Genomic DNA, 142,677 nt, shown 5'->3' on the forward strand with positions numbered 1-142,677 from the left:
GGGTCCTACAGGCTTGGCAGTGGACCAGAGAGAACAATATAGTTTTCTAGCAAAACCACTTTTCTTGTCCTTGTCTGGTTCATCAGGAGTCTTCCCCATTTGGCCATGGGAGAAAAGCTGTCCCAGCCCCTTCCATCACCAGGACGCAGGCTGGGAGCCACTGCCAGGGCAGTCAGGGGACTGAGTGTGCTAACCCCATCATTGTGTGTGTGTGTGTGTGTGTGTGTGTGTGTGTGTGTTTCCTCCTTCAGTCCCTGAACGGCCCACCCCACTTTGCACAGGCTAGCCTTCTTTCTTTGTCTGCTCCTCCACACTGGGATAAAGTGGGCCGACTCCTCCGGAGATGAGCAGGTCAAATCCCATAGCCATGTACAACTGTTCAGGTCACGGTGGCACTGATTAGGGTAACAGTTTTTATTTGTATTTTTGCCACTGACTCACCTTACTGGCCCCAACAAAACACTCAACTGAGGACAGATGCCATGACTGGCCTGGTCCCCAATGGAGCCCCCCATGGGGTCTGGCCCAGGGCAGGTACTCAATGCAGGGGTGCGGGGATGAAGGCAGGGCCAGGGGATGATGGATGGGAGATGGGTGTTGGCAGTGTGGACCCACCGGTCGAGAGGGTGGGGGGGCAACAGTGCAGGCCCCTCAGGGGAGCAGTATCTCTCTGCCCTGAACCTGGGGCTTACCTTGCTTCCCAGCTGTACTGTGTGCCAGGACCCATGAATCCTGGACTCTGCAGCCCAAGGGGAGGGTCCACGATGCTGTCTAACTACTGTATCTGTTGGGCGACTTCACTTTCACTTTTCACTTTTTTGCATTGGAGAAGGCAATGGCAACCCTCTCCAGTGTTCTTGCCTGGAGAATCCCAGGGATGGGGGAGCCTGGTGGGCTGCCATCTATGGGGTCACACAGAGTCAGACATGACTGAAGCGACTTAGCAGCAGCAGCAGCAGGGTGAATTAGGCCAACTGCCAGCCATTTCCTTGTCTCCCTGTGACTTTTTTTTTTTTTTTGCCTTCAGGGATGCCTTTGCCCTCATCTGTGACCCTCACCCTAATTTGGGGGTGTGCCCTGTGTGCTTTAGTTCTAAGCATTTCCCTCCCAACCCCCGGTGTACCCTTCTTCCTCCTCCTCCTTCTCCAGTTGAACCCAGCACCCCTCATTCCTGCCTCTTCCCTTAAGGAACTTGCTGTGGTTAGCCCTCCCATGGGCACCTGGGGGACCCACTCCATCTCTGGTAGATTCCAGGCTGCTCTGTCCCCTGCCCTCCGAGGGGTGGGGGGAAACGAGGCTGCACCAGGTGGTCCCTGGTTCCCATCTGATTCTTGAGGCCTCACGCAAGGGAGCCCTGAAGTCATGAGGCCTCTAGCCCAGCACTGGCCAGGAAGATTCCCTCTTACTAGGAGCCCAAGTCAGGTGCCAGAGATAATGTGCAGCCCTCCAGGGGAAATAATCCATTCTCTTTCTCTCTGCCCCAGGCATTTACAGAACTCACCCGCTGATATGACTGTCAGGAGATCAGTCAATTGCACACCTACTTGGATTGTTTCCCGAGAATCCAGTGAAGAGGGGCGTGCCTTCACCCCTCCTGTCTCCCCCTCCCACTTGCAGAGCCCTTTCAATTGTGTAGGTAGTTAATCTGGAAATTTTAGGAATTCTCAGGGTTGCTATTGTCTGTAGATAGAAGGAGGGAGGTTTTCAGCTAGAACCAGGCAGCTTGTATCATTCTTGAGGTTTTTATATGCGGAGAAAAGTTCCGACAGTGGAGGAGTCATAATTGTTTAGCCTTACATAGCATCAGGCTTCTCTAGGCTGTCCCTCCCAGGAGGAAGGGCAGCAGCCTGCCCAGTCTTGAGACTGGGCAAGTGGGCCACTGCCTGTATCACAGCTGGGCTGAGAACTGAGCAAATCCTTCTGGGATTTGCCAGTCTTTCACGTATGCGTGCGTGGGAAGTCTCTTCAGTCATATCGGAGTCTGTGCGACCCCATGGACTGTAGCCCTACAGGCTCCTCTGTCCGTGGGGATTCTCCAGGGAAGAATACTGGAGTGGGTAGCCGTTCCCTCCTCCAGGGGATCTTCCCCACCCAAGGATGGAAACTGAGTCTCCTGCAGTGGCAGGTAGGTTCTTTACCACTAGCACCGCCTGGGAAGCCTTCATGTATAAGGTTCTAGAATTGGCTCAGCCGGTAGAGAATCTGCCTGCCCATGCGGGAGACCTGGGTTCGATCCCTGAGTTGGGAAGATCCCCAGAAGGGAAAGGCTCCCCGCTCCAGTATTCTGGCCTGGAGTACTCCATGAACTGCATAGTCCGCGGGGTAGCAAAGAGTTGGACACGACTGAGCCACTTTCACTTTCAAGTTAGTGAAAGGGCTTAGAGTGTTTCACACGATGGCTGTTTCCATCCTCAAAGTGGACCTGTGTGTTGAGCATCTGCCTCCCACTTTTCAGATGGTGAAACTGAGTCTTAGCCTCCAGGAGGCATGTGTCACTTGGCCCGGGCATCACTCCTCCCTCCTTCCTCCTCCAGTGCTTGGAGCGAGTCTACTCATCCCTGCGGGTTCCTTCTACTCACCTGCTGCTGCTGCTAAGTCGCTTCTGTCGTGTCCGACTCTGTGCGACCCCATAGACGGAAGCCCACCAGGCTCCCCTGTCCCTGGGATTCTCCAGGGAAGAACACTGGAGTGGGTTGCCATTGCCTTCTCCAATGCATAAAAGTGAAAAGTGAAAGTGAAGTCGCTCAGTCGTGTCTGACTCTTCGCGACCCCATGGACTGCAGCCCACCAGTCCACGGGATTTTCCAGGCAATAGTACTGGAGTGGGGTGCCATCGCCTTCTCACCTGAGTTGGGCAGAAAGCAGCAGGTCCCGGGATTGGCTCAGGGAATCACCTCAGCTCTCCGGGCTGAGTCACAGCTGGGTGATTGCAGACCACAGGGCAGGGGCCCTCTTGGAGGCGGGGCAGGGACTCCTGACTGGCAACATCAGCCGGGCAAGCGCTCCGGGGAATCCAACTCCGCTTGTACTGAAATGTGTGTTTTAGCGTTTTCTTACTGCTTGTTGGGGGAAAAAAAAATTCTCCCTGCAAAAGTCTGGCCTTGTTTAGTTGTTCTGACAGTAATAGGGAGAGCAGGGAAAGATAGCAGACGACCCCCCTACTTCTACCTAGAGCCAGAGGAACTTCGCCAGCGAGCACCAGAAACCCTTCCCGACATGTCTGGGATGGCTGGGAAAAATCTCAAATCTCAAGAGTGGCCAGAACGGGCACTCCTGCTTCCTTCCAAGCAGGACTCTCCCCTCTTCCTTCTGCATCTCAGTAAACAGCACTAAAGGACGGCGAGGGAGGAGGGGCGGGCCGGCTCGGGGACTTCCTGCCAGGGAGGATCCGCCGCCTGGGGCCAGATGGGCTCAGGAAGCTGCCGAGTGGCTCACTCCTCGAAAGGGCCCTCGCACCACCCCGCTGGCCCCGCCCTCCCGCTGGTCCCGCCCCGGGGGCGGGGTCGAAAGATCTCTCGCACCACCCCGCTGGCCCCGCCCTTCCTACTGGCCCTGCCCCTGGGCGGGGCCAGGCAGACTGGGAGCGCGCGGCTGGCTGGGTGTTTGCATACAAAGGCGGCCACGCGCGCGGCTCTGCAGTGTTTGTAGCCGCCTCCGCGCCACGAATCTCCGGTGTCGAGCCCCCTGCGGAGCTGCTGTCCCGGCCCAGCCGCAGCCGAGGTAGGGGGCCACAACCTCTGGGGGAAGCCGGGCCAGGCGGGGCGGGGCGCGGCCCGCAGGGCCGGGTTGGAGGATGCAGCCAGGCCGTAGCGGGCGCGGGCGGGGAGATGCCCCGTCCACCCGGCTTCCCAGACCGCACTCGGTCCCCTGCGGTCCTTCCGGGGCAAGAGATTACGGGGGGAGATGGAGAACAGGCCCAGGGGTCCGGCGGTCTCTTAAGCATCTCTCGGGCCTTCTCCTGCAGGGCTGACCTGACTTTGATCGGCGTGGCGAACTTGAGGGGGGCCCCCCTCCAGCCCCGGACGGCGGGACCAGCCAGCTCCTTCCGGGGAGCGAGGGTGGGTTTTACCTGGGCAGCAAGCAGCCCCTGCTTAGCGTCAGGGACATTTATGAAGCTGTTCGGGGAGGGGGAATTTTAAGGTTTTCTGCTTTGCTGTTGAGGAAACTGAGGCTCAGGGATCTTGACTTACCGGGCCCAAGGTCACACAACCGAGCCGGGTTTGGAATCCGAGTTCTCCTATTACAGCCTGGTCTCTGCTCTGCCGGCTTCTGTACACCTTTCGTGCAGCCGGAGGGGTGCTAGGCCTCCCATCAAATGCCCCTGCAGAATAATGTTATTTGGGGGAAGCCCAGGAAAATGTAGGATGAAAAGTAGTGTTTTGGAAATAACTCTTAAGTGCCATGGAACCGCATTGTGTGTAGATAACTGAAGGGCAGTTTGTGTGGAGGGTAGTTGCTGGAGAAAGCAGCAACCTGAGAAACCTGTCAACCCAGGTTTTGACCACCAAATGGGGACTTAACTAAAACAACTGGCAGTATTGATTCAGAGTTTTTAGAACCTAGTAGTTTCCCCAGGATAACAGGAGTGTTTTGGAAAGATGAGCTTACACACAGTGAGTGTTTTCATGGGAGGGGCCAGGTATTGGGAGGGTGATTGTGAAAGTTACTTTTCATTCCCTGTTCAATAATTTGGGTCTTATGAATTAAAGTAAGCATGTGAGGAACATATAGTAATCAAGAAATAAACACTGCTGAGTCTTGTTGCAAGTGGGGGGATCTTGGGTCTTGAGGGGACCTTGGAAAGGCCCAGGAGGAGTCTTGCCCTGAAAGGGGTGGGGGTGGCCAGCCCAGAAGGAAGGAAGCAAGCCTACCCTCCACCCAGTCAGCTGTGTTCAGGGCCCTGGACCGGAGGGAGGGGGCAGGAGATGAGGGTGATATTTCAAAAGAAGGGCCTGAGGCCAATGGGGCTCACAGGCTGGTACAAAGAACTTGGCTTTGTAGTTTAGCCCTGGAACATGGGCCAAAGACAAATTCTCTGAGTGTCGGCTTCTTCCACTGTGAACTGAAGAGAGAAGCACACCCATTTGCAAGTTATTGTAAAAGTTCCCTGAGATGGGTAAGAGCTCCTAGGACAGAGCGTGGGGTGACCGTGGTCATTGTTATTTTAAGGGATGGACGCAAGGTGCCAGTGAGGAGGGCTATTTGTAGAGTTGAGACAGTCCTGCCTGACACTGTGATCTGGGCTATGAATCACCACTGTGGGACCCCTGGTCCCCTATGAGTCAGCCTCTCTTGGATCCTCACTCTTCTGGGTTCAAGGTCTAAAAGGTACCTAAATGTGATGGATTGATTAGCGAGAGGGTGCCGTTGGGGCTAGCTGAGGCTGCAGGCGGCTCATTCCAGGGAAGGCCTGTTGGCAGGGGCAACTTTTGGAGCATTTTGAGAAAGACCTAGAAGATGGTGGTTCATTTGTGACCCTGAGGCTGGTGGTTTGACCTGCGGACACTTCAACTTCCTCTGTGTGACCGGGGTGTGAGAACCCGGAGCTGTCACGGTGACAAGGAACACGCAAGGCTGGGATGCAGGGTCAGCGTTGGGGTGGATGCCCGGGGAGGGTGGGAGAAGTCCCACGTGTTATGTGTTACTGAACCCTGGCCAGGTTTCCTAGATAAGCTCACTGGGACTCGGAATGGGATTTGGGAAGAGAAGCTGAGCAAAGCCCGAACAAGCCCTTCAGTGATTTGACACGCTTTCAGTGTATAGGTGACTCCGGCTGCCTGTTTGGTGGCTGTCTGTGAAATGGGAGCTTTCCAAGCTGTGAGCAGTGGATTTGGAGAGAGAGCCAGGGCCGCACACCTGCTTGGGTTCCTGGCCGCAGGTCCAGCTTGGGGGACATGGCAGGCGGGAGTGGCACAGCCTCTTGACAGTGGGACAGCCTCTTGATGGTGGGAGGGGGCTGTCAGGGAGCCCGTGACCTGCCCCGCCTCTTTCGTGTGTCCCCCCACTTCCCTGTGTTCCCCTGCTGCTTCCTCTTCCCATGCCTCCCCTCTTCTCCCCACCTTTGACTTAACAAACAAGAAGTGAGAAGCAGCTGGAGTTTCTGCCTGCAGAGAGCCCTGGCTCAGAACACAGTAATTTTTTCACAGAGCAGCTTGCGACCCACTGGCCCTGAAATCAGTTTTGTGGGCCCATGGGCATTTTTAAAAAAAATGAAATAAGAGAAGAAAAGAAAATATTGGACCCAGGCATACTAAGGTTAGATATTGTTCTGTGAAACTTGTTTTAGCTTGACATGTCTGTGTGAGCTCTGATGGAGGGAAGAAGGGTGTGTGAGACCCAGTGCTTGGTGTGTGGGGAGGGGCCTGCGTGTGTCAGGGGCTGGCCCCCAGCAGTCCGGCTGGGGTGTGGCCTGGGGTGGTCCAGCTGGAGGGAAGGTAGGAGCAAACGCTCAGGGGCCCAGGGCTCAGTTCGGAGAGGATGTTGTTCTGGTGATTGCAACCACATCCCTCAACCCACTAAGCAGGTTTGAAATTCCTGTAACACTTTTTCCCTGGTGCTGAGTGCTGTGCTTTCCAGAAAAAGGCTACCACCGGTTGTTGGGGCAGAGTCCTGACTCCAGATCCACAGCCTGTTTGCTCCTAAGAGCGCCCACAGACCCCGCTGGCCCAGCTGCGGGGACAGGACTAGCCGGTTTACACTGTGTGCCTTGTTCCTAAAGGTCCAGCATCTCCTTGGACACATGTCTTCTCTCTTTTTGGCGAAATCCTCCTGTTCTCAATAGGCATCCACCTCTGGTTGACAAAAGATAGAAGCAGCAAGGGTCCTGGGATATAACCGGGCTCTTAACTTGCCAGTGAACTCTGCGTCGGCCCAGACTGTGGCTCAGTCTTGGGGTTCCCTTTGACTCAGACTTTTTGGACAAAATGGAAGTGTATGCCCAGCCTATTGAAATCTAACCATACCTTTCTGGTATTTCTGTATTAATTTTAATCAGTGGAATTCTTTGCCCTTGACTTTTTGGGAGGATATGATTTAAATAGTTGACATCGGCAAAGTGCTGTCAGGCTGCAATCTTAGTTTTCGGTCCAGCCTTTGGACCCTTTGTGACCACAGGGTAGCACCTGGCTTTGGTTTGGCTGTACACTTGGAAAAGAACTTCTCGTGTACCACCTCATACCCATCCCAGGGGGCAGGTGCTGTTAGGATTGTCCGTCTTAACAGATATGAGATTGAGTGGCTTAGAGAGTGGTCAGTTGCTCATGGTCACAGCTTAGCAGGTGGGGAGCTGGGATGTGAAGGCCAGTGTCTCTCTCCAGGCCCCGAACTCTTATCCCTGAGCTGTAGGCAGCACTTGGGAGGATCCAGGTGGTATTTAGCCACCTCCTTTCCATGAGTTGCTGAGGGGAGGGGACAAGGGTCAGGCAGAAGTCCCACAGTGGTGCTTTCTTTTTGGCCAAGACACAGACCTGGACAGAGGGCCCTTGCAGGTGTATAAAGAGAGGCTACACGGTCCTGTGTTTCATTCCTGAGTTAGTGGTGAAGAGCTGAGGGTGCTTTGCGCTTTGTGTGCTAAGTCACTTCAGTCCTGTCCAGCTCTTTGTGATCCCATGGACTATAGCCCTCAGGGCTCCCCTGTCCAGAGGATTCTCCAAGCAAGAATACTGGAGTGGTTTGCCATTTCCTCTTCCAGGGCATCGGGGTCTAAACCGGGGCCTGTTTTGCCCAGCACGTTGGCCACTGACTAGTTCAGCTGCCCCACCTCCCTCCACCACCCCCAGGCCTTTTGTACTCCTTGGCAGGGACCTGAGAACACTCATCACATGGGATTATAAGATCTGAGCATTGCAAAATCCCAGTGCTGGAGATGGTCACCCATCTGACCTCTCCGACCAAAGCAGGTCTCTGCCCCTCCATTGTCCCCTCCTGTCTCAGCAGTTTCAAGGATGGGTGGGGGGGACCTTGATACCCAGCAGGCCAGAGTTTGCCATCTTCCCCCTAGGTCTCTGAGGTCATTAAAAATTAATGCTAAAGCAGTACATGACTATGTAATAAAAATCCAGAAATGAAAACTGTGGAAGTATTTGTGATGAAAAGTGAAGGCCTTCTCTTCATCCCCAGGGGTGAGCCTGTGAACTTTGATGGTACACACATCAGTCCATCATTTTTGTGCATGTCGGAATAGGTGTAAATGTAATTCTTTAAAGTGATTTCATATGATAAATATATTTGTACCTTTTTCACATAGTATATACATCTTTTCCTGTTATTAATAGTATTTGGGGAACCCTTCTCTGTTTCTTTGTTTTATCTTTTCACATCCTAATAATTCTCAATTATATGGTTTGAGTGGTCCCCAATTTACTTAACCAAAGTCCTGTGGATATTTGTTTCTAATTTTCCTCATTATAATCAGGGCCATAATTACTGTTTTGTGCATGGGTCTTGTAGCAGAATTGCCGGAGTTTGCTGGTGTGTGCAAAAAAGACAACAGCTGTTGCCACAGTACTCACCCCATTTATTACCCCACCAGCAGGGAATGGTGAGCATTTGTTTTTTCCCCATTCACCAGCCTTCAGGTTTTACAAAATGCTTTGATTTTGGACTATTGAAAGGCCATCTTGGATTTGCATATCTTAAATTACGAATAGAATTGAATATCTTCTCATACCTCATTGACCCTGTGGACTTCTTTCTCTATCAACTCTCTTTGCTCATTATTCTGTTGGGTTGGTCTGAGGCCCTCTTAAATTAGTCTTAATATTCTACAGGTGAATGAAATTAGTAAAGCAGTGGGGTTACGAGAGCTGTGGCTGGGGTGTTGAATTTGGGCACCAGTTCCACCGAAACCATGTTCTTGACAGTTCTGCGAATCCTGGAGAAGGATTCTGCCAGTTTTAGATGAAATGCTGATGTTTCTGATGTAGCAGTGAGGTGAGAAGTCATGAGACCTCCATTACTTCATTGTGTTAGCAGCCCTGCCCTGGGGAACCATAGGAGCCTGGGGTAACTGGTGCGTTGTGCATCGGCTCTGTGCCTGGAGTGTGGGGCTCTCCTGCCGGGTGGGGCCCTTAAAGGAGGAGAGGAAACCTGCGCCGTCTCTCTCTCTCTTTCCTGTGTGTCTGGAGTTGCTGTAGGTGTCCGCTTTCCTGACGCATTTCTACAGGGTGACAGCTCGTTGCATCCCAGATGCACACACTCCCCACGCTTCCTGTGGTACCCTGCATCCTGCAGGATGGCCTGCAGCCCAACTGCGATGGGCAGGACTACTTAATGCAGAGCAGGCTTTGGTGCCGGGACACCAGGGCTGGCTGGATTTGCTGCTTCATCATTTGTCAGGAAGTCTTAGTCTGACCTGCAAGCTCTTCAAGGCATCGCAAGCTTTTCTGGTGAATTTTTCTACTATTGGACCAGTGTCTCCTGAAAAACACTGGCCTGCCTGTAAAGTCCCTGAATCACACTGAGCACTGGTGGACACAGGAGTTTGCTCTCTTGTGTAGGAAGTTTCAGGCTTCCCAGATGGCTCAGTGTTAAGAAATCCACCTGCCAATGCAGGAGATGCGAGTTTGATTGCTGGGTTGGGAAGATGCCCTGGGGTAGGAAATGGTATTCCAGGCCAGTATTCTTGACTGGAAAATTCCATGGACAGAGAAGCCTGGCGGGTTACAGTCTATGGTGTTGCAAAGAGTCGGACATGACCGAGCACACGCTTGTCTGTAAGAAGTTTCTCTTTGGGGTCTGTTCACAATGGTCGGACTAACACATGGAGCATCTGCTGGTGGTCTCACTTGGTCCCGGCTGGCTGGGAGGGGAGGGACTAACCATCCCCGCCCCCCCCCCCCCCCGGTGCCGACACCGTGCTGTCACTGAGGCCGGGTAGGGGGCAAGAGTGGGGATGAAACGCCCACACCTGGGCTTCCAGTCTGGCATTGTTTCTCCTGCATCACTCTGCACCAAAGTCATACTTCCTTTTTTGTCATCTATATGTAATTTATCACCCTTGCCAGCTGATAACTATCAATGCATAGGGGCTCTGAGAAGAAGACTTCCTCTTTGCCGTTAATAGAAATAGCAAGAGGAAGATGTGCTATTTATAAACAAATTTCATTTTCACATAAGTCATATTAGTCATCATATCGTTTTGGAATTTCTTGGGAATTGTCTTTTTTTTTTTTTTTTTCCATGCTTTGTATGAAAGCCAGCGTTTATCCCATAACCTCTCAGGTGGATGTGGTCCTGGCCAGTCCCGAAGCAGCACCCGTCTGTTTTGTTGCTCAAAGCTGAGCAGACCTTGGATTTGGACCCTAGACATGGGGGCACAGTTGAATATGCTCAGAGGAGATCAGCCAGGGTTGGTGAGTGGAGGCCCCCCACCGTCCCTCTGAGACCCGGCTCCGGTGTTAGGGCACAAGGGGTCATCCTCAGAGGAAGGAGACATCCCAGGGCTTCAGGAAGCTACAGGGAGAACTCCCAGGAGGCAGATTCTGTCGTGTCCTTGAGGATGAAGGGTCTGAGTGAAAAGCCAGGTGGCTTACTTACTCCCAGTGGCTGAGGCTCACTCTCCCAGAGCAAATTCTTCACCATTCACAAAGGTTATAAAGGACATCCATGTTCAGTTAGTTGTTCAATAACTGAGCCAGTTAAGATACAAGACTTTCAGTGTCTCAGGACAGGAATTAAGTCTTGGCTGGTGCCAAGCCCAGCGCTGGGCACAGGTGAGTGAGTGTGTGACTGGGTGAGAGGGGAGTGGGCGTGGGCAGGAAGGTATCGGCTAGTTGCTCACCAGCCCTCAGAAACGACTTGAGGTGTAGATCTGGATAAAGAGGAGAAGATTTTATCCATGGATATTCAATTTAGATGTTTTTTTCTTTTACTAGTAAATTATTTGCCCTTTTTCTTTGTTAGCTCAAAAGTGATGAGACCCTGTCCAGATCTGTAAGAGGCATGGCCCTGATTGTCAGCCGGTGGCAGGGCTCTGCCCAGCCTATGTACCCGCCCCCTGGCGTCTTCTGATTACCCGCGTGTGCCACCTGGAGAGGTGGGAGGATGAGACTGGTCTGCTGCTGCTTGACCCATCAGCAAGCACAGACGGACCTCTGGCGCAGGCAGACGAGTTTCCAAACCAGGAAATCAAGCTCTTAAAATGTACCATTGTGGCTGAGTTTGGCCTCCCCATTGGAGAAGTGAATAGGTTTCACACTGCTGTGCGTTATACCCTCCCGTGTATATAATTTAAGGTCTGCGTGCTGCCCCGTATGTAGTTTGGACTGTCAAGTCTTGGGGAGCTTGACAGCATTGTCCCAGTGCTGGATAGAGGTTCAGTGTGAATTTGGATGGTGCGTCCACCTCATCCAGCCCAAGTTATATAAACTGTAACAGCTTCCTTTTCTGCATAATGGGAAAATCATATCCCTTGCATCGTTCTGATAACTAAGCAAACGATTTAAACTCTTTGTTACTACCACCATCTTCTGGATGGTGTGCCAGCCGTAGTGGCGTGTGAAAATGGGCAGCGGGTTTGAAGGTTTGTGGCACACTGGCTTGCCACCGTGCTGTCGTTGCCTCATGCTGCCCGTGAACTCAGTGGATGTGGAGAGGTCTCTCAGATGCACATCTATAACCAGAGTAGCTGGCAGGCTAGAACTTTGACCCCCAGTGGAGCATTAGCTGGTTGGGTGTCTGGGGCTGCAGTCCTGCTGTTGATAACAGCAACGCAAAACCAGGGGATGTTGCGTCAATTTTCCAATCAGGACTTGCCCTGCGTGTGCCTTAAGCCCAGAGTCCACACCTGCTGTCGGGGGAGAGGTGACAGAGTGCACTTTTGTCTCTGTGCACACAGGCTGGCTCCTGGAAGTGATGACTCATTCTGGGGACGAGTGTGCCAAAGATGTCTCCAGTCACAAACTGATGAAAGGAGGGTTTTTGACCTTTTAGGCCTTGAGGACTGTGGGGGCAGGTTTTGGATTTACCTTTTAAGCAGCCCTGAGGGTAAGGGTAGGCAAGGCGGGGTGTGGATGCCTGTGAAAATAACACACCTAGAGCCTACAGCCGAGTCTGACTTATCTAGCTACTTGCTCAAGAAAGAAATGACAGTAACCACTCACTTTTCATCCTGTGCTTTGCAAGGGCAAAGACCTTTTCAAAGTTATCATCTTGTTCAGCGCTTTTGATGACAGCTGGTAAGTCAGCTGGGGGAGACCTGGCCTCCGGCACAGAGCTCCTCAATGCTGGAGGAAGTAGTCAAGTCCGGGCCTCCTGACCCCTGTCCACTAAAAAAAAAAAAAAATACATGCACAACCTAAAACCTGAGAGTTACGTTTTATTTGGTGACCTTACTGAGGGCTTTCCTGATAGCTCAGTTGGTGAAGAATCCCCCTGCAACTCAGGAGACCCCGATTTGATTCCTGGGTCAGGAAGATCTGCTGGAGAAAGGATTGGCTACCCACTCCAGTATTTTTGGGCTTCCCTTGTGGCTCAGATGGTAAAGAATCCTCCTGCAATGCCGGAGACCTGTGATCCCTGGGTTGGGAAGATCCCCTGAGAAGGGAAAAGCTATCCACTCCAGTATTCTGGCCTGGAGAATTCCATGGACTGCATAGTCCATGGGGTTGGAAAGAGTAACTTTCACTTTCACCTGAGGACTATAATCTAGGTGTTCTAGAGAGGAGAGGGAGGATCCAGGATATATAGGAAGTTTTTGCTGGGAAAAAAATGTAGTTGAATATGAAGGATCACTGCTAATCACACAAAAAATAGTCATGTCAAGTTAATGATTTCAGTGCTCATCTGTGTACAGGAAGGTAGGTGCAGGAGTCTGGCTCCTTGAAGTGATTCCCTTGATATGCATCTTAATTGCCTACAGGGGTATTGTTTTTCTCTATCCTGAGTTCTTCTCAGGGTGCACCGCTGGGCTGCTGCAGTGGCTGATGGCTTGATTGGGGGCAACCTTTATTATTCACCCGAGTGGCAGGCAGTGTTGTTTGTTTACTGAAATGGAAGGCAACATTTTTTTGTTGTTGTTCACACCCCTGATTTTGTGCAGTTTCTGTTTTTTTTTAGACTAATCCTTATCTTCTGTGGCCTGTGTGCTGCAAGAAATGCGTAGTGAGCCTGTTATCTAAACTGTGTTTGCAGTGAATGTTGTTTGGGGCATTGTCTTCATTAGTTTTGTGTTCCTGGGAGAGGACAATTCCCATTTTCTTAATTTCTTCTACTTTTTGAATTTTAGTACTGCTCCGCCCATACCCATACCTGCTAAGCTACTTTGCGGTGGTGTGTGCACATCTGGAATTTTTTGTGATGGGACAAAATAATTCCAAAACAAATCCCTCTCCCCTGTACAACTGCTCTCTTCACCCTCCAAACAATCCCTACAAGAATAAAAAAGCAACTCTAAACTCCTGGTTTCTTGCTGGAGATAAAAACTTGATTTCATAAAGTTGTTATGACCAAGTCATAGAATCATGAACTCAGAACCCCATTCTTGAATTCCCTTTACAGACTCTTCATCAGATCATGGTTTAGACTCTTTGCATGCCCCCATTAATGGTGAGCTCCCCACCCCACCCCCCAGAATGAGTCAGTTCTCTTAGAAGCTTGGTCTTACAGACTGTGCTTTCCATCCTGGCTCTGGAATGGCCTGTCTGTAATTCCAACTTTCTTTACAATCTCTGGTCACCTGGGTAGTACTGGGATGCCCTGTGAACATGTGCTGAATGTTGTTATCTGGCTTTTAGAACGAGACGATTGCCATCTGTTTTGCTAAAGCAAAACTGATTTTTCTGTAACTGGGCCTCACACATTTATTGGGCTTTCCTGGTAGCTTAGTGGGTGAAGAATCTGCCTGCCAACACAGGAGACGCAGGTTTGATCTTTGGGTCAGGAAGATTCCTGGAGGAGGAAGTGGCAGCCCACTCCAGTATTCTTGCCTGAAAAATCCCATGGACAGAGGAACCTGGTGGGCTATCGTCCAAAGGGTGGCAAAGAGTCAGACACAGCTGAGCATGCACGTTGGCTGTGTCACTCATTTATACCAGTTCTGTCCAGTGGGATGGGATGGGAAGGCAGCGCTGTGCTCAGCAGGACAGGGAAGACTAGGGGTTCCACCTGGGCCCCTATCCTCACTGTGGCTTACCAGTTGAGCTACCCAGAATGCCACACAAACCCGGTGCCCCAGTTCCTTGTTGGAAATGGGGTAGTGATGTTAGTTCTGAGTATGCTTAGATCTTCAGCAGATTAGTCCACCTAGGCAAAGGAGTTCTGTATGTTGTGAAGTGCTGTACAGATGTTGAGTGGAAGCTTGTGTGGCCTTTCGCCTGGGATTCGGGAAGAAGTGACATTAGCCAGTAGTGGTTTGCTAAGGGCTTGTTTGCACCATCTATCAGATGGGATGGGTGCTGAGGGCTTTGGAGTGTTCCTTGCTCCCCAAAGCTTCCCTTGTGGCTCAGCTGGTAAAGAATCTGCTTACAATGTGGGAGACCTGGGTTTGATCCCTGGGTTGGGAAGATCCCCTGGAGAAGGCTACCCACTCCAGTATTCTGGCCTGGAGAATTCCATGGAGTGTGTAGTCCATGGGGTCGCAAAGAGTCAGGTACGACTGAGTGACTTTTATTTCACTTGCTCCCCAAAGACAGCAGGCACCCGTCATGGTTTTCCAAGTTCACGTAAACCTTTCTCAACAAGCATCATTTTGTCTTCTCACCTCCGCTTATTACCCTTGGAGTTCCTGGTGGTTGTGTCAGGTAAGAAGGTTGCACTTCCTGGCTACATTTTGCAGCTCCCAGCAGAGCCTCTCGGAAAAACTAGGTTCAGTCTCGTCGGACAGAAAGTTAACCTCATACACGCTGCAGAACTTGTTTTCTCAGAGAGCCTGAAATTCTGTTTCACTGTGGACATCCTTTCTAAGATGGTCCTCAGGTTAGCCTTTGCTGGAACGCGAGTGTAGGGAGGGATTTGTTTTCAGTACTTCTCTTTCATTTGCGTCTCAGATGTTTCCTCATTTCTCTTTGTGTGATGACCTGCCTCCTCATTCCTCAGGAAAGCACTAGGATATCGTGCCCACCCATGTGGCCATGACCGCCCCGAGGTCGGCTGGGCCCTGGTAAGCGGAGCCCCCCGCCTCTGGCACAGCTCCGCACCCTCCTACCTGCCACCACTCCCGTCCTCTTCTGCCGTGATGGGTACCAGGAGGATACAGGCGTCCCTCTGTGCCCTGGTCCTTCACTCTGAGCCGTGCATCTGTTTCAGTGTTCTAACAGTAGGATGCAGGCAGCTTGGATGGTACCTCCTCTATTTCCACTAAACCAATGCAAAAGTGTCCCCAACCAATGAAGCAGTTTCACTTGTTGGAAGAAAGTCACCGTATAGATTAAATTCAATCAGGTCATTTCAGAGGTACTTCGCTTAATGGACAAATAGAAGAGATGAGGCTCCCAGCAAATGCTGAAGAATGGAGTCAACAGCAGTCTGGGAAGTAATTCAAACGTGGTCATGTGTGTCCGCAGCATTTCCTGGGTCCCTGGGATGGGCCCAGTGCCATGTGAGGGGCTGGGCGCCCCGAGATGAGCAGGCCCCTCCCTGCCCTCAAGGAGGGCAGACAGCTTGGTGAATGGGGTCTCTCCAGCCGCTGGACAAATGCTGGCCCAAGTTTATCAGGTCTCTCCAGCTGGACAAATGACAACCTAGACAAGTGACAACCTGTGTTTTATCAAGCCGCTGCTCAGGATAGGAGGAGAGGGGATCAGCTGACCAGGAGAGCCCGGAGGGAGGTTCAGTTCACAGAACAGTGAGTTAATGTGGGTGTGGAGATGGATGAGGTAGCCTGACACGCAGGCGAAGACACAGAAGAGGCAATGGGACGTGGATTAAGGAGTGACTCTTGTGGAGTAGAACTCTTATGGAGCTTAGAGAGCTTAAAGAAAGAAGTGTCGAGGTGAGGAACGTTAAACAAAAATGGTGATTCTGAGGGTAGTGTCCACTGAGACAGCTCTGCACTCTCTTTGACCTATGCTAAGGTGAGGTTTCTCAGCCCCGAGTCTTGACCCACTATCCTTCCTGGGGCGGAGTATCTCCAGATTGGATGTTGCCTGTCATAACATCACATGTCTTTGGGTACGCCCATAAGATGAAAATGGAGAAACTTACCTTGTAGATAATGTGCCTTTGATAATAGTCTCATTGAGAGAACTAGAAGGGGAATTAATTAAAATCACTTTTATACATTTGCATAATAAATGAATGGACCTGATTCCTGAATTTTGAGTAAGGAGGTTGGCCTGAAATAATTCAGAGGCCCATATTAGTTTTAGTAATTGATGCTTTTCAGGCTGAAGATGCTCTGTTGATTACGTTGCAGATGGAACCCCTTGTGGGAATACACTTTCGGGTTTTTGTGTTCCATGTATGTTATCTATTGGGGTCTAACACAAGCGCTGCTGCGGTTTCTAACTTATGGAAGAGTATTCAGAAAGACAGTATTCCAGTGGCGTGGAATAATCTTAGAAAGTTAGTTGTGTTCCAGGAGGTCAACCTGGAAGTTGGCACGTTGAGAAAAATATATTTACCAGTTTGTTAACCTCAGAGTTAAGCACAGCATAGAGAACCTGAGTTTGGCAGGAGGCGTATCTTTCTGTTTTTTTGAGGTCTGGCTCAGCTTTCCTCGAAAACCCTTTGCATGAGGGTTAAAGGAATCCCATTTCGAGCGGTAAGTGAAGGCTTGTCAGGTGGAGCAGGCAGCTCCTGCCAGATCCAAAGATTAAAATCGAGAGATCAAAAAGTGCCTTGGAGTGGGGTGAGTGGAGAGCAGGGTTCTCAGAGCTGTTCAGCTGGAAATTTCAGCCTTTGTTTTGTGTACAGGTTCTGCTTATCTCTGGCTGCTTCTTGAGGTTCCGAAGGCAATTTCTTCTTGAGGGCACACACCCGCTCCTGGCCTTCTCCTGTCCTGTCTCAGAGGACACCACGGCTGGAGGGAGGTGAACGGGGGTCGGCAGGGGACTCTGGCTGGCCTGGCTTCTTCACCAGCAAATTAGCTTCTTCCTTGAGGCTTTGACTTCTGATGGAGCTGACAGAAGTGAAACTTGAAAAGCGGTGCCTAGCCGGGTGGCTCCTATATTCGGTACCTACTCACCAGCTCAGTTGATATAGCATCTGCCTGCAATGCAGGAGACCCTGGTTCAATTCCTGGGTTGGCAAGATCTGCTGGAGAAAGGATAGCCTACCCATTCCAGTGTCCTTGGGCTTCCCTTGTGGCTCAGCTGGTAAAGAATCCGCCTGCAATGTGGGAGACCTGGGTTCGATCCCTGCGTTGGGAAGATCCCCTGGAGAAGGGAACAGCTACCCACTCCAGTATACTGGCCTGGAGAATTCCATGGAATATGTAGTCCATGGGGTTGCAAAGAGTCGGACACGACAGAGTGACTTTCACTTTCACTCACCAGCATGTATTTAGGAGGAGACCTTGGAGGAGCAGAAGGTCAAGCAGAGCGTGGCTGCTTCCAGCCAGCCTGTGCTTCTTGGTCAAGCAGATGCTGGAGGTGACCTGGGTCCACTTTCTCCCCTTGGTCTCCTGGACCCAGTCTGTCACTCAAAGAAACTTTTAATTTTTAAAATATAGTTTTATAGTCTTTATTGAATTTATCATAATATTGCTCTTGTTTTATGTCTTGGTTTTTTTGGCATGTGGGGTCTTAGCTCCCCAACTAAGGATCAAACCCACACCCTCTGCTTTGAAAGGTGAAGTCTTAACCACTGGACTGCCTGGGAAGTCCCTCCAAGAAACTTTTTATCTGTGTTGTAAATTAAAAAAAAAAAATTGGTAAAATACACGACATAAAATCCAGTCTTTTAACCAATTTTAAGTGAACAGCTCAATAGACTCAATACAAGTACACGTACGTGGCTGTGCATTCACACAGTAGACGGTCACTGTCCAGCTCCAGAGCTCTTCTCACCTTGCGCACCTGAAGCTCTGTCCCCATGAAACACGAACTTCCTTCACCCTGCCCCCACCCCTGGTAATCGCCATTCTGCCTTCTGCTTCTGTGGCTTTATCTGCTGCGGATACCTTGTACGAGGATCACACAGTATTTGTCCTTTGGTGACTGGTGTATGTCGCTTACCATAATGCCCTCAAGGTTCAGCCAAGCTGTAGCATGTGTCAGAATTTCATTCCTTTTGGAGACTGAATAACGTTCCATTGTGTGTATCATACTGCATTTTGTTTATCCGTTCATCCATCGATGGCCAGTTGGATTGTTTTTACCTTTTGGCTGTTGGGAATAATGTTGGTATAAACACAGATATATCTCTTTGAGACCTTGCTTTCCATTCTCTTGGCTGTGTACTCAGAAGTGGAATTGCTGGGTCATAGGGTAGGTCTGTTCATGGGGTTTTCAAGGCAAGAATACTGAAGTGGTTTGCCATTCCCTTCTCCAGTGGACCACGTTTCGTCAGAACTCTCCACCATGACCTTTCCGTCTTGGGTGGCCTTACATGAGACATGGCTCATCGTTTCATTGAGTTGGGCAAGGCTGTGATCCAGGTGATTAGTTTTCTGTGATTGTGGTTTCCATTTTGTCTGCCCTCTGATGGGTAAGGATAAGAGGCTTGTGGAAGCTTCCTGATGGGAGGAACTGGCTGTGGGGACGACAGAGGATGAGATGGTTGGATGGCATCACCTACTTGATGGACATGAGTTTGAGCAAGTTCTGAGAGTTGGTGATGGACAGGGAAGCCTGGCGTGCTGCAGTCCATGGGGTCACAAAGAGTCGGACATGACTGAGCAACTGAACTGAACTGAGGGTAGGTCTATTTTAAATTTTTCTGAGGAATCACCATGCTGTGTTTTATAGCTGTACCCTATACCCTCTGATAGTGTATGTAGGTTCCATATTCTTTACATCCTCACCTGTGCATGTTTTTTCCTGCTTTTTAGGCAGTAGTCATCCTAATGAGGCAAGAGATAGATGGGCCTCCGGCAAGGCATTTACAACTGGCCTCCTGTTTACATTTCTCTGGGGTGAGAAAAGATGGACTTCAGGCAAGATACTTAGAACTAGCCTCCTGTTTGCATTTCCTGAGACAGGAGATAGGTGGGCTCCAGGTTAGATATTTACGACCAGCCTCCTATTTGCACTTGGAGATGGAAATAACAGAAACAGTATAAAGAGCCAGGCTTTGTCTCCTGAGGACACCTTAAGATAACAGTCGTGGCAGGAACAGAGAAGGGCTAAACTCCATTTGAGTAAAAGATCAAGAAGTCATTTATTAAAGCAATTATCCTTCAATTAAAAAATAAATTAAAAAATAAAGAAGTCTTTTATTTCCCATCCTTGGGGCAAGGGAGAACACTGCACATGCTCAGAAAGACTTCTTGGGGTCAAAAGGAGGGGGCACCACCCCATAATATGTGATGCCAAGAACCCTCCCCCCCAGCCCCCATAGGCCTCTGGGTTGGAATTCTTGAAAAAAGTAGTACGTGGGTGTTAGAGAGGGTCCTATGGTAGGTCAGGTGAGGAAAAAGAAACCAGATAACTGGCCAAAGGAAGGCAAAGACCCAGAAGAACTGCCCTATGTAAACGACTTATCTGCCTCTTTACTCCTCGTTACAGGGGACACCCACACCCTTTCTCTCCGGTGTGCATCTCTGCCTTGCTTCTGTCTTAACTAAACCATTTCTCTGTGAGCTCTCCCACTGGTGCTGTGTCTCTGATAATAAACTTTATACCTGTTTTTACAGTTTTCACCTTCTTGAGAAATGCATTTATCAGTAGGGACAAGAGCCAAGGTGAGCTTTGTTCCAGCCACTGTCTCTTGCTGGTCTAGTGGCTGAGATTCTTGGTTTTCATCCAGACCACCCAGGTTCGATTCTGGGCAGGGAACTAAGATCTCACTTCAAGCTACTGGGCACTGCCGCGTCTCTGAAATCACAAATAATTGTGAGGTGCTAGTGAGTGCTCTCCTTTTTAAAAAATTTTCAATGCTCGGTTCCAGCTGGCCTAGGGCGTAGACACTGACAGTTCCTAGGCGCGTGTTGGCAGGTGGGGCCCTGGCTCAGTCATTTGTTAAGGATTATAGAACAGATTTTCTGCTTCGGAATGGAGATATTTTCAGATTTGCAAATAAGTTATTCAATAGAGAGGGTAGCTAAAGATCTCAAAGCAACTTCTGATTATTTGTGGTAGAAAAAACACGTCAGCCCACCCATGGCCCGCTCACAGGGGAAATCCCAGGGCTGGAAATTGAGGAATTGATGTCTGCCTCTGTCTTGGTTGTGGAGCTCGCCTGAGCCATGTCCCACCTCTGGGCTTATTTCTTTAAAAAGAGGATGTTGGGACACGAGCTCAGTCAGGATCCTGCCAGCTTCAGAATTCTCAGTTTCTGCCCATTTACCTTGAATTTACTCATTGGTGGGCGGGGAAGGATGCTTCGTTCTCGAGGACAAGAGCACAGATCAACATTTCATTTAAATTAAGAAAGATGCCCTTCCAGTTGCTAAGGATTGAAGAGTGCAGCCTTTATCTTTGGATGATTGGAGCTGGACCTGGACCTTGCAGGTCACCCGGGCCGGTATGCTCGTTTGACAGATGAGAGGCTAGGACACAGAGCTGGTAATACCATCCAGTTATGAGCGTTCTCTTTCTTATGAATAAAAAATGCCTATCAGCAGGTCCTGAGGCCTTCTCAGGAGCCCTGCCAGCGGAGTGGTGATGTTGGCCTAGGTTCAGGACTGCAGTGCTGGGGAGCGGTTATTCAGGGGTCACTGTCATTCAGGGTGGGCAGAGCCCATATGTGACGGTGGTGAAGTTGGAGGAAGCCATGGGGGATGGGAGAGGGGCTCAACATAACCAAAGCCAAGGTCAGATTCCAGGTCGGTGACCTTGGGCATTTGCTGCATTGCACATTTGCTAGTCCTTCAGTTTTCCTACCTGAAAGGCCTTATACCTACAGGGTTATTGTGAGAGTCACGAGAATATGACAGAAGGGCCTTCCCAGGTGGCGCTAGCGGCAAGGAACCTGCCTGACAATGTAGGAGATGCGGGTTCCATCCCTGGGTTGGGATGATCCCCGGGAGGAGGGCATGGTAACCCACTCCGGAGAATTCTTGCCTGGAGAATCCCGTGGACAGAGGAGCCTGGCAGACTCCATCCCACAGGGTTGAACACAACTGAAGTGACTTAGCACGCACGCACACATATGACAGAAATTGTAAAAAAATGTTATTATACTGCAGGCACTGCTGTCTCATGAGCCCAGTATGTTAAAGTCCAGGTTGACCATTGTGGTGATGCTTTCCTTTTATAAAATGACTCCCTAGAGAAAGTGTCAGAGTTGTAAATAGTCCTTTTCTCTATGGCTCAGGAAATGTCCCGCCTCCCCTTGTGCATGGAGTTGGTTAACCTGTACCATTAAGCCAACTTAGAACGTGTGTGATTTTATGAATTTAGGTACCTGGGCCTTAGTGAGTGGTGGAGGCTGTGCAGCTGGGCAGCAGGTCTGTGCATCTGAATGTGTTTACTGAAGGTTGGCTTATTTCTGCATCTGAGGGAGGAAGTGTATTAATCCAGAGAACGTCATTTAAAGTTGTAGCATGAGCCAGAGGACTTTCTCATGCTCTTTTCTTTGAGGGTTTTGCTCACTGCTTCAGTCTCTGGCTTGTTCTGTTAGAATCAAATCAGCAGTTCTTGTTTGCATGCAGGGCAGTTGACTGATCACTTTAGTGCTTCAGTTTCCTGTTTTGGGAGCAGGGAGAGTCGCAATCACTTCTGCTTATGTTGTAGGGGTTGAGATGAGAGGCTCATAGAAGGGAGTTTCTTCTCTTTTTTTTTGGTAATTGAAAGGACCAGGCTTGATCCTTGGCCTCAAGGAGAATCTGGCTTCACTGAGTGACATGAAAACCACATGGCAGAATGGACACACATCAGAGCAAGAAAGTTCACAGTTACAAGCTGTGTAAATGGAGGTTTGCCAGGGCCAGGTGGGCACACACGTGCCGTGGCGGCTGCTGGAGTCATTGTAGGGCTCCTGGGTGGTGGTCAGTGCGGTCAGTCCCATGAGCTCCTGGTTAGATCTGCTGAGGAATCTAACCTGCTTGAGGGCAGGGAAACCGGCCAAGGGCTGGGGACCCGTCAGTCGGAAGTCACGTTGTGTGACCTCTTGGTGCTCAGATGATATTTGAAACCACGTGGCCTCACGAGTCCACCAAAGTATACAGAGTGGAGGGGACAGAACTCTGTGGACTTGGCCCTGAAGTGGAGGTGCTACTGGAGCCGGAGGAGGCAGGACTCGGCAGGGACAAGACCGTGAGCCACACCCCCAGGGGTAGCTGGGCCCGTCTGAGCGTCTGAGTCCCATCAGGGCGGGCGACTGGCATCTGGAGGCCGGGTGAGGCCGTTTGGGCAGCTGGGCGGATGCGGGTCACACTGGGGTGGCCGGTGGAGCCCTAGCTGTGAGGAGAGGACCAGGGCCCAGCGCCGTGGGGGCTCCCGTTGCTCCGGCCCCCAACGTTTGCCTTGTTTCTTCCCTCACTGCCGCCCTTCAGGCTCGCGTCCTTTCTTGTCCGTGCGATCATCAGCAGCTGCAGATTGGCCTGCCTGCCTTCAGGGTCTTTTCCTGCCAGCCTTCTCTACCTTTTTGTAACCGCAATGCTCTTTCTAAGTCATGGATGAAGTCATCATTTTGTGTTCTTGAGTCCCCAGTGGCTTCCCATTGCGACCACGTGCTGGCCCGTCTCCTGGCAGGTGTCAGCTCTGGTCCCCCACTGTGCGTTCCCACTGCAGGCGCACATCTCTCCACGTGCAGTGTCCTGTCCGCCTCCCTCTGCCAGTGAGCATCCCTGCCCTCCTCCCCGCCTGCTAACTGCTAGCTCCTCCGCAATGGCTCTTCTCCTCCCCTGGACAGAATTCCCTCAGTTCAGTTCAGCTGAGTCGCTAAGTCATGTCCGACTCTTTGCCACCCCATAGACTGCAGCACGCCAGGCCTCTGTGTCTGTCGCCAACTCCCGGAGTTTACTCAAACTCATGTGCATTGAGTGGGTGATGCCATCCAACCATCTCATCCTCTCTCATCCCCTTCTCCTCCCACCTTCAATCTTTCCCACCATCAGGGTCTTGTCAAAGGAGTCAGCTCTTTGCATCAGGTGGCCAAAGTATTGGAGTTTGAGCTTCAGCGTCAGTCCTTCCAATGAATTTTCAGGATTAATCTCCTTTAGGATGGACTGCTTGGATCTCCTTACAGTCCAAGGGACTCTCAAGAGTCTTCTCCAACACCACAGTTCAAAAGCATCAATTCTTCGGTGCTTGGCTTTCTTTATAGTACAACTCTCAGATCCATACGTGACGACTGGAAAAGCCATAGCTTTGACTAGATGGACCTTTGTTGGCAAAGTGAATTCCCTCAGTGTCTCCTTAAAAGAAGCCTCACGGATGTGCATTCTCCTTCTCGAGCCCAAGTCGCTCTTGGGGGCGGGAGCCTGTGTCTTTTGAATCTGTCTTCCCAGCACCAGGCCCCTTGCAGAGTAGTGGCCCTGGATGTTTGCTCAGGGGACTCCAGTGGGTCAGCTGTGCAGACAGCCTGAAGCCCGGCTCAGATATCCCTCAGAAATGTGAGAGCATGGGGCAGGCAGGCAAGGCCCAGGGTGGAAATTGTCCAAAATAAAAGTCTTTTTTTTTTTTTTTCCTTCTCAAGGAAAAAAAGTCATTTGTCTCTAGTAGTATTATTAAATACCTACTCTTTTGGGCTTCCCTGGTGGCTCAGCTGGTAAAGAATCCACCTGCGATGTGGGAGACCTGGGTTCGATCCCAGGGTTGAGAAGATCCCCTGGAGAAGGGAAAGACTACCCACTCCAGTATTCTGGCCTAGAGAATCCCATGGACTGTATAGTCCATGGGCTCACAAAGAGTCAGACATGACTGAGTGACTTTCACTTCACTCTTTTTGATGTGGTGGGGAATATGAAAGATTTCACGTACAGTCTCTCTTCTCAAGAGTCTGGAGATTTGGTTTGTAAAACCTGCACGTGAGTTAGAGCAAGAACCGTAAGGACGGTGTCACAGGTACTGTGGACTCGGAGAGGAGCGGCCCAGGGACGACTGAGACTAAGCCTTGCCGGGTGGCCGGGGTTTGGGGTGGGGGTAGCTGAGTGAGGCGTGGGAGTCCCATTCCGGTAGAGCAAAATGCCCTGAGCAGGGTGTGAAGTCGAGCGTGCGGTGCACACATGTTCATCCTGACTGGCTCTAGGCAAAATGTCAGTCGCTCAGTTGTGTCTGATTCTCTGTGACCCCATGGACAGTAGCCCACCAGGCTTCCCTATCCATGGGATTCTCCAGGCAAGGATACGGGAGTGGGTTGTCACTTCCTTCCCTAGGGGATCTTCCTGACCTAGGGATGGAACCTGGGTCTCCTGCACTGCAGGCAGATCCTTTACCATCGGAGCCACCTCTGGAGCTGAATTAATTGCGTGTGTGTCTCGCTTGTGTCTCTGTCGCCCAGGCTCAGACCATGAACTACGTCGGACAGCTGGCGGGCCAGGTGTTCGTCACTGTGAAGGAGCTCTACAAGGGGCTGAACCCCGCCACTCTGTCGGGATGCATCGACATCATCGTGGTCCGCCAGCCCAACGGGAGCCTGCAGTGTTCCCCCTTCCATGTGCGCTTCGGGAAGATGGGGGTCCTGCGCTCCCGGGAGAAGGTGGTGAGTGGCCTGAGGGCAGGGGCAGCGTTATGTATCGAGCTCCTCGAGGACCCTGACAGTTAGCTCTCCTTCGGGAAGGCTGGTCCTTAAATTGGCAATTAACAACTGTTCTCGTTAACTGTGACTGTGTCAATTTCTCCAAGATTTATAGTGGCATAAAGCAACTATTATTTATTAAGCTCTGGGGAGGAGGCGTCTGGCATGCAGGAGGCTGGCTAGTTTCTGCTCTTTGCTGTCTGGGGCCTCAGCTGGACTCGGGGTTGGAGGCTGGACTCCTCCGTGGATGCTCTGGCTCACTGGGTGGGTGGTCCTCAGCTGGACTCTGAGCTGAGGCTGTCGTCCAGAATGCCTCTGTCCTCTCCACGTGGCCTGGGCTTCATTATACCGTGGTGGCTGGCTGCAAGGGCGAGCCTCTTGCAAGAGAGGGGGCCAGGCGAACTAGCTTCAATAGTCACTGCTGTTGTGCTCAACTCACTGGGCGCCACAAGCCTGCAGGGATCCAGGGGATGATGGAGGAGGGGAGTAGACTGTTTCTTTTTGGCTATGACGTGATGTATGGGATCTTAGTTTCCTGACCAGGGATCGAAGCCATGGCCCCTGCATTGGAAGCGTGGAGTCTTAGCCACTGGAGCACCAGAGAGGTCCCCTAGACGCTGTTTCTCAATGGACCAGATTGACCTGTTGAGATTAGGGACTGTGAGATATTTGGGGATGTATGTAACTGAAGTGTGTAGAGACCTGGGCATTCCCTGTGACGTTTCCTGTCGTGGTGAAGTATGTTTTTCCTTCAGGTTGACATAGAAATCAACGGGGAATCTGTGGATTTGCACATGAAACTGGGAGATAATGGAGAAGCATTTTTTGTTCAAGAGACTGATAACGATCAGGTAAGGACAGCTGGATGATGCTGGCATGCATGCTCATTCAGTCGTGTCTAACGCTTTGTGACCCCATGGACCCGCCAGGCTCCTCTGTCCGTGGGGTTTCTCCAGCAAGAATACTGGAGTGGGTGGCCGTTTCCTCCTCCAGAGGATCTTCCAACCCAGGGATCGAACCCAATCTCCTGCCTTGGCAGGGGGATTCTTCACTGCTGAGCCACCTGGGAAGCTGGGTGGTGATGCTTACTTCCTAGTTTTGAGCTTTGTGGGACGCTTCTCTGGGAGATGGAGGAGAAGTGCAGGTGCCTGCTGTGTGGGTCAGGGTGGAGGAGGAAAATGGCTTTTCCCTGTACCAAGGGATCGAGCCACAGGGTGGGTGTGTGGTGTGACATGTCGGTCCCCGCCTCCTCCATTGTCCAGGGAGACAGAGGAGCTGAAGGATGCTGGCCTGAAGCCATCATCCAAAGCATACAAATTATACTTGTCTGTCAAGTCTCGAATGGCTGAGTGACCAGATCACAGTAATTTTTTATTATTAAAAACTGCTTAACAGCTTTATTAAGATGGAATTTTTATACCGTGTGATTTATCCATCTCATGTGTGCAGTTGTATTTTCACAGATACCTGCACTGATCACACAGTCAATTTTAGAGCTTCTTCATCATCTCAGAGACAGGCTATCCCCTCCCCTCTCCCTAAACCCCAATCTCCCCACTACCCTGAGCCCTCAGCAACCACTAATCTACTTTCTGTCTCTATAGACCTCCCTAATCTGAGCTTTCATCGGAATAGAATCTCATGGTTTGTGATCTTTTGCTCCTGGCTTCTTTCATGTACCGTAATATTTTCAAGAGTCACCCATATTGTGTCTGTGTCCATACTCCATTCCTTTATTTGGCTGAGTAATACTCCACTATATCTATAGACCATGTTTAGTCTCTTTTCATGTGTTGGTGGACACTTGGGTTGGTTTCTACCTTTTGGCTGCTGTGAATAATGCTGTGTACAGGTTTTCATATAGGCGTATGTTTTCACTTTGGGGAGTTTGTACCTGGGAGTGGAATTGCTGAGTCATTTATTTTTGTTGTGCAGTTGCCAAGTCGTGTGCAACTCTTTGTGACCCCATGGACTGCAGCACGCCAGGCTTCCCTGTCCCTCACCATCTCCTGGATTTTGCCCAATTTCATATCGATTGAATCAATGATGCCATCCAACCATCTGGTCCTCTGTCACCCTCTTCTCCTCCTGCCTTCAATTTCCCCCAGCATCAGGGTCCTTTCCAATGAGTTAGCTGTTTGCATCAGGTGGCCAAAGTATTGGAGCTTCGGCTTCGGCATCAGCCCTTCCAAAGAGTATTTAGGGTTGATTTCCTTTAAAATTGACTGGTTTGATCTCTTTGCTATCCAGGGGACCCTCAAGAGTCTTCTCCAGCAACACTGAGTTTCACACTGAGGAGCTGCCAAGCTGTTGTCCAAAGCCGCTTCGCCGTTTTCTGTTCCCAGCAGCAGTGCGCGAGGGTTCCGATCTCTCTGCAGCCTCATCGTTACTTTCTCTCTGGCCTTGTGGTTCTAGCCATCTCAGTGGGCGTGAAGTAGTATCTCATTGTGGTGTGGATTTGCATTTCCCTGTTGCCATGATGTTAAGCACTTCTTCCCATGCTTATTGACCTTGTGTATGTATTCTTTGGAGAAGTATCTGTTCAGATCCTTTGATCATTTTTTTAATTGGGTTATTTGTCTTATCATTTGAGCTGTAACAGTTCAGTATATAGTTCAGAAATAAGTCCCTTTTATGATTTGTTAAGGGACTTATATGATTTATAAGAGAGATGATTTGTAAAGATTTTCTTCCGTGGTGTGAGCTGTCTTTTCACTTTCTTGATGTTGCCCTTTGAAACACAAAACTTTTCAGTTTTGATGAAGTCCGTTTTATCTGCGTTTTCCTTGTGGCTCATGATTTTGTCGTCATATCTAAGAATCCTTTGCCAAATTCCAAGTCATGACGGTTTAGCGCATGTTTTCTTCTAAGATAAACCATTTCTTTTCACTCTTTCATTCACTGAGAAAGTCGCTTTGAAGGGATCTGATGTAGTAATTCCTCAATAAAATCCTCTTGTACTGGTTCCTTTATGGGAAGATAGCCTGGCTATCAAGGAATGGCTCTGAGTAGCTTCAGGCTTTAAAATGAATATCCACAGTTTCAATCTCAGGACAAAACCGTCCCAGTCTTTGGTTTCTTTCAGTCTCCCCGGAGATGTGACCTATTACCCACCCTTCCCAGCCTCAGCCTCACCTTCCAGGTGTGGATTTTATACATGTAGTACCTGATTTGATGTTCTCTAAGCCTCTTAATTTTATTTGGTATTTGGCTACACCAGAAAAACTTTCTTTAAAAATTATTATCATCATCTTAACTCAGTGTGTATTAAAAATACACATATGCATTCTCTTTGACACACACACACTGGAGTACAAAATTGAGTTCATCTCCCAGGGTATTATAATAACTCCAAGCTGATTTTTTCCTCTTTTCCCTGGAAATTTCAGACCATGTTGAATTTTGGTAGTCTGAAATGACTGAAAGTTACTTCGCTTTCTTATAATCATGAAAACGCAGGATTCAGTACAAAATGGCATTTAGTGACAAGTTGACTTTATGACCATCTATCAAATCCTGCATTTGGTTGCCCTGTGCTCCTCATTGCACCCCTCCATCTGTGCTTGGACCCCTGAATTAATGCTGGCGGGCTGTCAGCACCGTTCCAACCCTTAACCACCCGCCCCCAGCTAACCTGATTCCTTCTTGGACATGTTTGCTGCCCTTCAGGAGGTGATCCCCATGCACCTGGCCACCTCCCCGATCCTGTCGGAAGGAGCCTCGAGGATGGAGTCCCAGCTGAAGAGGAACTCCGCAGATCGGATAAGAGGCCTGGACGCCAACACGTCAGCCCAGGTCTCCCCTCCCAGTGAGACCCCGTCAAGTGGCTCTTTAGTGAAGAAGCGCAGGAAGAGGAGGAGGAAGTCGCAGCTGGACAGCCTGAAAAGGGACGAGAACATGAACACGTCCGAGGATGAAGACATGTTCCCCATAGAGATGAGCTCGGACGAGGAGGCCGAGCCACTGGACAGCAGTAGGTAAGTGTCGGGGACAGAAGGGGCGCACTAGATGAATTCAGTGTTTCGGATGGTCCTGTTTTTTTAAATTGATGTATACCTGATTCACGGTGTTATGTTAGTTTCAGATGTACAGCAAAATGATTCACTTAGATGTGTATATATTCCTTTTCAGATTCTTTTCCATTATGTTATGATAAAATATTGAGTAGAGTTCCCTGTGCCATGTAGTAGGTCCTTGTGAGCTACCTATGTTGCAGATAGCGTGTAAATGTTAATTCCAAAGTCCTCTCCCCTGCTTTCCCCTTTGGTAACCATAAGTTTGTTTTCTATGTCTGTGCTTCTATTTCTGTTTTACAGATAAGTTCATTTGTATCTTTTTCTCTTTTAAAGATTCCACATGTTAAGTGATATCAGATGGTACTTGTTTTTCTCAGTTTGGCTTAGTATGACAATCTCTGGGTCCATCTGTGTTGCTGCAAATGGCATTATTTTATTATCTTTTAAGTCTGAGTACTATCCCACTATATATAGGTTCCACATCTTCTTTATCCATTCATCTGTCGATGGACCTTTAGATTGCTTCAGTGTTGGAGCTGTTGTAAATAGTGCTGCTGTGAACACTGGGGGACAGGTATCATTTTGAATCATGGTTTTCTTCTCTTATGTTTGCCCAAGAGTGGGTTTACAGTAGAAAGATTTTTATAAATGTTTCCCCCACTAACACACACACACAGAATTTCTTATTTTTCTGTTAATGCATTAAAGACTGAATTTTGGAATCCTGCAGGCCCGATTCTAGAGTCACATGAAGATGGGATGGACGTTGTAACCGAGACAGGATTGATAATAGCCTTGGTGATAACTCCAGCCTTCCAGATCAGAACCAAGAAACGGGAGCTCAGGAAGTGAACACTTCATTCACATAACTGTTGTTTCAGAACCTCCTTATTCTCACTTGAGCACCAACTATGAGCCCAGCAGTTGGACCAATTGATAGCCGGGGGCTGACTTGTGATAGACTGAGGGCCATAAATGAATCTAGAACATGATCAGTTTATCCACAAGCAAACTTTTCCTTTTCAGTTTTCATGAGGCCCAAAGTTGAGTTGGACACGTGTTTTATTTTTCTTTGCTTTTAATAGTGTGGTGAAATTCTATTTCTGTGAATTACTATTTTGGTGAACAGTGCCAGTTTTAAACGCCAAACTCATTCAGATTTTTATGCAATTCATTGTAATTTATGATGCCTGTTTCTGTGTCTTGTTAACGCAGAAGAAGGGAAGGATGGATAACCGAATCACTTTAGTGTACATGTGCACCTGACCCAACATTGTAAATTAACTGTACTTCAGTTAAAAAACAAAAGGAGGAAGAAGAAACACAGAATTCACCTCCCGCTTTGTTATTTAGAATTTTTGTTTTTCTAGCTAACACGTAAAGGCCTGTGGGCAATGTTGCTTTACCTGACTGCGGCCTCTGCTTTGCTGTGGGCTCAGAAGCGGATGGTGGTTGTTGTTGAGTAGCTCAGTTGTCTCCGACTCTTTGCGACCCTGTGGACTACAGTATGCCAGGCTTCCCAGTCCTTCAGTATCTCCCAGAGTTTGCTCAAACTCATGTCCGTTTAGTCAGTGATGCCATCCAACCATCTCATCCTCTGTTGTCCCCTTCTCCTCCTGCCTTCAGTCTTTCCCAGCATCAAGGTCTTTTCCAGTGAGTCAGCCCTTTGCATCAGGTGGCCAAAGTATTGGAGCTTCAGGTTCCACATCAGTTCTTCCAGTGAATATTCAGGACTGATTTCCCTTAGGATTGACTGGTTTGATCTCCTTGCTGTCCAAGGGCCTCTGAAGAGTCTTTTCCAGCACTGCAGTTCGAAAGCATCGCTTCTTTGGCTCTCAGTCTTCTTTATGGGAGGGTGGTCAGGCTTATTACAGTCACCTGCCCTGCATGGCTTTTAATTGCAGAGTTTAGTGTCAGATGTTTGAGGTCACATCAAAAGCAGAGACAGGTGGCCTCTGCATGGGTAAAATAGTGAGTCGTATTTCTTATTAAAGCATGCTGTGCCTGAAAGGAGGTAGATTTGCAGCCATTTTGCAAGTATAAGACACAATTGGCTGTGTCATTTATTTATTGTGCTGGACGAAACATTATGTCCGTTTGGCCATTCAGGGATTTGGTAGCTCAGTCGTGCATGGCAAGAGTTTTATAACCTCTGGGACCAGTTTTGGGTGCCATCCACCTCTCAGGCTTTTGCGAGATGAAGTATGAAAGATAAATCTGTAGGACCTACAGTGTAACTGGGCTTCCCTGGTGGACAGTGGTAAAGAATCCTCCTGGCAATGCAGAAGATGCGAGTTTGATCCCTGGGGTGGGAAGATCCTCTGGAGGAGGAAATGGCAACCCACTCCAGTATTCTTGTCTGGAGAATCCTATGGATAGAAGAGCCTGGAGGGCTGCAGTTCATGGGGTCGCAAAGAGCTGGATATGACTGAGTGACAGCACGCATGCACACATAGTGTAACTAACGATAACAAGCAGTGTGGTCATCAGGCCCCTGTCTAAGTCCAAGTTCTTAAACAATCGTTTTCCGGTTATAATTCAGCCAAAGCGTGAACATATGAAACATTTCTCTGAGTAACTTTTTTCATTTCTACTGCCCAGAATATGCCTGGGGTTATACCAGGAGATCATGTTGATCTACAAAGCATTAGAGATAAGGAGAAATGGAAACTTGCCTTTATTATGTATCTATCAGTAAAATCTCTTTGACTTTGATGTTTTTTGTTTTTTGTTTCTCTTTTTCCAGAACTCTTCCTGATGATATACCTCCATTCCAAGAAGATGTCCCTAAGGAGAGCCATTCCCCTGTCATGACTTACCCTCAGTCAGCCTCTTACCCTAATTCCGACAGAGAGTGGTCACCCAATGCCAGGTGAGTGTCTGGTGTGTGTCCATGTGTGTTTCCCTGTCCTGGTCCAGAGGATTCCGAGTCAGTCACAGGAGGCATGCTTCACAGTGAAGTCTACGTAAGAAAATGAATAGAATTAGAACTCCCCCAAATTCAGCTTATGCTAGAAGGTATAGATCAGGATTAAACACGGAACATGGGCAGATCATAAACTTCTATCTAGTAGCAAAATCAAACCGCAGATATGAAAGGGAAACCACGTGTTAAGTTACATAAAGCTTATTGTCAGGGGGAGAAAACAGTGACAGCCTTCTTTTGGATACTGATCCCTAAAGTGAGATTTCAGGAGCAGGGCAGCTGCGTCAGGGGCCCTGAGGTCATCTGGGGCTGTGGGAATGATGCTGTCTTCCCCCGCTGCCCTCAGTGATTTTGGTTTCCCCGAAATGGACTCTCAGGGGCCATAGACTTCCAGGATGAGGTTGAAGAACCACAGCTGCTCAGTGTGCAGAGAAGACTCTAAAACATTTCAGGCTGTGAAGCCTGTGAGGACATGTGAGCCCTTCTGAGCAGTTTCCAGAAGGACTGGGTAGGGGACAGATCTCAAGCATGTGGGGATGATTATCACCCCCGTCGGGACAAAAATTGATTCTTGGGTGGCAAAAAAAATCTTAGATATTACAATAGCCATATGACCTCCAAAGGGGCATAGTAACATAAGCAGACGTGGAGTATATTCAGGGCATTGCAGTTTCATGGTGGAGGGAGGGCTCTTAGGAAAGGAAAGGTCTCAGGGGTCTGGCGAGAATGCAGAAGAGACGGACAGCACTGGTCTAGGTGACAGTGACCTGCTCGGGTTACACGTGCTCCTAACGTGTCAGGGTTGCTTCTGGTGTCAGAGCCCCCACATCCTGGAACATGCTTCAGGGCTTCCCCCCTGAAGTATACACGTCTCCCAGTTCCAGTTTGACTGGAGTGATCTCATTAATGAGACTACATGGTCATCGCTGTGCGTCGAAGTTGAGGTTGGAGAGAAACAGACGCATCACATGATAGTGAGTGGACATCAGCCAGGGTGGGACTGGAGGCCTGTGGAGTCCCCTCCCAGGGGTCTGTCCGTCCTCAGGCCAGCCCTGTCTGGTAGAAACATAATGCTAGATACATATGTAATTTAAAATTTTCTAGTAACCACCCTTAAAAAGTGAAAAGAAACTGATAAAATGAATTTTGATGATTTATGATGTATTTATTAAAAATTATTTTCAAGTAATCAGATATTTTTTTTCAAGTCATCGTTTGGTAAAACACTGTGGAACTGTTTCACATTCTCATTTTCACAAGCCTTTGAAGTTGTGTATCTCATCATGTACAGACCCTCTCAGTTTGAACCAGTCACACATCAAATGCTCACAGCCCCATGCAACCTGTGGCTGTCTTACTGGACTGTATAGGTATAGAACCTATATAGGTTCTAGAACCTCATACATTCTCTCCCACGGTCTGTGGAGTTATAATCCTAAGGAGGGAAGTACATAAGTACATAGTACTTTAGGAAGAAAATTATGTGGAATATTTAGAAGTCACTAATAGGTAGAAAACTCTGTTCAAACATTCTACATTAAGTTTAAGCATTTAAAGCAAATCCTTTAAACACAATCCTGAATACGTTTCTCTGTCTCCTCTGTTTTGCTCTGTGAGTCCAGAATAATAACCATGTCGGGTGAGGTGATCTGACCACGGTTAAATGAAATTACAAATTAGAATAAATAGACACGTATCTATACTTGGGTTTATGTATTTTCTTTAAGAGACAATTGCCAGCCCAGATTACCAAACATTTTGGAGTATGTCATTTGATTAGGCACTGAACTCTGACCCAAGAAAAGCAATTCATTATGGGCCTGCGGATGAAACAAAGTGAAACAGGCGTCTTGGCGGTTTTCTGGTTTCATGGTTAAGAAGACTGTGTTGATTTCTCTGTGATTTCAACATGTGGTCCCCTGCCATTGTCAGCTGCCCAAGTACCTTCACCTTCTTATAGTTGTGAGAGCAGTCAAATAACTGATAAGAAATTTTATTTCACTGAATTGACCTCTGATTTCTCTTTCTTTTAATGTGGATCACGTGGTATGCTGTAGCCTGGTAGATTGCAGGAGGCCCCCCCCTCATCTGGCGGTTGCGGCCGAGGGCGGTCTTTCTAGCTCTTGCCCTCCACAGTCTTCCCACTTCCACGCTTCGGAAAGGTAGAGGGGTTATTTTCCCGCTGTGGATGTCTTTATAATAAAAACTTTAACTCTTATAAATAAGTAAGTTTTGCCATTAACCAAATTACTTATGTGGAGAATCTGTATAGATTCTTGGAAGTGAAAATTTTGATCTAATCCTTACCAATTTATTTATCCACTAACCAAATTACTTATGAAGAAAATACGTATAGATTATTTCTTTTCCTTTCATTTTAAGCACTTGTAGATGGTTATATTTTTTAAAAGTACTAAGTTTGACTCTGGAAATTAGGGTTCGAGTCCTTTCTAATTTTGTGATGTGCTTTGAAAAATAGAATAAGGAATTGAAAATTGGGAATATGATCTTTGTGTCTGCGGTTGTTCAACAGATAAGTTTACAAAACTTTTTTCAGGTATCACTTAAGCATGTCTGCCTGCCCATTTAGTCACCCAGTCATGTCCAACTGTGACCCCATGGACTGTAGCTCTCCAGGCAAGAATACTGCAGTGGGTTGCCATCCCTTCTTGAGGGGGATCTTCCCAATCCAGGGATTGAACCCAGGTCTCCTTCATTTTAGGCAGATTTTTTTTTTAACCATCTGAGCCACTAGGGAAGTCCCATCATTTAAGCATAAGGAGAGTTATTGTAACTCAGTAAAGAGCTTATAGACTTTCTGAGTAATATGATCAGATGTGTCCACAGTATTTGTAGAATAGAATTTTGGAGAGTAGCATAGGATGGACCAGAAGGTTCAGAATGCCTAGGTTAGCATAGGATGGACCAGAAGGTTCAGAATCCTAGGTTAGTGTAGGATGGACCAGAAGGTTCAGAATCCTAGATGAGTTTTCATTTGATGCAGAAGCCATAGGTTCCTGCCTCCATTCCCTTGGAATTGCCCACACTTTGACCTGCCTCCTTTGTAAAAAACTTAAGCAGTGAAGCTGTGATTAACTTCTGCCTGGGAAACTGTTTTTCTTTTTGAAGAACCAAGTCTCGGGATATATTTAATACTTCCCTCCCAGGTTATGGGTGCAGAACAAAGGCCATTTTAAAATGAGGTCAGCTAAGTTGTGAGCGGTTATATAACTGATGTGCCTAAATGGGATTTCAGCAAAAAATGCCAATAGCGATTATGGCTAATAAATGCATTATTGATACAGATCGGTCAGTGTGACCTTGAAGCTTACTTTTTTGAACAACCTTTGATCTTGAAAGTCTCATATTTGATAATGGGCAATTTTGGAATCCTCTTTCTCATCAGTCACACTCAAGTGTCAGGAGTCTCTTCCCTCGGTTATGTCCCATCTGTCTGAATTCCCTCAACACTCAGCACAGATGGTGTGTGTGTATTTGGGTGCAGCATCCTTCTGTGGGGCTGGTGTGGCTGGGAGCATGTGACTGAGGGGTTGTGCGCCTGGCGTATGGATCACACAGGGCTCGGTCCTTTGTGAATCTGAATTTGCCCACCTCAGCATCTCGATGGCTTGTAGCTTTCATCACAGGATCAGATGTTAAGGATTCTGGATTTGGGCAGGATGATGGAGGCCTGTGTTCAGTGTTTACATTCTCCTAGAGCAGGGATCCATAAACTACAGCCCGTGGCCCCAGTCTGGCCCACCCTCTGTTTCTGTAAAGTTTTATGGGGCACAGCCAGTTTGTCCACATACTGTTTGTGGCTGCATTTCCACCACAAGGGCAGGCTCAAGTTGTTGCCGCAAAGACCACATAACCCCCAGAGCGTGGAGTACTTGCTGTCTGGCCTCTTGTAGAGGAAGTTTGCTGACACTTGGCTCTAGAGCAGGCTCAGTCTAGAGGGCTTTACTTTAGTGCAGTGGATACTGTTCCAGAGAATTGTTATGGCAAAATAAAAAAATATGTTCCTTTTAAGCAAACAGTTTGAGGTTTGGGTGCTGCGCTGATGAGGGCAGGAAGCCCGTTACGATGGGTTTCCCCCTTGATGCCTCTGGAGAATCATCCAGGTCAGAACTGTCGGCACAAGGCCCCCTTGCTGGAGGCCGCAATGCTCTCTTTGCACATTTCATGGTCCTAAACATGTAATTCTGGACACCTCGGTGCCAGAAGAGGCTTGACCTTCAGGAGTAAAGCAGAATTAGGAAACTGGAGGAAGCAAGAGCAAGGAGGTGATAAACACTTTCTCTCTCAGATGTCTGGAGGGCCCAGAGTTCCTTCTCAGGGGTTAGCTTTCTGAAGGGCATACTGTGTGTGTGTGTGTGTAGAGGTGTCCCCTTGGTTACACACCACAGTATTCGATCTCAGGCTCCTCCTGCCTCAATGTGGCAGACTGGCCACATCAAGCCTGAAGGCTGCCACATGCCTTTCCATGGATGGAGGGTGCGGATGCCAAGGGAGGAGGGACCAGCCCGTGTCTACTTCAGTGTGAAATGATGCAGAGGAGCATTGAATCTATTTGTCTGAAAGGCTGGACTAAAGACAGCCAGCGTCAGTTTAGCCATTAAGGGTCCCCATCTGTCTGAGACAAGCTGTGGTTCATCTACGAGCTCACCTTGTTCCAACAGGCAAGTTCTGTCCCCTCGGAGCTGATGTCTGACTCAGGCAGATACGTGAGACCAAGCACATGATGTGAGGTGCTTGAGAGAGCCCATGTGAGGTGTGAGAGAAGGTGGAAAAGGAGAATTGCAGGGCTTGCTTTCTCATGTCATTAAAACTGTTGTCTGAAAGGAAAGGGTATAGGAGATCAAAGACTCAAATATTCAAGTGGGTCTTTTTTTCTCATCCATATGTTGTTTAGAAGGCTCCAAGAATTTTGTACCTAAATCGATGGTTTCTGTGGTTGGAGAGAAGTAAGACAGCTCGGGTCTCAGGAGAGAAAAATATAGAAAACGTGGAGACCCGAATGCAAGTCACAACCACTTAAAAGCTCGTTTGAGAATTAAGCCTCATGCTGTGTTGTTGTAGGAAGAGTTTTAGCAAATAGGAATCTGGGAAGTAGTTCTTGAAGATAAAATATTTTGCAGAATCTCAGCTCAGAGAGCCCTGCACGTTAGTGAGTTACTGGTGGCATCCAGCATTTGTGGTAAAGTTGACACATGATCCACTTTCTTGTTTTCAAAGCCGGTGCAGATGTATAAATATCTTCAATATAGGATGTGATGGGTGCATGTCCGAGATGGCCTGGACCTATTTGCAGCTGCGTGAGAGTTGAGGAGTTTGGTTTGAAAATTGGGCTTGCCAGGAGCCTTGAGGTCAGAGAGAGGCCTGCAAAGATGGCAGCAAATGTTTTTCTTCCCTTTTCCATTTCATCTCTTTTTTTCCATTCCCCCCCTTTAAATGCTACTTCTTATCTTTACTTGGAATTGGGCAGCAGGTTGGGACAAGGTTACTCAAATGGGGAGTGCCTTCTCCCGGGTGCGTGTTCTGTCCACTCCTGGTGGCCACAGAGGGGATAGTCACAAAGCTGTGGTCACAAGGCAGTGGTGTGTTGGGGCCATTTTCTAGGTTCTCTGAGAATGCTGGGCACAAAAACATTTCCAAAGTTTCTCTTCCCACTTTAATCTTCCATTTGTGTTTCCTTAAGTCCTTCAGTTTCCCGACCCTCAACACCTAAAAGTGACTCAGAACTGGTCAGCAAATCTGCGGATAGGACAATTCAGAAGAATAATCTAGAAATGCTCTGGCTCTGGGGAGAACTGCCCCAAGCCACAAAGGTAGGTTTTTTTTTTTTTTTTTCCTTCCTCATTTCTGCCATCCATCAAAGGTAGTTTCTGAAGACATGAAATAGTCACAATCTTTTCTTTCAAGAAATTTTATTTCATATTCCAATTTCTTATAAGAATCTCAAACTATATTATGGTATTTCAAGCTGGGTATTTGTAAATACTGTAACACCCTTAGAAGATGATACCACCTCTTGTATCCCCAGTAAATCTTTGTGATGTGAATAAATAAATGAGTGAGTAAGTGAAGACTGAAAGCATTTCTGTGATAAAGAGACAGCTCTTTGGAGAGTAGGTCTGTTGAGGCTGAAGCTGTGGGTTCATTCCCTTTCTAGGTTATATTTAGCTTTCATGGAAAATGCTGATTTCCCTGCCTATAAGCGGTCGTGCTGACCCAGCCAGCCATCTTTACAAATGCATGTCATCTGTTGCTGGAGAAATGGCACAAATGTGCAAACCCATCACTTTGGCAAAACAGTTCCGGCCACAGATCCACTATTGCATTGTTTTCTTCTGTGCTCAAAGCTGTAGGATCAGATGCAGAAATGCATACTCGCTCCCCGCTTTCCAGCCCACAAGCTGCGTTTTGATTTCTGTTTGGATAAATCTTTTCCATAACTGGCAATTCCTTGGAGAGTTAACGTCAGAAATGCCCTTTTCCCACTCATGGGAACCAGCCACCAAGTCTGCCCTTGTTCACTCACGTTTTGGGGGTGGACTTCATTGAACTGTAACACACAGGCAGAGAAACACCCAGATCCTGAGTGCCAAGATTGAAACATCTTCACTTTACACACTTCACACAGGTGAATGTGTCCACGTGACCTGCATCCAGACCAGGACTAAATCAGAACTTGGAAGCCCCCTGACCCTTTGCAATTCCTGTTCTGACGCCTCCCCCCCAGTAATGATAAACCCAATCTTGGCTTTAATAGCAGAGCTTAGTTTTGCAAGGCTCGTCCTGTTACCGTGTGTCGTAATTCACTTTCAGCACCTTGATCGCCCTGTGGTGTGAATACATTCCCCTTTCTCCTGCTGGACATTCGTGTTAGATTGGTGGTCTCATTCACTCACTCCCTCACTCCCTCACTCACTCACTCCCATTTGGCAGTTAATGTTTTATATGAAAGTTCATTTGCTTTGGAAATACTATCCTTGGTTTCCAGACTTTTCAGCAAGTGTGGGAGTCACCAGGTACGCCACCCACTCCCACCCGCCAAGGCTTCACTGTGTCCTTTACAGTTGTGCCTGCCCAGGGCCCTTTGGTTGACTCGACTCTTCGCTGACCTCTCTCTCTGTCTCCCTCCCTGCCCCTTTGATCCAGTCCTCACCACACAAGATGAAAGAGTCCAGCCCATTGAACAGCAGGAAAATCTGTGATAAAATGCACTTCCAAGCCATCCACAGTGAATCTTCAGATGCGTTTAGTGACCAGTCACCAACACTGGTCAGGGCGTCTCCGGTGCAGCCACTGCTGGAGCAGAACAAGCCACAGACAGAGATACAGTTTGTGAACGAAGACGACATTGAGGCTTTGGGAGCAGCAGCACCCCCTTTACCCACGATCGAGGAGCCCAAAGCCCCTTCTGCCCACACTGCCCCAGTAGCTGCGAGCAAGACGGATTCGCCTTCCAGGAAAAAGGGTGAGAAAGCCGACACTTCCCAGTGCCTTCCTGTGCACTGGGGGCTCTGCCCACCACAGCCTCTTCCCCCAGCCAAAGTTCAAGATTCTTCAGAGGGGAGACAGGACATCTCTCTTGTTCAGTCCCTTGCCCTTTTGCTGGATGTGTGTTTTCTCAGAATTGAGTTATAGAAAATCTGACCTGAAGGAGGCCTCAGGGATGGTGCAGTGATCCACCCCCACAGCCCTCCACTGGACAGGTCAGGGATGCTGGGGTCCCCCACGCTGGGACTGCACCAGACACTGATGATGAAGCTAGTCTGCACCCCGCTTTCCTTGCCCCTGGTTTCCCTCTAGTGCATTGCCCTGTGTTAATTTCTGCATACCGTGTATCACTGTTTCAAGTGATTACTTGTTTTGTTTTTTTGCCTGACTTCCGTACTAGAACATACGTGCTCTGTGAGGTCAAGAATATTTCTGTCTTTTTACCTGTTTCCCTGGTGTTTCGTATAGTGGTTGGCGCATGGTGGGGGCTCCATACATGTAGTCAAATGCCCACCTGGCTGCCTGTCCAGACCAATGACATGAAGCCTCATCTGTTAGCTGCGTGGCTTTGTGCGCGGTGGTTCTAGTCTGTATGAACCGATGATGTAATTCTTTGGCCACAGTAAACTGGAAGGGTGCAGTCTTGGTGCCAGGGGCCAACAATGTACCATATAGGAGGCTTCAGAGTACTGATGGGGAAGTGCTCAGTGAAAGCTTTGCTGTTTAGTGATAATAATAACAAAACCAATACTGATAATAATAAAAATACCCATCACTGTGTCAGTGTGCTGAGTGCTTAGTACCTCTCAGGCCCCTCCCAGCTGGGGAGCTGAGGCTCACTGAAGCTACCCGACTCACTCAGTGGACCCTTCTGAGCAGATCTGCGCACGGTGCTCAAGTGCTCTTTCTAGAGAGGCTCGGAAGTCTGTGAGGTTGCATCTGAAGAACGGTGCTCTGACCTGACCCGTGTGCCTTTTCAGACAAACGAAGCCGACACCTGGGGGCTGACGGCGTCTACTTAGATGACCTCACAGACATGGATCCCGAAGTCGCTGCCCTGTATTTCCCCAAAAAGTAAGAGCCCTTTTTATGCTTCCTATGTTTTGTATATGTTAACCTGGGAGCCGCTTTTTCCTTATATTTGATTAGAAAGTGAGTGAGAAAAAGCTGCAGGAGTTCCATGTTTTACCGTGAGGAGCAACCGGTCAAAGCATGGACCCTGTGTAGACGTGAGGGCATGGCTGTCCCCCCCTCCTGGGATGGCTTTTGAGCCGGGGACACAGGTCCGAGGCCATCTCCCCAGGTACACCAAGGTGATGTTGCAGCGGTCAGTGATCCTCATCCCAGATCAGCTATGCACAGCCCTGCCTCTCCCCAGGGCAAGTCCCCTGGGGCCTTGGGGGCCCTGTGGTCTGGGATTTCCATCATTTGTGGGGAGTCCTGGCTCCGCAAAGGGCGTGACAGGATGGTGGCCTCTTGGGAGGGCATGCTCTCTATTCCTCAATTCCAGTGCATTTGGGAGAAAAACGCAGGGAGGCGTAGGGGTTTAAAAATGGTTATTTTTCCTCCTAAGGTCATTCATGTAGCTCGTGTGCCTGCCGTGGCGCCTTAGTGAGGGTCTGCTGGGATGACATCTCTGTCCCTCTCACTGCCGGGGTCACCTGACATCTGAGTGAGACATCTCCCACCCGCCAGGCTCGGGAAGTCCTCCTCACAGCCCCTCCCTCTCCTCTCCTTCCAGCGGAGACCCTTCTGGGCTCACGAAACCCGCCAGCGACAACGGAGCCCGCTCCGCCAACCAGTCCCCTCAGTCCGTGGGCAGCTCTGGCGTCGACAGCGGCGTGGAGAGCACGTCGGACGGCCTGAGGGACCTGCCGTCCATCGCCATCTCCCTGTGCGGGGGCCTCAGCGACAACCGGGAGATCACCAAAGGTACCGCGCGGCCGCCGCCGTCTTTGAGCCGGCAGCGCCCCCTGCTGGCCGCCGGCTGGACCGGCCCGAAGCCCCGGGCTCATGAAGGAGCGCACGTGACTCCCTGTGGCTCAGGACCCAAATGTTGCTGCTCGGTGGCGGCTGGCTGACTGACCGCAGTGTTCTGCAGGGCACACACACAGGCGCCCCAGGCGACAACAAGGCCACTGGGTCACTGGTCGTCAGGCGTGTTTGAGCACAGCTTGTGCCCGTCCTGCAGTGGGGTGGGGCCCCGGGGTAGTGGGAACGTCAACAGTGGGAAAAGAGTGCTAGCAAGTGTACAGAAATGCTGGAGGAGGGAGGGGTGTCTGAGTGAGCCCTGGACCCTTCCTGGCTGTGTCAGGAGGGTGTTTCAGGGTTGGCTTAGGTGATCTGAGTTAAATCATAGCCCCCACCCTATTTTTATCCCTAGTTTCCCAGGATCTCATGCTATTTACATGGTGAGGTGTCCCCGAGACCTCCAGAGAGTGCAGTCAGCCACTGCAGCTGATGACCCCTGGACCAGGTGGCCCTAGGTGTCCCCACCTGCCCTAGGCAGGTCACTGAGCTTTCATTCATGACTTTGTCCATCCTCATGACCACTGGTGAGGAGGTGGGTGTGGAAGGTCACACCAATGACTGTGACTCACACCCGGGTGACCATACCTTGAGCTCCAGTCGTCTGCTTCTGCAGGGGCCTGTGTTTATGGTGTTTCCTACACGCCTGCTCCCATGTAAACACATGTGCCCTGATTAAGGATGCACTTGTCCCCCATCCTCTGGCTGCCCCCATCTCTCTCCATTTATGCACAGACACAACCCTGAAAACTAATTGAAGGCCCCTTGGCAAATAGATTTGATAGGATTGTCTGCATAGCTGGATGGCATAAACTCTCAGAAGATACTTGTGAGGGAGTGAAAACAGGCCTGGTGTTTGTACTAAATCTTCTTTGTATTCCCCCCCTCCTTTGCCTTCACAGATGCATTTTTGGAACAGGCCGTGTCATATCAGCAGTTTGCGGACAACCCTGCCCTCATTGATGACCCCAATCTCGTGGTGAAGATTGGAAATAAGTAAGTTCCTCCCGAAAGTCATTTCAGCCATTTCAGTCGTTTCAGTCATTTGTGTGATACCCGTTCAGCTTCAGCTTCTCAGTAACCCTTAGAAATGTATAAACTTAAGTCTTTGTTAAAAATCTATTATTGTCTCTTCACTATTGGCAAAATGCTGCATCGCTTACATGGTTAGAACGTTGATGTAACTGGATCCTGTGGGGCTTGCATTCAGCTGCACCAGATTTTACCGTGGGACGTGTGACGTCACAGCCCTGGCCTCTATCACAAGATAGACCGGGCACCCACCCCTTGAAAGCTTTGTTGTCTGGAGTCAGGGGATGTGCATGTATTTTTACAGGCTGCTGGCAAACTTTTCCCCATTAGAGGAAGCCACAGATGTTTACGTATTAACTGAGGGTCTTCGTTTCCTTTTCCCTTAAGTGTAGGCCAGAAATGTTCCAGCGCATCAGTGGCTTGACTCCCAGTGGGGCGTGGGCTGCTCTTAGCTGGCCGCTGGCTCACCTGCCATGTTGTTTGTCTTGTTGCCACAGTGGCTGCTGGGGGTTTGGCTGGAGGAAGGTCTTCTACAAGGTTGGGGCATGTGGCGGCTGACCTGGGGTGTTTGCCACAGTACTGGGCTCTTTAAGGACCCTCTGAACGTCCAGAGCCTCACATGACCGCTTCTCGGGATGTTAGAGGTCTGAGCCTTGGTCTTCTGACCGCTTTTCCTTGTTTTGTGTCAGATACTATAACTGGACGACAGCGGCGCCTCTGCTCCTGGCCATGCAGGCCTTCCAGAAACCATTGCCAAAGGTGAGCTTTACCATGAGAAAGAAAAGGGACATGAAAATGATGGCTCGCTGAATCTGGGGGGTTGGAATTTAGCTTTTATTTTAGACTTCCCTGGTGGCTCAGATGGTAAAGCGTCTGTCTACAATGTGGGAGACTGGGTTCTATCCCTGGGTTGGGAAGATCGCCTGGAGAAGGAAATGGCAACCCACTCCAGTACTCTTGCCTGGTAAATCTCATGAATGGAGGAGCCTGGTAGGCCACAGTCCATGGGGTAACAAAGAGTTGGACACAACTGAGCAACTTCACTTTCTTTCATTTTCTTTAGAAACCATGAGGTTAATTACACTGTGCTGGTTGGAAATTCACGGGTATAAACTGCAGGGGTCTCCCTTGCACTTTGAATGTCCTTCTCCCTTCTCTTGTCAAAGCAAAAGCTCCCAGTGGAGGCAGCGCCAGACCAAGTCCTGCCTCTCCAGGATTCCTGTCCCTGCACCTGCCATGCCAGGGACACAGATGGGGGCAAAGCAGGTGGATGCTGAGCCCAAGGGTGATGAGGGGAGACAGGGTAGTACTATACCAGACACCAGGTGCCCCCACTCACATCAGGCCTAGCTCAGCCAGGAAGCAGGCTAGGGGCCGCCAAGGAGGAGCAAGTGGGCAGCTCTTGGCTGCACTTGAGAGCAGGTAAGCAGCTACAGAAAAGAGCCAGGGTGGCAGTCAGATGCACTGCAGCAGCCCACCATGCCCGTGTCCTCCCCCTGCCGGTTCCCCAGGCCCCTCCTGGAATTGATCGCTTTCCGGCATTGGGTCTTTGTTCCAAATGCTCCGTTCTTTCGGCTGCAGAGCCCACATCTCACACTTGCATCCTTCACATGCTTAGCAAAGGCTTTGTGCTGCTGTGGCCGTTGTGGCCTGTCAGGCAGTTCTCATACCTGAGGGTCGTGCAGGCCTATTTTGACTTTGTTTAGCTTACGTCCTCTCCTTTGTGGCTATGTGTGTGCGCGCGTGCACACATGCTTTGGGATTGTGACTGCATCTTTCGTGGAGCTTTATCTGTGAGTATTCTTTGTGGACTGGGCTGAGGGCCTATGCTCCAGAGTGGCTTCTGTTTTGTCCTTGGCAGGTTCTGTACAGTGTTTGTGGCCCAGGACAAGTTTTTGTCTTACGTGTCTCAGTTCTTACGAATCAGTGAGAAGAAAGACTAGTGCAATAGAAATTTACTGATAAAGGCTATATAGTTCACAGAAAAACAAATACACATGGCTCCTGAACTTAAAGAAATTAGTCTTTGTGGTAGGCAGCCTAAATATTGTACAGGTTGTCAGTAATTTTTTGGACTCTTTTTTTTTTGGTGTTTATTTAATAATAGAAATTATTTTTATGCAGAGACTTCATTAGTCTTATCTTTTGAGGTTGCTAGGTTTTGTATCACACTTGGAATGGTCCTGCTTCCCATTTCCAAAACTTAGGAAAACATGCCCTGTCTTTTCTTCCAGCATTTTCTTAAATCTTTGATCCATCTTGATTTTATTTTGAAAGTCATGAGTTGAAGTGTCAGAAATGAAATCAATGTTTTTTTTTTTTTCCAGCTGGTTATTGAATCAGGATGCTTTGGTTGCAGGAAACAGAATGACCACAAGTGACAGGATTAACAGGGGTTTATTATTTGACATAAGAATCTTAGAGGTTGGTAGTTTCAGGCTAGATGAAGCTGAATGAGCTTCTGTGATTTTCCTAGTTTCCCCTTTATGATCCCGAGATGACTGTTTTATCCAACAGCTCCTCATACAAGTCTCCAAAATAGGAATGATGGAGACAGGCTTCTCACATTTAATTGGCCACAGTTTGGTCACATGATCACCTCTCAGCCAGTTGTTGGCAACACAGTGGAATGGCCCTGAGTGGTGCAGAAAAATCTAAGTTTCTCCCCCCAGAATTGAGCCTGCCTTCATGGATAGTACAGTCTGATTCTTGAGCAGAGTTTTGGCTGTGATGGTGAGAACCAAAGGGGGTGTGGTTCACCCAGGGAGTCAACTAAGAGGGTCATGGTTGGCTCCCTAATTATCTCCATACGTTTCATTATGTAACTCTCTACCCATTGATAGGCAATTACAACTTTATCTTATCTTACATTCCCCTGTGAATTTAGGTTTATTTCTGGACTTTGTCTTCTGTTCTAATAATATGTTAAATTATGTCCCAAGACTGCATTCTTTTAATTGCTGTAAGTTTTAAATATATTTTAATATCTAGTAAGGCTTATGCCTGAGCTTCCCAGGTGGCACTAGTGGTAAGAAACCCACCTGCCAATGCAGGAAATATAAGAGATGTGGGCTCAGTCCCTGGATTGGGATGATCCCCTGGAGGAGGGCATGGCAACCCACTCCAGTGTTCTGAAGCAGCATAGCACACACACATGCCAGGCTTATGCCTACTTATTTTCAGTTTTCTTGGCCATTTCTGTTTGTTTTATAAATGAACTTTACAACCAGTTTGTCTAGGTTTGAAAATAATCCTGTTTTTTTTCTTTCAAATTGGAATTTTGTTTACTATATGGATGAAGTAGAAATAGGAGGAGTAGGGTAATTGGCATCTTTGTGAATTGTCCTGTTCATGAATCGAGGGGCATGATTGGCTTGTTCAGTGTATTCAGGTTTTCTTTTGTGTCAGGTAGGGATTCTTAAATGATAAAAAGAAGCACACTTCAGGCTAAATATGTGAATTATTTATCTTTTCACTTACCTGCAACTTGTTTGGTTGAAAGACAGTTCTCTCATTACTATTTGAGGTATTAGGGCCTGAGAGTTCTATAAACCAAAGAAGGGAAATTAGATAATATTTACTTTGGTACTTGAATTAGCCTCAAGATGATTATTTTGTTCTTTAAAATGTGTAGAAAATTATTATTATTTTTTAAAATTTATTGAAGTACAACTGATTTACAAAGAATATTACTAATTAATATTTAATCTCCTATTCAACTTGCATTTATTTAGGACAAAAGTATGGATTTCCTTTTTAATACTTGAGCTTTTAAGTCAAATGCATCTATGAATATTCAGTTTGCCCAAATTTGGAAATTTACATCTACTAAAAAGATCCCACGCATTTTACTTTTTGTTTAAAACTGTTTACCTTGTACCTCATATTAATCATTTCATTTTTCATTTTATAATCATCTTATTGAGAATAACAATATCTTAATCAGTAAACCACTTTAATTTGAAAACTTGCTGTCTGACTAATCACTAATGATTTTCAATGCTTTCTTTTTCTGTTGTTGTTGTGTTGTATTTTATTTGTTGTTTGTTTATTCCTTTAACATCTTCTTAAGTCTTCATGCCTAAGTTACCTTAATGTAATTTTGGATGCCATTAGGTTTTGCTTCTCGAAAATTTTTAATCCACAAATAGTATGTCATGTTTTCTCTGATTTTTCTTTGTTTTTTTCTTTCTTTTTTTTTTTAATCTTACTTTAATTTGCATGTGCGTGTCTTTTGGTTTGAATGTGCTAAGTTGATCTTTTTTTGGTTCCATTATTTATGTTACCATCCATTTAAAACAGGCCACGGTGGAGTCTATCATGAGGGATAAGATGCCCAGAAAGGGAGGAAGATGGTGGTTTTCATGGAGGGGAAGAAACACCACAATCAAAGAGGTAAGCTTGGAAAACACAAGTGTTTTTGCCTGGCTCAGCAAGGGCTCGTGTGTCAGTGAGAAAACCCATCACACTGAGCCAGGAGCCAGCTCTGCCTCCCTGCGGGTGAAGGCAGCGCAGAATAAGGGGAGGTGGAGAGGGATCTGGATGGGTGGGCAGAGATGGCCTCACTTCCTGGCTCTGTTACCTCTCAGCTTGGAAAGTGTGGTCAGGTCACTCCTGCTCTGGAACGTTTCTTCATCTACAGAAAAAAGAGATTTAACCTGATTTTTTTTTTTAATGTTTAAGTAAAATATCTTCCTGTTGCTCATGAGAACAGTTTTAACAAGGCAGACTTATAGCATAGACTGATTCCTGTTAGTCATTTCATGTCAATAGCATGTCTAAAACATACATGACTTTGGTTTCTGTTTCTATAAACCCTTATACTTTTCTTCAGACCTTTGCCAGCCTCTCAGCCTATTTCTGGAAGTACTTTCTTTCTTGGCTTCCATATCAGTGTGTCCATCTGCCCCCCAACCCCTTGCCCCAGGGGCTGTTTGTCCTCTGGCTCAGCTGCTGTACAAGTGGGTCCTCAGGCTTCCCTGGTGGTGGCTCAAACAGTAATGAATCTGCCCGCAATGCGAGAGACCTGGGTTCGATCCCTGGGTTGGGAAGATCCCTGGAGGAGGGCATGGCAGCCCATTCCAGTATTCTTGCCCGGAGAATTTCATGGACAGAGGAGCCTGGTGGGCTACAGTCCGTGGGGTCGCAAAGAGTCAGACACAACTGAGCGACTAATACTACTACTGTTACAGGGTTGTCTTAGGAACCTCTCGTCTTCAAAGACTGCCTTTTATTCCCCAGGCAACCTCACCCATACCTATACAATGACTCCATTTTTATTAACCAAGAAGATATTTTATAATTCACATTAATTTATCAAATACCTAGCTAGGTAGATGTCTCCACTTGGATGCTTCAGCTCTTCAAACTTGTCATTTCTAAAATCAAACTGATGGTTTTCTTGAGAGTTCTTCCTTTGCTGGACTACATTCAGAAAACAATACCACTGTCCGTCCGTAAGCTAATACTTCCTTTTTCCCTCACCTCTCTTTTCAGTGTATCATCCAGTATGTTGCTCCAATTTTCCATTTCTCTCCATCTTCACCCCCCAAAATCTAGGCTGCCATCTTTTTCCTAAGATTGCTTGAAAATGGTCCATTTGTATCCACTCCTGCCTTTTCCTCTTTCTCATTCTCTGTAGTTGCCTTGGTCTTTTTAGGGTAATAGTCCAATTTATATTACTCCCTTCTTAAAAGCTTTTAGTGGATTCCCAGATTCTTAAAGACCAAAATCCTTAATATTGTCCACAGGCCTTGTGTATCCTGGCCCCTGATTCCCTGCAGAATCTCATCTTCTGCTGTCTCCCCCTGCCCTCTCTGCTGTGGTGTCGCTTCTTCCCCAGGACCCTTGTGTTATTTTCTCTGCCTGGTGTCCTTAGGACCCCTCTCATCCCTTTCACTTAGTTATCTAGCATCTTAAATGGTCCTTTCTTGGCAGGTTGATCTGGTCTGCTGTTCTCTGCCCTCATGGCCCTGCCTGTGAACTTTTCCTTCACAACTTTTGCTAGCATTTATAATTATACACTGATTAGTGTGGCTGTTTGACCTTCCAGACCCTAAACTCCATGAAAACAGAGACCATGTATGGCTTTGATCCCTGTGGTCTCCCTAGGACCCAGATGGGCCCAGAGCAGATATTAGAGGGAATGCTGATCATATGAGGACAGTAGCTGAGTTGGTTATTACAAGAGTGAAAAAAAAAAAGCTCAGATGCTCAGTTTGTTTATTTCATTACTTCAAAGGGAAAGAGTCTGTTGGAAGTGTTTTTACCAAGATGACACTGTTTTGGGGCGTTTTCTATTAGCATCCCTGAGCTTTTCTGACCGTCTCATTCCTCCAAGAGGGTATAAACACATTATAGCTAGCATTCACTTTACTTTAGAAGACTTAAAGTAGAAAACGCCTTTCTGATTCCTTTACTAGAGAACAGAACGTTCTAGAATTTAGACAAAAGGCTATTTTAGGGACCTTTTTTTTTTTGTGGAGTATCTAGAGTCTCGTTAGTTGGAATTGAGAGAAATGCCAGCATGAAATGAGGAAGAGTTATGAAATATCTCTTAAAAACACTAACCACATTTCAGATAGACGTGTATTTTTGAACAAGTCTAATAAAGAATTGTTAATAGCAGTGGCTAAGTTATCTGCCTCAATAGATAGATTAAACATTACTGGGCCTCTTTTCACATCATTTATCTGCATGCTTATAAAAAGCTAAAGAATTTTTGAAAATAGCTTGGACCTATCATATGTTAAGCTAGTCACCATGTTATATTGTTTCTATCACTCATTTTCTTTATCAACATTAAATGCATTAACCTTCCTCCAGATCGAATGACCATAGATAAGGAGATGTGACTGTAAAGCCTTTGTCCCTTGACATGTCCGTCTGGCCTGTGATGACTTCCTGCGATGTCTGCTGGCAGGTGGATGTCTTCTCCCTGCCCTGCCTGCTCTAGGCCAGGCTCTGGGATTATGTATAGCATCTCTGTGGTCCTTCCAACACTGTTAGGAGCTGCATGTCATCACCCTTGCCTTGCTGGTGGGAAAAGGAAAACTCTGAAACATTCTATCACTTGCCTGAGCTTTTTAAGCCAGAGAAGCAGGACTAGCCCAGAGCTCTCAATATTCCAAAGCGCTGGCAGTACATTAAGGGAGCATCTTCTATTAAGAGCATGCGGGATTGAGAAAGAGAATGCATCCATGTTTTTCTCAAGCAAAATATGGTGTGAAAATATTTTCAGGCATTTCTATCAGCAATTAGAAGAAAATATTTTGAAAGCCCCCGCGTATCCAAGCAGCCCTTGATAAAGCATTTGCATAAGCTGCTGTGATTATGGAGCCTTGGTTTAGTGCCACAAGCGCTTATGGAAAACAGACTTATTTTTGTAAAAAATGTTTCTCAGCTCGATTGTAGACGACAGCTAAGCAAAGGAATAACTGGGACCCTCCATCCTTGGGGGTGGGGTGTGCCACTGGGGAAGGCATTGGGGGCCTGCCCTGGACTTCAGGGAGCCCCTCAGGGAATACCTGCTGTCACACAGGTGGTTTCCCTCTGCTGTGTCCATGATTCTTTGTCGTCTTCTTCTCCAGGAAAGTAAGCCAGAGCAGTGCCTCGCGGGAAAGAGCCACAGCACCGGGGAGCAGCCGTCACAGCTGGGCATGGCCACCAGGTACAGTGCTAGTCATCTTGGGGTATTGTAGCCCCTGTCTGTGTCCAAAGTCAAGGCACACGCCCCACAGACACTGATAGGGTTCACCGCATTAGCTTGGGCCTTGAATGTAGACCAATCTTGGTTGCAGGCCTGGTGCTCTGTACTCAATGACCTGGAGTAATTTACTGAAATTGATCTCATGAATCAGATGGAAGCACTCCATAGATACTGACTTTCCAAAGTAAATGAGATAATGTCACAAGAACATTCCTCATGGTTTTGGAACATGATAGCCCTCAGTCTGCAGAAGGTAATAACAGGGGTTGTGGTGATAAATAATGATATGGGTGATGTGGGGATGATGTGAAAACAAGTGCTCCTTTTTCAGGAGCTTGCCTTTCTCTATGGTTTAATCACTTACCAGGACTTATTATGTTAAGTATTGATAGGGATTCATGTTAACTTGGCCTAGGAGACATTAGAATTTGACAATACTTATCTACATTAGTAGTGTTTTATCTTCAGGGTAACCTACTTGATAGGTGTTTTTGTTTCGATGCTATGGGATTTGAGGGTAACTCCTCTGAGGGCAGTGCCATCAGCCACTAATTTGATGGTGTTATTATATCAACACTGAGTGATCTGATATTTTATAGTAACTTTACAGATGACCTTGCCCTTATATAGTATTCCTGTGCTTAAGAGAACCAGGATTGCATTTCTTATTTACAGGCAGAAAATTCTGACATATTCATTGAAGGCAAGCTGCCTACCTCCATCCTTTTATACCTTGGAAGCCAAGCCAGTGCCTGACTCAGAGTAGGCATGCCTTAAGTGTACTGTTACTGAGCCAATGAGATTTTCCCAATCTGTTGTTTCCTAGGGAAGGCAGGGTTAGCTGTCCAGTCCTTGGCTTCCTGGCCAAACCTCTGTATCTGAAACGATGTCATTTCTAGAATTCATTGTTGGAACTAGAAACGCATATAGGTGTCACGAAGGAGACAGTCTGATTTCTTTATTGTCCTCGGTGTGAGAAGAGTGCGTAGGACCGGATAAAACTGCCTGGCGGGGCTGGCTCTCAGCTGGGTTGTTTTTGGAGGACACCCTTTCTGTTCCTTCCGATGGTGCCCCGGCACGGCTCCTTCCCACCTGCCCCCGTGCAGGTCTGCCCTGGAGAAGGGAGAAAGGTTGACGCGCTTGTGTGTTTCTTTTCCCGTTCTTCACCCTCCGTCTCTGGCTCATTCTCTGGGGAGGGGCTTTCAAGCATGATTATCTGGATACCTTCCTGACCCAGAATTTTTTTAAAAAATATTTTATTTATTTATTTGGCTGCGCTGAGTCTTGGTTGCAGCATGCTGAATTTTGGTCTTCATTTTTGGCATGTGGGATCTTTTTTTTTTAAATTGTGCCAGGGGAACTCTTAGTTGTGGCATGTGGGATCTAGTTCCCTGATCAGGGATTAAACACTGGCCCCTTGCATTGGGAGCACGGATTCTTAGCCACTGGACCACCAGGGAAGTCCCCCGACCTGGAACTTTGAGTGTACCTTGAGTGAGTTTGGAAGGGAGAGGGCAGGTGTGTTCAAGATGGAGCTTGGGCTAAGAGTGCACAGTCCTGAGCAGGTAAGGCAGTAACCAGGTAGGAAGTCAGTGGGTTTTCAGTAAGTAGTTGTTTGAAGCAGCAGGCTGTACACGGCAGGCTTTGGAGTCAAGCAGTTGGCTTGGAGTCCTGGCTTTGGGCTAACTCCTTTCTGAATCTGAGCTAAGGAACAAGTATGATGTCCATGCTGAGAGAAGCCCAGGCAAGGAGACAGAAGCAGAGATGCCACCCTTCTGTCCCGAGCAGTTTAACCCAGCAGTTAAAACTGCTGCACTGGAAATGCAGGCAACATTTTGAGAACCTCTCTGTCCCACAGTAGTTTCCAAGCACAAGAGGCAGCGCGAGCCGGGACTTTGTCTCTAATCTTTGGCAAATCATCAGCCCCTCGGTGTTTCTTCCGTCATCTTGGAAATGGGCAGAAGACTGGCACACACACCACACAAGTTGGCTCATCAAATCTGAGCTCACAGCTTCATGGGAAAGGAGGTCCAGAGTGTGAAACCCAACAGGACCACGTGGGCTGTGCCTGTATCAGAAGGGTGGCTCTGTAGGACCCAGGCTTGTCCTAACCATGCAGCTGCAAGTGTTTTAAAATTATACTGCGCAGTACGAGCCAAACGCAGGATGTCAGCCAAGTGCAGCCTGTGATATGCCAGTCTGAGACCTGGGAACGGCAGGCCAGGGGCTCAGAGAGATTTAAAAGGAGGGCTAGAACACACCAGTGGCTGGTATAGGGTCTATATCCTTCCTTCCAGCAGCAGTGTGCTGGCTCCTGAAGGCCATGGGGTGGGCCGGGGGTGTGCCTAGCAGCAGGTCACTTCTGCTGCTCTTCCCCACTTGGAAGATCAGCTGATAGTTTGTCTAAAGCGTTTTGGATTTTCTTAGTATCTGATACGATCTACTTTGGCCACCTGATGCAAAGAACTCACTCATTTGAAAAGACCCTGATACTGGGTAAGATTGAAGGTGGGAGGAGAAGGGGACAACAGAGGATGAGATGGTTAGACGGCATCACTGACTCAATGGACATGGGTTTGAGCAAGCTCTGGGAGTTGGTGATGGACAGGGAAGCCTGGTGTGCTGCAGTCCATGGGGTCACAAGGAGCCTGATATGACTGAGAGGCTGAACTGAACTGATAACGGTCCTGTGCAAGTGTTGACACCAGTGCTTTACCCAGTTAGATAGAAATAGACTGTTGATCGCTCTGGGTTAGCCTTGCTACGTATATTTCTTTACAAAACCTGAGAAGTGAAGAACTGACTCCTGGCGAAAAGGATTTGAGATTTTGAAAAGCCTTCCTACGAAGTTCTCCTGAGCAGTATGCCTCTTTTCATTTTTACTGGCATACTCATCTGCTAATTAGATTCATGCAATTGCCTGGGGAAAAAAAGTGTTGGAGTGCTCTCCTAATTGACAGACTTGTGATTGACGGAACAGTCCTTGAAGTCTCATAATTGAGCAAACAGCTTGTCACCGTGCAAGTCATTAAAATACCATCGGAACCTGTACACTGACAAGTGCGAACTTCAGTGTTGTTCACAGCTCCTCGGCTGAACACGGATACTTGAGTGAGACGAGCCCTTTTGTTTTTTTTGTCCTGTCGCTTCTTGCAGACACTGCAAAGCCAGAGACGTTAAGGACCATTGCAAGAGTAGGGGCAGGGGCGGCCAGGTCCAAGGGTGACACGACCTCGCCCCCAGCCGGCACTGCCAGCTCAGGTGTTCGGCTCCTGTCTCAGTTTCTGTCTCTGTGTTTTCCTTCCTCTGCTCCCTCCAACGAGGCTGTCTGCACCGATCGAGGGGTTTGGGGTTTTGTCTTAAAGCGGCAGATGGAGCTGAGAGCTCACCCACTTGGCTTGTACATCGCCAGCAGCGGCTCACGTCAATCTGTAGTCACTGCGAGCTTCGGTTCACGTTTGGATCTCATTTCCCTCCAAACTGTCTGCATGGAACATAAACATTTCCCAATTCAACAAGGGGCCTGTAGCTGCCTGTCCTAGGTTCCCATCCTGGCTCTGGTCAGGTTGCTTTGGCTCCAGGACCATGTGTACCTGTCTGTCTGAAACCTCTAGGTTGCTGGTTCAGAAGGGTCAGCATTGTTCTTAGGATTGGCAAGGGTTGGGATGGAGAGGGGCTTTTGTGTCGTTTTACAGATGAGCTGCTGAAGCCCGGGGAGGAATTCTGTGGTTGTGAGGCTTTTCCTGGGATGCGTGTCTGTCTGCCCGTCATCTGCTGGCTCCTGGGATCTCTTGCTGCATGGGATGCTGTTTGCTTCCCTTTGCTTTAAGATGAGGAAATCAAGCCAGAGAGGAAATAGTCTGAGCAGGAAAACACAGCCTGAAGTTCCTGTGGTTCAAACCTGGGCTTCCCAGGTCTCCACTCTACCTGGAACCCATCCTCGATGTCACAGACATTGATTTGTCTACATGTGGCTTAGCCCTGCCATGGACCAATCAGGATTCTAGCCTGCGTGCTCTGTCTCCGTGGACATAGCCACCTGTCCCCACCCTCACTCACCATGGCTGTGACCCCGTGATGGCCAAGTCTGGGGCTTCAGCTGCGGTTGATCTGCACAGGGCCTCCAGTCCAGCCAAAACCCAGGATGTTCTCTGCCCCAGGGCCTCTGGTCCAGCCACTCCCAGGACACCGTCTGTCCTCCTAATGCAGCCCTTGTCCTGCTCTGTTGTGATTATTCAGACAAAAAGCCCCAGGGAGCCGGGGCTAGGCTGTTTGCTGTATCCTCCACACCTGGCACTTAGATCCTTGGGTCAGCAAGATCTCCTGGAGGAGGGCATAGCAACCCACTCCAGTATTCTTGCCTGGAGAATCCCATGGACAGAGGGGACCCTGGCGGGCTACAGTCCACGGATCGCAAAGAGTGGGACGCGACTGAGTGACTAACACTTCCACTTTCACTTCTATACCTGGCACGGTGCCTAGAAGCATTGGTGGCCTGAGCTCCAGTCCACCAGCCCACTGCCCCCTGGGGGCCACCCCTTGTAGGGCCGAGAGCAGGGCCCTGGGGAGGGGCAGCTCGTTCTGGGTGGGGAAAGAGCTGGGAGAAACAACACAGAAGCAGAGTAACAGGCCTTCCCTTGCATCTCCCTAGTTCAGGGTGGTGTTGGGTTGGAGGAACTGCTTCTGGAATGAACACGTGGGGCAAGAACGCAGTGAGCTGCAGAGGAAACACCTGGCCGTTTTCTGATAGAAGGGGTGGGGAGGCAAGGGGGAAGGCCAGGGTGCTGAGGACCAGGTGAGAGCCCCCTGAGACACCAGGAGAAGCTGGAGTCTTGAGTAGAGGGATGTGCTGAGCAGGAGGCTTTATCGGGAGGTGCACACTTGGGGCCTCGGGACCGGTTTGTTCCAGATCACTCAGCCATTACCCTTTAGCCTGATAGATGTTTAGGAAGCACTTTGTATGGTGTTAGGGCATTTTTAAAGAAGATGGTCCTGGGAAGCAGGTCTATAGATTGAGGACAGTGCCATAGCAGGATTTGAATCCAGGGAGCAGTTATTTGCTGACATGCTTTATACAGGTTATTTGCAGAAAATGAGCCTGCTCTCCACCTGCACCTCCCAGGCCCTTCTCCCTGCCACCCACTGTGTGGAGAGGTCCAGAGCCTGACTTCTGTGCAGGCGAATGAGGTGTGGCTCCTGGTCCAGGGGCAGCCTGCTGAGGGGTTCTGGAGGAGAGTAGGGGGTCCTTGGCACCCGTTTGTAAGTCCTTAAAGTGACCTCATTATTTAGAATTGTGTGTTTGGAGGGAACGGATGGGGTTGGACGTGTAGGAAATATTTGGGCTTCTTGTGATTGGCCAGGCCGTCAGCCTGGGATGGGGGAAGAGAGAACACAGGCGTCCTCCGAGGCTGCAGGGAGGACGGGGTTGGGGGGGGGTGCCTCTCGGTTTAAAATAGAGTGATGATGCCAGCGAGCAGGCACCTGAATGAGAAGTGGCGGCCCCGGGTAAATAATGCAGGAGCCTCATGAATGGGATTAGTGACGGTATCTGCTAAGTGACCGCCCCAGGGACAGCACTCCGTCATCGATTCCGGCCTAATGCGTGTTTAATGGCTGCCCAGATGGATTTCCTAATTGGCGGTTACATCACTGTGTGTTCCAGAATAAAGCATGAGTCATCCTCTAGTGATGAGGAGCACGCGGCCGCCAAGCCGTCCAGCACAAGCCACCTCCCTCTGTTGTCCAGCGTCAGCTACAAGAAGACCCTGCGCCTCACGTCCGAGCAGCTGGTGAGGGCCCTTTCCTCTCTCTGCCGCTATGTGGGTTCTGGCCCGCCTCCTGCCACCTGTGCTCAGCGGATTCCATGGACTGGGTTCCCCCGACCCTGAGTCAGCCCTGAGCCCCTTCTCTGTCCCAGTACCCGCTGCCCTCCTCCTTGGGCTCACATCCCCCCCCCCCCCATTTCGGTGCCTCCTGTCCAGCTGCGCTCCCCTGTGTCTGCCCTGGAGGCTCCCTGGTCTCAAGTGTTGGAGGAGGGCAGCCTGAGGGTGTTTGTCTTGAGGTGTAAATGACTGATAGCCCACACGTCATGGGGCTGTTTCCACTTTCCCGGAGATGTTTGTTAGTTAGGTCAGCTGCCTCTCCTGACTCGGGGGAAGCCGGAGCACTTGTGATGGGTTCCGAGAGCTGCTGGTAGCAGGGGGCCATCCTGATCACAGTGTCTTCTTCTGTGCATCTGTACCACCAGGATGAGTCAGGCCTGGACCCTGTTTCCCATGAGCAGACAGTGAGCGGGTGTCTCTGTTCAGCTGTCCCAAGAGTTCGTGGTGGCCAGGCCTAGCCATGATGATGTTTTATGGAAAAAGAGAAGGGACAGGCCAGACCCCTGCAGCCCGTGGTCCTAGTGCAGCAGCTGGGTGACAGGGGCCCTGTCCAGCAGTGCTGGGGTTGACCTCGACTCTGGCCGCCAGCTGGCTGGCACCTGAGGGCCCCGGTGCAGAGATTCAGAACCCCCCAAAGGGGCTTCTGCTTTCAGAAGCTGGAGTGATTTCCTGAACCTGGCCTCTGTGCTTCTGGACCTGAGACGTACTTGATAACTGAGACTGCTTTCTTCCAGTCTGTGTGCGTCATCATCCATACTCATGACTGGTGTGGGGAACGTAGTTCCGCACTTGGCTTAGACTCGTTTCGCTGGTCATGACCCTTGACGCTCAGCTGTGGCCAAGGAAGCACATCCCAGTCTGGGGTCATGATTTCCTGTAGTGAGCCCCAGTGCCTGTCACCTGCCGCTTGGGGACGTGTCACAGCTGCCCTACACGTGGGCCTGTGAGGAGGGCTGGGGTTCAGGTTGCCCAAGTCCTGGAAAGAACCGTCCTCATCGAGAGCAAGGCAGGGATAGAATTGTACGGTGGCCTGGGGTGGTGATTAAAGAAAAAATAAAGTCCAGATCTGGTTTCTCGTGGAATGGAAACCGCGTGTCCCCCCACCGCCTCCCCGGGCCTCACCCTCCAGTGGACACAGAGCTCCTGCCTTTCAGAAAAGCCTGAAGTTGAAGAATGGCCCCAATGACGTGGTATTTAGCGTCACCACGCAGTACCAGGGCACGTGCCGCTGCGAGGGCACCATCTACTTGTGGAACTGGGACGACAAGGTGGTCATCTCTGACATTGATGGGACCATCACTAGGTGAGTCCAGTTACTCTGGGGCTATGGGCCCTGGGCCTGGAGGTGCGTTGGCTCCTCTTGCTGGGGCTGATTAGGGCTCGTGTAGTTCAGTTTCTGGGGCTCCTTGAATTAAACAGCTGCAGTGGGGGCTTGGGGATCTCTTCCCTCTGGGGCAGCGGCTCCCTGACATCGTTGCCCAGTCTCAGGGTTTCTGTCCAGAGAGCAAGTCGTGTATCTCACTTGCATTTTTAATGAGGCTTCTCTGGTGCAATGAATCAGAGTGAACTTTTTTCTCCTTTAGTGATGCCCGCCTTTCTCTTTAAAAAAAAAAGTATTTTATTGAAGTATAGTTGATTTACAGTGTTGTGTTAATTTCTCCTGTGCAGCAAAGTGACTCAGTTGTACGTATTTTTCATATTGCCTTCCGTTGTGGTTTGTCACAGGATATCGACCATAGTTCCCTGTGCTAGTCAGTAGGAACTTGCTGTTCATGCAGGGCCCTTGTCATTTAATTGTTCTGTTCTCTGTCTTTATTCAGATCAGATACTCTCGGGCACATTTTGCCCACCCTCGGGAAGGATTGGACCCACCAGGGCATCGCCAAGCTGTACCATAAAGTGAGCCAGTAAGTCTACAGCTGGGGAACACGTGGCAGTCTGCATGCGTAACCTTTCTTGCTGGGTTGGCTTACACAGACAGGTGCACCCTCAGCCAGGGAGAGTTGGCGGGAGTGGTGGTGGAGCGCATGGTGGGAGCCTGCCAGCTCCGCATTTGAATTCAGTCCCGAAAGGCAAGAAAGGAAGTGATCGGGATATAGAAAATTGATGGGGAGGAAAGATGGTGGCAGCCAGCCTTGGGTCGGGTCGAGGGTCACAGTCAGGTAGCCCGATGTTGGCCGCGGGATGTATTTTAGGCTAAAAATGGTCCCGATTCCAAGCAGGTTTTGTGGGCCAGTCCGCAGGGCCCGTCTCGTCCACCTGGTCAGGGGAGCACTCCACTGAGGGGCTGGTACCCGGGGCATCAGGATGGGAATGTGCATCTTGAGTTGCTCTCAAGCACTGGGCACGTGTGTCACTTCATTCTTACAGTAATTCTGAGAAGCAAGTATTGTCATTTCTAAGCTTAGAGAATTAAAACGATTGGTCCGTATTGCCATAGATGCTACCGGGCAGAACCCCCTGGAGTCCTGGTCGGCCCAGCTCCCAGTCTGTTGCTTCTGCTCTGGTTCATCTCCAGGGTCAGAGCCCTTGGGGTTTCCCTCCCCCACACCGGCAGGTGCTTAGTCCCACTTCCTCCATCTCTCTGTGGACTGGAGTCTCCCGCAGCCTCCCCATGGCTGACTCTTTGCCTTGAAGATTAATGCACTGTTGAACTGTCTTGACTAGCCTGACACTGAAAACTGTCTCTATTTTTTATTCAAAAGAAACCCCTGTGGGTCACGATATTGAGTAGTTCCCAGCCTGGCTCATTCTGGATTTTGGAACATAAATCTGTTCCTGTTCTTACTGTATTGTTAAAAAATATATATATAAAAGGTGCTGATGCTTTTTTAAAAAATATTTTGGTATTGATTTGTGTCCCTCTTAGGTTTTCCTACAAAAGTTTCTCCTTGAATAATAAAAGTTGAGTAGCTTACCAAACGGAGAAGACAATGACAACCTACTCCAGTACTCTTGCCTGGAGAATCCCATGGACGGAGGAGCCTGGTAGGCTATATCCATGGGGTCGCACAGAGTCGGACACGACTGACTTGACTTGGCAGCAGCAGCAGCTTACCAAAGAATGCCTGATCATTCTTTTGTTTGAGTGACTGGTTTAGAATGAGTCCGATCTGTGGATGAGGATCTGAGAGTTACAGAGGGCTAGTGGTGTTTTCATTTTGGTTGCAATTGAGAGTAAGGAGCCTGACACTTAACTTGTTCACCAAGTTTGATGCGTGTCCTCGTTGGCACCCACAGGGTTAGACCAGTGACGTTCGGACCCTCACTCAGCTTGGGCATGGCTTTCAGGGGCTCCGGACACAAGCAAGTGCAGGCCCCTCTATATGGCTCTCAAACCCAGCAGTGTTGGGTCAGGCTTCTGCTAGTTCCTGATTTCTCTGGCTTCGCCCCATAACTTCTTGCTTGACCCCAGTCTGACTGTTCCCCACCCCATCCTTCATCTTCCCATCGTCCCACTTTTCCTCACCTGATGGCTCCTGCTTGGAGGGCCTTTACCTCTGATGTTTGCCTCTCACAGGTTTCCTGCCTGTAATGCCTGGTTCAGACCCAATGGTTTCTCACAAAGCCTCTCCAGGCAAGAATTGATAACCCGGGCATCTCTGTGACCTCCTCCCCTGGCCTCCGTGGTACCCAAGGGCTCACCCCATCTTGGTGGCTCAGGTGCCATCATGGAGTACTCGCTCAGGCTGGACATGGCGTTGGCTTTTGTAGCTGGTTAGAGCAAATATCCATCCAGGCAGCATCTCACACGCCGCCTCCTCCAGGTCTTAGGCAGCCACAACTGGGAAAAGTACAGGGATTGAGAACTGGCAAAAGTTGGGAAGTCGTTTCTGTTGATGTCATGTTTGTGATTACTCAGAGACGCGTTCAGAGAAATGTTCAGCATGCAGAGTACCAGGGAGCAGAGGCCATTTACTTCCGGGGCTTTGGACTGATTGCTCTTGAATTTCTGCTTTCCTTGAGTTTGGGTCCCTCCTACGTTTTATACTGTGCAGTATTTTTCTAATGGAAAGACCAGTTGCAGATAACTGTTTACCTGGAAACAACAGAAAAGGAGGACAATTTTTATTTTTTGGCCAGGTGTAATAACTTGAGTAAGTCAGCCCATGAGAAATTAGCTGTCAGGTTGATTATTACCTTGTTCACAGAGAGGATATAAAGCTTGCTTGGTTATCGATTTTAAAAAGCTGACTTGGTTATTGATTAAAAAGAACTCTAGCAGATACAAATGGAAGAGATTGGAAGACTCCCTCATTCAAATGTACGTGTTCGATAAGTGGAAGGAAAGAAAAGAAGGACTGACTTCTAAAATATCTAGATCATTGAGCCAAGGAGGATTAGCGATTGGACAGTAATTGTTCTAATTTCCCGTGTCGCTTGATAAATATTGTGATATTCATGTAACCAAATCAGTGCCTGCGTGACTTAGCGAGAGTGACTGCTTCCTGTGTTTCCATAGATAAATTAGTTCGTCTAAGGCCTGAGGAATGCATCCTCTGAAGTCAGGATGGTGAGGATGGGAAGCGATCATTAGCAGACTCATTAGAATCTTTCTCCTGCCACAGCGGTTCTTGTCTTTCCCCTCAGGTTACTGCGTCATCATCACTGTCTGCTCGGAAAGGAGGGGGTCATGTGGCGAGTGGGAGGGAGTTGTGGACCTGGGCTCAAGGGGCTGTTGGCTCCCTGTAGACCCTCTGATGTGTCTCCCACACCCAGCTGTAGTGCCCTCCTCTCTAAAGTGAGAAACCAGCTTGCACAATTCCCTAGGTCTTGGCTAGGCCAGCTGTGCTATGCCATTGGGTTGTGCGATTGAAGTCACAGGAGGGTGTTTTGTTCAAACCATTCCTCCATGAGAGCCCTGAGGATCTCACAGCCAAACCCCACTGTGCACCAGGGACTGTACTGGGTGCTGTGCAGGGTGCTGCCTGCCCCCTGAGCGAGTGATGGGGACGCCTGGTCTCTCACACGGCTCTCCTGCAGGTGAAGGCTCTGGAAAGGTGATCCCTGTTGCCACTAACAGGCGTTCCTCTGGTTAGGACATCCTGGAGCTGGTTTTCCAGCTAAGTTTAGAAACAGTCTTTGAAGCAAAACGCTTGCTCCGCAAGGCCAGCCAGCGAGGACAGCCAGTGGCATGATCCAGCCGTGAAGAGCATTTGCAAATCAAGGCTCGAATAAAATGAGCATTTCAGACCCTTGCAGGTGGCAGCTTTTAGCACTTTGATGTGAAGACCTGTATACAGAAATATTGATTAAAAAAAGTTATATTAATTAGACAGCTCAGATACAAAGATGTGTCCTTAAAAAGGTTGCTTGATTTTCAGATACACTTCTGTACTCTGGATAAGCTGGTGCTTGTAGATTCTCTGCATTGTAGCTCTTTCCTGTTTCCTGGTTTTAAAGAACATGTTACTAGGAAAATCTTGAGGCAGGTTCTTTGGCCAGTGTGAAACAGTTCAAGTGGAGCAGTAAGTGGGATGGGAAGTGGGTAGTTTACCTTGTACTGTGCTAAATCGCTTCAATTGTATACAACTCTTTGCTACCCTGTAGACTGTAGCCCACCAAGCTCCTCTGTCCATGGAGTTCTCCAGGCAAGAATACTGAGGCTGGTTGCCATGCCCTTCTACAGGGGATCTTCCTGACTCAGGCATTAAACCCACGTCTGCTGTGTCTCCTGCATTGGCAGGCAGGCTCTTTACCACTGGGCTACCAGGGAAGCCCATAGATGGTGTTTAAATTTTTAAGAATATATTTAATCCAATACATTAAAATGTTTGAACATGTCATCAATACAGAAATTCTTAGTGGTATGTATCTTATATTCTGTCTTTATAGTAAGGCATTGAATTCGGCATTTATTTAATATTTATGCCACGTCTGTTTTTGGACTCTTAGGTTTTCAAAGTCTCAAAAAAAGGGAAATTCATTTCTACTAAATAAAATTGTATTTAACAGAAGAATATCCTCATGTGACATATTTTTCACGAGCAATCACGCAATTCTCTGCAGATACCAGCGGGTATCTGGCAATTTAATTCTGTCGTTACCTAGTTGGTGCAGACCCCACAGGTTAAGGGCTTATTCCCCCAAGGCTGCCCCAAATTCAGACACCAGTTATAGGTGGTAGGTCCCCAGCTTCCCCACACTTCTCCCTGACTTGAGTACAAAATGCGGGTTCCACACCCCCTCCTCAGGGCTGACGATGGCTCACAAGACGCAAGGAAACACATTCACATGTTTATTTTATCAGAGTTATAAAGGATACAGGTGACCAGCCAGATGGAAAGGTATGAATGATCCCAGTGCAGGTAGGTTGGCCAGCTTGGTGCCTCCAGCCTCAGTTTCCCTAACAATACAGTGGAAGGAGTGAGGTATCCATGAGGATTAAACCAAGTGAGGCCAGGAAGGTGCTTCAGTAATGACAGGAAATGGGGTTCAGTTGAAAATGAGATTTTAGAGGAGGTGGCCTCCTGCTTGGGAATTACAGCTGAGCCCATCTTCACGGAGCAGATACGGATCAGGGTGTATGCACGCGAAACGGCTCCAGTGTGGGATGCCCTTCACGGCGAACATTTTGTCTCTCTTTCAGAAACGGATACAAGTTTCTGTACTGCTCGGCGCGGGCCATTGGCATGGCGGACATGACGCGGGGCTACCTGCACTGGGTCAACGAGCGCGGCACGGTACTGCCCCAGGGCCCGCTGCTGCTCAGCCCGAGCAGCCTCTTCTCCGCCCTGCACAGGTGAGGTTCGGCCTGCCCAGCCCCCCAACCCCCCGCCCCGCACCTGTGGGCCTGTCCTCCCCACCAACACCTCTGCTCCATGCTGGGCACTGGAGGGTTCATCCTCAAGGGCAGATCTGACCCCACGACCCTCAGCTTCTTCTGTCGGCCCATCGTGGCCCTCGGGAGAAAAGCCACAGCGGCCGCGAGCTCGGCGTCACGGGCTCTCCGCCGCCTGCCTTGTCTTTCTCCCGCCTCATTCTCTCTGGCTCCCGGATGTGGTCTCCATTGTCCAGAGAGGTGGTCTCTGCTTGGAGCCTTGGCACGTGCTGCCCTCCTTTGTGGGAGCTGCCCCCGCCCCAAACCTTGTGCTTCTGGCCTGCGTCTTAGCAACTCTGAGAACCCATGTGCTTCCTTCCTGTCTGATCGGGGACCTAGGCTGGGTTAAGTGGCCTCTCTGTAGCCACCACCACCTGGCCTGGGACTCCCTGAACCCTGGTCACACCGTTTTGTTTTTACAGACCGTCACCAGCCCATTTTCCGATGACCCTCTTCCCTTCGCCTTCATGCCCGCATTCAGGGCAACAACCAAGCCAAACTAAGTCTGGCCTCCTGGGGTGGGGACAGGAATAACAGCAACTTCCCTGGAGCTGGGGGCCCAGGGTGGTGTCCCACAGTGGATTAAAGTTTGAGACTCATATAGCCACTCACGTGTCCATAAGAATCCTGAGATGTCAACAGTGAGGCCCTTATAGTGCTAAGGAGGGTTCTAGAGTCCACAGAAGTCCGTGCAGAGCCAAGACCAGCCCCTGGGTCTTCTGATACTCAGTTCGGGGCTCCGTTATCATTGGCATCATGATCACCATTCATCATCACTATCATCACCATCATCATCTGAATTACATTTTGTTTAGCTGGAGAATAATAGTTCTAAAATAGATGCATAGTGTATATGAGCTTCCCCTGTGGCTCAAATGGTAAAGAATCTGCCTGCAATGCAGGAGACCTGGGTTCAGTCCCTGGGTTGGGAAGATCCCTTGGAGAAGGAGATGGCTATCCACTCCAGTATTCTTGCCTGGAGAATCCCATGGACAGAGGACCCTGGAGGGCTGCAGTCCATAGGGTCACAAAGAGTCTGACACGACTGAGTGACTCACACACACACACATACTGTACATACACACACACATATACGGTATTTTTATATGCAAGCTGAAAGGGACCTTTGAGATCATCCAGTAATCAAACAGTGAACACTAGCGGGCCCCAGACTCAGATAAAGCCAGAGGATAAACCGTTATGCCCCAAGTTCTGTTTGCTCTCATCCCTCATCCCTGGGCAGGAACTGTAACCCTTCTCCTTGGATTTTGTGTTCATCCCTCTCTGTTCCTCTAAGTAGTTAGTACAAATACATGTAATCCTAACGAGTATGTTTAATTGTGCACATTTGTGAACTTGATGTAAATAAACTGCGTGTCCTCCCGGAGCTTGTTTTTATCGCTCGATACTGTGTCTCCAGGATTGTTGGAAGTGGCCGCCACTGGCTCGTCTTAGCTTCTGTAGGTCCCGTGGTTGGACTCTACCGCCGCCTGTTTATCCATTCTACTGTTGGTGGGTGCTCGAGCCACTTGCGCTTCTCCACTGTTAGGGACTCTCAAGAGCGGAGTCCCTGGGCCACAGAGCATGCACATGCTTGGCTTTCTTAAATCACGGCATGTTGTTGTCCAGAGTGGTTGAAACAATTTGTGCACCAACAGCAAACAGTGCTGGGTATTCCTCCCATCAGCTTTCCTTTCTTGCCTACCCACTGTCAGCTGTTGACATTTCTGCTAGTCTGGTGGGAAAGAAATGTCTTCCTGTGTTTCTGGGCCATTTGGGCGTCGTCTTCTGTGAAGTGCCTGTTCACGTCTTTCCCTTGTTTTCCTTCTTCTTTGTAAGAGTCTTACAGATTCTGTAGATGCGGCCTTTATTATGAGTACTACAAGTATCTTTCCCCAGCTTATGGCTTCTGATGAACATAAATCTGAGTTTCGTGCAGCTGGACAGATCATTTCCTCTTTCTGTGCATTGACAAAGCCTTCCCTGACTGTGGCCAAGGAAAGTCTCCCATATTTTATCTAAAAGTGTTGTTTTTCACACTGACATCTGTAATTCACCAGGAATTGAGTTCTGTATATAGAGTGCAGTAGGGTGTCCATTTTTTTTTTCCTCTATGGATATTCAGTTGCCTCAATTCCATTTTTTTTTTCCTCTATGGATATTCAGTTGCCTCAATTCCATTTGCTAAAAAGGCTGCCCTTTTCCTCTGATCTGACTTGTTGTCAGGGTCATAAATCGAGGGCCCATAAATGTGAGCCTCCATTTCTGGCCTTTATTCATCTGTGTTATTCAAGTCACGCTCTATAAAAACATACAGACAACCTGGTGTGAGTTTAATTGAAATTACAGGGAATCTATAGACCAATAGGTGGCTTCCCTGGTGGCTCAGATGGTAGAGCGTCTGCCTGCAATGCGGGAGACCCGGGTTCAATCCCTGGGTCAGGAAGATCCCCTGGAGAAGGAAATGGCAACCCAGTCCAGTACTCTTGCCTGGAAAATCCCATGGACAGAGGAACCTGGTAGGTTATACAGTCCATGGGGTCACAAAGAGTTGGACATAACTGAGAAACTTCACTTTTACTTGATAGACCAATAGAGAGTTAATATAATATTGAATCTTCAGGTAGATAGTATATTTCTTCATTTATTTAGGTCTTCCCTAATCTGTGGCAGTGAGGTTTTTCACTTATTTAGAACTTTTGCACCGACCTTCCTTTCCACCTCCTTCACTCTTTAGGTTTAGTTTCTGAGGTCCTGTTGGCCTCAGGAAGAGAGTGAAGAGGCTCTCTCTTCTGTGCCCTGGAATTCTTTGTTCTTTGGATGATTGGTTGAGGTCTTCAGCAAAATCACTGCTCCAGGGCATTTTCTTTGTGGGCAGACTTGAAAGTACGGATTCACTTTCTGTCTAGTGCTTTTCCTGGGATGGCTTAGCTGATTTACACATATTTAATTTCCAAAGATATGAATGCACTCAGTATCCCAGCATCTTTGACGATTAAAAACAGTTTGATGCTAATGAATTCTTAATAGGCTCGCACTGACCCATTATTTTATCGATTTGTTTTAACAGGGAAGTGATCGAAAAGAAGCCAGAGAAGTTTAAAGTCCAGTGTTTGACAGACATCAAAAACCTGTTTTTCCCGAACACAGAACCCTTCTATGCTGCCTTTGGAAACCGACCGGCTGTAAGTAGTAGTTGGGTATATCCAAGCTCTTGAAATTACTGACTGTTTTAATGGCCATCACCTGAAAGGCTGGCTGGCCACCGTGAGGCCAGACCCTCCTCTTCCTAGACATAGCTGCTAAAGATCCATTTGCCTGCATCTGAAGGCAAGGACGGCATCTTCATTTCACGGCCTCTAGTTTTCTTTGAAGGTGGGCTCGTGGGTTTCAGCTTGAAATTTGAAACTAGAAACTTGACAGTCCAGATTATGTGCTAAATTAGCAAAACAAGAACGTTAAATAGAATTAGAGCCTTTCTACAGGAAGGGAACCACGAAACCACAGAGCACAGAGGTGAATTCAGGGTCTTATGTGAATGCTGTTGTTTTCTATGGCAAGAGTCACACTTAAAGATTTTATGCATACCACCCAAATCGGCTGGAAAGTTCAGCATACTAGAGAATATAGTTGGGACTTCCTAATGATCAAATTCTCCTGTTTTTGAAACTCATGCCCAAGAAAATGGGCGAGTGAAGAACCTTAAGGAAAGTTGTTAGACTTGCAGGGGATGTGGTAGGTGGTTGATTTTTTAACTCAGCTCTTCAACAGATGAGTAAACTGAGGCTCATAGAGGACAACTGACTTACTAGTTTCACATCCAGAGATATTATTTCTTCACTATACTTGGGGGTATTATTTTGGTTTAATGAGATTTCTGTAATACAGGTGGAGCTCATTTTATTGTGCTTTGCAGGTAATGCACTTTTTTTTTTTTTTTTTTTGCCAAGTTGAAAGTTTGTGTCTCAGCAAACAAAGTTGAAACACCCTGCATCAAGTGGGCCTCTTGGTACAATTTTCCCAACAGCATTTGCTCACTTTCTGTCCCTGTGTCACACTTTGGTAATTCTTGCACTATTTCAGGCTTTTTCATGATTTTATATGTTGTGCTGATCTGGGATCAGTGATCTCTTATGTGACTACTAGGATTCACTGAAAGTTCAACGGTGCTTTCAAAAATGATGGTTAGCATTTTTCAACAGTGAGTTTTTTTTTTTTATCATAGCATTTTTTGTAATTGGAGGATAATTGCTTTACAATGTTGTGTTAGTTTTCACTATACAACAATGTGAATCGGCTCCAAGTATACATATATCCTTGTCCCTCTTGAGCCTTGTCCCTCCCACCCCTCTAGGTCATCACAAAGCACCAAGCTGAGCTCCCTGTGCTACACAGCAGCTTCCCATTAGCTATCTGTTTCATACATGCTGGTGTATATATGTCAATTCAGCAGTAGTTTTTAATTAAGGTATGCACGTTTTTTTTTAGAGACATAAAGTTGTTGCACACTTAACCGAGTACAGTATAGTGTAAACCTCACTTTTATGTACACCACGAAACCAAAACATTTATGCGACTGGCTTTACTGGTTTGGTTGTGGCGTCTGGATCCAAATCTGCCGTATCCCCAACGTCTGCCCTTTCTACCTTTGTGTTTGTATCAAACCTGAAAAATCATGTCTTTGTATGTACAGTGAACTCTTCTGATTAATTAACACTTCTCCAAATATAGGATGTGTACTCGTACAAGCAAGTGGGAGTGTCTCTGAACAGGATATTCACAGTGAACCCCAAAGGAGAGCTTGTGCAGGAACATGCCAAGACCAACATCTCCTCGTGAGTATCACTGTCATGGGCAATGACCTTGGAGTGACGTCTTACAGTTAATAGTATACCTTTCTAATCCTTTGGTTGCCTACATTTTAATCTTTAATCCTACAAAGAAACCATGTTTTAATTTCTAAGATTTTGTCCAGAACTTAAGTTTTGGATAACCTGAATTAAATCAGATCCATCACTTCAGGGCACATAGAAGGGGAAAAAGTGGAAACAGTGGCTTGGGTTCCAAAATCACTGCAGATAGTGACTGCAGCCATGAAATTAAAGGATGCTTTCTCCTTGGAAGAAAAGCTGTATCAAACCCAGACCCTGTATTAAAAAGCATTGACATCACTTTGCCAACAAAGATCCATACAGTCTAAGCTATGGTTTTTCCAGTAGTGATGTACAGATGTGAGAGTTGGACCATAAAGAAGGCTGAGTACCAAAGAATTGATGCTTTCGCATTTTCACTGGAGAAGACTAGTCCCTTGGACAGCAAGGAGATCAAACCAGTCAGGCCTAAAGGAAATCAACCTTGAATACTCATTGGAAAGACTGATGCTAAAGGTGAAGCTCCAATACTTCGGCCACCTGATGTGAAGAGCTGATTCATTGGAAAAGACGGTGATGCTGGGAAAGATTGAAGGCAACAGGAGAAGAGGACGACAGAGGATGAGATGGTTAGATAGCATCACCAACTCAATGGACATAAATTTGAGGAAATTCCAGGAGATCGTGGAGCACAGAGGAGCCTGGTGTACATACTGCAGACCATTAAGTCGCAAGAGTTGGACAGGACTTAGCAAGTGAGCAATGACTGTTGCTGCTGTAACAACCACCTCTGGGTTAAATATTTAAACACGTAATTAGATGCTGTTACAGAGTAGAATGGCATGAATTTGAAAACTATTGGCTGAGATTTGCCAAATTTGCTTTGAAAGCCTAGAATGTGAATAAGAACTGTAACCAAATTAAAATATCATGAGAAGCTATATTTAAAGATGAGGAACGTATATAGCCCTTCACATCCTGACCTGTAATAATATTCTCGCCAGAAACATCACCGTGTGACTATAAGAGTTCCTCTCATATTTTTGGCCAAAGCCCTTCCTCCCCAAGGCCGTGGGCCCAACAGGGTTACTGTATGCAGGGAAGCTGCCTGGCTGGCTGGGGGCCCTCTTGACTTGGATGTGTCTTGCTTTGGGTTCTTAACTGCTTCAAGTGGATCACGTGTCCTCAGCTGTGCCCACTGGGTGACATCACCTGTCACTGGGTGACGTCGGGCAGACAGACGTCTTCCTGCCTTGTCTGTATTAGAGGCCGTACCCCTGTTGGCCTGGTCGCTGGAGATCTGGAAAGCTGCCTCTGGCCTAGGCCACCCTAGGGGGCCTGCGGGGCCTTCCTTGTATGGAGGAGTTAGACTTGTGAAGTTTGGGTCCAGCAGCTTCCCAAGGATTGTTTTTTTGGTAAATTAGAGATCTAGATTCTCCTCAAGCAGATGCTCATTTTCAAGATGGCCTTTTACCTGTTGGAGTCTAATCCAGCCTAAATAGGACAGTAGTAGGTTAGAGGCCCTCCAGGGGCTGCCCCCTAAGCCTCCCTCTCCCAGGCCAGGCCAGACCTAAGGTGTGGAGGGGCGAGGGGAGGGCGGAGCCAGGAAGCCAGGACCCTCCTCCAATCCGTGGGAACTGGAGGCGGTGCTGGGCATGTCCTTGGGAGCCCATGACGGCAGGAACTCTTCTTTCCTCCCCCTCTCTGTGTAGTTCCTCCCTCTCCAGAGTTCTCAGTGGCGGGCCCCCCCATCCCTGACAGTGTCTCAGTTCCCTTAGCCCCCCACCACCCCAATCACCCATGAGAGTGGTTCCTGGTCTCGAGACAGCAGATTTCCATTTAGGGTCAAAAGAAGTCAAGTGAAACGTTGCCCGGAAATGGCAAAGGTTTCTGCTCAGCCAGCAGCCAAGAGGCAAGTCTTGTCACGAGGGGCGTGGGAAGGGGGACTGCCGCAGCTCTGCAGGTTTGCCCAGGAGCCCACATGCACGCTGTACCCACGCCTTGTGGGAGAAAACTTTACATGTTGGCAAATAATGATGTCACCTTCTACCTGGACCAGGAGATGACAGCTGTTTCCGTGGGAGAGCAGCCCTCCTTCCCCAGGAAAGCAGGCGCTTTTCTCTGGCTTGGAGCTCGGGTGCCAAGCTGGCGCCCTGAGCTTGGAACCCCTGTGTCTGAGCTTGGAACCCTGGCATCGGAGCCCAGCAGGTGCTTGCCCCTAGGGAGCTGGCATGTTGTCTCTGAGAAGTCAGGAGCCCACCCCAGGTGGGGGGCTTCAGCGCTTTCTTTCTTGGCCTTTGTGGCCAGCAGTGCTCTGGTGCTGCTTGCTCTGAAGGAGCCCCTGGTGAGGAAGGTTGGCCCGAGAGAGGCATGGACGGACCGGGTTTGGGTCTGGTGCTGCCAAACCCTGATGATGAATGTGAGCCAGCCTCTGGCAGGCAGGGGCCGCCTCCCGAGTGTCAGAACTCAGACAGACAGGTCTCCCAGCCAGGAAGTATTTTAAAATTTTGTTTGAATCCTTGGGAAAGACACAATTCTTGCTTGTTAAGGGAGATTTTGTCCATTTTGTGTAAGCACAATGTTTCTCTGGAAGTCCTTTGTTAAATACACACACTCACCCAAAAGTTGTTTTATGCCTCAGAAATGTGAATTCCTGGAGTTTGGATTTCAAAAGCCCTTTCTGGTTCTTAGCAAATTGGAACTGGAGAGGGACCCGGGGACTGTCAGGGAAGGCTCTGGGAACATGCAAGGAGGCCTGGGCTCATCATAGTTTCTGGTCAGAGCCCAGAGGTCTGAAAATGCGTGTTCAACATACAACTTTCTCTTTGTAGTTCTAAGCCACAGAAACTAATATGCAACGTCTCCTTGGGAATACACAGAAAATAGAGTGAGAGAGCATTACAGGGAGGATTGAGAAACACCGGTGAGGCCCATGTCCACATTCTAGAAGGACCTGAAACCCAGAGAGGGCAAGACACCTGCCCAGGGTCCCACAGCAGAAAGACAGGAGTAGATAGACCCCAGGTCTCGTGACCCTTGTGCCAACTAGGGCTTTTTTCTCTTGAGACTAATAATTAGCCAAGGCAAACTATTTTACAATGTTAATGATTAATTGTTACATTTATGGAGCGTCGGTTCCCATTATTTCACTGTGCATACGTCATTTAATTTAATCCTCGCACATACTCTGTGCACAGTTTTCATCTTCTCCCTTTCCAGTTGAGGAAATTATGGCTTAGAGAGATGAAACTGCTTGTCGGAGACGGCATAGCTCATCAGTGACAAGAATACTGGAGTGGGTAGCCATTTCTGTCTCCAGGGGGTCTTCCTGACCCAGGGATCAAACCTTGAGTCTTTAGATTCTTTACTGTCTCAGCCACCAGGGAAGCCCTCAATGGCAGAGCTGAAGGTCGCATCCGAGTCTCCTTAGGCCCGAGGCCCAGCGCCCTTTCACTGCACCGTGTTGCAGCCTCCGGGTGATGCCCAGGAGATGTTTCTTTTCTGTGGTTCCCCACCTCCCAGGCAGGTGATATGTCTGTGTGTCTGTCCTACTGATAGCTTCCTGTCTTCACTTCTGCTGTCCTTCGAGTCAGGTCGGGTCACAACCGCCTCGCCCACGGGGCCGTCTCTGACTCCTCCTTGGTTGTCGGACCCTCTGATTTTCCTATAAGTTAGCAAGGGACTACTCTAGAACAGCCTCCATTGCGTTAATCGCGTGGTCCCCTCCATGGGCTCATGGATTCCCGCTGACTCCCAGGCGCAGCATGGGCTGCGTCCAGGCGGTGATGCAGTCCCTTCTCCTTCCAGGTACGTGAGACTCTGCGAAGTCGTCGACCACGTCTTCCCTTTGCTGAAAAGGAGCCACTCTTCTGACTTCCCCTGCTCGGACACCTTCAGTAACTTCACCTTTTGGAGAGAGCCACCGCCACCCTTTGAAAACCAGGATGTTCATTCTGCTTCAGCCTAGAAGGTTCCCGGCCACCCCCTCCTGACATCCCGTGAAGACTGGGCACTCCCATTAAAGGATAGGTTTGGGGACGTGCAGTCATTTGCTTAAGAGCAGAGAGCACCGAGGAGGGGGTTTCCCCTCCCCACCCCCGCTCTGGGGTTGTCATTTCTAAATGACACGTGAAGGGTGTCTGTCCCTGGGGGGGCATCGGCTGACCCCTGGTGTGGGGGGCCATGCCCCGCTGCCCTCTGCAGCCCATTCCAGGCTGGGAGTGGTTAGTGTGCAAGATGGGCTGTGAACCCTGGAGGTCCTTGGGATGACGAGATCCAGGGAGGGACGCCAAGTATGCAGGACTTCCAGGAGAGTGGGGGACACATCGCCACTTGGTGGTTTGTCCCATGGCTGCTGCGCGCAGCAGGAGGGCTATGCAGGGTCCTGTGAGCTGGATCTGAGGTCTTGGGAGGGACTCCAGACCTCCCTGTGCTGGGCCTTGACCTTGCGGATGTCCCTTTGCAGTGTTTGCTGCCCGGTCAAATGTTTGGCTAAGTTCTCTCATTCCTCCAGTTAAAGCTAACTTACATAAACTGGCATATTTCCCCCCATTTTTTGCGGCACGAGGCTGGAATGTCTATGCCTTAACGCATCCATGGCAGACATTTTATGTAGAATGTGCTTTGGCTAGCTCCCTGTGACTCTGCAATGCCTTAAGTTCAGATTATAGGAAGTAACTACCAAGGCAGTATTTCGAATTAGTTTGACACTCTGCCAGCAACCTAGCCTGCAAGGTGCTGCTGAAAATGGGGGCTCGAACAGAGCTTATGCCAAACGGTGATGGTGTCGCTTTCTTTAGCGAGCTCTTAACAGAAACTGGTTGATTTTAAGAAAAGCAGTTTGTAAAAGTTAAATTATATATTCTTTGTAGATAGTGTTATTTATTACTTTACTCTGATTGGGGTTACTGTTAATAAGCATTTTAGCCATAATCTATTATAACTGTCAGTAATACATTAAAAAGATAATACGTGTTAGACCATCCAAAGAGCCTTATTCTGTAATCCTCACCATGCTGACCTTCTTTTGGAATTTATGAGTAATACTTTTTATTTCCCTTTGCTTTTCCCACTCAGATTAAGGGCAAGTGGGTCAGCAATTATTTGAATGACATTCTTCAAGCTGGTAGAAGATGATGATCTTTTACTTGTTAATTAAATTGGCTCCTGGAGAGAATAATTTGAAAAGTGAGAAAATTATTTTGGTGAAAGATTTTGCTTTACTTTCTGAGCTATTATTTTTTTTAAAGAGTATTTTACTCCATTGATTGAAATGCTCTCCTATTTAAATCGCATGGTTAGAGTCATAGGAGGCAAACAGCAGAACCGCTGAGGCAATTCTACTCTTTCTGTGAAAGAAAATCCTTTCTTGTAATTGGTGGGCTTTGCTGCAATGGAGGCCCTCCCGAGTGGTCCATGTGGCCACACAGGAAACACCAATGCCTGTGCATAGCTAATCGCAGATTTGCACGGAAGCATGATCCACATGTGCAGATCCCTTTTTGGAGGCATTAAAAACAATTTAAAATAATCCTGCCTTACCTTGGGCTTGCTCATTAGTGACGTTTGGAGGCTGCACTCATTCTTTCTGTCTCAAGGGTATTTTGGGGTGAATTTTAACTGCTCTGAACTGAGTATCAGCTCACAGGTCTGCAGAGGATGGCCCAGTTTCTCCCTTGCCCTGGGAGGAATTTGGCCGTGGCCCTGGGTCACCTGTCCCTTGTGGCGAGTGCCCTTCATCAGGATGACTGGCCGCTGAGAGCATGCAACTTGGATGTACCCTAAGCTTCCACACCACTGCCCTCTGAAACAGTGCGCGCCTTCCAGAAAGTTGCAGCGTCAGGTTTGTGTCACAGTCAGAGCGTGACCCCCCCGGAGAGGCTGTAACTTTCACACTTGCCTCGTGGGCTTTGGAAAATGAGATTTGTGCCTGGGAAGCACTCAGTCGCATGCGTGTGCTAGTTTAATCAGTGTTCACACAGCCACAACTCTGTGACCCCATGGCCACGGGCTAGGATGCTGTGTTTGGACCACACATTTCAAAGCTGCCCAATGGAAATGAATCCCTCCATAGTGGCAGGTCATCAAACATTCATCACACGTGATGGAGAAAAATGTACAGCCCGGGTACACTGGGGAAAATGATGATAACTTCAAAGAGAATTCCCTTTTCCATTTTAGGTTTGGGATCGCCATTTAAAATATATTTTATTTACAACACTTGATCTGTATTTATATATGCTGGTACAATGATAAAAAAATCACTGTAATCCTTGATTGCCTTGTCCTGGATGCAGAGCTAGAATATATTGTAATAAAAGAGACCAATGAAAGACTTCCCTGAAAGCCAGGCGTGTGAATTTTAGTTTTTGGTAAGTTATTAAGTTATTGATTTCCTGTTGTGTGATATCAAGCATACTATTTTATTTTCTACTCAAAAAGCAAAAACCTTAAAGCTTTGAACTGTTCAATATTGGAATAAAAAAAAGCCCACCTTTTCTGATGCCTTTGGTGAAATCCTGACCCTCTGTGTGCACTTGGGAGGGAAAGAGGGTGAAGACAGGAGAGAGCTGGGCTCCTACCCGCGCGGGGACTCATCTCACCTTGAAGGTAAAGACTTAGAAGCAGGGAGAATTGTGCTAGATGCTGTATGTGAGGTATCTCCCAGGACTCGGCCCATAATCGATGTTTAACATGTGGCTCTTGCACAGGCAGGCTGTGTTCTGTGCTCTCGTATGGGACGTCAGTCAGGTGCAGCCCCAGGAGAGCTCAGGAGAACCAAGCTTATTACACTTCCAGCTTCTCAGAGTGGGAGGCCACACGGGAAAACCCCCAGGGTGGTCAGGAGGCAGAAGAGTGAGGGGAGAGCTGAGGACACAGCCTTTAATGGGGTCTCTGCCCAAAAGGCAGGGCCAGGGGAGCTGCTGAGGACTGCCAGGTGGAGCTCATTTCAGTGGCCTCTAAGCTATAGGCGTGGCCTTTTGTTGCTTGGTGCCCGGCCCTGGGCTGATGAGGGGCGAGGAATAGTGCCAACGCCGGTGTAGCTGCGGTGCCAGCCGGACAGAGGAGGCCTACTCTGGGTCTCGGCATCATCTAGTTTGCATTCCACAGGCATGCTCTAGTCTGGCCCTCTGCTATCTCTAAAAAATGCCTGGCCATCTCTCCTAGCCAGAAAGTTGTTTAGATCTGTTCACGTGAAACTGTCACAACACTGTTAATTGGCTTTGAACAGTGGAAGTGTAAGGAGCTCAGTTGCGTCCGACTTTGCAACCCCATGGACTGTAGCCCCCCAGGCTCCTCTGTCCATGGGATTCACCAGGCAAGATTACAGGGGTGGGTAGCCATTCCCATCTCCAGGGAATCTTCCTGATCCAGGGATCAAACCCAGGTCTCCTGAATTGCAGGCAGATTTTTCTTTACCATTTGAACCACCAGGGAAGCCCTAATTGCCTATACTCTTAATACAAAATTAAAAGGTTTTTAAAAAGTCACTAAGCGGCATGATATACGTAAAGTAAAAGTAGAGACAGTACAGGTGTCCTTGCCTCAGGTCCACTGTCCGCAGTTTTTGGACTTTTTGAACAAATCAAAACCCTTGACGAGTTCACCCAGATAACTTGAAAACCATCAAAATTCCTACTGATTTTGCATATTGTTGACATGCCCAAGATATCCTATCAGCTTACCTGTATCAGTCTAAATCTTTTTGGAATAAATGCAAGAATATTGGCCCCAAAGGTGGCCACCCAGGGTACCAGGTTATTTCCCTGTGAAGCCCAGATCCAAGCAGTTCATCTCAAGGTGTCTGTAGAGTTCATGCCTGTGCATCTTAAAAACAAACTGTCGTCTAGCTGAACATTGCAGATTTAGTCCTACCCTGAATTCAAATGGTAGATGCTTTTCTGGAAAGTGAATATAAACTGCAGTCTCGAGCCTGTCTCCACTCCTCGGTGGAACCACTAGGCTATGCTATTTCCATTCGGTTGTGCAGACAGCCCTCACACGTGCAAGGGAAAACCAGTTCGGCAGCTTGCGTTTCCTGACATCTCAGCTGTAATCACCTGAATATTTAAAATACTTCCTACCTTGGTTTTCAAACCCTGACACACCCCACCAGATGCACCAGCCCTTTGAGCGGATGTTAAGCAACAACTGACAACCAGCCAGTGACCACTGGGCCTCAGAGTGACCTTTCCTATAAAACGTAACACAAGCAGCCCTTGTACAATCCTAAGACAGAAGAATAGGCGTGGAGGCAAGTTACACAGCATTATTTTAAAAAATTGAACTCTGGAATCTGACTTCGTCTTTCCAACAGGAGTGTCGTCACCAGCTGTTCCAGGGAGCTTTGCCACATCTGCCATCATTTCGTATTCATCTGCCTCCCTTTGAAACTGCACAAAGCACTGTGCTCTGTTTCTACAGAGCTGGGGTCTCGGGGGGCGGATCCTGGCTCTACCCGACATCTATGGGCTTCTCTGGTGGCACTAGTGGTAAAGAACCCGCCTGCCAAAGCAGGAGACATAAGAGACGTGGGTTCGATTCCTGGGTTGGGAAGATCCCTTGTGGGTAAGCGGTGGCATGGCAACCCACTCCAGTATTCTTGCCTGGAGAACCCCGTGGACCGAGGAGCTCTCCAGGCTCTAGAAAGAGTCAGACATGCTGAAGCTACTGAGCATGCATTCACATGACATTTTACTTTAATCCAGCCTGGTCAGGGCCACATGAGTTGCTGAGAGAGGACCTCTGGAAATCCAATACAGCGGCTCGCCAGAGCCACAAGGTATCCTGGGCCTTGGATGCATAGCCACTAGCCTCAGCTACCTTCCTGGGCATTCATTGCCATGTCTGCTGGTCCCAGTTGGGAGGAGGCAGTGCCCTCGACCAGACCAGACCAGGCTGGGCAGCCAGAGTGCGTGTGAACCAGCAGCCCTGGGCTGGGCCCAGATTTCTGATGGCTCCCTCCCCCAGCTTGTTGGAGCCTTGAGGTGCTGTCCTGACGCCAGCGATCTTTTCACTGGTGCAGGAAGTCCATTCAGGCCTGCATTGCCTTTAATGAGTTTTGCAAGCAAGTAGCCTCTTCCGGTGACTCATTCTGCCTTTTGTGAACCGGAGATGGTGGTTTTAAGTTTCACTTTGGAAAGTAACCGCGACTTCTGCAGCTTTCTCCCACTGCTGGAATCCGAACAAGTTACATTCATTTTGCAACAAAGAAATGTAAATGTAGGAGCGCCAGTCATATTTCTGCTCTGATTGTAAAAACATCCTTTTCCGAGATGGATGACAGTGCCAAGCTAAGGAGAAATGGTTTATATATTTTCAAGGAACACATTCATTTGGGAACTTTATATTTTTCCTTCCAGAGTGACCTGATAGTTTCACTTTTATTCTTTTGTCTTCTTGATTCATACCTCCGGGATATCCGAAAAATAAACAGTGCCTGTTGATTGAGTGAGGCGGTTAACCTCTGATTTATTGAAGGAGATTTAGTCCTGGACAAAAGTTCGTGTTCTTGCTTTCATGCGGCTCACAAAGAATGATAAAGGAGATAATTTGTTACGTAGTAAAATTGTTTTCATCTGGACTTTCTGCAGAAGTCAGTTTATGATACCTAAAATAGGTGACCTCTTAGGATTAGAGAGTGTATGCTCAGTGGACCAGCATCTTTCCCCCAACTCAAATAATACAGTGATTCTCAAAATGTTGAACTAAATTGTTTTTGTATAATTTTATTGAAATACGTGTCAACAGAAAGCACTAGTCCTTGTTTGTTGTTGTTTAATTGCTAAGTTGTGTCCGACCCAGTGGACTGCCAGTCTCCTCCGTCCATGGGATTTATTTACCAGGCAAGAACACTGGACTGGGTTGCCATTTTCTCAAAACGTTGAACAAAATTGTTTCTATATAATTTTATTTAAATATGCATCAACAGAAAGCAATAGCCCTTATATCATAATAAATCCAAAATGCATTTAAAATTATAGCATCAGTGAAATTCAAATAAACCTGAATGTTATGTGGTAGAAAATGATGTATTAAAGCCAGTGAGATGATCCTCACTTTTGGGGTTGATAATAGAGGTATCCATGCTTTATGTTTCATTTGTCAACTTTATTCTGCTAATTTTTGAGCACGGGGAGGAGGTCATCATTTAAACGATCATTAGCACTGACCTACGAATCAGTGATTAAGAAGTTCTTATTACCCCTTTCCATCTACACTGACGGCTAACAAGCTGTTGCAGATTCTCCCAACAGGATGGGGTCCCCTCAGTGAGTTGTCTGATGGGACAAGCCTGCCGCAGACTTGGAAACGGGACTTTTGTGCTTAGCCAGGGATTGCACTGTGGAGACTCCATTGTCCTAGGCTGTGTTTGATGTGCCGTTAAACCTCCTTTTGGACATTGTGTGACATTGTTTGGGACTCAAGGCATCAGCACACTTGGAGGTTGGGTCCTGAATGCCCATCACCCTTCTGTCTTCCAGGATTCTGACTGATGGAGTACAGCTGAATCCAATGGACATTCGTGGGTCAGTTTTCTTTCCCAAAGTGACTGAAATTATGGAAGTTGCCTGAAGTCACATTGGGACATTTAAATACCTCTTTTCATCCCCTGAACTAGAAAATTCCTCCCGTATCTGGCTCCATGGAGGACAGAGCCTGCCTCCTGCTTTTGATTCCAGCCAGCCTGCACCCCTATCACGTGGCAGACGCCCAGACATCCCATCCTCCAGATGGAGCAGAGAGGACAGGTCCTGCTGGCAGCTGCTTCCCTCATGCTCCCTCCCGCCGCGTCCCTCTAACAAGGTGGAGGGTCCAATAAGCTAAATTCTCATCTGTGCGCTTTAAGGGAGGCAGGTGGGCAATTCTGTTTCTAGGGAGCCAAAGCTGTTATGAAACTTTGAAGGATGGTTTGGCTTGCTTTGAGAGGAAGTTGGCGAGTGGCCAGGTACAGCACCTTTGCATGGATTCGGGGGGTCCTGGGATGGCTTTCCTGGGGACTGGGGAACCAGGCCTGACACCTCCCCTTCCCACGAGCACTTCCTGTTGCAGGAACTGGGGTGGAGGAGCCAAGCAGCTAACAGATCCCCAGTCTGTCCCAGTTCACACAGCATCTGGAGAAAAGACAGGGGAAGGATTTTCCAGGATAAATGGGACATTGGCGTCTTTCTCACCTGAGTTCCTAGCTCCTCACCCCTGCAATACTTAGCTGATGAGAAAGCTCCAGCCAGACCTGGGTGCCTGAGATACCCCCGACATGCTCTGGGGGTAGGGTGGGGAGAGAGGACAATGGACTTGACTTGGGGCTCAGAGATGGCTTGGCTTTTTCTCCCAGCCGCACAGCCGTACCTGCAATCAGCATTCTTTTACGACAGCGTAAAACCATCAACTAATGTACAAAAATTGAAAATTGAAACTGAGGGACTTCCCTTGTGGTCCAGTGGTTAAGATTCCATACAATATCCACCTCAGGGGGAATGGATTCAATCCTTGGTCGAAGAACTAAGATCCTGCCTCCTGCACTGCATGGTCAAAAAAAAAAAAAAAAAATCAGACACAAGAAATAATTTAGGGTGTCGATGTATAACGTATGAAAAATGTGAGCTTATCAAAAGGGCAGGCATTAAAACAGCATGTCCTGAGTGTACCTCACCCAGGCCTGTGGATAAAACATCACTCTTGAGGCAGTTTGCTTCTGTGTAGTTGATTATGTCTGTTCATGGTGATAAAAGAAATGGTCACATATTGAGGTCTGTGGAAGTCATTCAGGCTTACACATGAGATAACCTGAATTTTATGGTAACTAGAAAAGGTTTTTTTTGTGGCCTACCAATGTGCGTTGTAAATCTGCTGTAAGTATTGAAGAAAAGGTCTCGCTGACCTCAAAGAATGTCCAAACACCTCCCTTCCTGGGATGCTAGCACTGGGCCACCTAACATGCTAAGGCTCCCTTCCCAGGTGCTGAGGACTACTGACTCATTCTGCATGTGCTGGTATGTTTTTCTGTTTTTTTCTAACAACAGCTTGAAGAAATGTATCTCCGATTAATATTTTTTGTTTTGATAAGATATAAAAGATATTTTTCACATGCTGAAAATGAGGCTTCTTTGGAGCAGTTTCTCAGTGTGATCTGGAAGCTGGCTTCCAGGTGATTGGCCTCAGTGAGGCTCAAATAGAACTCTCTAGATGGTGCTAGTGGTAAAGAACCTGCCTGCCAATGCAGAGACATAAGAGACTCGGGTTTGATCCTTGAGTTGTGAAGATCCCCTGGAGGAGGAAATGGCAACCCACTCCACTATTCTTGCCTGGAGAATCCCACGGACAGAGGAGCTACTGTCCATAGAGGTCCAGAGTCAGACACGAATGCAGCAACTTAGCATGCAGCATGCACGTTCTTATTATAGATTGTTTATTGATTATTTTCACTGACAATGTGTTCATTGAAGCCAAGCCTCTAAGCTCACCTTTCAGCTAGGCTGCATTTACAGTAACGCCCCTCAGTGCATCTCTTTCCAGTTTGCGATGTGTTCGTACATTCTTAGCTCACTGGCCTGCCCTGCTTGCCCCTTGGTGAGTCTCCAGCATCTCTGGAGGCCTGGTGTAATCCCCACCATCTAGTCTGCAACTGGCTCACGGGAAGCTCTCTGGACGGCCATCACACACCCATTGTTGATTTCTTCCCAGCTTGCCGTGCAAGAGGGAGACAGGCCAGGAACAGGAATTCTCCATTTCTCTCTGTTATCCAGGTCTATTCAGAGCCCCACAGAAGGACATGCTCTTAGACTTCTTTTCTAAAGCAATGATCCCAGTGCCTCAGTTCAGTTCAGTTCAGTTCAGTCCCTCAGTTGTGTGACTCTTTGCGACCCCAAGGACTGCAGCACGCCAGGCCTCCCTGTCCATCACCAACTCCTGGAGTTTGCTCAAACTCATGTCCATCGAGTCGGTGATGCCATCCAACCATCTCATCCTCTGTCATCCCCTTCTCCTGCCTTCAATCTTTCCCAGCATCAGGGTCTTTTCCGAAGAGTCAGTTCTTCGCATCAGGTGGCCAAAGTATTAGAGTTTCAGCTTCAGCATCAGTTCTTCCAATGGATATTCAGGACTGATTTCCTTTAGGATGGACTGGTTTGATCTCCTTGCAGTCCAAGGGACTCTCAAGAGTCTTCTCCAACATCGCTGTTCAAAAGCATCAATTCTTTGGTACTCAGCCTTCTTTATAGTCCATCTCTCACATCTATACATGACTACTGGAAAAAACCAGTGCCTGGCACCTGGTTTATGCCCAGAAAGGTTGATTTGAAACAATGTGGGCTGTCACCAGTCAGCTTGTGGTCTTCTGTTTTGTGCTCCAGTGTCCTACCTGGGCCTGGATTTCTTAATAGTTTTCCCTATTGGGCTGCATGGTTGCCATGGAGCAGATAACAGCACAAAATAATGGGTGTATCTGTACTTTGGACCTGGGACAATCCTAAATTTTGTTATCATTGCTGTTGCAGATCGCTTTTTACATTCTGTTTGTTTTCTTGAGAAAATCGACATTCAGAGAGACTGATTTGTCTTGTGTCCACTGATGAGTAAAAGGTAGAGCAGGAACTCAGATCTCCAAATCCAGAATGTTCTCAAGTGCTAACAGGCCCCGTCCCATGACGCCAACTGAGAGTGGCAGTCGTATGGGTGGCCGCTGGGGTGATGGCGGTGAAGTGGGCAAAGGTCCGAGTCACTCCACTGTGTGCCCTGGCCTCTGCACACAGAGGCACTGACATCTGTCCGTGTGGAGCTGGTGGAGATGAGAGGACCCAGAGCAGGGAACAGGCTGTGAGAAAGACCTGCAGACTCTTCCACAGATTACTCAGGGCTGAATCACTGTGTGTGCCACAATGCCTTTTGCTTTTGAAAGAGCTAACACATTTCGAAAAATGGGGTAAGCACCTCTTGCTTTGGCCAGAAACAGATGCAAACCAGGGCCCGTTCTTCTCACCAAGCAGAGCTCAACCTTTCAATTTGAAAATATCTGCAAGGACCCAGTTCTGCCTGGGTGGGCGATGGAGTGTATGTCATGGACACCCCTGCCAAAGGCACCACTGTCAGGCTACACTGGAGGACTTGCCAGGCACCCTGAGACCTGCCGAATGGACACAGCAGGGTGAGCTGAGGAAGCAGTGTCTGGGGCAGGGGACGGAATGGATGGCGCACTCCTCTCCAGCCTTCTGTTCTGCGTTTGCCATAGACGTGTTACAACAGCCTAGCTACACAGAGGGACGACACTCATGTTCAGTAGCTACATTCCTGCTGTATAATATCCTGGTGGAAATACAAATCGATATTGGACTTGCTGTAAAAATGAGGCAGGGACAGGGAATCTGGGGACCCTGAGCCTTAGGAGGTGTGGCAGAAGTGGCTAGCTGTCTTCTAAAGAGTCCTACTGTTCTGGAGAGTTACTGCTGAAAAAGAGCTTCTTCCCTGGGACTAACTTACCTCAGTTCCCAGCCCCCTATCTGGGGGCTGATTTCCACTGCATCTTGGCAGTGGAAATCAAAGCAGCAGTGATTGAACCACCTCTGGGCCAGAGCAGATAAAACACAGGTGTGCCTTTTTCACATTCCCTGTCTCTCTTCATCACTGGAAGCAAAGGTCTCCAGGGCAGAGTCACAAGATGGAAGGAACCTGGATCACTGAACGTGCTGAATACGTGCGTGAAATTTGTGGAGTGAATATGTTTCTATGGCGATAGCCTCTGAGATTCAGAGGTTTATTTGCGATAGCAACTAGCATTATCCAATGGAGTGAGTAGTCATTTTTCTAGTAGTCATGTGTGGATGTGAGAGTTGGGCTATAAAGAAGGCTGAGTGCCAAAGAATTGATGCTTTCGAACTGTGGTGCGGAGAAGACTCTTGAGAGTCCCTTGGACTTCAAGGATATCCAACCAGTCCATCCTAAAGGAAATCAGTCCTGAATATTCACTGGAAGGACTGATGCTGAAGCAGAAGCTCTAATACTTTGGCCACCTGATGCAAAGAGCCAACTGATCGGAGAAGACCCTGATGCTGGAAAAGGTTGAAGGCATGGGGAGAGGGGATGACAGAGGATGAGATGGTTGGATGGCATCATTGACACAATGGACATGAGTTTGAGCAAACTCCGGGAGATGGTGAAGGACAGGAAAGCCCAGCGTGCTGCAGTTCATGGGGCTGCAAAGAGCCGGACACAACTGAGCAACTGAACAGCAACAATGGAATGAGAGAACAGATTAGGGAAGAGGGATTGGAGAGAAATACGGCAGACCGGCCCTGGGGAGTTGGGAGGTGGCTGCCGAGGCCTTCTGTGATGGAGAGGGTCACTGTGCTTTAGGGAAAGTAGTGTTTCATCCTGTGTTTTATTTCTTCTTTTTTCTGTTTGTAAAAGGGTGGAGGGGAGGGAAGAGAGATTTGACAGTGGGAAAAAATGTTATTGAGAAGCTTTCTTCTCCCATAATATATTTTTCTGGGGAAGGGGTGAGCATTAGTAATACATACAAAGAGAAATGAGCAATAAAAAATGGAGCAACTCTCAGCCTCAGGAGGAGAAAAAATTATAGACCTACAAAATATCATGTCATTTATACTAGAAGGTTTGGGGATGAGAAAAGGTATGTGGGAGATAAAATCTTCATCCTAATAAGTCAATAGTGTGTTAGTCACTCAGTTGTTTCCCACTCTTTGCAACCCCATGGACTGTAGACCACCAGGTTCCTCTGTCCATGAGATTCTCCAGGCAAGAAGGCTAGAGTTATTTGCCATTCCCTTCTCCAGGATATCTTCCCATCCCAGGGATTGAACCCGAGTTTCCTGAAGCTCCTGTATTACAGGTGGATTCTTTACCAGTGAGCCACTGGGGAAGACTGCAGACCTATTATATGCCCAATAAAATGCCAGGTGATGCCCAATATAATGCCAGGTACTAGGAGACTGGAGGAGGTAGTGGCCAGGGAGAGATGGATGTTTAAGAAATCATGTGCTGCTGTTTACAATAGCTAGGACATGGAAGCAACCTAGATGTCCATCGGCAGACGAATGGGTGAGAAAGTTGTGGTACATATATACAATGGAATATTACTCAGCTATTAAAAAGAACGCATTTGAGTCAGTTCTAATGAGGCAGATGAAACTGGAGCCTATTATACAGAGTGGAGTAAGTCAGAAAGAAAAACACTAATATAGTATATTAGCATATATATATGGAATTTAGAAAAATAGTAATGACGACCCTATATGCAAGACAGCAAAAGAGACATAGATGTAAAGAGCAGACTCTTGGACTCTGTGGGAGAAGGGGAGGGTGGGATGGTTTGAGAGAAAAGCACTGAAACATATACATTACCATATGCAAAATAGGTGACCAATGCAAGTTTGACGCATGAAACAGGGCACTCAAAGCTTGTGCACTGGGACAGCCGAGAGGGATGGGAGGGGGAGGGAAGCTTGGGGAGGGAGGGGGGTTTGGAACTGGGGGACACATGTACACCCAAGGCTGAGTCATGTCAATGTGAGGCAAAAACCACCACGGTATTGTAAAGAAATTAGCTTCCAATTAAAGAAATTAATTTTAAAAAATCCTGTGCTGGACTTCCCTGGTGGTCCATTGATTATGCCTCAGTGCTTCCATGGCAGGGGGCTTGGTTTCTATTCCTGGTCAGGGAACTAAGATCCCACGTGCCGTGCAGCAGCCCCCCCAAAAAGAAAGAAAGCGTGTGCTGAGGTGGGGCAGGACCAGGGACAGGACTGTCTGGGTGTGCCTGGGGAGCAGCGTCGGGGGAGGGTCAAGTGTACCTCGGGGTGGGGGTAGGGGCGGTGAGTGTGAAGGCAGAGGAAGGTCTCCTCGGGCGCCGGTGCCTGCACTGAGTTCCCAGTGACGCCTGCATCTTTTCTACCCCAAAAGCAGGGAGAGGCGAGGGGGTGGGAGGAGCTTCATGAATTTGATGTGGTTAGAGGAGGGGTTAGGAGTGTGTTGGGCTTCCCTGGTGGCTCAGAGGGTAAAGCGTCTGCCTGCAATGCAGGAGACCTGGATTCGATCCCTGGGTCAGGAAGATCCCCTGGAGAAAGGAAATGGCAACCCACTCCAGTACTCTGGCCTGGAAATTCCCATGGACAGAAAAGCCTGCTAGACGACAGTCCATGGGATTGCAAAGAGTCGGACACGACTGAGTGACTTCACCCTTGTTGAGACACTGTCGAGAGGTGTAGCCAGGCCAGAGGGTCTGGCCTCGTCTCACATGCAAGTGCAGGCCATTTGAATGAAGGAGGGGGTCACTGCGGCAGCAGCGTGCATGGGCCAGAGGGGTGGGCTGAGCCCAAGGAGTCACTGGAGAGGATGGGGCAGCCCCCCGGGGCAGGGGAGGCTGAGGTCCTGAGCATGGCAGCAACACAGCATGAAGGAGAGGCAACCAGGGGTGCCCGGGGGAACTCAGGAGAACTTCTGAGGTCTGACATGAACCTGAGTGCTGGAGGTGCCCCCACAGGACCGGGAGCCCAGGCACACAGGACGAGCCCAGGAATCCCGCAGATAGAGTCAGCCCGAGACGTGTGTTTGGTTCAGCCCCAAGGACTCCCCACCTGGCAGCATGAACTGCAGGCAATGTGTCCAGCTGGACAGGCTTTTGTCTCCAAGGAGGTGGACAGGAGAGATTCTGACATGGGACCTACCCACCTGCCGCCCCACCCCCCCCCCCCACCACCTCCAATGCTGCTCCCGTCTTCCCTCCCCTGGAAGTCTGTCTGTCCCCTGAGACCTAAACTCCCGGAGGAGGAAGGGCTGGTCTGTTCAGGGAGGACTCCGGAGCCAGGACAGGACTCACTTTTGGGTCGAGCAACTCTTGGACCCTCTCAGACCCTCTCTGATAACCCCCTGCCCCGGGCATAGCTCTAATAATGTGTGCAGGGGGATGGGTCCCAACTTCTGTCCCTGGCTCTTTCAAACTCTTGAGTCCAAGGCTGGCCAAGCAGGCACACAGCATCTTCACACCTGTGGAGAGGCGGGTGGGGTTTCACCTGAGCTCAGATCCAGGCCATCTTCATTCCAGCTCTTCTCCTGTTCTTCCAGGAGAGAAGGGTTTGTGGACACCTTGTCCAGTTCAGTTCGGTTCACTCAGTTGTGTCCAACTCTTTGCAATCCTATGGACTGCAGCATGCCAGGCCTCCCTGTCCATCATCAACTCCTGGAGTTTGCTCAAACTCATGTCCATCGAGTCTGTGATGTCATCCAACCATCTCATCCTCTGTCGTCCCCTGCTTCTCCTGCCTTCAATCTTTCCCAGCATCAGGGTCTTTTCCAATGAGTCGCCTCTTTGCATCAGGTGGCCAAAGTATTAGAGTTTCAGCTTCAGCATCAGTCCTTCCAGTGAATATTTAGGACTGATTTCCTTTAGGATGGACTAGTTGGATCTCTCCTTGCTTGTCCAGATTTAAAAAAAACCTGCCAATTGTTCCCTTTATGCCTATGAGTTCATGCAGGATGGAGGAGGAGTAATAGATACTTTTGGTGCATTCTCGCTGGGAATCTTTGAGCATAAGCTTTGTGAGTTTTACATGAAGAGGAGATGCTTGGCGGGGAGGCAGAGCTTTGCCAGACCCTGTGGGCCTCCCTTGTCCTGAGCCGAGGCCGCAGCTGCGTGCCTCCCACAGAATTACAGCTGTGGCTGATGCTGGTGAGAAGTCTCAGAGCAGAGAATCTTTGAGGCCTTACCATAAAAGCTGCTCAACTTTGGTGGGTTATTAGAATTAATTGAGGGGGATGTTTTAAATGTCACTGATGTGTAAGTCCGACCCCAGACCGACTGAATCTGAGTCTCTGAATCTCCATCCTCCGGGGGAAGGGGTGGTCAGTTTGCTCAGAAGTGCTCAGATCATAAACTCTGATTATTGGAGGTTTGAAAGACCCAGACTGTGGGTTCAACCACAGTGGATGGTGGTGGATATTATCTACAAAAGATAAAGACCTTTGTGAGCTGGGGAAAGCAGTTGTTTAATGAGGGATATTTCATCTTCTTGAGTAATGCAGAGAAAAAAAAAAAACCCAAAATGAATTATCAGGAAACAAAATGCTAAAAATAAATGTGGTGTGTTCTGCTGACAGGAGGGAGCGGAGACAGAGCGGATACAGGGTTCAGCATGGGGGTGCCAGGAACATCTGAGGAGACAGAAACGAAGAGATTTTAAGAGGCAGAAGGGAGCCTCTAATAAGTTCAGAGACTTCACGTGTTTCAAATTTTCAGGAAGACGGCAGTGTCTCAAATGTCACTTTCTGAAGAACAGCCTATGTGTAGCCATCACCATGAACCTCCTCAAAGGTGAAAGCTTCCTGCGGAATTTGTGTTTCTGGGAAAAACGAAAACCACGACAAACAACCGGCCAGACTCACGGGGCTTCTGCTGAAGCTGAAACCAAGCATATTGAACATTTTCCATATGTTTTCCTTTTATTCTCCTCTCACAGACATTTTTGAAATCTGTAATGGCGTTTGGCTGAGCTCTGAACCCTGCAATGAACTGGTCTCGTCACCATAGTTTTCACAGGGCTAGGAATTTGCTAGGGTTTTCTAACGTATGTGGGTGTAAGGATGGTACTGAGATAATCTTGCGGTTCATGGATCTTTGGGAAACCGGGGTGTATGAGAGACTTGGCATTGGACATCTGCCCCTTTGCAGGTGTTAAAAAAAAATCACATTTGTTCCATTGGAAGGAGCTTAGGAGGCAGCAACTTCAGAATAAATCCATCCAAAAGCTACTTCTGTCAGGACCTCTTTCTCTAATCCTGAGCAGAAGGAGACACTTGAAGGGAGATTATGTTAGACTTCAATTTCTGGCCTTTAGTTCCTGTCTGGGAATTCACAAATGGGAAACAATTTTCAGAGTCTGTATTCGAGAGCCTTCTTTAATGTATATTTGGATTCAGTGGGCAGTCTCTCCTGGGTTGTATTAGACAATATGTTTGAATTCATATACAAGGTGAAATAGAACGAGGGTGAATTTTCAGAAAAGAGAGAGATGTGGTCCTGGAATTAATTATTATGTCTGTTCTTTCGCATTTCAGAGTCTTAGGCAATCCATTCAGAAGAGTGGTAGGAGTTGAGAGGGTGGAAGTCACACCTTGGGGAGTGACATCCCCTCAGGAGGACAGCTGACTCATAGACACAATGCAACTGAAACAAGTCCCGTGAATGCGTCCCGGGGTCTTAGTAGCAGCAGCCAAGCTATCGTTTTCAGTCTGCGTTTGATCAGGTGGAATAACCTGGGGACCGTGGGTGACATAAGACATTCAAGTACTTTCCCAACAACCCAGTCATTGACCTTTCCAGGGCTGGTAAAGTGCTCCTCAGAAGAGATCATGTTCTTATAAGTCATCTTTCATTTTTTAGTTGTGCAACATTTCAGGTGAATTATGGATTTGATACCATCCGCTAAGTCACTTCAGTCGCGTCCAACTCTGTGCGACCCCAGAGACGGCAGCCCACCAGGGCCCCCTGTCCCTGGGATTCTCCAGGCAAGAACACGGAGCGGGTTGCCACTTCCTTCTCCATGATACCACCTCCAGCCAAGCAAATATCCACTCTCCGGATGTATTGTGTGTATATGTGTGCTCAGTCCTGTCTGACTCTTTGCAACCCCATGGACTGTAGCCTGCCAGGCTCCTCTGTCCAAGGGATTTTTCAGGGAAGAATTCTGGAACAGGGTGCCATTTCCTCCTCCAGCTGGTTGGATAAGTTTTCTATTTTTTCTAGCCAAAGATGCAGATACCTGTTGGGAGTGATGTGGTTACACAGGGCAGAGAGCAGAGGATTCACTGTGATGCTTTATGGTTTCCTTTGTCCCTTCATTTACCTGCAGGAGGACTTCAGCCAAGTAAGGTAGGTTTTCTGAAAGTGATTTTTTATTGTTCTATAACATACAAGACAGCCCAGTTCTGCAGGTTCATCCCTGGACTGTCATTTAATTTTTTTTTTTTTAATCTGGAGAGAGAAGGGAAAAGAAAGAGGGAGAGGGAAAAGAAGAGGGGAAGAGAAAGAAACAGAAAGCGGTTCACACCATAGTGGGGGCTGCGAGTCTGAAACTTGCAGGGTGGGCTGGTAGGCTGGAGACCCAAGGAAGAGCTGATGATGTAGCTCAAGTCCAAAGGTTCTCTGGAAGCAGAGGTCTTTCTTCCTCAGGGGACTTCAGTCTTTTCCTCTGAAGGTCCTCAGCTGATTGAATAAAGGACCACTCACATTACAGAGAGTTATCTGCTTGACAAAGTCTATCGATTTAAATGTTAATCACATCTAAATATTTTCACAGCAACATCTGGGCTGGTATTTGACTGAATATCTGGGTACCAAGCATAGTCTAGCCAAGTTGATGCATAAAAATTAACCTTCGCAGTTGATGAAGCTGAAACTCAGAAGCATTGGTGATGTAGCTAGGGGTTGAGCTGGGAGGCGGCTACAGAATTTGTTCCATTAAAGCCACGCTGTCTCATTTAGAGTGTGTACGGATGGGTAGGGGCACTGGGCCTATTAGCCCAGGGTCTCTGATGGCAGCAGCCATGTTTTCCTGCCTTGAAAATCTTCTGGTCGCCTTATAGGGAAAATAAAAGATCTCCCCTGTTTTCTCAGAATAGCGTCTCTGGAAGACAGTTCTCCAAGACCCGGCTTTCGGGAAGGTAAGGATTCCTGGGTAGACTTTGGAGGCTGATCCAGTTCAGTGCAATTCGGTTGAATCCAACCTGGACTTTTTTGCCCTGACCATGTGCTGCTGTGCTCTGGGCCACAGTCTAGTATAGGAAGGACAGTAGAAAATACATGGTTCAGGCCCTGGGGATTGCGTGGAGGTGGAGGGCGGTAAGCAGAGAAACAAAAAACGCACAGAATAAAGAAGAGGGTAATACACACTACAATGGGAATCCAGAGCTGTCCCTGAGAGCGACCTGCCATATCACCCAGTCAAACCTTTCCAGTTCAGTCCTTAATAGACAATACTGAAAAACACCATTCTTAAAAGTTTTCAGCCATATCACGTGGCATGTGGAATCTTAATTTCCTGACCAGGGATTGAACCTGCACCCCCCGCAATGAAAATGTGGAGTTTTAACAGCTGGACGAACCACTAGGGAAGTTCTGAAAAATAAAATTTTTAAAAGGCCTGTTTAAACATGTGTTGTTTTGACATTTTAGCCAAGCTTAGTTTGCCTTTGACAGAAAGCTTAATGATAAAGAACTTGCGATCAACAGTGAAGTGTGTGTGTGTGTGTGTGTGTACATGTGTGTATAATTAATTGGAAAGAACCAACAAACATGGATTTGAATACTAATTGGTGCTAAAATTAAAATAAAGGTAAAATCAAAACTCTCATGGAAATATATGATGAATACATGCTAAGAATTTTACTTAACTCATTAACAAGGAAACCAGTAAAATGTAGAAACAGGTTCAATGGAGAATTCAAAGAACACACAACACAGGGAGTCAGGAATTGGGAAATGAATTTGCAAATGGATGCAAAAGAATGCAGTGTTCTCGGGGCAATAATCAGTTGCATCTCCAAGGACCCACATTCATTTGCATTTCCATGGACAAGTACTGTCTGCCTTACTATCACTTTTCTACAGTTCACAGAATTGTAAACAGCACAGAAAAGCACAGGTTTACATACCTTGAACAGATGCTCCAAAAAGAACATCTAGGTTTTTTTTTTTTCCCTCTCATTTTAGAGACCTCTACAATTTTTTTTTTCTGGTCCTGGGGATTACTGGAATAATGGTTTTAAGCGTGTTATTTTACCCGTTCATTCCTCATCTGTAAAATAGAACTGATATTTCTTCACTGGTGTTTTGCAGGTGAAAAATGATAACATATATAAAAATTTTCTGACATATAAAAAAATTATCTCAGTCAATATTAGATCTTCTTGTACTGTATTTTTTCAAGCTTTTTTTTTTTTTTAATGTGGACCATCAAATTTGTTACGATGTGTTGTTTCTGTTTTATGTTTTGGTTTTTTGGCCTCCAGACCTGTGGTATCTTAGCTCCCTGACTAGGGACTGAACTTGCAACCTCTATACCCTCTACGTTTTAGCCATTAGAGCACAGGGGAAGTTCCCTTGCACTGTAGTTTTTTCAAACAGATAATGCGAATTCCCTCTCCCATAATCTCTTCACTTGTACGTTTGTCTCTCGGCATTTGCTGAAGGCCTGTGACACCAGGCGCGTGCCAGGCTAACACAGAGCTAACGACCACACCATGAGCACATCCCAGGGTTGTTGTGTTGTTTTAGTGGTTAAATCATGTCTGACTCTTTCGTGACCCCATGGACTGTAGCCCAGTGGGCTCCCCCGCCCATGGGATTTCCCAGGCAAAAATACAGGAGTGGGTAGCCATGTCCTTCTCCAGCGGATCTTCCCGACCCAGGGATTGGACCTGGGTCTCCCGCATTGGCAGGAGAGTTCTTTACCCCTAAGTTACCAAGGAATCAGGAGGAGCTTTAGACTGGTGGCGGAGGTGACAAAGAGACAGATGAACAGGTACATCAGTGGCTATGAATTCCCGCGACATGCGCAGGGATAGCTGGATCCTGGGAGGGTGGCCCAGGGCATGTAAGCAGTGGTTCAAAGCAGTGACTCAGTCAGCCACACTGACTGGGCTCATTAACTGTGTCCTTGGTCAAATTGCTTAACCTCTCTGTGTCTCAGCATCTTCACCTTTATAATTTATTTTAAAAATATTTATTTGTTTATTTGGCTGCACTGGGTCTTAGTTTCGGCCCTTAGGGTCTTTCATTGTGGCATGTTGCAGTGAGCAGGATCTAGATCCCTGACCAGGGATTGAACTTGGGCCCTGTGGTGTTGCTTGGAGCCCCAGCCAGTGCACCACCAGGAAGGTCCCAGCATCTTTGCCTTTCAAATGGAGATGATACCTGTAGTCTGTGCAGACTGAATCAATGAGTTAATGTTTGTGAACGTTTGGAGCAGTTCCTGGCACCTACTAAGTGCATTGTAAGTATTAGCTATTACTATTTAATGAGTTATTATACATAGATTGAACAAAGAGCTGTGCTGTGCTCAGCTGTGTGTGACTTTTTTGCGACCCCATGGACTGAAGCCCGCCAGGCTCCTCTGCCCATTGGATTCTCCAGGCAAGAATACTGGAGTGGGTTGCCATTTCCTCCTCCAGGGGATCTTCCTGACCCAGGGATTGAACCTATATTTATTCTAGCACCAATCCTAGATGCAAGAGATGCAAATCTCTTGCATTGAAAGATGGATTCTTTACCACTGAGCCACCCGGGGAGTCCAAAGAGTAGTTTCAACATAAAAACCCAAGTCAGTTCAGTTCAGTTCAGTTCAGTCGCTCAGTCGTGGCTGACACTTTGAGACCCCATGGACTGTAGCACGCCAGGCTTCCCATCTATTACCAACTCCCAGAGCTTGCTCAAACTCATACCCAAGTCAGGGAAAGACTGAAGTCATAGGACAACATTCATATATCCTGGTTGCTATGCTGAACTGCTAAACCACGGTCATATAGTCACTGGATTTTACCATGTTCTGTTTTCTCCCACAGGTCATTTCTTCCCTGGCTAAGCTGGTACCGAATTAAATTGTATGGACTCTGCTTTAGCCCTAGCTTGGCCAAGGCACCCAGCCTCCGAGGAAACAGTTCTTTTTCCCTTTGGGTTCGAGCTGTTGGAATAATGAAATGGAAGCCGAGATCGATGCTGCACAGGCTTTATTCAGTGGCCAAAACATGGAGAAGTGGGAACTAAGGTCACAAATCAATTTCTCACCCGCTTGGCAAGAGGAATTTAATTAAGAGTAAAGAAAAAGGGAGGAGGAGTGAGGCCAATGACAGGGAGGCACACGCATTAGTCTGCTGGGAAGGGGCAGGGCTTTTGGAGGGAGGGGGCATCACCCCTTTTATCCTTATTGGTCCTAATGTCCGACCCCTAGCAGGTGTGAGTATGCTTTATAGTCAAGTCAGTGTATAATGAGACGGGGTTTGTTCAAGGTCAGATTCTTTGCCATCTTGGTCCCAGCCGGTTCCATCTGGTTTTTTGGTTTGTTTGTAGCTTTTCAATTTTTTTTTTTAAGATCTCTGGACCCAGGAGCTTTAAGATTTATGTTTAACTCCTGCTAAAGACTGACTCTGGCCTCAGTGGTTCAGTTGCTGCTGGTCCTGAATATGGGGGACAGGTGATGGAGGTTGAAAGTGGGCTTGACTCAAAAGGCTCTTGCAAACCCTCAAGAGCCCTCAGAAAGTTTGGTGGTGATAAAGTTTGGCAAACCCTTCCTCCGGCCTGAATGGACCAGCTCCCGTCAGCTCAGGAGAACAGCCTCTGAAGGCGTTTTCCAGAGTTTTCAGCTGATCAGAGACGGCATCTCTAATTCTCTGCTGTTTTTCTATTTGTGGGATGGTCTTCAGTTTGTATAAAAACCTGCGGAGTCACCATTGGGGTTAGAACGATGGGGTGGAATGGTGACGTGATCACTTGTTCTATATCAGGCATCATGAGAGAGCTGATTTTAACTTCATGCTCAAGGTGAGGAGAGTGAAGGCTGCGTGTGTAATGGACCTGGACTTGAACCCAAAGCTGGTGCCAGAGCTGGGCTGAGTTTCCCTGCACAAAGTTTATAAGGCGGCTCTACAGCGGCTCCGATCTGTTGTGGGGCAGGCTTCCCTGAGCCACAACAGAGGGACAGACAAGCAGAGAAAGAAATAGGGACAGGGAATCTCTTATGCAGCTTGGAGCCTGGCCAGCGGACTGCGGGTTGGGGGGGGGTGCCTGGAATGGGTCTTGCCCATCGGGTCTTCCCTGCCCACTGCCCCCAGCCTAGCCACCCTGAGCTGTTAACCCATCCCATTGCCCTGTCTCTTTTCTCCGCTGAGAAATCTGGGGAGCAGTTTTTGAAAACACATCAGATAGACCCCAGGCCATCCCTACCCTAACTTCTGTCACTAGTTTCCAGCGGTAGAGACCAGATCATCACTGGTGATTATACAGCAAACAACAAGCTGGAAGGGCCCGGGGTGGGTGGGCTAAGACTGCCGTGCCTGTCGGAAGTCTGCGGCCCACTCCCTGCACTCCTGGTGTCACCTCTGGAGAGTCCCTTCCCCTCCCTGGGCTCCTGCTGCTCCACCATCAAGGTAAGAATTGATGGGCTGGCCCACAGTTCTCCAAGGGCAGCATCAGCCTCCGCGATGGTAACTCATTAGAAATCCGCGTTCTCGGGCCCCACCCCAAACCTTTGAAATCAGACGTTCCGGGCTCAGGCTGCAGCTGTCGGTCTCCCCAGACCTTTTGGAAGGGGTGGTTTGAATATAACCTAAAGTCTGAGAACCACCAGGTTAGGTGAATTTTACATTTCCTTCTGGCTCAGAGTCTATGATTCCCTGCTCTTATCTGGGAAGAGGACAGATTGTACCTATTACCAACGACAGCTGCTGCTGACTACGGGCGGGAGGGTGGCCTCACACAATGAAAATGGAACTAAAATAGGTGGCTAGGTAAGCTCCTTTTAAGGCATCACCTATTATCGCTGTTACCTGAATTCCATTTACTAATTTATTGAAGCAAATGCTGAAAGCAGAGCCGTGGGAAGGTCCGGAAGTCCCGCAGGGAATGCATTAAGAACAGCGCTGCTGGCTGTCCTGAAAGGCCCCTGAAAGGTTCCCCAGGGGCAGCACCTGGAGAGGGGGGCTGACCTGGCAGCTTTGTGAGTCTCAGAGCGGGTCGTGTTTCTCCCACTGGTATCTGACACGATCAGGCGAGTGGGCACTGGCCTGGCCGGCCCCCAGCTGCAGCTGTGTTCCCTGCACTGCCCTGAAAGGGTGCCTGCGGGCCCAGAAGGGATGATCTGTTTTGGTGGGAGGCTTCCCCGGATCCTGGGGACACATTCGTTGTTCACAGAGCTTCTGCTGTCTGGAGCTGGCCCAGGATGAAGCCAGGAAATAGTTCTCTCAGAGCCTAGCACATAGTAGATGTGGCGAACATCACAAGTTGGGTGGCTTCTAAGAATTGCTTGGGGGCTCAAGAGGAGTCCCAGAATCAAATATGAGCAGCTAGCTCCGAGGCTCCTGGTGCTGCAAGGAAGGAGGGATGTGTGATCTTAGCCCCCTGAACTCCGCAGCTCCTGGCCGATCGATAACCCGTGGAAGGAAGTTGTTTTGCCTCGTGGCAGGTTTGATGGCATCCCATCTCTGACGTCATATTACACTCATCACAGGGTTGCTGGGGAGAGTTGTTTTTGATTTCCAGATGAAAACTCTAGTGTGCAGGAAAGAAAGATTCTGACCCAAGTCACATGAAAAGTAAGTTTTGAGTCCAGACACTAAGTTTAGTTTCGTTTATTGAGTACCTCTGGAGTAGGAAATGGCCCACTCCAGTATTCTTGCCTGGAAAATTCCATAGGCAGAGGAGCCTGGTGGGCTACAGTCCATGGGTGGTAAGAGTCAGACATGACTGGGCGACTGAGCTCAACTCCAACTGAGTACTTATTATGCAGGAAAATAACGTACTTATCATAGAATGGGTTTCTATGTCTAATTATTCCATGTATTTAGTTATTGTATCTATTTCTTCTATTGATTTTAATATATCTATTTAATTATTCTAATCATCCCAGTAATCCTTTAAATAGGTATTATTATCACCGTCTTACAGATGGTAAGGAAAAAGGGGCTAAATTAACTTATCCTCAGTCAGCAGAGCTAGGAAGTGGCTGGACTTGAATTAATTGTACCCCAGTAGGTATTTAGATGCATGGAAAATATCATAGCCTGTTTTTTCAAAATTTGTTTATGTGTTTAATTATTTGGCTGCCCCGGGTCTTTGTTGCGGCACACAGGATCTTTGTTGTTGTGGTGGTGGTATGCAGGGTGTTTTTAGTTGCAACGTGTGGGATCTAGTTCCCTGACCAGGGATGGAACCCGGGGGCCCTACTTTGGGAGCGTGGAATCTTAGCTGTTGGACCACCAAGGTAGTCTCCATCACAGTCTCTTCTTAACCATGTCCCTCTGGGATGTGCATTTGCCTGGAAGAACCTTGCTTCCTATCTGTCATTGCAGAATCTGGATTTTCACCACTGGTGATCTTTAGGGTTCTAATCTCCTTCAGCCCCCAAACCTAAGTGACTGGTTCTCTTGGAGGGTATGGATATTCCTGGACAGGTGAGCCATCAGGTTCAGTCACAGGAACTGTACCTGATGAGATGCTTGGTGAGGCGTCGATATGATCACAAGCTCACACACGGAGCACGCAATTCATTTACAGTCTTTCCTTTGGACAAAGGCTGCACGAGGAGGATGAGAACAACTGGTGCTTGGGTGGGGGTGGGGCGCCTGTCCAGAGGAGAGTTCCAGACGGAAAGTGTGATGGAGAGGGATGAAGAGAACTTTTACTATATTTGCCTCATGGAGTCATATGCTGTCCATCTTGCAGATGAAGAAATGGGCCCAGAGATTTTGGAAGAGAGGTTTGGTTAAACTGAAGTCATTTAGTCTGTGAGTCCTTGACTCCAATGACAAACTCTTGAGCATCTTCTCTGTGGCAGGACTGCGCTTCCATAGGGGAAGACGGAGAAGAACCCCAAGGTGGAGTGGCAGAGAGATAAATTATCCTAAGGTATCATGCAATGTACCTTCCCTTGTGGCTCAGCTGGTAAAGACTCCGCCTGCAATGTGGGAGACCTGGGTTTGATCCCTGGGTTGGGAAGATCCCCTGGAGAAGGGAAAGGTGATCCACTCCAGGATTCTGGCCTGGAAAATTCCATGGACTCTATAGTCCATAGGGTCACAAAGAGTCAGCCATGACTGAGCAACTTTCACTCGCTATTGTTCAACAGGCTGTGGTCTGTAATTTCTGCCAAGTACCTAATTTTCATAGATATGAGAAGAATCGTGGAGAAAACGCCTTTCCTGGCTTCCAAGTAACAATGGTGAGCGTAGAGTCTGCAGGTCACAGAGCACATTCACATGTCAGCCAGAGGGTTAAACCAGGGCTGGTGAGTGGATAAATGCCATCCTGTGAAGATATGTTTTACTGAGTCTAAGATCAGGTGACCCATGAGTGGCAGAGTTGGAACTTGAACCTGAATCTGAAATTTGAAATCTCATGTGATTGCCAACATCAGGAGAGGTAAGCAAGGGTAAGGCTAGGACAGTGAAGTCTATGGATGGAGCTAGGCTGGGGAAGTCTGGCGTGATATCCAAAATGCATCCCTCAGACCCAAGAGTTTCAGGTCAGAGCTGAGAACAGGAGATAGAGGCAGAGAGGCTACAAAGTGTTGAGGTGGCTCATAGCAGAGTCCTGGGGACGGAGGAGGGGCTGGACAATTATTGACTCTCATTGGGCACCAAGTATTTTACATGATCTCATTTAATCACCTCTGGTGCCTCAGATGGTAAAGAATCTGCCTGCAATATAGGAGACTTGGGTTTGATTCCTGGGTCAGGAAGATCCTGAGAGAAGGGAATGGCAACTCACTCCAGCATTCTTGGCCTGGAGAATTCCATGGACGAAGGAGCCTGGCAGGCTACAGTCCATAGGGTGGCAAAGAGTCAGACGTGACTGAGCAACTAACACTTTCACTTACCTCATGATCTTGCTTAGAGATGAAGGCAAGTGGCTTGGTCAAGCCTGCCTTGTTAAGAAGTGTCAAAGGTGAGTTTTGAACTTTGGTCCCCATCCGGCTCCAAATCCAGTTCTTTTCCCACATCAGCTTCCACCCCATTCTGTGGCATCTTACTCAGCTGTCCTGCCCTGGCCATGACCTTTTTCTCTGGTGATCACATGCTATTAATAACTTTAGCTTGGTGTTAGAGGGTCTCACAACCCTCTAGTGGGGTGAATTGGTATCTATCAATCCAAGAGACTCGATGGAAGCGACTCAAAAGGGAAATAGCAATACAGAGGTGTGGAGTAGCTTGGAAGAAGTGCTTAAGTCTAGAGAAGTAGAGAAAAAGCAAGCAAGCAATCCAGGCTGGGAGAAAAATGTAACTGAGGGCTTAAAGGTGGGGCATGTGGGGGTCTTGGGGTTTGTGTGCTTGGAGTGCAGGCCCTGTGAGCTCGGTGGTGCTGTATACAATGGCTTGAAGTGCCTGTAGGTGATAAGGAGGTAATGGAGCGTCCTAGGGAGAAGAGCGAGACCAAGCAATGGAGAAGATTCTTGTCCTGATTGTTGGGGGCAGGGGGCAGGGGGCAGGTACCCCTGCAAAGACAGAGGTCTTTGGCTGAGTGGCTCTTCCCTGAAAGCTGGGGGGTAGGGGAATGCACCTCAGGTGGTCAGGACTGAAGTCCTCCTCTGAGGAGGACTGAATGTTCTGAGGTCTGGCAGGGTGTGTTTGTCCAGGGTGATGCTGTGTGAACACTTAGACCTCCATTCCATTCACATCTGCTGGCGCCTCCTCTCAGCTGTGGCTCCTTCGGTTTGCTGGTCCAGTGATGGGAGAGGAGGTCCCTGAAGTACAGACGGTAACAGCAAGGGCAAGAGGATGCTCTAAAAGGAGCTGCTTGGAGGTGAGGCAGAATCCCTGCGGGGTCCGGCTGGGGAGGGGTGGGGTCGTTCTTTTGGTAAAGGGTCCAGCTAAGGTCTGTGCTGAAGTTGAGCCTTGAGGTTGAGAGCAAGTCTTCCATCAAATGAGCTGGGGCAAGGGCTTTCCAGGTGGAGGGAACAGGATATTACCTGGGGCTGGAGGGAGCCAGGCGTGTTCAGAGCAGTGAAGGAAGGCCAGTGTGACAGCAGCTGCAGGGACATGATAGAGGAAATGGCGGGGGGCCGATTACTGGGGCCTCGCTAAGCCATGGTGAGGAAGTGGATTTTAAGAGCACAGGGAAGTCACTGAGGTATTTTAAGGGGGCTGTTGTGGGAAGGATGAGCCGCAGAGCGGCAACCTGGGGATCAGGCAGATGGAGGCTCGACCCAAGGGAGGGACAGTGGAGACAGTGAGCACCCGGTGGATGTAAGAAATACTTGGGAGGTAGAATCACGGGGTTTCGATTGATTGTTTAAATGTGAAGCTTAAAAGAAAAGGAGAAATCAAGAGTGTTTCCCAGGTTTGGGGTTAAATTAGCGAGATGGTAGTAGCGGATAAAGTGAATTAGGACAGGCGGAGGGAGGCGTCCACTTAACTCCATTTGAAGTGAAGTGCAGTCGCTCAGTCGTGTCCGACTCTCTGTGACACCGTGGACTGTAGCCTGCTAGGCTCCTCCTTCCATGGAATTTTCCAGGCAAGGATACTGGCGTGGGTTGCCATTTCCTTCTCCAGGGGAATCTTCCCTACCCAGGGACTGAACCCGGGTCTCCTGCACTGCAGGCAGACTCCTTATCATATGAGCCACCAAGAAAGGCCCTAACTCCATTTAGGTCATGTTAAATGTAGGATGCCTGGTGGGTGGTTGTATACGAGGGTCCATTGGATTTGGTGCCATGGAAGTCTTTAGAATCCTGAGAACGTTTTCAGAGGAATGAAACTGAGGATGTGGAAGCAATGAGCGTGGACGACCACTTTGAGGAGTTTTGCTGAGAATGGGTTGAGGGAAATTTTTTTTAAAAATCAATTTAAATTTCATTTTTAAAAAAATTGAAGTATATCGATTATTGTGGTTTCTTTTCATGCATATAGCAAAGGGATTCAGTTCTGCATATATATATATTTTCAGATTATTTTCCACTATAGGTTAATACAAGATACCAGATATTGTTCCCTGTATTACACGGTAAATACTTATTGTCTATCTATTTTATATATATTAGTAGTGTGTATCTGTTAATCCCAGACTCCTAATTTATCCTTCCCCTCTTTCCCCTTTGGTAACCGTAAGTTTGTTTTCTATGTGTGTGAGTCTATTTCTATTTTGTAAATAGATTTATTTGTATTATATTTTAGATTCCACATATGAGTGATATCATATGATATTTGTCCTCCTCTGTCTGACTTACTTCACTTAATACAATAATCTCTAGACTACTGGAGTGGGTAGCCTTTTCCTTCTCCCAGGGGATCTTCCTAACCCAGGGATCTAACCCAGGTCTCCTGCACTGCAGCCAGATTCTTTACCAGCTGAGCCGCAAGGGAAGCCCCCAGGTCCATCCACTTTGTTGCACATGTCAATGTTTCCTACTTTTTTTTAATGGTTGAATGATATTCCAGCCTCTTTTTCTTTATCCATGGGAAGTTGCTTCTTGATAACCTAGGGGTTATGGGCTGAATTATAACCTCTCAAGTTCATATGTTGAAGTCCCAACCCCATTGCTTCAGAATATAACTGCCCGTTTGTTAATATTAAACAAATGGGAAATAATGGTGCGAATATCCCTGCCACCTCTTGGCATCTTTCTCTCCCAGAGGGAAGGTCCTGCCATTTCGATGTGTCCTTTGTTTCTGCTCTAAGAATCATCACTTGGTGTGTCTTTGCCTTTGTGTCCCAATAGCCAGGCACTGTTTGGCTCAGACAGTGAGTGCTTCTGCCTCGCTCCATGACAATACTGTTGAGGAAGGCTGATCAAGGGTTTGCTGGCCTGAATCTTAGCTTCACATCCTGTACTATGGGATCTTCTCACTTCTCTGCCTTGGCCAAGCTTTGGTGAAAAAGTGGTGGTGCCCCTGTTTGCAACCCCGACCCAGCATTACACTCCCAAGGCCTGAGGCGCTGCCCCACAGTTGGTGGGTGGGCAGTGCTGGTTTACCCCTGGTGCCGTGGGTGGGAGGGCCAAGCCTGGTCCGCAGGCCTTGCCTCCCTGGGACAGCCTCACTTGGCCCACCCTGGATGTGCTTGTTTGTCCAATGAAGAACAGACTTCAGCTGCTGCCTTCCTCTCTGTGCTTTCTGGAAAGTGAAAGTGAAAGTCGCTCAGTCCTGTCTGGCTCTTTGCGACCCCATGGACTGTCCATGGAATTCTCCAAGCAAGAATACTGGAGTGGGTAGCCTTTCCCTTCTCCAGGGGATCTTCCTGACCCAGGAATCGAACCCAGGTCTCTCATTACAGGTGGATTCTTTACGAGCTGAGCCACCAGGGAAGCCCAAGAATCCCGAAGTGGGTAGCCTATCCCTTCTCCAGCAGATCTTCCCAACCCAGGAATTGAATGGGGATCTCCTTCACTGCAGGCAGATTCTTTACCGACTGAGCTATCGGGGAAGCCCCAAGTTTCCCTCAAACGCTTTGTCATTCCCATGAGAGGTAAAGAGTTGAAAGGGGGGTCATTTAGCAGATAAGCAGCAAAGGAAGGCCACTGTTTCTGTACCTGGTCCCCAGCCCCCCAGGATCTGTGGGGGGCTGTCCATGTTGGGATGGGTGATGCGCTGCAGTGAGACCCTGTGTGAGGCCGGCTGCCCCACTGGCCAGCTGGGTTCCCTGGGCAGGTTCCTCTGCTTCTCTGAGCCTCTGTCTTCAGCTGCCAGAGAAGCAAGATGGCATCTACCTTGAAGTCATTTGTGCAGGTCAAGTGGCTGCTGCTCAGGGGATGGTCACTAACTGTTGGTGCCCTTCTCCCCTCCTGTGGGGAGTCACTGTCGTCTAGGACTCAGTGCCTTGGGGCAGGGATGAGAGTCTCAGATGAGCAGGTTTACCACTGGTTTTGATCCCTTTTGTTTTCTTCTTCTTTTTTTTAAACATAGTATTTAAAAAAAATTTTAGTTTTATTTCCTTATTTGGCCGTGCTGAGTCTTAGTTGAAGCTCATGGAATCTTCAATCTCCTTGAACTCTTAGTTGGGGCATGTGAAATCTAGTTTCTTGACTGGGGATTGAACCTAGGCTCCCTGTATGGGGAGGACAGAGTCAGAACCCCTGGACCACCAGGGAGATCCCTGTCCTCTTATTTTTAAAGCACCCAATTAAGAAAGTTACAGTGCTGTTTCCTAGCCTAGGCACTCAGCAAATCTCATATGCTGGGTAAATATCAAGAGAGATCAGAGCCTAAGCACAAAAAATGAGTGCCCAGGGCTGGACCAGGTTTGTACAGGAGCTGAGTTGATGCGGAAGCTTCTAGATCTCAATATTGCCGATATGTAGCTGACCTGAGGGTCATTTTTTTTTTTTTTTTTCTGACTAGCTGTTCCTTGTTCTTCCACAAGTTGGGACCTTCTCATTTCCTTTCCCCTCCAGAGTGTCAGGCCCCTTTGCTGAGGGGCTCTAGACCAGACCCGGGAGTTGAGAGCTGCCTGAGCCTAAAGCAGCTAATGGCAGGCGGGTTCCTTTCCACTCTGATACTTCTTCTCTTTCTCAGGGTTCATAAGAAGTGTGGGCACATTCTTTTCCTTACTCTTTCAATGAACACTTTCTAAATATCTCCTTCTATCCAGGGCGTGTGTAGATGAAGAGAGTGCTTAATCTTTTTGTTGTTGTTCAGTTGCTCAGTTGTGTTTGACTCTTTGCAACCTCAAGGGCTGCAGCACGCCAGGCTCCTCTGTCCTTCACTGTCTCCCGGAGTTTGTTCAAATTCATGTCATTAAGTCGGTGATGCCATCCAACCATCTCATTCTCTGCCACCCCCTTATCCTTTTGCCTTCAATCTTTCCAAGCATCAGGGTCTTTTCCAATGAGTTATCGCTTCATATTAGATGGTCAAAGTTCAGCATCAGTCTTTCCAGTGAATATTCAGGGTTGACTTCCTTTAGGATTGACTGGTTTGATCTTTTTGCAGTCCAAGGGACTCTCAAGAGTCTTCTCCAGCACCACAATTTGAAAGCATCAATTCTTTGGCACTCAGCCTTCTTTATGGTCCAAGTCTCATATCCATACATACTTACTGGAAAAAAGTACTGGAGTGGTCTGCCATTTCCTCCTCCCCTGCACCACATTTTGTTAGAACTCTTCACTGTGACCTGTCCACTTTGGGTGGCCCTGCGTGGCATGACTCATAGCCTCCTTGAATTACTCATGCTCCTTTGCCATGACAAGGCCATGATCCATGAAGGGTCTTTATGCGTGGCAGTATATAGAATATGCACAAAGCCTGGGTATTCAGAGAAGAGAACAACTAGTGAGTGTACTTTGGGTCAGGGGTGGTGCTTTACAAGGGGGTGAAATGGGAGATGGGCTTTGAAGGTTGAATAGGAGTTTGTCTGAGAAGACTAGTCATCTCAGCCAGAGAACAAGAGAAAGAAAAGTACTGCCAAGATTCAAAGATGTGTCAGATCCCAGTGTGTCTGTGAATGTTGGGGTTTCTGTGCTGGAGTCCACGATTTGTGCAGTTTTTGCCTGTGTGTAGGAGTATAGATAGGTAGGCATGCTTCTGTGTTTGTAGGAAAGCTGAGTGTGGTAACTAGTGGGGGGTGGTGGTGGTGGATGAAGAGGTAGGTAGGGCTTAGCATGAAGAGACCGGATGTGCCTGAGTCCCACTAGACATTGGAGAGGAAGAAGGGTCCTGGTCTGGGACAGGAGAAAAAGAGGTGACTGGAGTAAGGCTGTGATGGCAGTGAATGTTTTTTTCAGAACTCTCTGGGGTGGCTGCCACCTGTTACTTGGGACTGGTTCACGTCCCTGCAACCCGGTACAGCTCGAGCTTCTTCCTGATGTGGTCCCTGCAGGATAGCTCAGTACTCTGAAGAGGTCAGAAAGAAATCAGATCCCTCCCAGGCTTTGACGTAGTTTGCCATCTTGGAGGATGATAAAGCCCTGGGCATTTCCTGAGCGCCTCTGACAAACAGAGCTGCTGTTCTTACTTTTGCATTTAGTTTTTCTTATTTTGTTGGATTCAAACAGACAAACTGCAAAAAGATTCAGTTATTCAAGCCTTGTCCAGTCATTCATTGACAGAGCATTTACACTCCAGGAATGATTCCAGGCTCTATGAGATCAGAAAGAGAATGGATTTTTCAATGACAACGCATTGGTTGCCTCGCCCTTGGTGAAATGGATTGTCTCCCTGAACCTCAGTTTCCCACCTGTAAAACAAGCAGAACAATTCTCACCTAACATGAATGTAACCTTAGAAGTACATGGACGCTTGTGGCTCATCAGAGGTGGAAATCTAATTTTTTGTTTTTCTCCTCTGACTTGTACCTTCTCTCTGAAACGTTTAACTTTGAGCAGGGAGATGGATGTAGTTCCCCAGGCCATCAGCAGATGGCGCCCAACAACGGGCAGTGCTGGGAACAGGGTTCCCTCAGCTCCCCAACCCTCCCGTTTCCCCAGTTCCCCCGGCCCATTTCCAGCCCCTTCCTTGCCTTCCTCCTTTTCTCAGTCATTCCAGGACCCAGGCAGAAAGTCACACAGAACACTGTGTGTCTGTCAGCAGATTCCTGGAAGGTCATGCTGAATGATGAATGCTCCCGGGTAGGACTGGTGAGTTCTTTTTTCTTACTTATTTTTTTCCTTTCCTTTCTTTTTTTTTTTTTGTCTCCCATGAATTGCATCACTGGGCAGCCTCTTGGCTTTATTCATCAAACTCCTGTGGTTTTTAGACCTTTCCTAATTGTTCTGTGTCTGCTTCCTTTCCAGGCCCCTTCTGGCCAAGGCAGGATGTCCGGAGTTGGCTGTGGCCAGGGAGCCCGTCCTTGTCCAGCTCTTTTTACTGTTACTCTTTCTGCCCTCCTGTCTCCCACTCCCAGAACCTGATGTGGTCCTGGGGACAGAGACCTGACTCTGCTGTGATCCTAGGTGATTATCTCTCAGCCCCAGTTCCCTCATAAGGGGAGTCTTGCCTGGCAAGGAAATGGGTTTCATCTTCAACATCTGATGTTTTACCTTGCATACCCTGGCTTTTGGCATCCCTCTCCCTCTTCTCAACCACACATGTGCTGCTGCTGGTATTGTAAATTTTTCCGGGTCTGTAAGGAACTACCCCAAAATGAGTAGCTATTTGTCTTACAGGGATCTTATGGTGGTGATTTGTGGTTTAGTTGCTAAGTTGTGTCCAACTCTTGCGACCCCATGGACTGTAGCCTGCTACGCTCCTCTGTCCCTGGGATTCTCTAGGCAAGAATACTGGAGTGGGTTACCATTTCCTCCTCCAGGGGATCTTTCCCATGCAGGAATCGAACCCAGGTCTCCTGCATTGCAAGCTACGGGGGAATCCCCGAAGGTATCTTGGGATGGTCCCAATTTAACATTCTGACCCATTGTCCTTGTGTCAGGTTTGAAGCCCGGAGAATTGATATTTTGTTGGAGGCATGATGTTTGTGGTTGTGAGAAAACACTTTTCTCCTCTATTCTTCCCCCTTGCTGTATCCCAGGCACTGTGAATTCTGAAAGGTGCAGAGAGCAATGAGAACAGAACTGGCCCCCAGGAGCCCTTGGACAATGGAGTGTGAGGAGACAGACAAATATAGTCCCTGGAGTGAGATAGGCTATGGAAGAGATAGAGAACCTGGGTCCAGGAACTAAGAGATGGGCACAAGACTGGCTTTGCTCACTATCACCCCCCAGTGACCCATTTGGGAAACTCACATTTCCTGTCACCTCTGCCAGCGGCTCAAACCACGGAAATTCATTTTTCTCCCACTTCTGGAGGATGGAGATTCAACATCAAGATGTCAGCAGGTTTGAATTTTTTGAGGCCTCTCTTCTTGGTTTGTAGCGAGCCACTGTCTCACAGTTACAAGTGGGCATGGAACAATTGATTGGTTCCAAATGGGGAAAGGAGTATGTCAAGGCTGTATACTGTCACCCTGCCTATTTAACTTATATGCAGAGTACATCATGAGAAACGCTGGGCTGGAGGAAGCACAAGCTGGAATCAAGATTGCCGAGAGAAATATCAATCACCTCAGATATGCAGATGACACCACCCTTATGGCAGAAAGCAAAGAAGAACTAAAGAGTTTCTTGATGAAAGTGAAAGAGGAGAGTGAAAAAGCTGGCTTAAAGCTCAACATTAAAAAAATGATCATGGCATCCAGTCCCATCACTTCATGGTAAATAGATGGGAAAACAATGGAAACAGTGACAGACTTTATTTTCTTGGGCTTCAAAATCATTGCAGATGGTGACTGCAGTCATGAACTTAAAAGACTTCCTTGGAAGAAAAGCTATGACAAAGCTAGACAGCATATTAAAAAGCAGAGACATTACTTTGCCAACAAAGGTCTGTCTAGTAAAAGCTACGGTATTTCCAGTAATGTACGGAAATGAGAGTTGGACCATAAAGAAAGCTGAGAGCTGAAGAATTGATGCTTTTGAGCTGTGGTGTTGGAGAAGACTCTTGAGAGTCCCTTGGACTGCAAGGAGATCCAACCAGTCAATTCTAAAAGAAATCCGTCCTGAATATTCTTTGGAAGGACTGATGCTGAAGCTGAAGCTCTCACTGTCAGCTCTCACTGTCCAAGGGGCTCTCAGGAGTCTTCTCCAACACCACAGTTCAAAAGCATCAATTCTTCGGCGCTCAGCCTTCTTCACAGTCCAACTCTCACATCCATACATGACCACTGGAAAAACCATAGCCTTGACTAGACGGACCTTAGTCAGCAAAGTAATGTCTCTGCTTTTGAATATACTATCTAGGTTGGTCATAAGTTTTCTTCCAAGGAGTAAGCGTCTTTTAATTTCATGGCTGCAGTCACCATCTGCAGTGATTATGGAGCCCAAAAGAATAAAGTCTGATACTGTTTCCACTGTTTGCCCATCTATTTCCCATGAAGTCATGGGACCGGATGCCATGATCTTCGTTTTCTGAATGTTGAGCTTTAAGCCAACTTTTTCACTCTCCTCTTTCACTTTCATCAAGAGGCTTTTTAGTTCCTCTTCACTTCCTGCCATAAGGGTGGTGTTAGAGATTAAGACATAGAGTCACTGAGAGGCTAAATGAAGAACGCAATGGAGAAACTCAGGATTTTCCCACTTTGCTACTAGAGAATGATTTCTTTTTTCCTGTCATTTATTTGCATGAGAAAGGACCCCAAGTCTTAGTGATTAAAACAACAACAGCCTATTTATTTGATGATTCTCTGGGTTGGTGATCTGCTCAGCTGGGTGGTATTTCTGCGTTGGTGGTGAGCTGCTGGTTGGCTGGGCAGCTCTGTTTCTAGAGGTTAGCTGGCTTATGTTTAGGGCAGTGAGGTAACTGGGCCACATGTCTCCCATCACATCGCAAACAAACTCAGGCTCCATCACGTGGTAGTTGTCGTGGGATCCAAGAGCAGCCAGGTCAGACAAGCTCCAGCGTGTGAATGCGTTTCAGCCTCTGTTTGCAGCACCGTGTGTGACAGCCCACCGACCAGGTCACCTGGCTCAGAGTCAGTGTGGTGACATCCCTCCAAGGATATGGATGCCGGAGGGGAGTAATCCGTGTTGCTGTCGTTCATTTGTCCCATTCTGTTCTCAAAACACTTTTGAAAATTATAACAAATGTGGATATGTATCATGTGTGTACTGCAGGGCTTCCCTGGGGGCTCAGTCAGTAAAGAACTTGCCTAAAATGCAGGAGATCACCTGCCACGCTGGAGACCAGGGTTCAGTCGGTTCAGTCCCTGGGTGAGGAAGATCCCCTGGAGAAGGAAATGGCAGCACACTCCAGTATTCTTCCTTGGAAAAGCCCATGGACCAGAGGGGCCTGGCAGGTTACAGTTTATGAGGCTGCAAAGAGTCAGACACGACTTAGTGACTAAACCACCACCACCACCATGTATATATTCAGTTCAGTTCAGTCGTTCAGTCAGTTCCGACTCTTTGAGACCCCATGAGCTGCAGCACGCCAAGCCTCCCTGTCCATCACCAACTCCCGGAGTCCACCCAAACCCATGTCCATTGAGTTGGTGATGCCATCCAACCATCTCATCCTCTGTCCTCCCCTTCTCCTCCTGCCCTCAATCTTTCCCAGCATCAGGATCTTTTCAGATGAGTCAGTTCTTTGCATCAGGTTGCCAAAGTATTGGAGTTTCAGCTTCAACATCAGTCCTTCCAATGAACACCCAGGACTGATCACCTTTGGGATGGACTGGTTGGATCTCCTTGCAGTCCAAGGGACTCTCAAGAGTCTTCTCCAATACCACAGCTCAAAAGCATCAATTCTTTGTCACTCAGCTTTCTTTATAGTCCAACTTTCATATCCATACATGACCACTGGAAAAACAATAGCCTTGACTAGATGGACCTTAGTCAGCAAAGTAATGTCTCTGCTTTTGAATATACTATCTAGGTTGGTCATAACTTTTCTTCCAAGGAATAAGTGTCTTTTAATTTCATGGCTGCAGCCACCATCTGCAGTGATTTTGGAGCCCAGAAAAATAAAGCCAGCCACTGTTTCCACTGTTCCCCATCTACTTGCCATGAAGTGATGGGACCGGATGCCATGATCTTCGTTTTCTGAATGTTGAGCTTTAAGCCAGCTTTTTCACTCTCCTCTTTCACTTTCATCAAGAGGCTCTTTAGTTCTTCACTTTGTGCCGTAAGGGTGGTGGCATCTGCATATCTGAGGTGATTGATATTTCTCCCGGCAATATTGATTCCAGCTTGTGCTTCTTCCAGCCCAGCATTTCTCATGACGTACTCTGCATAGAAGTTAAATAAGCAGGTGACAATATACAGCCTTGACGTACTCCTTTTCCTATTTGGAATCAGTCTGTTGTTCCATGTCCAGTTCTAACTGTTGCTTTCTGACCTGCATACGGGTTTCTCAAGAGGCAGATCAGGTGGTCTGGTCTCTTTCAGAGATTTCCACAGTTTCTATCTCTTTCAGAATTTTCCACAGTTTATTGTGATCCACACAGTCAAAGGCTTTGGCATAATCAATAAAATAGAAATAGATGTTTTTCTGGAATTCTCTTGCTTTTTTGATGATCCAGCGGATGTTGGCCATTTGATCTCTGGTTCCTCTGCCTTTTCTAAAACCAGCTTGAACATCTGGAAGTTCACGGTTCACGTATTGCTGAAGCCTGGCTTGGAGAATTTTGAGCATTACTTTACTAGCATGTGAGATGAGTGCAATTGTGTGGTAGTTTGAACATTCTTTGGCATTGCCTTTCTTTGTTATAGGGTTAGCCAGAACGTTTGTTTGGGTTTTTCCATAGGATGTTATGGAAAATGCAAATGAAGTTTTTGGCCAACCCGATATGTTAGTTCGGAAATTGGGGAGATAGAGAAAAATCTAAAGAAGGAAAATTCATCTGTAATGTACCACTCGAAGATAATCATTGTCAGTGATTTACTGTGTTTCCTCCTGTCTTATGAGCATGTGAGTGAATGCATCATTGTGTGTGCATATACGCTTGTGTAATATTCTCTTTTAAAAGATTAATATCCAAGCCTTCCTTTTTAACTGACATTATATCAGGAACATTTCCCCATGTTGCCGAATAATTCTTGAATATTTATCTTTTAGTATTCTATCTTGTCTCTCCACTATATTTATCCTTACTCCATCTTTAATTTATTAATTCTTTTTTTTTGCTGTTTAGGTTGCTTGTATTCTTTTTTTTTTTTTAGTCAATATAAATAACAGTATATTAAAAACTCTGGAATATAAATCTTTATCAAACATTTCTGGTGATTTTCCTGGGACAGATTCCCAGAAGTAAATTACTAGATCAAAGAAGATAACATTTCTAGGGCTTCTGATACATTTAGCTAAATTGCTTTCCTGGAATTTATTCTCTTATAGACCTGTGGGAGAAGGCCTACACTGTGGCACTCTCAAGAGTGCTAAGTATTATCTTGAAAAGAGAAAAAAGATCATTTTTGCCAATTAGGCAAAAAAAAAAAAGGTCCCTTATCTTAATTTGCATTCCTGGTAAGCAGTAAGGATAAACATTTTGGAAATGCTTATTGACCATTTATAGTTCTTCTGTGAATGCCCTTTTCCTGAAAAAAGAAAGATGTACATTTTACATTAATTTGTACAAATTACTCTGTATTCACGTTTGCTAAAGGTTACAAATATTTTCCTACTTAACTTCTCCTTTGTCTTTTTGTTTGGGGAATTTTTTTTGACATGTAGAAGTTTGAAAGTTTTCCTCGTTCATCTGTTTTTTTTTTTTTTCTGTTTTGATAACAGTCATCGCTTTCATGTTTACAATGTTTTTTTGACCTACCTCTTGAAAAATAGAAGATGTAGTGGCTTTGCTACTTAGCAGAACATTGTTCAGAAAGGCTGTCTGTCTCTGGAACCATAACTGACAGGTAGAGCTGATCTATTGTGTGATGTTTTCCCCTCCAACTGAGCTTTGTGTCGAGTGCCTTCAGGGTCCCTGTTTAACGACACAAGGATGCTCAGCAAAGGCCCCCTAGGGCCTCATGGTGATGCTGTTAGCCCATCAGGAAACCTGCACCTCGCTCATACCTGCTGTATTTTTTTTTTTAACCACTGGCCCCAGCCTCCCATCATCCTGGCCAGGATGTGGGTGCTGCACTCTTCTTCTTCATCGTCCTTTTTTTTTTTTTAACTCTTTATTTTGTATTGGAGGGCTTCCCTGGTAGCTCAGATGATAAAGAATCTGCCTGCCATGTGGGAGACCTGGGTTTGATCCCTGGGTTGGGAAGATCCCCTGGAAAAGGGAATGGCTACCCACTCCATTATCCTTGCCTGGAGAATTCCATGGATAGAGGAGCCTGGTGGGCTATAGTCCATGGGGTTGCGAAGAGCTGGACATGACAGAGAGATCAACATAGCTGATTAAGGGGCTTCCCTGATGGCTCAGTGATAAAGAATCTGTCTGCAGATGCAGGAGACGCGGATTCGATTATTGAGTCAAGAAGATCCCCTAGAGAAGGAAACGGCCATTCAGTCCAGTATTCTTGCCTGGGAAATCCCGTGGATGGAGGAGCCTGGCAGGCTTCAGTCTATGGGGTCACAAAAGAGTCAGACATGACCTAATGACTAAACAGAAACAAAAATGGGATCTCAAAGAAGTAACTTATTCAAAGCCCCAGTGCTGGGAAGGGTCCAGGCTGAGATGTAAACTCAGGCCGAGGAGATGAACTGTGAAGGGAGAATCTGTGTCCCTGTCATCCATCATTTATATTTCTCTGAAGTTATGAATCTCATCAGGTTGTATCCAGGAAGCCTTTTCTGACCACTCTGTCTGAAAAGGACCTCGTCCCCTGCCTCTGCATTATCTTTTCTCCTCACTGTGTGTTTTCCTCCGTTGCTTTTACTTTTTTGACATCCGTCTCTCCCGTTATGCTGCACATTCTAGCACAGAAATGACCACACCATCTTATTACCTTTTGAATGCTCAGGACCTGTTCAGTGGTGGTGCACAGGAGGCATTTAGTAAGTGGTAGCTTACTGAATAAATGAAGACTGAGTATGATGACGGAGGGTAATATAGAGGTTCAAAGCACAGACTCTGGAGCCACACTACTTGGTTTTGAATCTCAGTTTTTCTATGTGCTGGCTGTGTGATCTTAGGAAAGTTCCTTAACCCCTCTGCGCCTCGCTGTTCTCATCTGTTGAATGAGAATAATACTAATCAGTCTCCTCTTGATAGTTGTAAGGATTGAACAGTGCGTAAGCAGCTCAAAAGCATTTAAATATTGCTTGGCACATGGGAAGTGGTTAATGAGGACCAGGCATTTGTATCTGTGAGTCCACTGGAAGTGATGAGGATGAGTCTTCTATAAAATTGTTGGTTGAGCTCATGAGAAAATGGTGGACACTATCATGCTTGAAATAGTTTGCTACAGTAGAAAGATTATGAGATTTGCTGTCAGACTCACCTGGAATGCAACCCAAGCTCTGTGACTATTAACCAGGTATAATAAGCTGAATGTTTGTGTTTCCCTTAAATTCAGGTGATGAAACTTAACCCCAATATGTTGGTATTAGGAGGTGGGCCCTTGGGAGGTGATGAGGTCATGAAGGAGGTCATGAGCAGGTCATGAAGGTCACAATGAGGTCATTGGAGGAGGAAATGGCAACCCATTCCAGTATTCTTGTCTGGGGAATCCCCATGGACAGAAGACCCTGGCAGGCTACAGTCCATGGGGTTGAAAAGAGTCAGACAAAACTGGATCGACTTAGCACACACAGGAGGTCGTGAAGGTGGAGCCCTCATGAGTGGGATTAGTGCCCTTATAAAAATGACCCCAGGACAGAGCCCTTGTCCCTTCAGGCAAGGACTCAGCAGAAAGACTAAGAACCAGGAGGCAGCCCCTCACCTGACTTCTGATCTGCCATTATCTTGATTTTGGAGTTCCAGCCTCTAGAACTATAAGAGAGAAGTATCCACTGTTTATAAGCCATCCAGTCTTTGGTATTTTTGTTATAGCAGCCTGAGTGGACTAAGGCACCAGGTGATTTGGGCAAGTCCATTACCCATGTGGGGGCTTGCCTGGTAGCTCAGATGGTGAAGAATCTGCCTGCAATGCAGGAAACCTGGGTTTGATCCCTGGGTTGGGAAGATCCCCTGGAGAAGGGAATGGCAATCCACTCCAGCATTCTTGCCTGGCAAATCCCATGAATAGAGGAGACTAGCAGGCTAATATCAGAGAAGGCAATGGCATCCCACTCCAGTACTCTTGCCTGGAAAATCCCATGGATGGAGGAGCCTGGTGGGCTGTAGTCCATGGGGTCGTGAAGAGTCAGACACGACTGAGTGATTTCACTTCCACTTTTCAGTTTCATGCATTGGAGAAGGAAATGGCAACCCACTCCAGTGTTCTTGCCTGGAGAATCCCAGGGACGGGGGAGCCTGGTGGGCTGCCATCTCTGGGGTCGCACAGAGTCGGACATGACTGAAGTGACTTAGCAGCAGCAGCAGCAGGCTAATATGGAGTCGAAAAGGGTTGGGTGAGACTGAGCGACTAACATTTTCACTTTCAACGGTCATTACCCATGCGAGTATGTCCCTGCGTCTGTGAGCCATGCTGCATTAGCAAGCACACACACCAGCATTGTTGTGAGGGAGCAAAAATACACGTAATGATAAAAACCCTAATGACGTCATGCACGGCAGACTTGGTGTGCCCATGGGATGACACATGGTCTGTGAAGACCTGCCTAATGTAGGTGAAGAGCCTACACGTCTGTAACAAATGTGAACAAGTGCATGAATGAAGGTGGATTTTGTTGAATGAATGCAGAGAAGAGACAGGCGTTGCTTTTTTGGTTTAGGACTTAAAAACCTTATATTGGGGAGAGGGTAGGAGAGATTATGTAGGTGGCAAGAATTTTGTGATGAGTAGGTGAAATTCTGGCATTGAGAACTGCATTTTGAAGATTTTCCCAGGCACGAGTTTTCCTCTTGCCCTTCTCAAGGGCCTGCCTGGGTGGGCACTGTTCTGCGCTAATGTGCTGTGACATGGCTTGAGCTCACAATCACGTCTTCTTTGTAGGAACAAAGAAATAAAAACCATGACTTCTAAAAGATTCCCTAATGGCTGCAGTGTTTCAGCTTCCAGAACATAACTGAATTAATTCACAGTTTTCCTAGAACAGGACTGGAATCCATCAACCTATGGCTCTGTCATGCTTGTTCGGGAGATATGCCAATTGGATCCATTTAATTCTGTGAAAAAATAGTTGTCAGCCAGTTTTTCTTTGCATCTCACCTGGGCAGTTAAACCTTGGGTGGTCTTTTTCTCTGATTGAATAGATTAATCTGTTCCTTGTAAATTACATCAAACTGCTAGTCTGCACCCTACACCATGGAATATCAGCTTTATTAGTTCCATTCTTGGAGACATTGTGAAATAATAGAAAGCACATTGTGTAACCAAGGTATGGCAATTTTCAATGCACACAATTCCAAATGACCTTCTTGGTTTTTTAACTGAGTGTAAATTACTTAGTAACAATGGAGTTAACGGAACTATTATTCACTCAGAACAACATTGCTATTACTCATTTAACACAAACCCCACAGGAGATGCCTCTAGTATATGAAATACATTATGGCTAATTATGAAGTTGCTAAAGTCTTCTAAAGCATTTGTTTGAAAATTCAGGAAATGGAAACATTAGCAAATCTAGATTTTAATTAACCTTGGCAGTCCTCACAATGTAGCTCTTTGGGTAAATAAGTCAAGGGAACATATTGTTATAGTTATTTGGTAAACAAGAGGGAAAAACCTAAAGGTTAATAAAGTTTGCAAGTCACTTGTCAGCTACTCCCTTCTTTGTAGTTTTTGACTCCATTTTAGAAAGATTCTGGGGAAATTATGGCTGAAAATTTTGACATGTCTTGAGATACTGTAGAAAGTGGTCTTCTGAAGTTGTTTGGTCTAAAAAAAAACAAAAAAAAAACAAACAAAAAAAACACTCTTGGGCTTCCCTGGTTGTCCAGTAGTGAAGACTCTGCACTTCCAATGCAGGAGCACCGGTTAGATCCCTGGCTGGGAACTAAGAGCCCACATGCCATGTAGATTGGCCGAAAAAAAAAAAAAAAAGATCACATAAAAAAGAATATTCCCTTTCCTTGTCAAGGTATCCTATTTTCAAAATAAACCAAAGAAGAGATACATTTAAAAAACTCAAAAGACTTCAGAATTCTACCTAATCAGAATTTTAACTCTGGGGTACCATCCTTAGTCAGTAGTGAAAGTGAAGTCGCTCAGTCATGTCTGACTCTTTGGGACCCCATGGACTGTAGCCTACCAGGCTCCTCTCTCCATAGGATTCTCCAGGCAAGAGTACTGGAGTGGGTTGCCATTTCCTTCTCCAGGGGAGCTTCCCGACCTAGGGATCGAACCCAGGTCTCCTGCATTCCAGGCAGACGCTTTAACCTCTAAGCCACCAGGGAAGCCCAATAAACATCCTTTATTATTTTCTAGGCAATGAATGCAGGTTCTTAATTTGGAAAAAGGTTGAGGAGGAAGATTGGGGGAAATTTTAGACAGATTTAAAAAGTCCCTTCTATTATTCTACTTTTTATCTCCTTTGTTATGTATGAAGTATGAAATATCAAGGTTAGAAGAAACTTTACAAGTCATTTAGTTCAGTTTACCACTGAATTTCCTGTAGAGAATTTGTGACTCTCTGATCTTCTAACCTCGACTTGGATTTTGGCATTGGGAAGCTCAGTATGAACTAGTAGTTTTCCTAGATTTTTTGGGGGGGAAGACTTTTAAAAAAATTGAATAGTTGATTTACACTGTCACGTTAGTTATATATGTAATGGATATATTGATATATATATATAACTACATACATTTATTATAACTGATACATATTAATGTATATCATATATATGGTTATTCTTTTACAGATTTGCCGGGGTCCAGCCCTGGTGGATCCAGGGTGATTCGAAGGTGGGGATGGAGTCGGCGTCTTTGGAAAAATACATATTTAATCACAGATATAGAGAGATTAGAAATGGATAGTGTAGTAGGAAGATTAGTGGAGAAAAAGAGGCTGAATAACTTGGATTACGTGGAATAGTATCCATGCTCCAGATGGGAATTCAGCCAGGAAAGCAGAGAGCAAGAAAGAAGCGACATGGGGGAATCAGTCTTTCTGGAAACTGATCCGATTTCTTTATTTTTGGGTTTGCTTATATACCTTTTGTTACACATAGGGATGAATACAGAGTCACGCGGGGGTCAGCAGTCCTGATCTTTATCAAAATCAGGGGCTTCACATAAATGTATAAAAAAGGTACATCATCTTCTGGCCATGAGTGAGACCTGCTGACATTTTATGATCCTTTCTTTCTGATAACCAAAAAACTTATTTTTTCCAAGGGTGTTTTTTCTTAAACCAGGCACCGCCCTCCAAATAAAGTTACATTCCTATAGGGTGAGGGTGTAGTGAGTTACAATCAAGAAAGGAATTTATTTAACCCAAGGTTAACATGATTAATCTCAAAGGTTAATACTTATTTCTCCTATATGCTTAAAGGTTAATGCTTATTTCTCCTATATGCTAGTTATATTCATTATAAGGGTAGGGAACATGGAAATTTAGCAGCAAACATCAGCCCAACAACTGAAAATCCTTTCACCAATGCTCCCCTTAAGATCTATTTAGTCTTAAGATATGATAAAGTTACATTTTTACATAGCAAGGACCCAGTGATTTATAACAAAGTACAGTGATCTATTACAAAAGAGAAAATCCATTAACTCAAAAAGTCTAGTATTGCTAACATAAAAAACTACTGTATTTCCTTTTTTATATTCCAAATACATTGATTAATATATTCCCAGGTGCCTAAGGATACGGAGGCCTGGCGGCAATCATTGACTCAACAAGAAGAAAAAGCCCTATGCTAATTAAGACTCTCAAAATACCCTAAAACTCTCTGTGCTATTTATGGTTAAGAGGTAGTAAACAATCATGTGCATAGTGGCAGGAGTATGGATAATCCTGTCACACAAGCTAGTCTGTCAGCAGAGAGGTTTGACCTGAGACATCCTTGTCCCACCCAGAGCAGGGAATTAGCAGCAATTATTGACACAACAAATGAAGAACCTTTCACCAATATAATTCCTAACCAACCCATTATACTAATAATTTCTAACTCCCCAAAAGAATTTGCCTTTAGTAAGTCTAAAACATCTCGTGCCTCTCAGATTTGGAGGCTGTAAACAATCACATGTGGCCGGACGAACCTATACAGGTGGGCTAGATAACCTTCAGAGGAGTCCGTAAGCTGAAACACTCTTGTCACGCCCAAGAATTTTTATTGCCTTGGAGCTACACGTTTACTCCTTCTCCGAGAGAAACGGGTTATGGGGGAGAGCCCCCCGTAAAGTCAGAGGTATAGGTGAGAGCATAAAACAGACTCTGGTTTGGGGGTTAGATGCTCGGGAACAGGGGGTTTCCTGAGGCTTGATCACGCCTTTGCGTATGCCAAGCCTCCTTCCTTATGGCCTTTGCCATGGGCAGAGTTCCTCACACTGGCTCCCGGCACAGATTCTTTTCCTGTACAGGTTATTATGAAAAGGGCTTTTCTGATAGCTCAGTTGGTAAAGAATCTGCCTGCAATGCAGGAGACTCTGGTTTGATTCCTGTGTCGGGAAGATCTGCTGGAGTAGGGAGGCTACCCACTCCAGTTTTCTTGGGCTTCCTTTGTGGCACAGCTGGTCAAGAATCCGCTTGCAATGTGGGAGACCTGGGTGTGATCCCTGGGTTGGGAAGATCCCCTGGAGAAGGGAAAGGCTACCCACTCCAGTATTCTAGTCTGGAGAATGCCATGGACTGTATAGAACTTGGGGTTGCAAAGGGTCAGGCGTGACTGAGCAACTTTCACTTTATTTCATATCTATTCCACTGCAAGCAGTCCCTTTGTAAACAAATCTTCCTTGAATGACCCCAACTGGATTAAGCCATCTGTTTCCAGTTGGGACTCTGGCTGATATAATAGCCATTCAGATAATTCTAGTACACTGTATACCCACCATGTCTTCTTCACTCAGATGCACCAGGATTCCTCAGTTATGGCTAACATTGCTTGGTTTTAGGACTCCTACCCATTCTCTGCAGTGTTCCAATTGGGTAATTTACGATGTGTGGATCCTAGCGCTGAAAGCCGTGGTCCTGGGCTAATCAGAACACAGCATGGTTCTCCTTCATCTCCTCTGGAGATCACTTTACTCATTAGCACAGCCAGGAACACTTGTGCAGACCTCCTTTGGACACTCTGTTGTGTGGGGGCAGCCTGCTGAAACTGTGATCATGGTTGTGTGAAATGTGGGGCTTGCAGTCAGTCAGACCTCAGTGTGAGTCCTGGCTCTACCACTTACCAGATGTGTGAGCCACTCTGAGTCCACGTGTGTGCGTATGTGTTAGTAGCTCAGTTGTGTCTGGCTCTGCGACCCCATGGACTATAGCCCGCCAGGCTCCTCTGTCCATGGAGTTCTCCAGGCAAGAACACTGGAGTGGGTTGCCATGCTCTTCTCCAGGGGATTCTCCCAACCGAGGGATCGAACCTGTGTCTTTTGTATTGCAGGTGGATTCTTTACCATCTGAGTCACCAGGGAAGCCCCTCTGAGACCATAAGAAAGGGTAAAGTGCCAATTCCTTCCTCCCAGTTTTGTTACGAGAGTTAAATGAGCCCATGTATATGGAATTGCTCTGTGAGCTATAAAGCGCTATGCAGATCCCATTATTCTTGTTCATCAGGTGGCGTTCCTCCTGTTCTTCCTTCTGTCTCCCCTCTGCTTACCTTTCTGGTCTCCCTTCCTCTCCCAGCTTCTGGGGTGTCATCTGTTTCCTTTGACAAGAATGTCTCTCAGTACTTCATTTCCAGATCCATCAATGTTCTAGGTGTTTCTCAAAGCTCAGCATGGTCACCTTCCCAGCATTTCCCATCAACCTGAAGACAAGCCCTCTCTTCATTTCTGCTACAACCTTTGTTTTTCTCCTGAAACATTTTTCTCTTCCTAACTCTTAGAAAGCTAGCGAGAGAAGGAATCTTAGTTATCATCTGGTTCTACCTTTTTTCTCTTAGAAGATGAGTAAGTTGAAATTCAGGAGGGGATGAGACGTGCCCAAATTTATGGAGTGAATGAGGGGTGCAGTCAGAACCCAAGCCAGGACTCAGGCCTCCTAGCCCAGAGCAGCCCCCAGGGCACCCCTGGACCTTTGAAGACTGTCTGCCCCATGGTGGATGCTGTGTCCTTTCGCTGTTCAGCTGTGACCTCGTGGAGGGCAGAGACAGTGGCTCATTTTTCTAAGTTCTCACCTATAGCAACACTTACCTGTAGCTTGGCCAATCTGTTCAAGGCATACATGACTGCTGAACTGAGCCTGGAGAGGAAAACAAAACTGGAAAACTGGGGCTATTTTAAGTCAAATGCTGGCTGAATGCTTCTTCATCTTCTGCCTCTTTTCTTATCCCAGATGATGATGATGATGCTAATGTGTGTGTGTGTGTCTTAGTTACTCAGTTGGGTCTGACTCTTTGCAAGCCCATGGACTGTAGCCCACCAGGCTCCTCTGTCCATGGAATTCTCCAGGCAAGAACACTGGAGTGGATTGCCATCCCCTTCTTCAGGGGATCTTCTCCACCCTAACTACATGGCAGGCAGATTCTTTACTGTCTGGGCCACCACGGAAGCCCTCCTGATGATATACCCAGTTTTTAAAATCCAAGACCTAGATGAGTTCATCACTTTCCTCACTAATTTTAAGGGAACGTTTTTGAGATTCCCAGTGAGTTTTGCTGAATAGAGATTTTGGAACACTGTCTTAAATTAAAAAGGCTTGGGAGTACATGAAAGTGGAAAATTCGGTTGCAAGGAAGTGACTTCCTTGGTTTATTGCAATGAGAAAAGTTAGCTGACAAGAGTGAATCTTCAAAGAATTAATTTACAAAACTACGTGTTTAACATTGCAGCCTCAGCTGAAAGAGCCAGGGAGTCAGAAAAAGTGCTGAGTGTGGGGAAAGTTGCTGATGGCTTTCGCACCTTGTGAGGAAGGCAAGCCAAGTCTGCACCCCCAGGGGGTAGGATGGCCCTGGGAGGTGAGTCCTTCCAGTGTGCTATGATCTGCATAGCTTCGCTGGTGGCTCAGGGGTAGAGAACCTGCCTGACCATGCAGGAGGTGTGGCTTGTATCGGTGGGTTCGGAAGATCCCTGGAGAAAGAAATGGGAACCTACTCCAGTGTTCTTGCCTGGAAAACCCCATGGACAGAGGAGGCTGGTGGGCTGCTGTCCGTGGGGTTGCATAAGAACTGGACACTACGTATCAACTAAACAACAAAATGCTCTGAAAGGTAGCATCTTGTCTCCTTGAAGTTCTGCAGGTAGAGCTTCCTGCTGACCTGGCCAGTGTCCTGGAGCTTCCTTTTGAGAGCTACAGAGAGCTGAGAAGCCAGGCTCATTGTTAATATGCCATCCCTTTCATGTTACTCAAGAAGAGTGGTAGCTAGTGAACTAAGACTTGTGATAGCTACATACTAGAGAGCTTTTCTTAAAAAAAAAAAAAAACCCACAAACCTTGGAAACAGGAACTGCTCTAACACCTGATCCTCCACTTCCTAAAGTATTCTATGCTCAGGTGCACGACTGGTATGGTGGCATGTTGGGGGCATTAGGGAGAGAGTGGATAGGTATTCTGAAGACAGTGCCAGCTTTGGAATCAAATGGAACTGGGCCTGAGCCCAAGTTCTACAATTTACTTGCTCAGTGATAATAATTTACCTCTTTGAGGCTCAGTTTCTCATCTGTGAAATGATGACAAAGAAACTTACTTTGATAGCCATTGTATTTGATGGCAATCAGCATCTCACATTGTAGCTTATACTAGTACCTGACAGATGACAGATGCTGCTGATAATAGTGCTGCTGATGGTGGTGGTGCTGCTGGTGGTGGTGGTGCTGCTGCTGGTGGTGGTGCTGCTGGTGGTGGTGGCGATGGTGGCAGAGATGGCAATGATGGTGGTGGGTTATTATGGTGGTGGCTGCTGGGAGGCAATGGGGCTTTTTCCTCCCATTCAGTATTTTGGGGTACATGATCCTTCTTTGTGTCTATGAAATTGTTGTTGTTCTTGTTTAGTCGCTAAGTTATGTCCAACTCTTTGCAACCCCATGGATTGTAGCCCGCCAGGCTTCTCTGTCCATGGGATTTCCCAGGCAAGAATCCTGGAGCGGGTTGCTGTGTTCTTCTCCAGGTGATCTTCCTGAACCAGGGCTTGAATCCATGTCTCCTACATTGTAGGTGGATTCTTTGCTACTGAGTCGCCAGGAACATTAGAACTTTGGGATTCTGAGGATGGAGGGGATTTTCCTCCAGTCTTCTACATGTGATGCCTAACTACATTTGAGTTAATATTTCATCCTCCATTTCAACATCCTTCTAATGGGGCATTCAGGAACTCATGACCCTGATGTTGATCATGTGGTTTCTTTCTGAGCAGTAGTTTCCTAACCTGGAAAATAGGGTTGATAGTGCCCAGGTATCAAGATTGTTATAGACATCAAAGGTCATGCATGTCAAAGTTGAGCCAGGAGGGCAATGACTGTTTTTCTCCTTTCTCTTTCCCTTCCCTGGAAGCTGCTTGTTTCATCTTCTGATGGGTCTACTTAGTTTTAGACCCACGTTTTGACTCCCTGGGCTTTTACCCATCAGTCTGTTTCCCTCTGTGTGGCCTCGTGAGGGTGAACTGAGTCAGTCCTTCCTAAGCCAGCCCCTGACCTCACTCGGGTCCCCCAGCACCTCCTCATCTTGTCCTTGGTTCGTTTGGACACGCCTTGTCATCACATGGTTTCCGGTCCTCTTGCCCCATTTAATCTTCTCTGGGTGTGTGCCTGCTTCCTTCTCAAACAGTGGTACCTATAAGAGTCAGGGGTGAAGGAGAATTCAGGGAGCTTCTCACTTGTAGTTTTGTACCTGGAGAAGCTGAGGTCCAATGTAAGGAGTATCAGTACAGCAAGTTCTGTGTGGTTGGTGGCATGTCCCAAAGAAGTGTTTTCTTTTCTTTTTTATCATGGTGTCTATTTACTTTGGCTGTGCTGGGTCTTTGTGGCTGTGCAGGCTGTGCGGTGTGTGGGGTTTCTCATTTTGGTGGCTTCTCTGGTTGTGGAGAAGGCTCCAGGTCTCTTGGGCTCCAGCAGTTGTTGCTCGTGGACTCTAGAGCACAGGTTCAATAGTTGCAGGGGGTGGGCTTAGTTGCTCTGTGGCATGTGGGATCCTCCTGGATCAGATATTGAACCCACGTCTCTTGCATCGGCAGGCGAATTTCTTAATCCTGAGCCATCAGGGAAACCCAAGAAGTGTTTTCTGCTTTATCTGTTTACAGCTCTGATGCTACAGTGGCAAGAACTTTTATAGTTTCACAGCAGTGTTTCCCTACTTTTTCCAGAAAGCCCTCCAGACACAGCAAAAGGGTTCTCTTGGTGGTGAGAGCATCTGGATTCTTCAAGAACATTTGACATGCAACGGCAGTTGGTGTTCCTTAGCACGACCATTTGAAATTTGGATGAGCTTCCACTGTTTGAAGCTGGTGCAGCTGTACTGTGGAAGCGTGAAGCTGGTAATTTTTATTCCAGATGGCAACAGGAGTGGTCAGGAAAGAAGACAGGGTCCCCCTATGAAATGGGGCTAAAGTACTTCCTTCGGTAAGGTCTCGTAGTTCAACTGCAGGTGCATCATCTCTCTGGCCTCGATTTCCTCTTCTTAAAATGAGCCTCTGTATTGTATGACCTCTGCATTGCCTAATCCTAAGGGTGACGGGAAGATTATGGGAAAATAATGCATTATTGTTGTTTTCGATTATAAAGTATGATGCATAAGCACACTTTCTTGTGAACTAGATTTAATAAATTTCTCATTGCTCAGTTATTGCTTGTGAATTCATAGTCATCTTGGTCACCTCAGGCAGGTTGCCAAGTTTGGAATACCCCGCGTGGGTTCGATCCTTGGGTCAGGAAGATCCCCTGGAGAAGAACATGGCAACTCACTCCAGTATTCTTGCCTGGAGCATCCCATGGGCAGAGGAGCCTGGCAAGCTACAGTACATAGTGTTGCAAAGAGTTGGACATGACTGAAGCAACTTAGCACACACGCACAAGCTCATTGTTCTGTTTTTTTTTTTTCCCTCAAGGTCAAGTTCAAGATTCCAGGCTCTGGAATGTCTTCTTGGATGACATCGGCCATGGTGAGTTTTCTGTCATCTGAGCTTAGTCTTACCTATTATGTTTTTTTATTTCAGGCACAATTATGTTCTTCTACTTTATATTTGCCCTCTCCTGAACCAGGTTCCAGTGAGTTCTGCCAACTTCAGGTCTTATAAGACTTTCCAGTCAAATCCTTTTGTGTCTCACAAATGCATAAAAATAGAGCCACTGAAGCAAGAAATGAAAGTTGAGAACATGTTAAGAGTTCAGTTCATATCAGTCGCTCAGTCGTGTCCAACTCTCTGCGACCGCAAGGACTGCAGCACTCCAGGCCTCCCTGTCTATCACCAACTCCCAGAGTTTACTCAAACTCATGTCCGTTGAGTCGGTGATGCCATCCAACCATCTCATCCTCTGTCATCCCCTTCTCCCACCTTCAGTCTTTCCCAGCATCAGGGTCTTTTCCAATGAGTTAGTTCTTCGCATCAGGTGGCCAAAGTATTGGAGTTTCAGCTTCAGCATCAGTCCTTCCAATTGAATATTCAGGACTGATTTTCTTTAGGTTTGACAGGTTTGATCTCCCTGCAGTCCAAGGGACTCTCAAGAGTCTTCTCCAACACCACAGTTTGAGAGCATCAGTTCTTTGGCGCTCAGCTTTCTTTATGGTCCATCCATACATGACTATGGGAAAAACCATAGCTTTGACTAGATGGACCTTTGTTGGTAAAGTAACAGTTACCTTCCATTTATAATGCTTTGATTACAGTGAGGTTACTTGTTTTAAGTTTGGGGCCATAGATGTTTCTTTTACTTTTTATTCCTTCCTCCCTCCCTCCTTCCTTCCTTCCTACTAGTGAGTCAAACTTGGGTCTGCTTGCCCACACACAAGAGAGCCAATTCATTGACACTGGGTTGTGGTGTGAAATAAGGTGCAATGTAAATTGCTGCAAGGAGTGCTGAGTAAAGAGTCCAGGGCAGCCAGTGCTTAAAGCTTTCAGGGAAGGGTTTATAAAGACAGAGTGAGGGAGGGGGTGGGGTGTGTGTGTGATCAGCTCTTGGATATTCTTCTGATCCCTTGGCAGTGAGGTGAGCAGGAGTCAACATTCTCAACCTTCTGGTTCCAGATGATCTGGGCAGCATACCGTTCACTTCTTCCACCTGGTGGGGGCTTCAGTATCTGCAAAATAACTCGGAGGACATGGCTCAGAATATTATCTACAGGACCTTGCGGAGGAGCTAAATGTCCTCGGCTTTGAGTAATGGCTAAACTATTCTTATTTTGTCTTGCTTGACTGTTTTCCTTTCTTTCTGCATTTTCTCCCTTCTGTGATTAAATTTCTTCATTGACTGAAGTTTTTCCACAGACAAAAGGCAGGCTGAGGACATAGCAGCAGGGGAGTCTTATTCAAGGAAGGCTTCGTGGGTCCCTGATCAATTCTACTTCCTTCTGTCCTCTCTGTCTCTTCCTTTTCACTTTCCTTTTAAAAAATTTCCCATTTGTATCTTTTCCCATTACCTTCAATTTTTTTCTCTTCTTCTAAATTTGTTAGATTTTGCTTTATGGCTTTTGTCTTTGTTGATATACTTCAAACTTTTTCTTATATATAAAGATTATGTAAATATTCATCAATCTTATCTAAGTATTCTTTATGTATTAAAAAAATGAAACCTTTAATTTATGAAATGTCAACCCACTCCTGTATTTCTTGCCTAAAAAGCCCATGGACGGAGGAGCCTAGTGGGCTATAGTCCACGGGGTTGCAAAAAGTTAGACGTGACTAAGCATATATGTCACAGACTGTAAAATATAAGTCAGGGTTCTAGTGTGGCATTTTTTCCCTAAGTAAGTGAGAGAATTTTCATTGCCTTTGCCAAGTGTAATCCTTTCTTCTCCCAGTTGAAACACTTTATTCAGAATAAACAAAATGATCTGGTTCCATTGATTTGCCTGCCTTTATTGACAAGAGGCTACGATTCATTGTTTTTATTATTTTAGTTTCAAATTTCAATTTAATATCTTTTATTGCACAGATTCCCCTCCTTTTATTTCTACTGTTCTCCATTCCCTCCCTCACATTTAGTTTTATAGCTTTATTCCTATAGATAATCATTAGGGTGTTAAGTCTTCCAAGACATTCTATTGTATTTTGATTGAAATTGCATTACCATGATGGGATAAAATAGATTCTAGAAAATAAAGAAAAAAAAACCCAAATAATAGCAGAGTAGAAATCCAGAATTGTAAAAAAAAATAATAGAGTCCCAAATTAGAGTGAAATTTGGTAAAATGACAGAGATTAAAAAAAAAATCGAGAAAAGATGATAGAAATAAACATGGATTAGAAAAAAGAATAACTCTTAGGCCTAAAGAATAAGTCAGAAATCGTATTCAAAGTAACACAGAAAAAAAGTTTCTGAAACCAAAGTAAGTTGTGAACCTTATCCAGGAGACTTAGCCAGAAGATTTAATTAAATCTGACAAACATTTTGACAAATCCTGGTCAAAATGATGCATTCCATGAACAATGAAAGAATCCTAGAAAACTTAAGACAGAAAAAAAAACAAGTGCGGTGGAAAAAAGGAGTCCTTGGACATTTGTCTACAACATTGGATAAAGGCAGTCAATGGAACAGCATCTATAAAGTTTGTGAGGCTTATGACTCAAAAATTCTATACCCAGTCAAATTGTCCTTTGTAATTTCAACAATTAACGTGCATTTTCCTATTACAAAAGAAAAATATCTTCATGGTAGAAAATACAAACTTACTATTAAAATTGAAAATATCTTAAAAACTCAAAACCACATGGAATCATATTTTTTTTTTTTTAAAATTCCAGTTTCTCCACTGCTTCCTTAGCAGTGGGGCCTAGAGACTTTGTTGATGTAACTTGTTTATACTCATTTTGCTACCCCAGGCCTCACAATGACGACTAGAATTTGGCTCCATATTTGTACTGCTTACCAGTCAGAAACGTTTGAGTTTGGTTTTGGTTAAAGAGGAACTGAGAAACAAGTTAGCAATGAACACACAGCATGGAAATGAATGGACTTATGTGCCTAAAAATTTGAGATTTAAATGCAACTCCTAAGCGTTGAGTGAAAACCAGCCGAAGCCTTTGAAATAAATCCTTAGCATCTGAAGTTGTGTAAACCAGAAATGTCAAGGGGTTTATTGGAAACAAAGGTCATTGCCATAGGTGGAACTGGGCAGACACAAGTTTGTGTTTGCAGTTCTTTATTTAATTTGTGTGACTTTGGCTTCTTAGATCACAGAGCCCATTGTTTTTCTTAGCACATATAAAATGATGATAATTATGTCCATCTTATGTAGTTGTTGTGAAGGTTAAATGAAATGATATTTATAACCAGCATAGCAATACCCTGCATATTAGCTCATTAATAAAATGATGACTGTTCAAATAATGATTTAGTAAACATAATCATTGTTAGCTTCATTACAATGCTGAATAAAATCAGTGGATACTAGAAACCAAGAGATCAAGAAATTAAGCATTCCTTCAACATCTGGGCCAAGTAATTAATTCTCATATTCATAAGCTTTGGTGATACATTATGAAGTAATGTAGGCCTCTTGTGAATTAGAACTTTTTAATTAATTCACCTCCTGGGTACTGATTAGTACTAATTTATAGCTTAGTTTGCATATACTTGGAAGAGGTTAAGCTGAGCGTCTTTTGTGTGCAGATACCTATGTGCTCCTCAGTTTTCTCCAAGCCAGCCTGTCCCTCCTCTCAGTCTGTCTTGCTCCTTGTGTATGAGATTTTCCTACAGGCTTTAATAATCCTGGCCAAATGGGAAAACCACGTAGTAATTTGTCCCATCGCAGCCCTATAGAAGTATCGTTCCTCTCGCCCTTTTTCCCTCCATTGGCTCCGTTTTCTGCTACAGGTTATCCTCATGGGATGGGAGCCAAATGGTATCGTTGTGGTTTAGACCTGGTGTCAGAAATCTTGGTTGAAGTCCTGGCACTGTTAGCTGTTTACAGTGATGTTACACTGTTGTTGTTTAGTTGCTAAATCGTGTTCAATGCTTTGCCACCCCATGGACTGTAGCCTGCCATTCTCCTCCGTCCATGGGATTTAGGCAAGAACACTGGAGTGGATTGCCATTTCCTTCTCCAGGGGATCTTCCCGACCCAGCGGTTGAACCTGGGTCTCCTACATCGGCAGGCGGGTTCTTTACCACTGAGCCACCAGGGCAGCACAGAGGCTGTTACTTATTCTCTCTGACTTTCAGTTTCCTCCAAAAGGAAGAGAGGTTACAGAATATCTATGTTACCAGGTTGTTGTAAGAAATGGAAAGATAACAGGTTAAATTGAGCTGCTCTGCTTATGGCTATTTCTAAGGGGTGGTTATTGCAATGTCAGAAACAATAAAGCTGCTCATTTGAAAGGAGAATTCTTCTCTCCCATCTTCCAGCAAAGAGAGATGGGGGCATTGAAAGAAGTGGAAAAGGCGCCAGGTGGGGAGGTGGGTGTTCTGGTTTTGTTGTCCCTCCCTGAACAAAGTGGACCCTGGCATGGCAGGGGAGGCCTTGGACATGGCTGGCCTTGTTTCAACCTGAGAAATGGTGAGTGGGGCTGGGGACAAACCCCAGGGGTGTTGGGGTGGGGGCGGTGTCAAGAGCAAAAGTCTGGGTCCAGCATTGCTGCTGTTTGCTGTGTGAGCTTGGGAAATCTGCCTAACCTTTCTGAGCCTCATTTTTTACCTAGCTATTGAATTGAAGGTGATGATAACCATCTCGCCCTTACAAAATAGCTACGGGGATTAGATAAGAAAATGAGTGTGAAAGTGATTTATCAAGTGTAAAGTGCTTCACAGATGGTAGTTATTACTGTGGATGATTTCAATGATTCTGTTCAGTCCTACGGATTTGTGATTCTAAACGCAGCAGTATGAGCAAGAGGCTTATTTTTTCTCAAACAACTGTTGATATGATTTCCTCTGCATTTCTAGTTCCTCATGTACAGTCAAGGCCCTGACTCATCTCTAGGAGGAAAGGTCCCTCCTTGGGGGCCCTGCCTGCCATGGGGATATTGGGGTGACCCAGGGGATGGATTTAAGCTTTGTTATCCTAGGGGATGAAGAGTTGCAAAATGTAATTGAATCTTTTGAGGTTTAAATCCAGTTTTCTTTAGTCAGATTCAGGTCTTTCAAATCCCTTCCTTTTCTTGTTTAAACTCAGAAGCTTCGAGAGGGCACCGATGGCTTCTTGGACTCAAGTTTGTTCTCCTGGGGAGGCAGTAGAAGGCCCTTCTGCTGAACAGAGTGTAAACGAATCTGAAGCATATGGATCTGATTTGCCCCACGATACGCACGTTGAAATCTTGAGCAGAAAAAGGCCTGGAAATGTGGATTTGTGTTTCCCTCCGAAACTCTAAACATTTATAAATAGATCAAGATGCACAGTGTGTGGGGCGGGGGCGAGGGGTGGACAAATTCATTCTTACTGTGGCTGAGTGTCTGGCTTGGAGGCGCTCAGGCAGACTCATGCTGCCTTCAGGGGTCCCAGTGAGCCCTTTGAAGAGCTCTCCTGTCCCTCTGGCTTTGGACCAGGTACCCATGTTGCAGGTCCAGTGAAAAGGAAAATGCTGGTCCCCATGTTCAAAGGTGAAGAATTTCAAGACAGCAGCCACAGAGGATTAGAGCAAGCAGGGTCCCTGTGTGGTGATGCAGGTGACGTGCCCGGGAAGCGGCTGGTGCGTGATGCTTGAGACAGAGGCTGAAGTTAAATGGGACTGGAGAGGTAAACAAGCATGTACTTATCGAGGGTTCTGCGAGCCGCACAGCTTGCTCTGTCTCATCCAGGAAGCCCTGAAAGGTTGTCCGCCAGGAGTAAAGAGTCAGATTTGCATTTCAGATGAATGACTCTGGCTGCAGTGGGGATAGCAGATCAATATGGGTAGAAGCAGGTAGATAGATTAAGAGGTAATTCCAGGCAGGAAATAATGGTGACCTCGAATGAAATAGCAACCATGGGGAATGAAGAAAAATGTATGGATTCAGGAGATAGTCTCTGTGTAAGATTGGTGGGATTGAATTGAAGATGAACCCTGGGTTTATAATTGATGACTTTCTCTATGGTGTAATTCAAACTGAGAAAGATTATTAAGAGGCTTTTTGCTGGGTGGATGGCCATGGAAATGGAAATGAGTTTTGTTTTGAACAACTTGAATTTAAGGCTCCTAACAGCCTATATGGAAACATGCAGCTGGCAGTAAACATAATGGCTTGAAGCCATGGGGAAAGGTCTGGCTGGAGCTGTAGGTTTCAGGACGTGAGTATTGTGTGGCAGTCAAACCCCTCCCCCTCTCCTCGTTCAATAAACTCATGCAGTGACTTTAATAAGATATGACTGGATGGTTTCCATTGCACTTGACAATGAGTTATGATAACTAATAAATTATAAAATCCATATCAATAGGGATGGGACAGGAAGCTATAGGTTGAAGAGTGAATGGAAGGTTGAGGGAGTATTAAGAGAGGAGGTCAGGAAATTAATTTTAGAAGTTTGTGTAAGAAAGAAAGGTGAGATTTGGATGGTGGGCTAAAGAGCAATCTGAATGAAGGGAGATCATCTTTAAGATGTATATTAGTTTCTTACAGCTGCTATAACAAATTACCACCAGTTTATTGGCTTAAAATACACAAATATATCCTCTTACAGTTTTGGAGGTGAGAAGTCCTAAAATCAATGCAGGGTTGCATTTCTTCTCAGGGACGGATCTATTCCTTGCCTTCTGCACCTTCTAGAGATTGTCTGCATGTCTTAGGTCATGGTCCCCTCTTTTCATCACTCTGACCTCTGCAGCTGCTATCATGTCTTCTCTGACTCCCCTCCCTCCTTCTTATTAGGATCTTTGTGATAACACTGAGTCTGCCTTGAGAACCTAGGACAATCTCTCCAGCTCAAGGTACTCAGTTAATCAATCAGCAAAGTCCCTTTTGCTGTATAAGGTAATGTATTCACAGATTCTGGGAACTGGACATCTTTGGGTCGGGGCATTGTTCTGTCAAATACTGGAAGGGAGAGAATTGAACATGTTTGAAGTCTGAGGAAAAGGAGGCAGGAAAGAGAGAGAATGGGGGAGACAGGGAGATTATAGATAGGTGGATAGATATTGGGGATAGAGGAGAGGAAGCGACAATAGTGGACATCAACTGCAGCTGGAAAAAGCTTTGGAAAATCGGGAAAAATAAAGTAGCAATGGGAATGGTATGTTTGGGTTTACAGCTCAGGAGGCATGAGGTTGTAGGGCCATGAGAAGCCTTTAATAGGGGGCTGGACAGGGGCGGTAAATGTGTGTATTAAAGGAACTTGGGATGGAGGTGTCTGGAGAAGTGAAGACGTTGAAAGGAGGGCATAGGATCCAGCTGGGTTGGAGAGAAGACTTTGCAGCTGTGCCCAATCCAGGATATTCACTTTCCCCCAAGACCACTGAGCCCTTTGGGTAAAGACATGCAGGAGGGTTGGCACTCACCTGGCAGGGATGGCAGAAGCTATTCATATCACTGTAGTCCAGATCATCAACCTGTGATGGGTTGCTTTGTGTCAACTTGGCTGGGGCACATGATTCCCTGGCGTCTAGTTAAGCATTATTCTGGGTGTGTCCGTGAGCTTATGTGGGTGTGTCTGTGAAGCTGTGTTGGCGTGTCTGGATGAAGTTGGCCTTTGAATCAGTAGCTTGAGTAAAGCAGACTGTCCCTCTCGATGTCACTGGGATTCATCCAATCAGTTGAGGATCATCCTAGAATGAAAATATTTCTAAGTGAGAGGGAACTTCACCTGCCTGACTGCTGGAGCTGAGACATGAGTCTTCTCCTGCCTTAGACTAGAACTGCACCATTGGTTCTCCCCGGGTCCAGCCTGCTCTTTAGACCTTGGGACTTGGCTTCCTTAACTACGAGAGCTAATCTCATAATAAATCTCCCTATGTGTCTCCGTCTGTCTGTCTCTGTGTCTATACCATCCCTGTCTCTATCTCCTATTGGTTCTATTTCTCCGAAGACCACAAACTAATCCAGATGTCAGATTGGGAGAGAAAGGGAGAGAGACCCAGAGGGTGTGGGAAAATGGAGGAATCCAGGACCTAGAGGTCTCTTCAAGGTCAAAAACATGTAGGAGAATCAGGCAGGAGAGATACTGAAGAATTGAAAGTGGTAGTTCAAAGGTAGGATAATGATGCTTATTATTTGTGAGTTGCTGGGGCACCATCTTCAAAGAGTCTAATTAGGTCAAGCTAGGGGTGCAACCAAGGGGCTTTCTGGTGGCTCAGATAGTAAAGAATCTGCCTGCAAGGCTGGAGAGCAAGGTTCAATTTCAGATCGGAAAGATCCCCTGGAGAAGGGAATGGCTACCCACTCCAGTATTCTTGCCTAGAGAATCCCATGGACAGAGAAGCCTGGGGGGCTACCGTCCATGGGGTCACAAAGAGTCGGACATGACAGAGTGACTAACACTTTCACTTTTCAGGGGGCAACTGAGCGTGTTTCACAGATAGATGTGCAGTGCACCCAGGGTTGAGAACCTCCTTATCAGGAGTGACTGGTAACCAGTAGGACATGGTCTGGGAGGACCACCCCCTCAGCCCATCACCTGAGGGGTGATGGCTCCCATGGCATCTTCTTTAGAGGAGACCACGTCTGACCTGTCTCTGGGGGCACTTACCCATTATCCTTTGTGCAGTCGCTCTTCCTGGAGCTCTGAGGAGTGTAGCTTCCGTCAGCGCTCTGCCAGAAACATTGGCTGCCTCTCCTTGTGAATTCAGGCATGGCTTCCCTTTCTGTTCTTAGCTTCCCACCTCCTCTTTCAATGTTGAATTCCACTGCTCGGCGGAGGAGGGAGGGGTGTGGTGAATGCCTTTTGGAAGCAAGACTCACTTCCTTATTGGCGTCTGAGCTGAAAGCAAGGGTCTGCTCTCAGGTAGAAGTGCAGACACCATGCGTCACACTATTAGAAATAAATCCTGCAATGGTTGGAGGCTCGGAGGGGCAATGTTCTTTGACTGTTTCATGCAACATATCACATGGGTTGCACCCACACACTCCACTTGATAAGTCCCTTGTAGAGTGATGAATGTATAATGGACACTCAAGAAATAGCTCTTTTCCTCCAATCACGTGGTCAATAAGAACGAGAGTTCTAAAGGACCCATTGAACTCAACTTTGAAAAGCATTAAAAATGATGAAATGCTTATCAGGTGCCAAGCTCTAAGGCAGATTGGGTATATTCATGACATCACTTCTTTCTTTCAACAAACTTTTGATGGAATTATCACCCTCATCTTGGGAGTGATGAAACAGAAAACAAGGCAATGATCTGAGCTCTTCAAAGTTTGGACAACACCCTCATACCTCCTTTTGCATGAAAGTTGTGTTATTAGAGGTAGCAGTCAGTGGGTTTTCATTAGAGCTGAATTCTCCTTTTGTTAATTTGGACTTAATTTTCCTGTATATGATGCTTTGGTTCATCGTTTAATTGTCAATATATGATTAGCACCACCCTGCTGCCTCTCTCCTTCCTCATCTTTCTTGTTAACTGTTCAGACTCTGGCTATGACAAACTCTAAGCATTCCTGGCTAAGGTGTTTAAAAATTTTTTTCTTTACTTTATTTAGGAGGATGTGAGAAGAAAGAGGATATTTTTATAGTGTGGAGTGCCCAGAACTGGAAGCTGAATCTCCTGCTATCCTTCCCACTTTGGAACAGAGAATCTTCTCTATTCTAGACGTTAGTTTATTGTGTAACACTGCATTCCAAATTTAGAGCTCTAGTGCCTCTTTCATATATCTCCTCTTCACAGATGTTGATTTATTCTTGGTAAAGCATAAATATTCCAGACCCTTGCAAAGAGATCCCTTTTCTAGCTTATGGAAGTTTATTTTGAGGTAGGAAGGGTTAAGCTTTCTTCTTGGCATCTATCTGAATAAACAGTGCAATTCTGTGGCAACTGAATTCTGCATTCAGATCAGCATTCTTAAGAAAGCAAGATGACCTGATTTTTATTTTCCCTTGGAAGTGCATTGTGATGAATCCACAAAATACTTGCATCCGTCCCCTGTGTCTGGAAGATCGCTTGCATGATGGTGTTGTTTCCAGCAGGGTGGTAGTTTATGGGGAAGTGAGGAAGGTTTGGGCAGGGAATAGGCAGAATCAGAGAAAGATCTAGGAGGAAAATGATCAGTGAGATCTGAAAGTAGCTGACCGGGGATGAGCCCAGAACCTCTCAGCCCATGGTTGCCCCCATGATACTCCAGAGTGAAAGAGGCAGAGGGGAACTAGTTAGAAGTACATGGGAAATAGTCGCCTGTAAACAACGCCTCCGATTTGTTGATGTGTGAATTCACTGACTGGAGGAAAGGCCATTGAGACAGACCTTCCGGAGGACGAGGGAACTTGTGGAGATGGGAGAGGCAGGGTGGCATGACTTAGGGAAACGGGTGAGACTGAAACAGTGGAGAGAGGGGTGATTTCCCTGGTGGTCCAGTGGGTGAGACTCTGTGCTCCCAGTGTAGGGGGCCTTTGATCCCTGGTCAGGAAACTAGATCCCACATGCCACAACTATGGTCCCAAATGCCACAGCTCAGAGAGCCTGCACGCCACAGCGAAGATCAAAGATCTGGTGTGTTTCAGGTTGGGAAAAAAAAAAGAGGGTGGATGGAGGCCTGAACCTGACCCTTGGGAAGGAGAAGGGGATAGATTTAGGACTCCCAGGTAAGCTTGGTACTGTGATTGTTGTTGTTCAGTTGCTCAGTGTGTCCGACTCTACGCGACCCCATGGACTGCAGCACGCCAGCCTTCCCTGTCCGTCCTTCACAATCTCCTGGAGTTTGCTCAAACTCATGTCTGTTGAGTTGGTGATGCCATCCAACCATCTCATCCTCTGTCGTCCCCTTCTCCTCTTGTCCTTAACCTTTCCCAGCATCAAGGTCTTTTCTAATGAAGCGATTCTTCACAACAGGGGGCCAAAGAATCGGTACTGTGTGATGCAGGGTTAAATTAGAAAAGAAGATGAGAGAGTTTGGAGATCAAGACCCAGACCTCAAGCTGCTTTACCTCTGTGAGCCTCAGTTTTCAAGTGTGTAAACTGGGCACAACGGTAGCCACTCCTAGAGTTTTGAGAATTAAATGAGGTGAAAATACTGCACAAAGGCTCAGTCCAGAGCCAGGGGCCTGGGGCCAAGCAGGAGGGACACACACGCTGGTGCTGGTCTCTCCCCTTTCCCGGAGGAGGGGATTCACTTTGAAGCAAAGGAAGAGAGAAAGACGAAGGTCACAGAGGAGATGGGCAGAAAGGAAGGAAATCAAGGGAGCTTATGTCAGCGGCTCCCACATGCAAGCCTACTTTGATCTTTAATCCTAATATTTATCTTTGTAAATGAGCACAGCACTTTAGAGTGGGAGGAACGTCACGGTTGCTTGGCCAGCACTCTGCCTTCATCCACGTGAAGTCACTGAGCTGCTTTTCGTGAGCTTGGGCTTGTCCTACATCACCCAGGCTGGGAGAGGAGAGACTGGGGTCAGGATTCCAGGGTGAATCCTGAATTCTTCCTCTTGGTGTTTGGAGGAGAGGACACTTTTGGCAGACCCCATGTTGCCTGGCTCAGAGTGGCCCAGGACTCGTGGTCTCCAGATGGGGGAGCCCGGTGAACCCACGCAGGACTTGGAACCTTCCATGTCCAACCTCCCTATGACTTTTACAAGTTCAGTTCAGTTCAGTTGCTCAGTCATGTCCGACTCTTTGCAAACCCATGGACTGCAGCACACCAGGCCTCCCTGTCCATTGCCGACTCCTGGAGTTTACTCAAACTCATGTCCTTCTAGTCAGTGATGCCATCCAACCATCTCATCCTCTGTCATCCCCTTCTCCTCCCACTGTCAATCTTTCCCAGCATCAGGGTCTTTGACAACAACACTGCTCCCTAAATCTGGTTAGAAGAAGAGTGAGTCCCCCATGGCCTCTGAAAAAAGAACTTGTTAAAGTGATCAGGCCTGCAGCTGGGAAAGACCACACGTGATTTCCCACCTGGTCCAGGACAGGACAGCCCTAGCGAGGTGAGAATCCCTTTGCTGATGGGAATTGCTCACAAAAACAACTCTCTTTTCTCAGGTGACAGCCTCCCAGGTAGTACCAGGCCTGAGATTCTCCTGTGTGAATCTCACTCTGATGGTGCTGGTTTAGTTGCTCAGTTCTGTCTGACTCTTTGTTACTCTGCGGTACTGTAGCCTGCCAGGCTCCTCTGTCCATGGAGTTCTCCGGGCAAGAATACTGAAGTGGGTTGCCATTTCCTCCTCCAGGAGATCTTTCTGGCCCAGGGATTGAGCCCACGTCTCCTGAGTTGCAGGTAGATTCTTTACTGCTGAGCCATTTGGGAACCCCAAATCTCACATTAGTCCAAGTTTATATATTGATTATCCTGGAAAACAGAACATTCTGTACTATACCAACAAAAGCCATGGATAATTTCTTTTTTCTTCTAGTGAGCCTTGACTTAAAGAGAAATCTGCTTTCAATCAGGCTTCTTTGATGGGCTACAGTCCATGGGGTTGCAGAAGAGTCAGGACTCAGGAACTAGACAACCACAACTGTGCTTAATCAGAGCCCATTTTGTGTCAGTTACAGCAATGCTGGAAGCAGAAGGCACCTGGTGGGGTGGAGTCCTAGGTTCTAGTTCTGGCTGGGCTCTGCTCCCCAAGTGACCCTGGGTGGCTTCTTTCTCCTCCTTTCCCCTCTATGTTCCTGTTTGTAAAACCAGAGATTTGTTCTACATCTCCAAAGTCCTTCCCAATTCTGGGTCTTGCCGTGGGCCACTGAGACAGTCAGCTCCCTCTTTCTCCAGGAGAAAGAGGAAAGATACTCAGGAAAGCAAGCGGGGGCTTGTTGGAAACTTCTTCATCCTGTGGTTTGTTCCTCTTTCCTCTGCCCAGAACAACCTTCAGGCCCCTTTTCTACCTGGAATCCTCTCTTTGGTTCTTTCAGCCCTAGAAGGAAATGGCCACCCACTCCAGTGTTCTTGCTTGGAGAATCCCATGGAGAGAGGAGCCTGGTAGGCTGCGGTCCATGGTATTGCAAAGAGTCGGACATGTCTGAGTGACTCAACACACAGGCTACACTACTTTCTTAAGTCCTTTATGACTCTGGGGTGAGAGGATGGGATATTTACAAAGTAAAGTAAAGTACTGTGTGTGCATGCTAAGTTGCTTCAGTCCTGTCCAACTCTTTGAGACTCTATGGACTGTAGCCCACTGGACTCCTCTGTCCATGGGATTCTCCAGGCAAGAACACTGGAGTGGGTTGCCATGCCCTCCTTCCAGGGGATTTTTTCAACCCAGGGATTGAACCTGAATCACTGCACGGACAGGTGGGTTCTTTACTACTAGTGCCAAGTACAGAGTACAAAGTACAGTAGGGCTGCTGTTACCAAGTACAGCTGTCCACCAGTATCTGTGGGGCATCAGTTCTGGGATCCCCGTGATACCAAAGTCCACCGATGCTCAGGTCCTTATATAAAATGATGCGGTATTTGCTTATGACCTACCCGCATCCTCTTGTATGTTTTAAATCATCTCTACATTACTTTAAATACCTAATACCATGTAAATGCTATGTCAGTAGTTGCCAGTGCATGGCTAATTCAGATTTGCTTTCTGGAGCTTTTTGGAATTTTTTTCCAAATATTTTTGATACAGGGTTGGTTGAATCCAAGGATTTAGAACTCGCAGATCTGGAAGGCTGTCTGTGCCACAAACGGAGGGGCTTTAACAACAGACATTTGTTGCTTCAGGGTTCTGGAGGCCCAGAGTCCAAGATTAAAGCGTTGGCAGGCCTGGTTCCCTCTGTGAGGCAGAATCTGTTCAGCGCTTGCTCCAAGCCTCTGCTGGTTGGCTGGTAATCTTTGGCATCATTGGCTTGTAGAAGCATCATCTCAATCTGTTTTCTTCTTCCCCTGATGTCCTCCCTGCATGTGTCTGTTGCTACAATTCCCCTTTTAATAAGGACACCAGTCACGTTGCATGTGGGGCCCACACTGCTCCAGTGTGATCTCACCTTAGCTAATTAGGACTGTGCTTTCAAATAGGGTCACGTTTGGAGCATCTGGGGGTTAGGGCTTTAACACCAGAATTTTGGGAGAGGGGAGAACACAATTCAACACACAGCATGTACTTGAGCATGTTTCTGGACTCCCTTCTCCCCAAGCTGCAATAGAGGCTAACACCTATACATGTTAGATGGTTCACCAAACAAAGCTCTATTATTTCATTCTGTCTTCTCATCTATCATGGGAGGTGGTTATTACGGTAATAGGAAAACTGAAGTTCAGAGACATTCAGTGACTTGCCCAGGGTTGCACAGCTAGTAATGTTGAAGTAGGGTAGGTGGGACAGTACGACCTGGATTGAGCAAGGCTTAGCACACACGGCACAGCAGAGCAGCACATGCTTGAGTTCTTCAGAATGTAATTTTGCTGCTTAGAAAACTCCTGGCTTAAGTCTGCCGTAGTCAAGGGACGTAACCAGAGTGATAAATCTGATCTGTATCCTTAAGGCGGTTGAGTCCGTCTCTCGTCTCAGACAGAAAGACTCTTTAGGAAATCAATTCCTTATGTTAAATATTTTAAAATGAAGCTTTTGGACTAAATACATATTTTGCTTTTAAAAACATTTTATTGCATGAACACAGTATTTATCTCATCGAGAATTATGATAAACCCCTTGAATGTTCCATGGTTTTCACAATTCATATGGAACAAATTAAAAGTAACTTTCCATACTATGGATTGTCCCAGAGAATGGTTCAAAGACCCTTCCTCCCACCTACTTCCTCCAATTTCACGTTTGCCTTAAATTTCTCCATCTTCCAGCAGAGAGAGGCTCAGGGAAGAGGCTCCCCAGGAAGCACCAGGCCCTGCATCCCGAGCAGAGAGCATTCCTGGAGACGTTGTCTGATGGGCCACAGCATCTCACGAGGGAATGCGTGCTTCTGCGCTCAATCCTTTGACTCTGCGACCCCACGGACTGTAGCCCGCCAAGCTCCTGTGTCCATGGGATTCTTCAGGCAAGAATACTGGAGTGGGTTGCCATTTCCTTCTCCAGGAGATCTTCTCAACCCAGGGATCGAACGTGTGTCTCTTGAGGCTCCCGCATTGGCAGGCAGATTCTTTACCACTGCGCCGCCTGGGAAGCCCCCTACGAGGGAGAGGTGACATTCAAGCTGATTTTTTGTGTTTGTTTGTTTGTTTGTAGGCATAAAGGACTTGGAAGATTGGTACTTTTTATTACTTTGTTCAGGGTTGTCAGTCACTTCGGTACGTATTTTAAAAAGAAAAATATAAGCCACCAGCATGAGCTCCCTCTGCTGGGACACGGCTGTAAAAACTTCTGACTTCATGGAATTTGCTGGATTCTAGGATTTGAATTGCCGCGGTTACACTGAACTCTACTCCGGTGTGTCCTGGTTACAGGGCTAAGAAATGTTGAATGTGGATTTAAACCCGTGTCTGTTGGGCTAGGAAGGACTGTTTGATTTCTGTCCCTCCACGTTGCTTCAGGAGGAGAAGGGGATTACAGAGGATGAGATGGTTGGATGGCATCACCAACTTGATGGACACGAGTCTGAACAAGCTCCAGGAGTTGGTGATGGACAGGGAGGCCCGGTGTGCTGCAGTCCATGGGCTCACAAAGAGTCGGACACGACTGAGCGACTGAACTAACTGATGTTGCTTCAATGGAACTGACTCTGAGTGGTGACCCTGCCATTCTATACCAGTGACCTTAAGAAAATCACTTACTTTCTCAGTCAAGTGAGGCAGTGAGTTACTGTGACAAGTAGATGCACATGAAGTGCCCAGGTATTCAACACATTTTGGTGAGCAGCCAAAGTCCTGGGACAGTGAACCTGCTGATCTTGCTTGGGGAAATCTGGGAGGGTTGGGATTAGAGGTGGCAATTTTCTATGTTTGTTTACAGCCCTTTCACAACCTGCACCAAAACACACTCAGAAACAGTGGGTCTGACTTCCTCCAGAAGGACAGTGGGCAGCACCAGTTCTGTAGACTTTATCCCAACACAGAACAAGCATTTCAGGAGGAATGCAAGCCTTTTGGTAACCTCAGACAGCTGAGATGTCCCGGCCACTGAGTCTGTGGCTGCTGCTAAGTCACTTCAGTTGTGTCCGACTCTGTGCGACCCCATAGATGCCAGCCCACCAGGCTCCCCCGTCCCTGGGATTCTCCAGGCAAGAACACTGGAGTGGGCTGCCATTTCCTTCTCCAATGCATGAAAATGAAAAGTGAAAGTGAAGTCGCTCAGTCGTGTCCGACTCTTTGTGACCCCATGGACTGCAGCCTACCAGGCTCCTCCGCCCATAGGATTTTCCAGGCAAGAGTACTGGAGTGGGGTGCCATTGCTTTCTCCAAGTCTGTGGAGAAGACACTTAAGAGAGGTCTCAGGGGTGGCTCACCAGATATGGAAAGGGAACTGGGTCTTCTCTCCAGGAACTTTCTTGGCCCCAGTGGGCCAGAGAGAGTAAAGGTGGTGAAGAGGCAGTGACAAAAAGTGCCAGGTAGGATTCAGTGTCTGTTGATCCATTCATCCATCTACCAATCCATCCATCCATCCATCCATCCATTCATCCATCCATCCATCCATCCATCCATCCATCCATCCATTCATCCATCCATCCATCCATCCACCCCGCTGTCCACTCGTCTATTCATCCATCCATCCATTCATCCATCTGTTTATTCACCGTTCATCCTCCTTTCAACATATACTGAAGACTGTTTCATGTTAGCCAGTCGGACTTAGGCTTGAAGATATAGATGTACCTCTCAAAGGTCACTGTCCTCTAAGGCCACTCTCAGCCTCTATCTAGTAATTCTGGTTAATTTTTTTTTTCATAGAACTTTTAATCATCTGAAATTATATATTATTATCATTATATTTTTTGCATGTCTCCTTCACGGGAACGTTAGCTCCACTAGTGCAGAAATCTCATTTGTCTTTTCATAGGTATGTTCTCAGTACCTACTATGGTGTCTGGCAAATAGTGATGAAACAAGTTGATTTCAGAGGGGTTAATGGTGGCTCAGATGGCAAAGTGTCTGTCTACAATGCGGGAGACCTGGGTTTGAGCCCTGGGTTGGGAAGATCCCCTGGAGAAGGAAATGGCAGTCCACTCCAGTACTGTTGCCTGGAAAATCCCATGGACAGAGGAGCCTGGTACGCTACAGTCTATGGGGTCACAAAGAGTTGGACACGACTGAGTGACTTCACTTCACTTCAATGGTGCTGATCCAGTGCCATTAACCATAACTCAAAGGAGTTGAGGAACCATAACCAAGAAGTGGGAGGTTTACCCTGGGGCGGAGGTGATTACACTGGGATCAACTCTGAGGCCAGCTACTGGTTCTGTAACTGTGACAGACTGTTTTTTTTTTAAGTGTTAATCAATGGCACTATATTAGTTCCTTGTGTACAACATAGTGAACTGATGTTTTTGTACATTACAAAATGGTCACCAGGGTAAGTCTAGTTACCATTTGTAACCACGCAAAGTCATGACAATATTATTCACTCTATTTCCCATGCACCTTTCATACCGGTCGTTCAGTCACTCAGTCCTGTCCAGCTCTTTGCCACCCCATGGACTGCAGCACGCCAGGCTTCCCTGTCCTTCACTATCTCCTGGAGCTTGCTCAAACTCATGTCCATCGAGTCAGTGATGCCATCCAATCATCTCGTCCTCTGTCCTTAGTCAGAATGATAATAATTGTGACAGCAGTGCTAATTCTTCATTACTGGTTTTTGGATACCAGTAGACTTTCCTAGGAACGTTTTCTGTCTTATTTCTAATTCTCGCAATCAACTTACACGGCTGTCAAAACGACAACACCATCACGACCTCTCCTGCCTGGTGAGCCATTCTCACCAGTGATTGAGGCCACAGGTCCGGGGCTCAGGTGGCCTAGGTTCAGAGTCCAGCTTCACCTCCCTCCTGGTTGTGTTACCTGGGGCGACAAAGAGGTGATACTCAGCCTCTCTGTGCTTTGGTTTCCAAATACGGGGATCTTAATCATATCTGTCTCCTAGAGCTGTTAGGAGGGACGAACAAGGTGACACACACGAGTGCTTCAAGCAATGCTCGTAAATGCACCATGCTCGTAAATGTCACTGTCTCTGTTATTACTAGCCGACAGCCTTGGGCTGAGCGATTTATGTACACGTCCTCACTCTATTCTCACAAAATCCAAGAGAACGTTCTTACTATCTCCATTGTAATGAAGAGGAAATTGCAGGTAGAGGGGTTAGGACTCGAGACCACCCAGCTGAGAGGTGCTGAGTATACCAGGATCAAATTCAGGGGCTGAGCCAGTTCCCCAGGCCTCTGTCCTTCACTGATCCCAGTGGGTTTCCCTTCCCTGTGCCTGGGAAGGATGGCCTGGCTATCTCAAGAGCTGTCCCATGCTGATGTGGGCTCCATGAAGCCCTACAGGGGGCTGCTTTCTCCTGCCTACAGGAGACCCCAGCAAAGCGTGCGGGGGGCATGTGTGGGATTCGGTGTAAATCGCTCTCTACCCCTGGAGAAGAGAGCCTTGCACAGTACTGCTGTCTGCTTCCACTCCACCCAGCATAAGACCGGGGCGCTCTACACCTTGTCTGTGTCTGTTTCCCACTGCTCCATAATAAGCATCGCTTCCGTCACCGCCTTCCTGCCAGGACAGCCTTGGGATTCGGAACAGGGCGTGAGTGACATCCCGTGGGGCTTCGATGATCCTGTCCCATCCTCTGGCTCCTGGGGGTGGGGGTTGCCCTTTGTTCACGTGTAGACCATTGGGCTGTCCCAGGGATCACCACCATCCAGGGTCAACTGCATATCAGAGTGGCAATGCTGTTGCCACAGATGACGCCAACATCTGGTTGAGTCCCGCTTGTGCAGGGCACTTTCCAGACCTGGGAGGGCACAGAGGGGACTGGACGAGGTGGGGCTTGGAGACCCAGCCCTGCAGCAGCATCCCGCCCACCTGCCGCTGCTGCATCCTCGGTGCTCAGTCACCTGGACCTGCCCTGTGCTCACTCCTCTGGGGCGGGGGCTGTGTGCCAGGTGAGCTCCCAGTGTGTGCTCTTCTGCTTTGGGGTACGATCCCAGACGCATTTCTGAGCAAATATGTGCCAACGGTTTTACAGTGAGGGATGGGTTAAGTATGGGGGGAGGTTTTGACTTTTACTTTCACATTTTTGTTTTCCTATCTGTTGTTTCCATAAGGGACGAATGTTAGGTACAGGGCCCAAACACTGGAATGTAGGTCTTTGCTTCCAAACAGGCCATAATTGGTGCAGAGCAATGGGCATTGAAAGCGTGGAGAAGAGAGCCTGGACCCCTAATGTTGTCTAGAACATTCTCAGGGGAGACTTAAACTCAGAGGAAATGCTGGCACGGTCCATGGCAACAGCGTCACCATTCTGATATGTGGTTGGCCCTGGTTGGTGGTGGTCCCTGGGACAGCGCAATGGACACCAGCACTGATGATGGACACAGGAGGATGGCCCTGTTCTTCTCAGTTGAGGTGGAGTTCAGAGAAGAGGAGGGACCTGGCAGCCCTCTGCCATGGCAGGAAATGGAAGAGAATTTCTATCTGATAATTTTCTGACTCTGAAGCCCTGTGAGGGTCTAGAAGAGTCAGGATTGCCTGATGAATCCATGCACCTCTGAGACCTGCAGGATGACGGGTTTCCTCCATCCAGGTTGGTTTGGAGCAGGGACCTTCTTTAAAGAGTCTGGAGAATTGCATCAGTAAGTCTTTGCTTTAGTGACCACTATAAAACTACTCTACATAACCTGGTTTTCTCTAGCCTAGGGTTTTAGAACTTTTTGCAATTACTGATCTTCTCTGACTTAAAAAGGGAAGGACAGGAAGATAATTCAGATGATCTTATGTTAATAAACAAAATTCATATAGTATTTTGTGTAGTAGCTAAGATATTAATAGTTCTGGCATATCAATTTTATTTAATATAGGCTAAGAATTGATGCTTTTGAACTGTGGTGTTGGAGAAGACTTTTGAGAGTCCGTTGGACTGCAAGGAGATCCAACCAGTCCATTCTGAAGAAGATCAGCCCTGGGATTTCTTTGGAGTGAATGATGCTGAAGCTGAAACTCCAGTACTTTGGCCACCTCGTACGAAGGGTTGACTCATTGGAAAAGACTCTGATGCTGGGAGGGATTGGGGGCAGGAGGAAAAGGGGATGACAGAGGATAAGATGGCTGGATGGCATCACTGACTCGATGGACGTGAATCTGAGCGAACTCTGGGAGTTGGTGATGGACAGGGAGGCCTGGCATGCTGCAATTCATGGGGTTGCAGAGAGTCGGACACAACTGAGAAACTGAACTGAACTGAACCTTTGGTCCATGTTTCAGCCAACCAACCGACAGAACAAATCCTAACCTACCCAACCCTGCCACCAAAATATAACAGTAAACCTGGAATTTCTGTGGGCAGTGGTTTCATGGGCCACAGTTTAGCCTGATCCAGCTTCATGTTCTTTCCACCATTATCCAACTTTCTTCATATTTATTCCACAACCACCCCAGGTTCTGTCTGGATAAATTGGAAAAAGTTATAATTATTAGTGTAGTACATGGAGAATGGTATATATAAAGGCTCTAAGGCTTCTTTCCTTTTTGTATTTCTTTATTTGGGTTATAGGAAAGTGAATTTAGTAAACCGTAACTAGAGTCGCAGTTAAGTTCACAGCATAGTGGGTGT

At 47.3% G+C, this 142,677-nt stretch overlaps 1 protein-coding gene, 1 long non-coding RNA gene and 1 other non-coding gene across 8 annotated transcripts; 2 read left to right on the forward strand and 1 right to left on the reverse strand.

The window, feature by feature from the left end:
- Positions 1–3,390: 3,390 nt before the first annotated feature.
- Positions 3,391–73,854, forward strand: LPIN1 (lipin 1). Of its 6 annotated transcripts, XM_069580203.1 has the most exons (22): positions 3,614–3,720; positions 3,965–4,058; positions 24,484–24,684; positions 25,476–25,571; positions 28,390–28,697; positions 31,483–31,608; positions 33,720–33,824; positions 37,364–37,493; positions 38,827–39,145; positions 40,149–40,242; positions 40,910–41,100; positions 42,099–42,192; positions 42,918–42,987; positions 46,531–46,623; positions 49,818–49,897; positions 55,599–55,725; positions 56,973–57,121; positions 57,639–57,725; positions 62,408–62,560; positions 65,709–65,823; positions 67,370–67,473; positions 71,317–73,854. In XM_069580203.1, the coding sequence occupies exons 3-22, from the start codon at positions 24,493–24,495 to the stop codon at positions 71,474–71,476; spliced, it is 2,793 nt and encodes a 930-aa protein (XP_069436304.1). In that variant the 5' UTR covers positions 3,614–3,720; positions 3,965–4,058; positions 24,484–24,492; the 3' UTR covers positions 71,477–73,854. The 6 variants fall into 6 exon arrangements, with proteins under 6 accessions (XP_069436303.1, XP_069436306.1, XP_069436308.1 ...); XM_069580202.1 differs by lacking the exon at positions 3,965–4,058 and having other exon boundaries at positions 3,391–3,720; XM_069580207.1 differs by lacking the exon at positions 33,720–33,824 and having other exon boundaries at positions 3,592–3,720.
- A 40,198-nt stretch (positions 73,855–114,052) lies between these two features.
- Positions 114,053–114,124, reverse strand: TRNAS-GGA (transfer RNA serine (anticodon GGA)). The gene has a single exon. It is a non-coding gene; the product is annotated as a tRNA-Ser (tRNA).
- Positions 114,125–121,868: 7,744 nt separating this feature from the next.
- On the forward strand, positions 121,869–137,235 carry LOC138438067 (uncharacterized). Its single transcript, XR_011256253.1, has 2 exons — positions 121,869–121,924; positions 136,770–137,235. It is a non-coding gene; the product is annotated as an uncharacterized lncRNA (long non-coding RNA).
- The last annotated feature ends 5,442 nt before the right edge of the window (positions 137,236–142,677 follow it).

This window comes from Ovis canadensis, chromosome 3, assembly GCF_042477335.2.
Source record: "Ovis canadensis isolate MfBH-ARS-UI-01 breed Bighorn chromosome 3, ARS-UI_OviCan_v2, whole genome shotgun sequence".
Classification (NCBI taxonomy): Eukaryota; Metazoa; Chordata; class Mammalia; order Artiodactyla; family Bovidae; genus Ovis; species Ovis canadensis.

Bases quoted from the DNA above. Each gene is read 5' to 3' on its own strand.
- LPIN1 (XM_069580202.1), top strand. From the start codon at position 24,493: ATGAACTACGTCGGACAGCTGGCGGGCCAGGTGTTCGTCACTGTGAAG. The intron at 55,726-56,972 runs GTGAGGGCCCTT...CCTGCCTTTCAG, and splicing joins GCCTCACGTCCGAGCAGCTG to AAAAGCCTGAAGTTGAAGAA. The intron at 67,474-71,316 runs GTGAGTATCACT...TTCTCCTTCCAG, and splicing joins GCCAAGACCAACATCTCCTC to GTACGTGAGACTCTGCGAAG.